This window comes from Sander vitreus, chromosome 7 (genome assembly GCF_031162955.1).
Source record: "Sander vitreus isolate 19-12246 chromosome 7, sanVit1, whole genome shotgun sequence".
Lineage (NCBI taxonomy): Eukaryota > Metazoa > Chordata > Actinopteri > Perciformes > Percidae > Sander > Sander vitreus.
The window spans coordinates 22,218,458-22,342,963 of NC_135861.1; the positions used below are offsets into that span (position 1 = coordinate 22,218,458).

A 124,506-nucleotide genomic window follows, 5' to 3' on the forward strand; every position below is an offset into this window, starting at 1 on the left:
AATTTACCCAATGTGCTGGTCCATTAAATATTTAGTTCTTTCTTTTCTTTACAGTAGATTATGATTATTTTAAGATTTAAATGTAGGTCTAGTGTAAGGTTTTAGGAAGGTTATTACAAATGTAACTCGTGCATGCAGTCACAAAGAAATACATGTTTAGAAACATTTCAGAGAAAATGTACCTTAATATATTTTATTTACTTTCAGAAAAACATATGTTACTATGCCTGAGGTGGTTAATATGGTCACCAGCGGTTTACTCTTTCTCCTTAGGAAACAATAACAAACCGCGAGCAATCATACAGCTTGCACCTGTGGATGTAATGTATTCATGTTTACGCCGTTCCCAGCCTAAAATACAATTCAATCAAATCATCTCTGTCCATGACTGCACCTTTAGCTTGCTCTGGGTAGCCTATGTGCCCCACACAGGTATAGCAGAACTGCCCGCATTCTAGTTAGGCTATGTCGTTATCCCTAAAATACCATTTCAAGTCCACAAATTAGTATTTCGTGGCCACAAATTAGTATATTGTGGCCACAAATTAGCATTTCGAGGCCACAAATTAGCATTTTTTTTCGGATGTCATGTCTGGGGCTCCGTAGCTATGTGTACATTTTGGAATTACTACTTTAACTTTTAGTGAGAGATCCAGGGCTGGAGTGGGCCCAAGCTAATCTCCACACATTTACAACACACCATACTGTAACCATTTTGTTGAAATACTTTTCAGTTTACTGTTTATACCAGTAACATATGTTTTTAGTTTTATTTTACACAAAAACATTCAAAAATTGTTCAAATCTGCCAAGTGTCTTTAGTTTCAAGGGTTAGTCAATTGTACCACCATAATTAATTAGTGTTGTTATTTCCTCAGAGCTCTGACTGCACTTGTGTTGATCCTCATAAAGCTCTGGTAGCCAGGAAAGGCACAAACGGGGCTTATATACAGTATATTCCACATATGACCACAGTCAGTCTATTTATGATATGCTGCCACATCTAAATTAAACCAGTTCTCTTGTGAATTTCTTCTTGACTTCATGTGCTAAACCTTATCCTCTCTGTATTAGTTCAATTAGTACTGATGTCCTTACAGGCACATAGCAAATACCTGCAAGCAGCTACAAGTCTTTCTCTTCAAGCTAAAGGTACACATTTGCTAGCTTTGTCCATTAATATGATCCAGGAATGTGTGTAGGCCAGTTATCACCTCATTGGTGTGAGGTAGAAGGCCTATGTTGGTGGTGTTAAGAAAAATCCCCATTAGCCCCTCTGTGGCATTCGGTAACAAGACCCTTTATGTGAGCTTGCTGCTACTTGTCCAAAGGTGTGTCTACTGTATGTGTGTGTGTTTCTGTCTGTGTGTGGTGGTGGTGGTTTGCATAGGGTGGGTGGGGGTTATTGACTATGGTTAGAGTCCCAGAGAAACCAAATATATATTTCTGTCAGCCATGTGGAAGTGATTTTTAGATCAATTTTGATGATGGTTGTGTGTAACGATAATACTGGCCAATGTGTTTTAGGGCTCCGTGAGATGCTATAAATGTTGCTCATTTTGTTTTGTAGCATTATTTTATAATGGCATTTATTTTAATATTAAATAATTACATATGTTGTAAGCTCTAAACATTAAAATGACATTACATGAATATGAAGCCTTGAGGAAATCCCGCATATTGCTTCATCAACAACCTTTTAAAACCTGTTTCAGTCTGTTTGTTGCATCTTGTTGCCGTCATGTCACTCTATTGTTAAAACAGAGAAATGTACTTAGATTCTAAAACTATTAGGTCATTCAGAGTCCCCACCTTCAAGAGTTGCTGGCAGGCATGCTGTGTGTGTTTGCGGAGGCACTGCGGTCTTTCTTTCACAGTGTGAAGGCCTGGTCAGAGTGTGTGGGAGCCAGGATCTAAAGAGAAGAGGTCTGTGCCCCTGACCTGACCCTGAATATTTCCTAATGTGCAGCTTTACCAAACGTCCCCCTTTCCCTTGAGTGGCTTTGACAAGCTGCTTCCGTAGTAATGGCTCTTAATTTCTGAGTAATTGCTATCTCTAAGTGATGAGGGACAACCCCTCACCCAAGCTGAAAAAAATCTTCACATGTGGAAGACCACAGGTTGTGGGGGTCCTTTTTCTTGTGTTCCAGAAAGGCTGAGACCCCTGCTGTTCCTTTGGACTGGGAGAGATTTGTGTCGAGTGTGAGGCCCTAACCTGAGGAGACAGAGTGCAACGAGTCATGTGCTTGTCTCGGGATGAGTGTTTGTGCTGGGCAGGAGGGGGGAACATGGGGGAAGTAGGGGGCTGCAGGGTCAGAGGAAAGAGAGTGGGGGCACTCGCTGCAGGTGAGGGGGATTAGCTGCAGCTAGAGGCCCAAAGAAACTAAATACAGATCTGTCAACCTAATCCTCACAAATAGAAAACAGAGCTGCCCTGCCTTCACAATCCACATAGTTCAGCACCCCCACACACACACACACACACACACACACACTTTCTACTTCAGGCTCTCCTGCTCCTCTGTTTCTCATCAGCTTTTGGCCCGGGCCATTCTGGCTGTGCCGCCTCCTCTCTAATGGCTCCTCAGACCAGCATCCTCTAAAGAGGAGCTGACTGATCACCCAGGGTCCTCTCTGATTGACAGACCAACACAGCCTTACAGAGTGATGAGAGCAAGAGTCAAAGGGGCAAGGCCTCTCTCTGCAGAGACAACAATCTAAATGGGACCTCTGCCTTGAGCTACATGGAACTGGGTAGACCTTTATCAGGCCCTCACACCTCAGTAATGGATGCTGATAAGTATGTGGCTGGGTGAAGAGACCAGCTCAGTGTCAAGCTGGGACTCTGTGCCGATGACACAAGTGACAGAGTGCCTGAGTGATAATATCCTGGATTGGATAAGCTGTACTAAGCCAGGTATTTTGGAAAGCTTAGCTAAAGCGGTATCTCTGACTGTCGGTGACACCAACTATAACCGATGGGTCTGTCTGGACTGCTGAGAGCTATAATTCAGATCCAAGCTGCTCTGGTGTTCATAGTGCCATATCCTGCTGCCGACAGATGCATGATTGACAGGGCATACCGGATACAGGCGAAAGTAGGTACTGAGTCATGGCAAGGAGGATTGCGAAAGGTGCAGAATTTCATTTAAAAATCCCTGCAATTAGCAAGTAATGCCAAACTAATAATGCAGAAATTAAGGTCTGGATATGGATTGGGTTGCAATTGCCAGTTCAAATTTGTATTTCTTTTTTTTTATCAGTACTGAGCATGAACAAATAGTCTAAACAAGTACTCTATCTGACAGAACTTGAGTTTAAGTTCTTGAAAATTAGGTGATGTGTAACTTGAATAAATGCAAAATCAAATAGATTTGATAAGGGGAGAGCACTTGAATCCAATAATTAGATCCACATTGTGCAAAACGCTATCAAACGCAAAACCTATATGGGATTAACAATGTGAACTATTTTTAAGCGGTTTCCTACACCCACCCCCTCTCTTTCTTCTGCCTGTCTCACAGCTGTGTCTCATATGTTCATGAGGCCCCTGGAAGTGTGAGACACCAGAAGGGGAACATTTGCAATAGCTCAGCTCCACCTGGTTTGGCTGTTTTAACAGGCCGCTAGTTTGTGCAGCGCACACAGTGGGGTAACGCCAAAAACGTAGACAAGGGCGGACAGGACAGGCAGACGGGGAGGGTGGAGAGGAAAAAAATGTGCCTCCACCCTCTCCTGTCCTTGCACCCCGACCCCACACTGCTTCATTTGAGGGTCAGTTTACCCTGAAAACAGTTTTACTGTATCGTCTGTGGATCTGCTTGGTCAGACCCCCCTCCACTGAACCTCATCCGCCTCCCCGCGTACATGGGTCTTCAAAGGACTGCTGCCTGCTGTTCTCTGAGGCAACACATGAAATAAATATTAATCTGACCTCTGACCATATGCTTTGAGCTCCTAAATAGAGATAAGCAGGCAGATGGAAAAAGCACCAACTTTTACCATCGATAAAAAAGATGAGAAAGAGGGAGCGATATTATGCGGAGATGAAATGTGTTTTTGTGTGTTCTTGTGGGGGTTTGAAACAGTTTCCAGGGCTGTTTCACTGCACTGCTGTGTGGTCTTCTTCGGAGCTTAGTATCATGCTCCAACCTGTTGGAGTGGGGAGGTGTGTATTTGTGCAGATCATAGTGGGAAGAGTGTATGTGTGTCACTCAAAATGCCCTGGGCCAAATGCTGAATTTAAGCTAAATGAAATTTAAGATTGAAAACGTAAATAGAGAACAGGAAGAAGAAACTGACCATAAATATGACATGTAAAAGTCTTGTGAGCTCACCTTTGTAAGCCCTTATAGTATATAGCTATATGTCATGGTTGTATAGCTGTCCAACTCACCACTGTTCTGTCCTATTGATTTATATTTATTACTATACTACTATACTATACTAGCCCTATATTGGCAGAAGTGCATAAACTATCTTCAATGGCCAGGCAGCCATTATCAGTGTATGTTTTATTTTACTACTTAATTGTCTTAAATGTAATGGTACAGGTCTTGACCATGTGTATCACTGGATGTCTAAATATGTAAGTGGTTGTGTGTATCTTATACGAAGTATTGAGTTTTGCATAAAATACTTGAGAAAAATTGTTTCTAATCTTTTGGACGTTTATTTTGGTTTTTTTATGTGTCGTCCACTGAAGGTTCAAACACTATTTGTTCTGCTTTAGTTCTCCTTGTCAAAGGCCCCTCAGTGCAGCTCACCCAGCCTGGCCTCAGCCTGTGCCCAACACTGTTTACTGTGACTGTCATCAGGCCCATGGAGGCCCAAACAAAGGGGGGTCTGTTCCTATTATCCTGCCCAGGATTGTCAGCCCCTCTTTGGGCACAAACTAAGCCAAGGGCTGGGGGTTGTTGGAGTAGCACCAGGGGTTTTGACCTTACCAACCTTACAGCAAGGTTGAGAGAGCAAGAGAATGAGTGTAAGACAATGAGAGGGAAGGAGAGGAAGATGTATAGTTATAACTGAAACCAAGACCCTTTCAAGTCCCCTGTCGGAAACTGCTGTAATGTAAACACCTGCGGCCATTAGCTGATTCTATCTGAGGCACCGGATAGAAATGTTTATATGTTACAGGCTACTACTGAAAGGCCATTTAAAAGCAAATAGAGGATTAGATATACAGAATGAGTAGTGGCAGGCTATGGAAGCTTTCAGACTTTAAGCCATGTTGAATTGTCATTGGAAAAAGAGGAGTGGAACACCTTTGAAGACAAGAACAACCACATTAAATGGGCAGGAAGGTGAGCTAAGTGTAGAAGACCCCAAGACACGCTCTGCCTCCTTTCCTCTCTTCCTCTGTTTGCAATCATAGCTTAAGCCGTCTGGCAGCCTCTCTTGCTGTGCTATTGAAGTCTAATTTTATTGTCATAAAAATCACCTGGCAAGCTGTAGCCCTAAAACATCTCATCTACAGAGCCTTTAAAATTCCACTCTCTGGGTAGTGAAAAGGTTTTAGGAGGTCTGTCTAGATAAAGCGGTCATTCCATGGGGCATCTAAAAATGCGTCCGCCTGTGTCATCGAGAGCAGAGCGCACAAGAGGGTCAGCAGCGTTCCATTAAAGTGTGGTGTTTAAGAGGTGCTGGGGCCAGGGGGGCAGATGGAGGGATGAAGCAGCTGCCAAACATCTGCACCCCTCCTTCCCGGTCTGCTCTCTGTCTGTGCACCGCTGCCTTTGTCACAAACTTCCTGCTCCAGCAGTGGGGCTAGAAAGCTTGGATATCTTCAAAAATGCAGCATGAAATGGTCGTTGTGAGGCTGTAACACTGCCTCTTTGACCAACTTTCAAGTATTAAAACAACCATGTGAGCCAAGGTATTCAGAGAGTGCACCTGCAGAGTAACTATTATAGTGGCGGTATTGCAACTGCATGTTAAAACCTCTCCCATAGTATTGAAGGATTCACCCACACAAGCAAATAATGACTCCCTGATATGAAGTCTGTTATTTTCCAAAAGCACACTAACACTGAAAGGCTATTGTCACTGTCTGGACATCTGTCATTATTGAATCCACACAAGCATACAGGCCCTAGGAATTGTGGGAAAGGAATGACGAAATGTGCTTCATCATAAACTGAAGCATCATGATACAAATCCCGTCCTAATCCGTTTTGTATTTGCACATGTAGCCTCAAGCCTTTCTCCAAGTGGTAACAAAGGCCAACTTCGATCTATCCTCATTAGAAACCACAACATACACGCTCTGTGTCCCCCCCCCCTCTCTCTCTCTCTCTCTCTCTCTCAATCCCGCTCCTCCCAGCACACAGCGCGTCCTCAGAACTTGTTCGAGTCTCTCCCGGTGAAACGCCTCTGCTCGCAGTCTCCACTCTGCAGTTGCAGGCTGCACTACCGTTAGAAGCTGTTCGCCACAGGCTGTGGATGAGGACGGAGGTCCGCGCGAACACCAAGCTGCCCAGAAAACCAATCAACAAAAGGACTTTGAAGTTGAGTTGATGTTTCATTTGGGAGCATTTCCCTCAACATGAGGGTCCGTATCTGACTTTGGATATTTAACACAGGCTACCTGTTGCTACAAGTTCAATATCCATTTGCCAGCGTTTCGGCGAACAGAACTGGGCGCAATTACGCACGGCGAGTACCATGGCACCGATTTTGGATAGACGTGCTCCGGCTCTGCTCTTGGTTTGGAGCTACTGCGTCTTGGCGGATACCGCTTTTACGAACTTTACTTTGGACAACGAGTTCCACTCCAGTTTCATCCACCGTCGGCTGAAGAGCCAGGAGCGCAGAGAGATGCAGCGGGAGATCCTGTCGATCCTGGGGCTGCCGCACCGGCCGCGACCCCACCTCCACGGAAAGCACAACGCTGCCCCGATGTTTATGTTGGACTTGTACAATGCCATGTCCACAGAGGGGGACGAGGACAGATACTCTTACCCCTACAAGCCCGTCTTCACCACTCAGGGGCCACCAATAGCCAGCCTGCAAGACAACAACTTCTTGAACGACGCAGACATGGTCATGAGCTTTGTCAATTTGGGTAGGCTCCTTATTCTCTCACCATTTGTATGACCAAAAGTTATTGAAAATACGTGTTGCAAGATTTATTATAGAAATGTTGTAATAATGGCAAGGATCCAGGCCACTCCTGTGCACTTTTACTTAGTCCAGTCTCTCTCAATTCTCTCAAGCACAATATTTAGATTTTTAATTGTAATGATGAAAAGTAGCATACAGTATAATTGGGTGATTATTTTGAATGTCACAGAGACATTTAGAGGCCCCTTAAACAGAAATATAAAAGACTTTTGCAAGGACACACAAACACTGGATCACATTTTTGGCTTAAGGTTTCTGTAGCTGTTGTCAAGTCAAGGCCTGTATCTATATATATTCACTGTTTAATGCAAGTATTGCTCTCCAACTCACTGCTGTTTTTTAGGATCCGTCATCAGTATTTCAGTCAAAGGATATCAATGCATCAAAGGTGACAGTAGAGTCATTGTGGATTTTAGCTTGACTTACCTTCCCTAAGGAGCAGCACCTGTATTTTTCTGATGTTACACCTACATGCACACACACAGGAGACCAGTACAACAACCATGTTTACATACAACTTTGCACAGATATCCAGCTAATACCAGGAGTGTCACATTCCGGTGTGTGTCTCTGTTAAACAGCTGTGCAACCAGCTAATGTTCAGGTGCTGGAGCTGTGGATGATGGACCAGCCAGCAGCTAATATGTCAACCATGTGTTATCTAAAGAATGAGTAAGTCAACAGCAGAATGGGTTCAAAGTTAACTGGGTCCTCTCTTCACTCTAATCTGGAGACATCCCTATAGACACTCAGACCACAAAATAATGCCAGTTAATGATGATCCAAAGTTAGGTTAGTTAGTTTCACACAATGAGATTGTTTTGTAGGATGCATGTCACTCCATGGAATAGTTTTGTTTAGTTCTTGGTTGTTAAATGTTGATCCCTAGACCACTGTACTTATCTAACCAGAATGTTTGTTGAAATGAAACAGTGTCTGACTATTTTCAGAGGCTGTTAAGTGCAAATAATCGCAACATTAGCAGGCAGTGTCAGATTCATGGATAGATAAACACATCATTATAATTCAATTTGCTCAACACATGCAGTCACAGCAACTGTTCCTCTTATGTTCCAGATGAATAGCTTTGTTTGATTTTAGTGTAAACCTTTACCATAACTTGGCACAAAGCAAATGGAATTCTGAGCAGGCATACAGTTAAACCACCAGAATTGTAGTGACATTCTGTAAGGATTTGGAAGTTTACATTAAATCCTGGAAAGATCAATGTTGGAGCGCCTTGGCAAGAGAGAGGGAGGTGACACTGGTTCCACCACTGCACTGTGTAATTACTGTGGGAGCTGCTGCATTGTGACTATTTTTGACAGGCTTTGACACAGATGGATTTGACCACAGAGACTCGCAAACTCAAGGGCTGAGGCTGCAGTAAGCTGACGAGAAGAAGAGAGCTTTTGAGAGACAAAGAAAGACGAGAGAAGGTTGGGACTCGGTCTATTTCTTTTGCAAGGATGATGCTTAAAGCAGGGAGAAAATTTAAACAAAGACGGGTCACATCAGCTGGAAAGAACATTTTATTTAATATATTAGAGGATCATGGAAAGAAAGGCACACCACCTTCCTGAAGTCTTGTGGCTAATGTAATTACTGATGGCATTTGTTCAGGTTGAGACTTCCTCATGGCACATGTTCGGCGTTTCCTAATATGTTACCCATTTGGATATAACGTGGGCATTTGTCATTGCTATGTGTGTGCTATCTGCCACGTGTTGCATCTGTCAGTAGGGTTCATTGTTAGATTTCTCCCTGAGTCTCATGTAATACCATCAAGTATGTGTCCAGGCAGCTTGATTCAAAACAGCAGATAGTATGCTGTTTCATTATCCTTCACATGAGAGAGAGAGAGAGAGAGAGAGAGAGAGAGAGAGAGAGAGAGAGAGAGAGAGAGAGAGAGAGCGAGAGAAAGAACGCAAAGTGATGGCTATCGAATGGATTGACTATTTCCTTTCCAAATTTCTTCCTTTCCACATTTACTCATTGTGGGTTTGTTTTCTTATTTAGGTTGTCTGAGAGCAAAATGAGTGTGGCTTTTATTTAAAAACTGTCCCTCAAAGCTCTGCATGTCTCCATAAGTACCGTGCCAAGGTACATTAGTCAGACTTTGCACACTGGCTGCTGCTTCCTGAGAGGCCTGTTTGCATGTACTGGTTTGAGCTTTTATTGAAGGCAAATACTATGACAAGAATGTATCTGATTTTACTATTGGTACACCATAAGCCTATTGGTAGAATGTAAACTAAGTCAAAGAACATGTCTCAGTGAACTACACTTAATATTAATAATAAAAAATATATATTTTACTAGCTCATCCTCTTACTTCCTGATGCCATTCAGGGGAGCTGCTACACTCTGTTGTCAGCTTGTGTGAGAGTTGCAAACTCCAGTGCAGCCAGCTAGGGCGGGTGTAGGCTTTGGTACAGACCCCAGGTCCAGGAACGTCCTCTCACTGAGTCACTTCAGTTTAAAACCCCAGCTGTGTAAATGGCTTACAGCATACATTCAGAATGTACACTGCTACACGAAACACAGGTCACCCATGGCACTCAGGGTGTGTGCCGGACATGCCATGATAACACGCCAGCAAGTAAACGCAACACACACATTCCCCATCTCTCAAGGTGGTGACAGAAAAGTATACAAAAAGAAAATTATAAAAGTTGCATTTTAACATATTACTTGCCAACATTGTCTATCTATCTATCTGCCGACACACTCATGTATCTACAGTACACATCCTTTTTGTAACTATTATTTAATGTAGTCCCAGTGGTCTCTGGCAGCATTAGCTCTCAGCCACTGTGAATTAAGGCATTTCCTCCTTAACAAACCACAGCTTCCAGGGCTTTTGGCTGCTACTTTGGCCTGTGCTGAGCTACAGTTCAGTTCAGTGCATCTTAAAACTCTTACCCAGGCCGGTCATACTTAGCCATTCAGGCACACCCACAAACACTCCTTATGCCCAACCTAAAATGCACATTTACACCTCCTAGAGCAGTGATTCCCAAAATTGTAGAGTAACCCAACTTATTTGAAAAAATATAAATTATGATTTGATTAAAAGAATTCATTCACATATTAACATTGAGTCATCTGTAACACCTAAACACTATGTGTTGCAGTTGTGTAAGAGTGTGTGAAAACTAGTTACCAAGCGAGCACAGAAGTTTAAACAGGTAACTAAAAGTAATGACTAAACTGTTGAAATAATTAGCTAAAACTAGCCTGCTGGATAAATGGTTGAAACATTCAGCTTCACACCAAGTAGTAGTAGCACTATACTAGTAGTTGTTGCTGACCAAACCAACCTTAATATTGACAATGATTTTTGATTGTATAAAAAAATAACAATAACCACTTTTATATAATAATTAGTGAATCGATGGAGGGGTGAGTTCATCTGACAGAGCTGTGGGTGTACTTTAGACCAGGGATCTTCAACAGGGGGTCCGGGACCCCTATGGGGTCCTCAGAGTCAATGCAGGGCGGCCTCCAAATAATTGTTCATTTTTTAAAGTTTTTTTGAACATTACAAAGTCTTAACATGACTCCAATGGCCTATAGGTAAGGTAGTCACTAAGGTAGCCACCCACAGATACAGTTAATAAGGATTCACTCTGCCACGTGTATGTGTAACATTAAAACATGATTTATAATATAATGCCAACAATTATTAGGCTATTTTACTTTAATAACTTAGTATTCTATGCAAACAAAGGTATGTATAAAGGCTTTAGGCCACCCTACACGTTATTGTAGGCCCAGTTTAATACTGCGTTCCAGACACAATTTTTAGCCCGTAAGTTACGACTTCAAGTCACGACTCACGATTTGGTAGCCTTCCAGGCAAAGTCAAGACAAACCCTTCTAGCTAGCGGCTACCTAACGTTGCCGTTAGCTGGCTGATACTAGCGATTTCTAGTCGGTGACATATTTTGGGCTTCATTTAATAAACATAAACTGTAGTAGTACACAATCGTATGTGTATTGTTTTGATTACAATGTGCGGAATTACTTTACGTTGCCTATTTATGTATATTTATTTATATTTCTCACCGTTAATCTCCGGCGTCTGTACAGCATCAACAGGGGTTGACATTGTTGTTTATGTGTGTGTGACGTCAAAACTGTAACTGGGAGTACAACGATCTGGTACGAGTTCACGAGTAGTAACTTACGGGTTTGACTGCCGTTCCAGGGCACTTTCACGGGTAGAAGGTTGTGAAAGCACGAGTTACGGGTTGCCTGGAACACAGCATAATATGCAACTTAATTTTAGACAATATATGTGGTAGGGGGTCCCTGCTCTGTCTCTCTTTCAGTTAAGGGGTCCTTGGCTTAAAACATTTTTAGACCAAGAAGGCTGGGAACCACTGTTCTAGACCACAGGAAAGGGCTGTGACTTGGACGTCTACTATTTGCATCCTAGATGACTGAAACAGCAGCAACATCATCACCTGTGTTTGTGTGGGAGGCATGTTATCATGAGGTGTGGTAGTCACCGTTTTGTTATTTTGTCTGCTCTCATGCAATCTGGCATGTATTAGCTTACCCTGAGGTGAGTTTGAGGAAACGAGGCAACTCTACATTTGTGTGTGTGTACATTTGGGCTGGCCAATAATTCAGTGTAATGGTTCATATTCTGTGGATTAATATTGTGATGATATGGTCTTATCATGATATTGTTCTAAGTTAAAGGATGTTTTTGTAATTGTCAACAAATCCCATGAAAAGACCAAAACCAAGAATATACAAATTGTATATAATGTATAAATTAGTTTGACGAGATGAAGCTTTTCTTTGACACGTGAGAAGTGTGGTCGTGTGTAATGGTGACAGTAACATTAATATTTGATTATTTTACAAGTGATTTTGCATACATTTGCCATATTATGGTAAGTACCATTATTGTAAAAAATCCTCATTAATATCATGATAATACCGGCTTCTGTTTCAGGGTTGTGTTATTGTGCATGCTTGCTCACTGTCACACTGTCATGGCGTACTGTTCTTAAAAACTGTGCTTGTTCTTTTTTCAGTAACTGAACCGTGGCTGGCAGGCCACTGCATGTGTAACAGTAATGCTGTAAGTCAGCCTCTATGTCTGGACACTCAGAGGAGGTGCTGTTGTAAAGTAAAAGCATCGAAAAAGTGAACAAATATAAAGCCATTGAAAAAAATGTGCTACCAGGGTGCATTTAATTGCTCAGTGTTCTGCTGCTGTGAATCTGCACAAGATGTGATACATTTCACTAGACGGAGTTGAAAAGCAGTACACAAACAAAGCTCCACTTTCTCTCATTGTTGCAATATGCAACATTTTGATATCGTTATCTCACCCAGTGAGAAACTGGTCCCCAGTTGCACATGGGGACCAGTTTTAGTGTTAGTATTGTGTCATGTTGAAGCTTTGCCTATATTCAACTTGTGACTTGTGGCTGTGATCTGAGAAGGGAAAGATGTCATAAACAGACTTGGCTGAGTGAGTGAGTGCACTAGCAGGTAATTATACTCTGCGTTACCTTAGTGACCTGACAGGGCACCAGCTGGACCTCCACCAGTCATGGCCCCTCCGTCTGCTCCCATCAGTGCTGCCACACAGTTTGTCTGGCAGTTCTGTCTGCTTTATAGAACATGGTAATAGGAAGGTAATGGAGAGCAGAGAGGGGAAGAAATGTCTCACTGGTAAATTAGTTTGGATTTATTAGAGGCTTTGGCTTTCAGACAGCATTGTGTCACCGGCTCACACACTCACGGCCGCATGCTCGGAAGCAGTTGTGTCACACTACAGTCACGCCAGAGGCACGTAGCTCTTATTTTATAGCCGATAGCCGAGAAGTGGAGAGTTCCACACTTGTAATTTCAAATAAATATCTCCAATATCTCTCTTTAAAAAAAAAAAAAAACATACTCATATATCCAATTCATTCCCTCCCCACCCTCATCTCTTGCTCCTTGCATTCCTCTTCACAGTGGGCTGCCCATGGTGCTGAGGTTAATACAGATGTTTCCCTCTGTCTGCAGGCCAAAGCAGCTGTGCAGAGAAACTTTATCTTTTCAGAGTCCAACAAGTCTCCTCATCTCGACCTCCACCATCATGTCTGGCCCTGTCTCCAATCTGTCCCACACGCAGGACCATCTGATACCAAATTTCCCTCCCTACGCTCCTGAGCCAACAGTATTGATTATCAGCAGTTTTAATTAGTTAGTTATTATATGGTCCCAGTGGTGTTGTGTGGTATTTAGTCTCCAACCTCCTGCCCTGGCCCTCACCTCCAGGGGTTTAAACCTCCTGTGCTTCCAGACATAAAACATTTCAACACTTTCTCAAGTTCTTTGGTGTGTTTTTCCACTCCCCACCTCTCTCTCTCTCTCTCTCTCACATACATACACACACTCATACACACACTTTCTCTGAACCCAAAACACAGCTTTCCCTTTCTCTCTACTTCATTTCTCACTCCTCGCACTTTTTGCCTATCGTTGAGTTGTTGTAATTTGATGGATTTGTCTGTCTCGGTCTCTCCATCTCACACTAGAAGCTGCTTCCCCAAATGTGTTTGAGAAGGCTTCTCATCACGAGGACCCGAAAATTGAAACACAAGTATGTGTTGAAGGCCAGTTATTCCTCTGTGTGTGTGTGTGTGTGTGCACAACCTGTCCTTGCCACTGTTAGTACGCCTTTCTCCCTCCCGTAGATTTATGTCATCGCTTCTGTATACACTCCTAGTGAACTAAAAGCACATGCATGTGTATGTACGTGCATGCATACATGTGTGGAGAGAAATGCACGCACACTTTATTTGCCCAAGAGGAATGTTTCTGGAGCTAATTAGTGTTATTGAGTGCATGTTTTATTGCCTTCTGCTGGACAGGGAGTGAGCAGAAGCAGAGGAATGTAACAGTTGGTACAGATAGCCCTGCCTTTCTGTCAGGTAATTTCTCCTAATGCTCTCAACGGTTTGATGTATTACGCTGAGGTCTGGTGTGTAAATAAATACCACAAATGGAGACAAAGAATCTCTCTTAAGTTTCAGGCAGCTTTACAAAGTCCGCAGCCACAGAGATCCAGGAAAATCCTGGTTTGGTTTTCATTTATCTCTGATTCACCTGTTGAACCCAGGAGTCCAGAATGACATCTGGATGTACATAGCGGAGCCTCCGTGCTCTTGGCCAGTCTAAGGCACTTGCTGGGAGGGATGATGAAACACTCTGCGTGTGGGACTTGACATATGTGGCAAGTGGTTAAAAGGCCCAGATGTACTAAGCAGCGGGCGTTCTAGCTCTGCTACAATGATGGACGGAGCTCCTTCATTGCCAGGAATGTTGGGCTCATTTTAGTTTTTCTAATAATTTCACTCTCCTACTCTAATTATTTTCTCTTTTCTGTCTGTCTCCAAATGTAGCTCCGATTTTGTGTTAAACTCACATTATTTGACCTGTAGACAATATGCGACCACTGCAATGTGCATTAATAAAGGGGAATAATTGATATATTAAAGTGAGCTGTGAGATTATACAAAGTGCAGTGGATAACAGAATGAATATTTCCATGCATTTAGCCACTTCTCTTTCATCTGGGTTACTTTGGCCTTGCCTTATCAGTGACCGGCAGCACATAAGACTCCCCTGCACTTCTATGATGGCGGGTACCAAGCAGCGAAGCTAAGAGAGCAGATGTGGGCTAGAGCACAGCCAGAGATCCTGGGACCAACAGCTCTGCTGCTGCAAAAACAAATACAGCTTGGTACTGGGGGAACTGACAGCGCTGAGGGGAGAGGAGGAAGGATATGAGAGGAGAAGGAAAAGAGAGAAAAGAGAGAGGAGAGGAAAGGAAAGGCCAAGAGGAGAGGGAAAAGGTGGATCACGAATGGATGCCGTGCATTTCTTCAAACCGAGTGCATTTCTTTCTTTATTTCTTTTCCTTGTGGGAACATAATGTGCTTTAGTTTAAAGCATTTGTGTTAGGGCAGTTATGTGTGTGTTTGTGCATAGAAAAACACAATTTTAGAGCCACTTACCCTGCCCAGTCACCAGCTGCACTGTGTGATGTGTGTTAGTTCTCCTAGCGGAAGATTGCGTTAGCGGAAGCCCGTAATACTGACCAGATTCCTTAACAGGTTTCAACTGCCAAATCAAAGCTTGTAAAAGCCAAGCAATAACTGTATGCAAGTGTTTTTATGATAAGTGATGACATTTTGCGTTGGACGGCGTGGAATATGAACTGCCTGTGGCAGGTTTCTATTTGTTTAGGCAAGCGTGCAGCTGTGTTTCCCCTGTGTTTCCTCCACAGCTACTCTTTTTATTTAAAAACAAAAAAAGCAATGGGCTGTAATTAAACAAAATAAACAACAAGCTGTTAAATTTAGGGTGCCAATGTGCCCGTCATGTGTGCACAAGATGCCGCTCTGGGATGCAGGAGGAAATTATAAAAAGTTTTATGTAGACCCTGGGAAATCTGTGTGTCTCTTTGTGCCAATGTGCGTATTGTATGTGCATTTTCCTGAGGTCTATAATAAGAGGTGGCTTGGCTGGTTGAGAAGGGTGTGGCCCCTGTGGCCACAAAATTAAAGAACATAAAAACAAGGAGATGAGGGGAAGAGTGAGAGGGGGAAACTGAATGGTTGCGGTTCTACGTCTCTGAGTTGTTTTATCCTGCAGTTAAGAGGAAGTGCAGATGGTTACTGTGGCATTAGCACAGCGAGATACCTCATTGCTTGTAACGGATCTGTCCACACCCCTTCATCCCTGTCTCTCAACACATTATATCGCACCACAGAACAATGGCCGCTGAAGATTTAGGATGTGGTTTCTTTGTTGTCATCGTTGCCTGTCGCTAATGTGCAATCTCTCTCGACAGACCTCTGAGGGAACATGGTGATGATGTCTAAGCTCCAATTTCGGAGATGACTCAATTTGTCCTGCAGGACCTTCAATCACTGTAGTTTGGGCTCTTCAGATACACCACTTTGGCTTACAGTAAAGGAGAGGTTCATCCAAAATGAATGAATTAAAACATTTAAATGTGAAATGATATATTTTCTCACTTACCACTAATGGTATCAAAGAAGCCTTGAGTTAGATGAAAGGGTCGATATTACTCTCATGTCTGTCTGTGAAATATGAATAATATAACTTGCACTGAATATAACAAAGACTGAAAACAGAGGGAAACACCTAGCCTGGCTGGGAATTGGCTTATTGGAGTCTCCTCTGGTTGCCTGGCAACTGCTCCCAGCCAAGAAATAGTCCAGGACATATATCTCGTGAATTGTTGTTTTTACACTACACTACACAGTTTTTTGTACCGATTAAACTAACGAGCCAAGCTAGTTGTTTTCCTCTGTTTTCAGTCTTTATGCTCAGCTAAGCTAACCAGCTGCTCCAGCTTCATATTTAACATACAGATATGAAAGTGGAATCGATCTTCTCATGCAAATAGGCGTATTCCCTGACATGTCGAACTATTCCTTTAAACCAAAACTATGTGCATGGCTAGACACCAGTAAAGATAAGGTAATTTTGTACTTTGGACAAACTGACCCTTCAACACAGCTCCTGCGCGCGTTCTTTGTAAAGGATAGAGGTTGAGAGCCAAAGAGAGGCTTTACAGTCCGATACATTCCTGTGAGTTCCAAGCTGTTACATATCCAGTATAAATCTCTGGTCCATGATGCCCAGCGAAGCATGAGGTGGAACCCAGCACTACAGTTTACGAGTGCAGAGGGCAAACATGTTTGATGTCTGCAGTGAGAGGGAGAGAGATTGGTCAACAAAGCTGCTGTGAGTGAATCTGAGACCTCTAGATCGCCCTCCGGCTAAAGAACTCAAAGGTTTGGTTTGACCACAAGTCTAAAATGTAAGGACTTCTTCCTGTGGTTACTGCTTCGACTTGCACACAGGCTCAAAGGCATGTGTATGCGATGGTGCACACACACACGCACACACACTGCGGTGAGTTAATGATCATTAAGTGTGAGTAGGTTATAGCATGAAACTTCGCTGACCCTTGTCCAGGGAGCCATTGCTGTCAGGCCCTACAGCAGTACAAATACATCACACAGGCATGATGTCATCAGTAGTCGCCAGTGGGCAGGATGTTTCCTAACGTGGTAATCACCCTACTGTGGGTAGTCACCCGGTACCCAAGAGATCAAACCCTCTCTACTCTTTATAGGATAAACATCTTGAGCAATCTGCCCGTTCCTTGCACTCAGTTTTTCTTCCCCTCTTCCTTTTAGGTTACGGAAACTATGACTTATTTGTTCCCAGTACTGTGCTTAAAACATTGTTGAAGTTAGAGCATGAGAAAGAAAGAAAGAGACAGATCATTATGGTGCATCACTTACATTTGCATGACTCAATGTAGTGTTCCAGTCCCCTTCATTTACTTCCAGATTATCATAATAAAATGAACAACCTGATTTGACTTATTGCTTTTTCTAGTTTCTGGTTTGGGAATCAGGTGTGCTGTTAGATTTAATGGGCTCCACAGGGATGCAGAATGAGGTACAGATAATGGTTGCACAGTTATCTCAAGAGAGCTGAAGGTGGGATGGGAGGAGGGGAGGGGGCGCTTAAGCTGTTGGTTGAGAAAAGTGAAAGTGGTGCCAGGGGTGAGATCCCCCCTGCAGAGCAGCGGAAGCGTGCAAGGTGGGACTAACAGGTGTGAGGGTGCCGAACAGACACTTGGGCTAATGTGAGCCGTCAGATTTGGCCCGCTGCTGCTCCGGAGCTTGAGGTGTCGGAGAAGTGTCTTAGGTCTACTGGTCTGGCAGGAGAGGAGGAGAGGAGCATGCAAGTTATTATTATTATTATTAAATTAGTTAAAGGACAAAGCTGGGTATAGACGATGTTTTTGTTATTGTCAACAAATCCAATGAAACCCAGTCTGTCAGTGGCTCCCATTTGTTCCTATTGAAGAAATGGATCACAAATGTATGTTTTAATTTTTTGTAAAAGGCTAGATAATTTCCCTAAACAAAGGAGAACTATAGCTTTTAGCAAATGTTACATAAACAGGACTAAATAGTGTATTTGTTGGGGACTATTTTCAGCTGTGAATTTGGTGCGATATGTGATATGTTTTTGGCAAGAAGAATAAGTTATATCAGGCTTTGGCTGCACAAACAATGCTTGTTAGTAGGATCAATTCATTAGTCCATAGACAAAACAAAGTACAAAAATGTTTGAGTGATTAGGAATAAAAGAATATATTTATAATATAAAGTTTAATAAAATTAAGTTCAGAAATCACCGAATTGCTGTAGAATAGTGAACCTCAAATCACTGTTGATTATTTTCTGGAAAAGATCAAAGGTTAGAGATTCTCAGTAGCGGAAAACACGACAAGGAAGCCGTATGCCTTGCATAAATCTTAAAAGATGCTAACAAAGTGGTCATACCGTAGTAACCCTCTGGTTGCCAGGTATACAGTAGTTTGGAGGACGGAGAAGTCGTCATCATCACGAAATCTCTGATGTGTGCTGCTGTGCACGTGTGTGGCCCACACAAGTCAATTGATGTGGGATAACTGTGCATCATCAGTAAGTTGTATAAAAAGCAAATCAGATGTCAGACCGAATGATAAAGCAGCTCACTGTGTACGTGTATGTTTGTGTGCTTGTGTGTTTGTCTCTTTGCATGTGTGTTGTTGCATCTCTAATTATGGATTACAGAAACCCATAATGATTGTGTTACCGTGCTGTGACGCACAAGACCGTTCGCTTCACAGGAAACACTTTGTGATAGTTGGTTGTGTGTGTGTGTGTGTGTGTTCTTGTTTAACTATATTTGTGGGGTCCAAAAACCGGGAATACAGTATACTTGTGGGGTCCGGACAGCTTTGTGGGGTCAAAATGCTGGACCCCACAACTTTAAAGGGCTTTGAGGGTTAAGACTTGGTTTTAGGATTAGGGATAGAATTAGGTTATGATTAGGGTGAGGGTAAGGGTTAAGGTTAGACATTTAGTTGTGATGGTTAAGGTTAGGGTAAGGGGCTAGGGAATGCATTATGTCAATGACGGGTCCCCACAAAGATAGTGCCACGCACTATGTGTGAGTGTGTGTGTGTGTGTGTGTGTGTGTGTGTGTGTGAAGGGCTCATAAGCCGTGAGAGGGTGTGTTCACCATGTTTGTGGTGTGTGTATGTTTGCGACACAGGTGGGGCGATGGCTACTCGCTTCCTCCCAGAGGAAGTCATAAATGCACCCGCTTGACTTTGACTGTGCCTCTTCCCCTCATATAATGACTGCCATACTGCTATAATGGCCTGTAAGAGAAAGAATCAGAGAGACAAAGGCAGAATCGTGGCAGAGGCTAAGCTTTACTTTGTAGGCTGCTCTCATTTTCTCTTAAACTGTACAGATGAAATTCATACAATGAGGAGTGGAAATGGAAAACGATGCAAGAGAAATAGTTAGTGTGGGAGTTTCACAGCAGCATCCAGCTGTTCTCACAGGCAACGATAAAGAGCTTTTACAGTGAAGGGGCGGGCGGCTGCCCTGGAGGCTGAGGAACAGGTCTGGCTTTCTCCCCAGAGGGAGTGCACCTGCACTGATCTACAGGAGGAGGGAGAGGTCCCTGGTGTGGTAGAGGAAAAAGCAGGCCCTGAGCAGAGAGGTATGAAGGTGAAAAGAGAATGCGTGAGAGGGCACCAAAAACGTGTAGTAAGTAAATGGATGGCTGATCAAATAAAACTGGTAGTCCTAACTTTGTTATATTCCTCTTTTGAATCGAGAACATTTGCTTTGTTTAACCACTGGGTTATTATTGCCTACAGTGTGTAGTAGAGTCGGAGTGTGAGGTCAGCTTCAGGCGTAGGTGTAGCTTTAGACTTTTCAGCACTACATAGAAGCATGCATTTTCAAAGCACTCAATGTAATGTCGTAAAGGGTGACTTGGAGGGTGGGGGCTTGATGAAAGCCCTGATTGACGGGGAGATCCACAGTGCATATTTGTGTGGACAGAGAGCGCGCTGTTAAATTGATGAAGGTCTAAGTCCATTGTTTTCAGGAAGAGTTGAACAGCTTTTCAAACCAGTCCAATGTGTGCCCATAGCAGAACGAGGACAATGGGAGCCTAAAGCTAGGCCATCTAATGGCCAACAGAGAGCAGAGCTGTCCCTCATTGAAGAGTAATTAGATCCTTTCTTTACTCCTGCTCTGGCCAATCATCTCACAGTGCTGCCTTTGTATAATGTCCTTCAGCAACTGGGTTTAATAGAGACATAAATGAAAGGGGGTGTAGGGCAGAAAGTCCATCGGGAGAACTCCATAAAAAAACAGAGCTGAGGAAGACAATGAGGCAGGTGTGCTGTGAACGAAAAAAAACACAGCACTAGCTGTGTAGTGAAACATGCATAACATTTACATCATTGCACACTTATATTACTAACAGCTGGTATAGAACAAGTATGCTGTCGTCACAAATTCTTTTGAATTATAATGTGTGTGTGTGTGTGTGTGTGTGTGTGTGTGTGTGTGTGTGTGGGTGTGTGCGTGCGTGCGTGTGTATAGACTGTAAAAATAAGGTGCGCACTAGTGTGATGATGGCTCGGCAAAGATCCTGTTTTTTTCTAACTAAAGTTGTGCAGAGTTCAGAGACAGTTGACTCTGATAAAGAACTGTTGAGTAGCGATGGATGGCTGCTGAAGATGACATGGGGATGGGCTGCTGGAGAGGGCTGTCCTCTGTCATCAGCTGTGACTCAGCCCTGCAGGGGCATATGGTGGAACTGTATTAGGACTGTAAACAATTATTTTCATCCGCTAGCGCCATGGCTCTAGGGATGGCTTTGTCAGTCTGTTGGTCAGTCAGTCTGTCCACCACTTTGGTCCAGACAGAAGTATCTCAACAAATATGACATGGATTGCCATTAAATCTTCTCACATTTGTGGTCCCCAGAGGATGAATCCTAAAGACTTTGGTCATCCCCTGACTTTTCCTTTTCCTTCCTTTTCCAATAGCCCAATTATTGGAAATGAAATTCCTCAGGAGGAGAACTATAATAACTTTGGTTAACATCTAGCAAATACCTGCAAAACTAACATTTCTATTTGCGTTAGCTGTGCTTTGTTTTCAGCGCTAATTAGAAAGATGGTAAACATGATAAACATTAATCCTTCTAAACATTTGCATGTTCGCATGCTGATTTTGAGCATTTAGCTCAAAGCACCACTGTGCCTATAGCCTCACAGAGCTGCTAGCCTGGCTGTAGACTCTTAGTCTTTTTTTTTATATAATCAATGAATCCTTTGGATTTAAATTGTTTGTTTGTCTGACCCCCCCCAAACCCTAAGTTTCAATTTGCAATGGTATAATAAAAAAGGGCAGTGGTGGCCTAGAGGTTAGAGAAGAGAGCTTGTGACCGTTGGTTCAATCCCCAGACCAACATGATAAAATCTGGGTGGGAAAGTGAAAGCGCAGCATTTGTCCCTCCCTCATTAATACCACTGAGGTGGTTTGAGCAAGGCCCTTAACCCCAACCGCTCCAGTGGAGCTGCTCAGTGGCCAGCAGATCAGACTGCGGTTGTGCTGGGCAGCTTCCAGGTGTGAATGTGTACAACTGTGTGAATGTGATCAGGGTTAGGGTTAGCGTTCCTGCAAAAGAGAGGCTGCCTCTCAGTGAACCTCCCCTGAATAAATAAAGGTTAAATAAAAATAAAAAATAAAAAATATCATTTGTATCACTATTTTTTTTTATCATTTCTTCCTTGTTACGCACTTTGTAATCTCTGGTTGTGATAAGTGCTATATAAATAAGGGAGGGAGGACATCTCTACTCTAAACTACAGTATATAGAAGGGGGACACGATCATAGGAAAGAAGTGCTCAAAATACCCGCGAGATCTGGATAGATTAGGTAGGTTTTTGCAAGCTTGTAAATAATTTATGGTGTTTGTGTGTGTATGTTTCTGTTTGTATACGTATTGATGAGTGGTTGTGTGGGCGGTCTGTCTGTAAAGAGAGAGGTGGAGGGAGAGCCAGGAGATGATGAGAGACAAGGCGCTGACCCCTGGGATGTCCTGCTGGGACATGAGAGGAGCAGGGTCAGGGGGGGGGGCACGTCTTTGGGGTGCAGGGGGTTGGAAAGCTGGGATGTGGGGATGACAGAGAGGAGGGGATGGGGTACACCAAACATGAAGCCCCCAACTCATGAGAACCAGATGAAGGACAGACTGGATGACTCCCTGGAGCTATAGGAGGAAGAAAGGGAGAAGAAAGGGCCTCATAAAGCTGTCAGAGTCCGCCTGCATCTCTCTATCATGGCTCAGTGTGCGCCAGATGCATTGCTTCTAATGCTCGTCCTCATGAATGTTTCAATCATAGGCCAACATGTGTACTGCATATCTATAGATGTTTAAGTCTGGAACGGACCCAGAGTCTGACAAGCTATGTCAGCTCCTTGCTAACAACGGAGGTTGATGGACTGTGGCGGAAGAATAAATAGTAGAAATTCTGAGAGAAAAAGACATTTGTTCTCGAGCCTCGACTTCTTTTGTAAACAGATTTTGTTTCTCTGTAAGATGCAACTTAATTTATTGAGTTAAATTATACCCTCTGTGTCTCCCTGCACACATTTTGTATCCCTGCTGGTAAATGGGGGAATGTAAAAAAAAACTCGTGGAAAAAAGCAACATACTCTGCAGTCTACAGTCTGTCAGATGATGAATTTTTTGTTCAGTTTTCATGTTTTACTTTTGTTTTGTTTTCAGTGGAGCACGATAAGGAGTTCCTACCAGTGCGGCGGCATCACCGAGAGTTCAGATTCGACCTATCACGGATCCCGGAGGGTGAGGCGGTCACTGCTGCTGAGTTTCGTATATATAAAGACTTCATCCACGAACGTTTCGATAATGAGACCTTCCGCATCAGCGTCTACCAGGTGTTGGAGGAACACTCTGATAGGTGAGCTTGGATATATGGTTTTGTTAGTTGGAGTGCCAGTAATGCATGTTTCAGTATTGTCCACCAAGTGGAATATATTCATGTTGCTAAGCAATACTTTTATCTGGAATGGGGCTGAAATGATTTTGAATTGATTTAAAACCAACTACCTTCAAAACTAATTACATTCCCATCAGCCTCAGCTGTTCAGTGCTAATGAGCAAATGTTAGCATGCCAACACAGAATTCAGCCAACATTAATTTCAGTATTTACATCTGGGCTTTTCCTACTGTGCCTATTGTCAATTGAATATCTTTAAGGCAAGGCAAGGCAGCTTTATTTGTGTGGCAGTTCAAAGTGGCAATTCAAAATGCTTTACATAAAACATAAAAGAGCAGTTGAAAACAATAAAAAATATATAAAAACAGATAAAATATAATATTTTAGGACGCTAGTATGGGACAATGTGTAAGCCGTTGTGCTATACACGTAATCCAGCTCCAATCCTTGCTGTTCTTTTCTGTATTTTTACCGTGGTATCGAAAGAGCTATCCAGTATTTTTTATTTTTTTGGACTAGTATTGTATCAAAGTTTAAATTCTGGTATCGTGACAACATTACTACATAATAATACAACATGCAATGATATCATGGCTGGCCAAATAGTCAGTTGATTCATTCATTGTGTGTACACAGCAAAGATAAATCAAAACCTTCCTCATTCATTCATCCGTCATACCCTCAGCATCATTAGCAGGCAAGCAGAATAGACATTGCGTTATGCAAAGGATAACATCTTAGCAGCAGGTTGTCATCACAAGGCTCGGAAGTTAGTCAGTGGAAAGCTTTATCTACAAACAGTATGAAGTTCCCAGAACGGCCAGTCCCACCGGTCTTACTTTTTAATTCTTTTATATGACCGTTCCAATTTTCAACAATGTAACTTCAGTAACAATTAAAAATATGAAAACAGATAAAATACGAGAATAAATGTTACAGTAGGGTATAAGAAATGAACAATTATTTAAAGAAAGACAGCATCAAAAAGAAAGGTCTTCAAAATCTTTAGGTTTTGGACTGATGTTCGTAACTTAATGACATCACCTTGGAATTTGGGAATCTATGATATTTGCCTTTGTCATTATTTTCTTCTATTTATTGGACAATTCATTAATTGTATCATTGTATCATGTATCAATAATGAAAATAAGCATAAATTGCGGTTCTTATCGCAAAGCTTTTCCAATCAGAACAGGTCTTAGACCCACCTTCTCCATGTGGCTAATCTGGGCCGTCCAGAAGGTGTATGTAACTCGGGAATGGCCCATGTCCTGCTCTCCTAGACCCCTCCTAAAGGTTTCTGTTGTCCAGAGGGAACAACACAGTCATTTATTCCTTTGCCAGAGACGGGTCTGGGTACATGAATGAACCAGAGCTCTGTGACATACTATCTGCCCAGACAGAAAATAGGTCGGGATACATGAATGGCCACATGAAGAACAAGGAATTTTAGTCTCTGATGGTGAAAGGATAGGAAATCCTGAGTTCAATGTTGGACAGTAGGACTGACTTGGATATGCATTATTTCACTCACTACTTTCCGCAGCTGTGTACTCCCTTCTCTCTCTTTCTCTTTGGCTTTCTGGCTCTCTCACAAAATTCCAGCCAGTGATGGACTGTGTGTAGTGTATGAAAGGACTGGCCGTTTATAAAGCCATTATTGTCAATTACGAAAATGAAGTGTTCCCCTGGGCCTCACCATCTGGAGCCCTCCCTCCCTCACTTTTTTTCTTGCTCCATCTCTCTCCCTTTGTTTCACTCCTGCGACTCCCTCTCTCCACTCCATTACTTTTACGCTTTGGTCACTTAGCTTTACATAAGGTTTCAACCTATCTTTTGTAATTGCGCAAATAACCCCTGTTGACTTATGTTCGTCTCTGACTTTGAGTGTAAAATTTGATTGTCTTTTGCATCCCCTCCAGGGAGTCAGACCTGTTTCTGCTGGACTCTCGGGTGATCTGGGCAGCAGAGGAGGGCTGGTTGGTGTTTGACGTGACAGCCACCAGTAACCACTGGGTCCTGAACCCTGGCAGGAACCTGGGTCTACAGCTTGCCCTGGAGAGCACAAATGGTGAGTGTCAGTCAGATCAGTGTATTCCCTGGCTCATAGTAAGTCACAGGTGACCATATTACCTGCGTGGCGTGTTTTGCACAGAGAATGCTGAAGCGCCTGATGAACATGCATCAGAAAAGAACAAATGCACAAAGATGAGGTGATGAGAAACCAGAAAGAAAATCACCGAGATAAATTAACACCCTCTGACAGTGTAAACAATAATTTAAAAAAATCACAAAGATATGATTTATTGCCCGATTGTTGTGTTGAGTTTGCACAGGTGTTTATAATGGTACATGGCAACTATCTTAATTAAAATGAAAGTATTGTAAGTATGAATTATTATTATTCAGTTAATGAGTTACCAGTTATCCAGTAGGGTCCTCTAGGTATACCCTAAAATGTACTCAGAGTAAAGATTCCTTAGTGGTTTGGATTCAAGCTCGATTTAAAGGAACACGCCGACTTATTGGGACTTTAGCTTCTTCACAGTAACCCCCAGAGTTAGACAAGTCAATACATACCCTTCTCATCTCCGTGCGTTTTGTAACTCTGTCTGACGCCCCCAGCGCTAGCTAAGCCTAGCACATATCCTGACGGTAATCGGTTCCAACTAGCCTACTGCTCCCAATAAGTGACAAAATAACGCCAACATGTTCCTGTTTACATGTTGTGATTTGTATAGTCACAGGGTGTACAAATAACAAGGTCATATGAGACATAGCCATCTTCAAACCGTATACAAACTGGGAACTACATTCCCAGAAAGGCGAAGCACTGCTACTTCTGCTACTTGGGCGGAGTGATTTGCTCGCAGCACCTGAAGCACTGTGGTGAGGAGCAGAGAGTTCGCCTGGAGTTCGCTCAGAGTTGGAGTAATAGAGTCAACAATTACTAGATAGTAAAAGCATAGTGATTTGTACACACTGTGACTATACAAATCACAACATATAAACAGGAACATGTTGGCCTTATTTTGTCACTTTTTCGGAGCAGTAGGCTAGTTAGAACCGGTTAACTCCAGGATCTGTGCTAGGCTTAGCTAGCGCTGGGGCCGCCAGACAGAGTTACAACACGCACGGAGATGAGGAAGGGTATGTATCAACTTGTCTAACTCTGGGGATTATTGTGATTATTGTTCCTTTAAGCGCAAACATTGCAAAATGAAGTGTTAAACATAATGCTATGTTTGTGTAGTTGATAGAGCTTATACTTGATTTAAAATCTAGTGATGAACACATTTACAATAACAGAAGTAGATGGTCAAGTCAACCGTGTCTTGGTATGTGTTCAGTGACTTTTTCTGTACAATATAATATACAATTCTGTATAAAGAAAAAGAAAATGTAATATCTTTTATATATATATATATAAAAGATCCTATTTTGTATGGCAAGGACTTTTTTTTATTTTGGACTGGTATTGTATCAAAATTTATTTTTGTTTAATTTAATTTCATTCTGGTATCGTGACAACATTACTACATTATAATACAACATGCATTGACATCATGGCTGTTCTCTTAAAGGCCAAATAATCAGTTGATTCATTCATTGTGTGTACACAGCAAAGATAAATCAAACCCCACTTCATGATTGCAAGAGTAAATCATATAAATCATTCATTCATCCGTCATACCCTCAGCATCATTAGCAGGCAAGCAGAATAGACATTGCGTTATGCAAAGGATAACATCTTAGCAGCAGGTTTGGAAAGCTTTATCTACAAACAGTGTGAAGTACAAGAGCGTGTTTGAGAATATTATCTGTCTACAGGCTGACAGGATGTTACATGTTAGGTGAGGAAAACAGACAATTGTATTGCTTTCATGTTGTGGGAGGGGAGTGCTGCAGAGGCTGTATCTATGAATGTGTGTTTGTGTATGAAGGGTAATGGGCGAGCATGCACAGACAGGTTCACGGGACATCCCGTCGCCAGCGGCGACCATAGGCCTTGATTTACTACATAACGGCGATCAGACACACATTCTTCTACGTGAGAAGTAGATAGACACTGCTGGAGAGCACATGCACGAACATGCACGAACACACCCACACAAATACGTACTCACTAACGAGTAGAGAGGCTTTGAAGTTCCACGCTACGTTTGTTCTTGCCATTTCAGAGGCAGAGAAGAGATGAGAAAAAGGGAAAGGAATTCACAGAGGCAAATCTCATTTGCAAAACAGACAAAAGTGGTTGCAGTGAGGAAAGCGAGGACCACACACATGCAAAATAAACCCTAAACACAGACACGCCAAGCGGACACATTTATTTGATTTCAAAAGCATTTCCTTATATATCACCCTGTATGAAAAAAATCTGGATTTCTGTGAGGCCAACACCGGTTGAACTGTTCTCTCTGTCTCCCCCTGCAGGGGAGAGCATCAATCCTCGTGTGGCAGGGCTGATTGGTCGCAGTGGGCCTCAGAATAAACAGCCCTTCATGGTGGCCTTCTTTAAAGCCACTGAGGTGCACCTGCGAAGCATCCGCTCAGCACAAGGGGGGGCCAAACAGCGTAACCCCAACCGCTCCAAAGGGACAAAGAGCCAAGAGGCACTGAGAGTGGCCAATGTTGCAGGTAAACACGCAAAGTGTGTATGCTGTATATACAGCCAGCTCTGATTTATGCTATTGTTTTGAGCTGACCCCTGGTTTAATCTGGCTTTTGTTGGCAATGTGGAGAATCCATGGAATGGGACATGGGTTTAGCACATACTGTAGTGTGTACTCATTGACATGCAAACACAAGCATCCCCAAATATACAATATATCCAGAGCAACTAAAGTATGCAATTGGAATTAATGTGATTTTTGCACGACAAAACATGTGATGCATACTTGAGGGCTTTGTTTTAGAGGTGTGAGAGGGCTGTGTTTATGTGAAGCGCTGAAACATTAGACTGTAATGCCTCAGCTTCAAATACCCCTCTGCTGTCTTTGTTTATTTACACAAGCATTACAGAGCTGTTGGGGCCAAGTTCCCTGCATGGAGGTAAGGGAGCGCAGCTTTTATGGCAGAACACATCTGCGGTGTGCTGTGGGGCAACCGGGGCCATAACACATGGGCCAAATGGGCCTGTTTGGAACTTTGGATACTAGCGGTCTTTAACTGGATGATGAGAACCAGTCGTTCATGATCATTTCCAATGTGAACCACTCTCAGGAACTAATGTACCACAGAGCCCCAGAGGTCACCAGAGGAAGCAAGAGAGATACCTTTAGATAGAAAACAGACTACTTTTTTTCTTTTTTACACACATGGATGGGGTAAAGGGGAAAATAAAAGTTTGAAATGGGTGAATAGAAAAGAGAGAGTTGAGTTATGAAAAAAGGGGCGAGCGTACTGTACTGTATGTGCACATCTGTTTCATCCAGTGGAAACCCAAAGCACAGCAGAGAGACCTCCAAGCAGGGTGGCCCATTCATTTGAAACAATTACCAAATTGCTGCTGTATCTGGAGGTGATTTCCTTCAGCCAGTTTAAATGTTGATGTTTTGTATGACGATACTGGCTGTGTTTAGGTCTGTTCTTTATCATCTCTGTCTAATTGGGATCCGACTACAGTAAATAGTTACTCTTGTAGCTGAATGGGATAATAGCACATGTGTTGAAGTATAATCTCTCTCTGTCTTTCTGTTTTCTTCCGCAGAAAACAGCAGTACTGATCAGAAGCAGGCCTGTAAGAAGCACGAGCTCTACGTCAGTTTCAGAGACTTGGGATGGCAGGTACGGGAAGCATTCCTCTCCCACAACTCCCAGGTAGCCCAAAATTGCTTACCCCAACAGAAGCCCAAATCAGACACTCCTGGTTGTAGGTCTTATCCAAGAATCCTGATAAACTACACACTAGAATCAACTCACATAATGCCTGAGCCCATGGATATTATTTCCATAGGGGACAGGTCCACCACACGTTTACAGTTTCAGCTTGACATACTCACTAAAATGCCACTGGTTCCAGCTTCAAAAATGTGAATATTTTCTTTTTTTCTTTGTCAGTTTTTTTCTTTGAACTCTCAAATGAAAGTACTGCCAATATCTTTCTTTTTTAGACTTTTGGTCAAAACAAGCAATTGAAATATTTAGACTTGGGCTGAGAAATAGTTATGGGATTTTTTTTTTTACAATTTTCTTACATGCATTAAACAGGAAAATAACAGGCAAATGAATCGCTAGTGAGTTAGTTGCATCTGTAAATTTATATTTTGATTAACAGCTGACAATATACAATTATAGTATTACCCGAAAAGACACCAGAATCAAAGATATGGCAAGTAATAGGACAGTGCTCTTTTTTTAAGATTATTTTTTGGGCTTTTCCGCCTTTAATTCATAGGACAGCTAAGTGAGAGAGAGAGGGAAGACATGCAGGACATTGTCTCAAGTCAGACTCGAACCCTGGACCTCTGCGTCGAGACATAAGCCTCTCAGTATACGTGCGCCTGCTTTACCCACTGAAACAACCCAGCCACGGACAGAGCTCTTTTTTTAGTAGCGGTGCAAATACAACATTATATATCATTAGTATCAGGTCCCTATCAAGGGATAAATAAATAAAATGTTCCCAATTCTACAAACCTACATTTCTCTCCGTCTCCCTCCCCACTCTCAGGACTGGATCATTGCTCCAGAAGGATATGCGGCGTACTATTGCGAGGGAGAGTGTGCCTTCCCGCTGAACTCCTACATGAACGCCACAAACCATGCCATTGTGCAAACCCTTGTGAGTAACCATGAAGGGAACAAAAACCCAGCAGTCATGTTAAGAGTCTAATCATCTCATCAACTGTCAAGACAATGTAGCCGCTGTTGGAACTACTGTATTCAATGATCCAAAGCAGTTGCAGATTGTATTTTAGAGTAAACTGTCATCAGTGTTGTGACACAGGATAAGGTCAACATTTTAAAGATTTAAATGCTTTTTTTTTTTTTTTTTAAGAAGCTTTTTCTCCCACTGTACTTAGATTCAGTGTATGGCACTGTGTGATACATCCTTTTTAAAAAAACATTTGTTGTTATTAATTTGTGGTGTAATGATGATTTTAACATTTGAACTCGCCCTACTCTTCCCAGGTTCATTTTATTAACCCGGAGACGGTTCCTAAGCCTTGCTGTGCTCCCACACAGCTCCACGCCATCTCAGTGCTCTACTTCGATGACAGCTCCAACGTCATCCTCAAGAAATACCGCAACATGGTGGTCAGAGCTTGTGGCTGCCACTAGACTGTCAGCATCTTTACATAGAGACACACACACAATGCACACACACATGAGTAGAAAGGGCTTCTTGCTGTCAGGCAGCATTTGAACAATTGAGAATGGAGTACAAAATGTACTACATGTATTTTATGAATGTTCTGAGAGGTCAAGACAGTCTCCTGTATGAAAGATACTCTTGTTACATTTTGTCCTGAAGTAAACCCGATTTTGTGTGGCTCAACGGGGATTTCAATCCATTTTAAACTCCTTGCCACAAGTGCACACACACACACGCACAAACAAATATGCGCGCACACACACACACACACACACACACACACACACACACTGGCTCTGGCTGCAGAGCCTCCTGCTCAGGAGCAGCCGCGTCTACGCAAACGGCGTTGGTCTGCCCCAGATACCCTTCCCTCAGCTGGAACTGTTGAAAGCCTCCTGGATTTACCTCATGGCTCCAAGCTAATGAAGTAGCAGTAGAAACTTGGAAATGCATACATATACCTGCATAATTACACACACACACACACACACACACACACACACACACACACACACACACACACACACACACACACACACACACACACACACACACACTTACGTTTGTGCTTTCTACTGTGCATACAAGACATTAAAAGCAGTGATTGTACTGTATATTCATTCACAGTCAACAATCTTTTGTTTATTTCAATACTTGTTATTGTAGTTGATTCTTTTACTGTAGATGTTATTATATAAATATATTTTTATGACTGAGAGACCCAGATGGATGTTCTGAATTTCTTCTATGTACAATACTGTGTAAATACTTCTTCTTCTTTTTTTTTAAACAAAGCAAAACGTGTATTTATTTCCTAGAATGTCACTTGGGTTTGTGTTTTCTCCTGTATGTAATGCTGCCTGTTTTCTATCACACAATAGTACACACCAGCTCTGAGGAAATGAAAACAAAGTTGACAGAAAACTACTTTGACACGAGCGTTGAGTTTGAACTCGATGTGCCTCTCTCTGCCTCACGTGTACATGAACGCTACACAGTGATGGCGGAAGACAATTTATAACAACTTGGACCTGTTTAAATGTCGACATATTTCATCAGTCAGAGCTGTTCCATATACAGTACCTAACGCACAGTTTTATAGCAACATTCAGCTGACCTGTCAGCGAGAGAGAGAGGGAGCTTTGCACGTGGCATCTTGTTCTGTGTGCTAGACATTTTCAGGTTTATATCCCTCTGCTGTAATACAATCTGTCATATTTAAAAGGTCTATTTATTGAGAGCTGGCTAAGATGTTCTACAGTGTGCTCCGATGTCTCAACCATGTTTTACTGCTGAACTGGTACAATAATAAACTGGGAGAAAAGCAATAAAACCCACCTTGACGTGTTGTTTAATCTGGATAAAAAAGCAGACTTAGATTGACATGCTGCTCTCAATACATTCCCACACAAATATTTGCTCAGATTGTACCTTTGCCTGCTGACCTTAGATCTTTCTGAGAAGTGTTTCCACGTGCAAAAGCAAGCTGAAAATCTTTTCTCAGGTTTATGTTTAGGAGCAGTGTGTGTGTCTGTTTGTGGTTTATGCATATGAGGTGGATGTGGTTTTTTTTGTCTTTGGGTCGGTGGATGTTTGCACATGCATTTTAATGTAAAGCGCAGGTATTTCATGTCTACCAAAAAAGTTATAGTTGAAAGTTATATTATTTTTGCCGTTAACGAGAGCATTTAGCTTAATTTTTTTTTTTTTAAAGAACCATTTTTTGGGGGGCTCAGTACAATCCAATACAACAGTCCTGTGCCAATTATCCCTTTATCTTTGTCATATTTAATTCTTTTTGATTGGCTCCTCCAGCTACTATACTAGATGAGCCCTGGATTTCAACAAGCTGGATGTTTTATGCATCATCCTCCGTACAGCATTTTAATGTTATTTATGCCACAACATATTCTGCCACTACACAGTTGCTTGGTCGATTTAATAACAAAACAGACTGACACTGCCCTCTGATGGGGAAAGGTATACAGTGTGTTTTTCTACATACATTTTTGTCACTATGAGCCCTTTTTATTTCTTATCGATCTGAACTTTGCACTGGTATTGCCCGCCTGCTCAGTATCATTATCTGATCTTAAGAAATAATACATTTTCAGTCAGCACAATAACGCCTGTGAGGAGGAGGAGTCCATGAAAATAAAGAATCCCTTTACACCTGCATACTTTCATTTTCACTTGAACGTTTCGGAATGAGCTGTGTGTGTGTGTGTGTGTGTGTGTGTGTGTGTGTGTGTGTGTGTGTGTGTGTGTGTGTGCGTGTGCATTTTGGTCTGTGATATTTGTTATTTTTATAATAACAAATTGGGCGCACGTGGGCGCTGTCCTGTTGCCCACGTGCTGTGCATGGGGAAATGAAAAGAGAATTTTCATTTTCAGTTAACTTAACTTCATATAGCAGTTTTGTGGACTATAAAGGTTGTTATGTTTAAGTTGTTTACAATCAAGCCACAAAAATACCTTAAAACATAATGACTTATTTTGAAAAAGTGTCCCCATATAAAAGAAATACAATACTTTTGTACACTTGTTAAATTAGCTGATCATAATGTAAATTAGTGAGCCACTGGTAAAGCTCATCTGCTAACCCTGACAGCCACACACCTCCAAAAATATGAACTGAGCTCAACACACTTACCTGAGACTCTCCACCTGACTGTCCCTGGTCTCCCTGTTCCTCAGTTATTTCTGTCTCCTTTGCCTGTGACATAGTGACGTTAGTATTTCCATAAGCACCCATTCTTATAAAGATGTTACCAAATTGTCTTGATATGAGGACTTATTGTACTTACTTGGCGTTTTGGTGTAGGCCTACTGAAAAAGGATCTTATGTCTGTTTTTCTTTTCTCATTTTTCATTTTTAACAACAACACAAATCTTTGACGTCAGATGTCTAAATATGAGTTAATTTCATAGGTTCACGACGTGGTCATATTATAATTCTGAAATGATCTTGCGTCCTCCACATGAATATTAGGTTTCTTCTGGGACAGAGGATATATATTTCACTGATCAGCCACTTCACCTTCATGTTGAGCAAAAACACAACTGTAGATCTTCAATATTAACCCTAATGTCAGTTCACACACATAACGTTAGGCTTATCGCTGTGGTAACGTTAGTTGTAGTGGGTGCATTTCTATCCAACAAGCTATAAGCTAGGTAACGTTACATTATATTACACTAACATAGCGAACTTTTTTGTCATGACTAATTAATGAATTACTCAGCATCATTTCTATTTGAGAAAAGAAAAACTTCATCCGATGTTTAATGTGAATAAAATAGCCTTGAACCGCCTACTTACTACACTCCTTAGGTGACTGTGAGTCTAGCGCAGATCCTACAGCAGGCAGTGGACCAAACCACTGTGAGGCAAGGGAGGGGGGACTCAAAATGTTTCTAAACTTAAAAAGTATACATCATTATGTTATTTACAATACACAGCATTATTTTAATGATATTTCTAGGGGGGGACAACCCTTAGATGGGGGGGTGTGTGTCCTGACCCCCCCGACCCCCCTGGGATTTACGCCCTTGGTCAGCAGTATAATAGCCTGAAGAGTCTTCGTTTTGCCTTCTGGCAGAGTCAAATTAACTCTATAGGCCTACAAACAAAAACATGACATTTGAAGTATAAATATTCATATATGAATTATTTTCACATAAAGACAGTCTTTCACTGATCCAAGGACCTACTCACTTAGGATATCCCCCTCCCTCATACACCTTATTTGGAAATGATTCAACTTTCGCTGAAGCTGGAGGAAACCGAAAGTATCAAATGAGCTCAAAACTTTCGCTTTCGCTTCCGTGAGCACTTAATTTTAGTTACGACTTCAGCGTTGAAGTTTAAGGTCTGTTTTAATACAACTTTTTTTTTTAAATGAACTGCATTATTATAAATTTAGGCTACAGCATTGCGATTGAACTCATTTTAGAAGCTTGAGCAGCATCATAATAAAATAGCCTATTTTATTTGTCCGCTTGCAAGGTGGGAGCTTTGAACATACTTTGAACATGCTTCTCTGACATTTGAAAGTTTTGTTCCTTCAAGACACCTGTCTGTGTTGAAGATGGAACCTAAGATGCACATGAAAGAGTGGCTGATAGCTCAGATAGAGAGTGGGAAATATGGACTTCTCTGGGAAGATGATCACAAAACTATGTTCAGGATTCCGTGGAAGCACGCAGCCAAGAAGGACTACAAACAGACGGAGGACGCAGCTCTCTTTAAGGTGGACACTCTTTCATATTCTGAAACATAATGTGGAAGTCTAATCAAGAAATATAGCCTAATGATAGCATGTTTTGAATTCATTATCAGAAAGAAATTGATCCAGGAACGCCAGTTGACTGTTGTAAAGGCACTTAGATAAAACCAATATTTTTCTTTTTTTGGCTAAATATTGGCTATTTATTTAGGGCCTATAACAAGTCCATAAATTGATTGGTAAAAAATCAAACCTTTGCACATTGTACCATGTTGAGCTACTACCTTCGTGAACACGTTAAAAATGAGCATACACAAGTAAATATATTTTCTAGCCTGTCACACAGAAGCAACAATAATTGCCTAACTATTTTACATTTTACAAGAAATGCTTCGTATGCTACTTCTTGCTATGAAAATCAATGCCCTTTTAATCCTGATCAGTTATCATGTTGCAAAGGTTTCAAATAGCCAGGGCACAACAGTGTTTCCCATTTATTTGAAGAATTGAATTGGGTAGGCTATCCCTTCAAAATAGATTAGCCTGCATCCGAAAAAAATAAAGATTTTGTATTTATTATTATTGCTATTATTATTTTACTCTTTTATCAAAAGTCTGAAATAGGCCTAGTGGAATTGTGGGTTAATTGGAGAAGTCCGGGAATTATGCGTTTGATGAAAGAAAACACTTTCATAATAAGAAGTTCTTGTTGTGAAAGTGTTTTTCATTTTTCTTATTTCTTATTATTTATAAGTTACCTCTTCCTTGCAATGCTCTGTCTGTTGCAAGACTCTGTTGCACAAGTGTTGAATAATGGTCGGAAACACCAAAGCGTCAAAAGTAATTTTCGTCATTTATTTGACTGGAACAAGTTAGTGTCACTTTTCTGTTTATAGCATTAACATAGGATGTGACACATAACGATGGAAACCTATATGGGACTTAATTCAAATGACAATGGGCTTCCATAGAGAAGTGAATGAATGCGGTCAAAACATTCAGTTTATTCTCTCAGTTTTCATTCACATAAAAGCTATTTATTATAGAGTCAAATGTCTATGCATTCATTTCAAATTGTATCATTAAGTAAATGTAAATAAGGTTGTTAGTTTCAGTAATGTATATCTCAGTTGTTTAAGCCATCTAAATCAGAACTATGTCAGAACTTATTAGCAGTAGTTCAAGTTTTATGACCTAAAAATGATGAGATTGCTAGACTTCCTACTGATTGTTTACTGAATTTATCACTCATCTGAACAGATTTTTTTTATTAAATAACTAATGATTTTCTTAAAGTGCACATTCAGTTTTGCTGCTTTCACAGTGCTCTGGATGGATTTAGTTAAAGGGGCGCTATGCAGGTTTGGCCATTTCTTCTCTGTTTTGTCTCTTTTTGCTCACAGGTTTCTCTATAGAGCTCCCCCTACAGCTTCGGAATAGATATTTGGCAGCTCCTATGTTTACTTGTGTCTGACTCCTCGCTCGGTCAGTCTGCCTTTTCCTCTTTCTGTTCCTCTGACAATGCTTTCCTAGCTTTCTGCTTCTTTTTTGCTGGCTCAGCCATGACGATAGTGTGTAAAACTCCATCGCTACCTTGTTAGCCGGTTCCTGAATGGGCGTATGTGTGCAGTGCCGTGAAGCAATTCGTTACATCGCGAGACCTGATATCACGCGATCCTTCCTGATGCTGAGTCCAGCGGCTCGCCGGCTGAAAGTTGCAAGGGTGGTTTTTCCGCTCACAGGCGCTAGGGGGGGGGGGGGAGCGAGACGACCACATTCAACCCGAAAAAAGTCATATAACCATTCCAATGACTCCGAAGCTGTTCAGTTAAGGTAAATTATGCTAAAAAAAAAAACCTGCATAGTTCCCCTTTAAATATAATCAACAATAGAACAGCATATATTTCAGGGATACATTCCCTGTGAAGAAAAGGACACTAATCGTGTGTTTACCAGTAGTTCGCGACAAAAGTTTTTTTCATTAAATCATGTTTGGGATTTTGCAATTATTTATGTATGCATGTAATATTTCAATCTTCACGTTCAGGCCTGGGCTGTATACAAGGGCAAGTACAGGGAGGGGAGGGATAAAGCTGACCCCACCATGTGGAAGACCCGTCTTCGCTGTGCACTCAACAAGAGCACGGACTTCCAGGAGGTCCCTGCACTCAACCAGCTGGACATCAGTGAACCCTATAAAGTCTACCTTATCCAGCACGACAATGGGCCAGCCAGGCCTGCAGGTAAAAGTGAACACAACTGCTCCTTTACTTTTATATTATCTAACGGATTATATCTAAGCTGGAAAAAAGGTCAATATAAGCTAACAAAACAAGGAATTAAATGTTGTATTTATATAATGAATTTTCCGTCATTCTCCCATCAGCTTTACACCCATATAAAAAGTATTTTTTGTATTAAATGGCCAAAATCGCATTTTTGTTCCCACTTGTTGCTCTCCTCAGACTCTTTCCAGACAAAGGATCAAGTGATCGTCCAGGCTAAGAGCTCTCCAAGGAGCCCCAGTTTTCTGGAAAAAAAGGTAAGTTAAATACATAGAGAAGCTATACATTGACTGTAGCTACTTGAATCTGCTGAACAGTGGAGGCTTCACTGAGTTTGTGCTAAGAACACAGTATGAGGGCAGTCAGTTTCTTATAAATAGGGCTCATTATTTATGGGTTTTCTTTGTTTTTAAATCCTGTTTTTTTTGTCAGTGTGTATTAGAAGTTTTAAAAACAAGTGGAAATCAGGGATGACAATCAGACTTTGATGGCATACATTTTGATTATTAAAAAAAGTTAAGGGAAAAAGTTAAGGGAAAACCATTTCTTCTCAGTATATACTGATCAAATTAGTTTGTTTGTCTTTTTTTTTTAAAACTACCACTGTGAGTCACCAAAGAGTCAGAAATTGTTTAACCCTATGTGTAGGGGGTTCACCATGTATTGTTCCATCCATTGACAACAGTGTGTTCTTGCAGCAGGAAATGTTTGGGGCTGTTTAAACTAATTTGATCTTATATACTGTATATAAAAAAAGATCCTTAAAAAGAAATCTTAGCTACTTTTACATTTTTTTAATTTTACCTTTCTTTTACCAGGATAAGACTCATTGAGATTAAAAAATCTCTTTTTCAAGAGTGTCCTGGCCAGGACAGGCAGCAGTACAACCACACATACGTACAAACACAAAATACACAAAATCATTAAAAACGTAAAACAACTGAATCAGCAAATCCAGTCAACCACACACCTAAACACATCAGGCAAAACATCTACAGCCAGATGTGGCTGCCTCCAAGTCATTCAACACCCGCTTAAAACAAACTATGAACTTCATGCTGTGTTTACCTAATTTTTGTTTCTGTTTTTGTAGCTTCGTTGTCAAAAGGAATCATTTGACGCAAGTAAAGAAGTAAAACCGTTGATTGGTAAGGGTTACACACAAACAGAATGTTTATGGATGACGCAAGGCAAAGAATAGGAAGCTCAAATGATCAAGTCATCAAATGGTCATTTCTATCCCAGTTAAAATATCAACATGATGATAGTATTGTTTTGGCCTGGCATTTGGATCCCATTTGAGCAATCCAAACAGAGCCTGACCGCATTTGTCCATTTACCTCCTACGGATATCCTTCCATATTTACCCATATGGGTTGCTAAATGGGCCAAGGTTGGAAGTGTGATCCTCTAACTTTTCCTCTAGTGCCACAATGAAGCTCATAATTCTGGTTCTCTCACCAACTATTTAATGGAAAGCCATGCAATTTGGTACACTCAAAGCTAGCATGGCCGTAGACTTAGTCTTGTTGTTGTTGGATTTTTTTTGTGAACCTTTTAGCTTAGTTGGATTTATTGGTTGGTTTGGGTACTAACGGATTAGTTCATAGGCTGGTTTAGTGCTCACCTACCATTAACCTCCCTTCAGTGCTTCTGGCTTCAGAGTATTTGTGGGTTAGAATTTGATATGGGGACATACAGTAATGTATGTCTTGCCACCCCAATAAAATATCCATTAAGAATCGCTACTTGTAGTTGGCCTTGGCCCAATCATGAGTTTAAGTAAGTGTACCATGTGGGAGTGGGACTTGCCCACAAGGTCAGACATACTTGGAGCCTATATGGACCCCATCTGGTCTGTAGAAATAGGACTCAAATGCTGCCGTATAATGGGCATTGGCCAACATCTACATGTTGGTAGGAATTTTACCTGTGATTTTATATTTAAAAACAACAGAAATCAAATTATGACAATAGCATTGAGAAAGTACTGATTGAATAATGTATCTGTTCTGCTTTAGATGATCTGATGAGGGAACACATGTATTGTGAGCTCACAGGGAAAAAACCTGCTCCTATAACCTTCCTCAGTCCCACACTTACTATATCAGGTAAACTTATGGGATTATGCGCACAAAAAACAACATGTCACTGGCCTTTGCACTGTTTGACCTGGAACACATTTTGTGTGTTCAGACTTCCGTATGCAGGTGGTGTTGCTGTACCAGGGCCAGAGGGTCATGAAAGTGGCCACCAGCAGCCCAGATGGGTGCTTCATCCTGCAGGGCCGCGTCCCGTTGGGAAATGAACAGATCTACGGGCTCTGCACTGCCCAGCAGCTCTCCTTCCCCTCCCCAAGCTCTGTATCCCTTCCATCATGCTTGGCTGAAGCGATGAACCGCCTTCTTTGTCATTTGGAGAGAGGTGTGCTATTATGGGTAGCCCCAGATGGGGTGTTCATGAAGCGGTTCTGCCAGGGCAGGGTGTACTGGAGCGGTCCCATGGCCCAACACACTGACCGGCCCAACAAACTGGAGCGAGAAAAGACCTTCAAGCTGCTTGACATACCCACATTTCTCAATGGTAAGGCAGTGCATGCAGTAACAGCCACAAAAAAGCAGTTTGAATTCACACCAGTTAGTCATATAAATCATATTGGAACATAATATGATTTATTCAAAGAGAGACTGATTGTTTGGGATACTTCATTGATCACATTATTACTCTATACAAAGAGGCAATATGTCTGTATGATCAAGAATATTCCAATATAAAATGTTTTTGTACAGAGCTTCAGAGCTGTTTACAGGGGAAGGGACATACACCTTCTTATGAGATTGAGCTCTGCTTCGGAGAGGAGTATCCAGACCCCAACGTACCTAAAACCAGGAAGCTGATCATGGCGCAGGTGGGTGGAAAAGGAGAAAATAATTGATCACCATCTTCTTTTGATTATAGAAGGGTTAGTCTTATTTAAAAAATGTAATTTACACATTTTTATCTCAGAAGGATTCTCAAAACAGTTGAATGCTCATCCCATCAAAAAATGTCAACACTCTGGGATGAGCATTCAACTGTTTTGAGAATCCTTCTGAGATAAAAATGTGTAAATTACATTTTTTTTTTTTTTAATATGAGGCTCTTCATAGGGTACAGTTTCCTCTGTGAAATCACAATTACAGTTTTGTGGACTTAGCACCTGAACAAAAGGATGTGCATGTTATTTGTAGATTCATTTTAACCAAAAATTCTCCCTTCATTCTCTCTCATACCGGCATTTCAATTTGTATCTTTTATTGTAATATTTCTATAAAGCAAGGGACAGTTTGTCAGTTTGATTTGCTGTCAAGGGTTTGATCTACCTCGTGCATTTCTCAAATGCTAAACAACCATGGGCTTGGACTTATAAAGTTCTGTGTGATTTTTATGACACGTTAAAGTTAAAGCATGTCGAGTCTTGGATGCTCAATGGTGTTTTTTGCCCCCAACGGTTCCTTCCAGGCAGCGCTGTGACCGCTGCCTCCGAGGCACCTAACCCTAATCTTAACCCTAACCCTAACCATAACCAGTGCATAATCTTAGTGCAGGCAGCGCTGCCTGGAAGGAGCCTTTGGGGGCAAAAAACACCGATAAACATCTTGGATGTTCAAACAATCCAGGTAGAACCTTACAATTCCTGTATGAATGCTTCCTGTCAGTCGGAGCGTAACTGTAGTCTTTTCATGCACCAGTAGAGGTCATCATAATCATACTGATTGTGTACCACACTGTTGGCCAGGTGGTGCCCTTGTTTGCAGTGGAACTGCTGCAGAGGTTCAATGTGGAAGAGATTCAGGAGAAGCGGCCAATTCTCACCTCCAACACAGAGGGAGAGAAGATGTAGGAGGACAGGGAATGCTAACCTGCACCAGGGTAGCTATGAACAATATACAAGTGGATTACTGCTTTATTCATAATAATCATCATGAAAGACATCCTAAAAGCAGAGCAAACAATACAGAGGATCTTCAGTGTGAAAATGTATATATGATGAAGAAACAATGGAGGTGTTGCATTGTATGGAAATATATATATATATATATATATATATATATATATATATATATATAATTTTTTTTTATTCTGTCCACCATGTCCACCACTGGTAGGAGTTATCAGCGTGTTAAAGCAAACATCTTGATTAACCCAATAAAAATTGTTGCTAACATACTATTAATGAAAAAACACGTGCCTGTACTTTTTTGTTAACCTCATACTCAATCTGTATTAAATGATAATTTATGTGTATAGTACTTTACAACACGTGGAGAATAAATTCACACCTTTAATTAAATCTATAAAGCTTTTTTCCTTTATTTCTAGCGAACATCATATAACAGATTCACAATTTTTAAAAATATACATTTTTGTAGCTATAACATTTAAAAAGAAAAAATCAACAGGTAAGGTTTTCTGTTTGAAAATAAAATTTAAAAAACAAAAAACAAACACAAAAACTAAAGTGAGAGAGTGTGCTGAATCAGAGGAGATACCCGTATCTGAGTTTAAAATACTATCATCATTTTCCCTGCCTTCAAACAAATACAGTACGTAAAAAATGAGATGGGAACAGAAGCGTACACAGGGGTCGAGGGTATTCACAAAGCATCATGTTCCAACGTGTTATTAGCACCATTACTCTTATGCCATACTGCACTTTTGAATCTTTCCATCATTCAGTTTTTAATGGAAAAACACCATGAGTGTCGAGGCGATGTGGCACAGACCTGTCTGTGTGGGTGGGATTGTCTGTTACGCAGTTTTCATTAGTGTTCTCCCTTTCTCAGAGATAACGTTAAGAACATATTGGAGGATAATGCCTTGACGAACAATCAATTGTTTGAAAGGACTCCCAGTGATGAGAATAAAAAAGGCGAAGAGTTGCTCATACATTCACCTTGCCTGCCCAGGCCGACATGTAGACATCGGCTCAGAAGCAAGACAATTAAAAACAACAAAAATGCATTGCGAAATTGACAGAGAGATTGCATTAAATCTGTTTAGCATATTTACTGAATATAACATCTGTAATGTAATATATATAGTCAACTTTTGTTCATATATATCTGCACTTCTTCAATAGCGTTTACTTTCATAACACTGATTGAAAATCGAAAACCCTGCAGAAAACACTGTCAGTAAGTAGGTGCTTGGGACAACCATTACAAAAACAGAGTGAACACAGACAAGTGCTTGATTGTCTCACTAAATGTCTTCAGTGTGTCTGTAAGGAGTCATCCAGAGATCGTTCAGATGCTGCTCCTTTCAGGATTGTGCTGAGTAAGGTTGAGGGAAAGGAAAGGAAAGGAAAGGAAAGGAAAACAAAGGAAAAGAAAGGAATAAAAGGTGGGGCCAGACTAGGTTGGACTAGGTTAATATCTTGGGCAACAATGTGGACACCCGTAAATTGTGTTTTCTATTGTTTTTATTCCTTCCCTGCAACCCTACCTTAAGGTCTCTCCAGTGTTTGTCTTGGTGGGTGCAACAGAGACAAGGAGGGTGTGTATGTGCTTATGTGTGTGTGTGTGTGTGTGTGTGTGTGTGTGTGTGTGTGTGTGTGTGTGTGTGTGTGTGTGTGTGTGTGTGTGTGTGTGTGTGTGTGTGTGTGTGTGTGTGTGTGTGTGTGTAATTATGCATGTATATGTATGCATTTCCAAGTTTCTACTGCCACTTCATTAGCTTGGAGCCATGAGGTAAATCCAGGAGGCTTTCAACAGTTCCGGTTGAGGGAAGGGTATCTGGGGCAGACCAACGCCGTTTGCGTAGACGCGGCTGCTCCTGAGCGGGAGGCTCTGCAGCCTGAGCGCGTAAAGGGGCCGGCAGAGTAGGAGGTGGATGGTGAGGAAGAGGGGGGGGAGGAGGGGGAGGTGGCATCTCCTCCCTGTGCGAGCTACTGGGTTCTCCTGCAGCCCTGGAGGAGAGTTGCGTGCGATGGGCCCTGGAGCCAGTACGCGTGTGTGTCCGGTGGGTTTGGGTGGGAGTGGGGGTGAGAGCCAAGCAGACATCCCCCTCCATGAGCTGGCGGCAGGGCAGGCCATACAGCTGTGTGGTTCTCTCAGGGCAGCAAGAAGACCAGCCTCGGTCCTGCACAAAGAACGGATACTCCACCAAGACCTTCAGTAACTCCTACACAAAACAACAACATTGTTACTGTTTATACTCAACCAAGAGGTCTCTTATGTCAGTCACTTATCATCACCACAATCTGACTTTGGTGTGCATGAAAAACGTGTTAGTAATTAAACTGATGTTTTTACCTGAAAACATATACAGCCTAAACTGTGACTGATTTGCATTAACACTCATCTTGTCATGCAGTTATTCATTCAATTATATTGGATTATGTAGTAAAATATATATCTGCATGTAAACCCAAGCATACATCTAAAGAGAAAGCTGACCTGAGTGTTGCGGTCTGTGAGGTGGACCTGCAGGTGGCTGAAGCCCTGTGCACTGCTGGGGGAAATCAGCAGCACAGTGCAGGTGCTGAGGTGGAACTCCGGGGAGGTATCTGCACTCCTCAGGAAGTCCTCGGTCCGCAGCTCCTCCACCCTCTTCAATCGCCCGCTGGCCAACTCAATCAGAGAACCCTTGGTGAAGTAAGGTAGGAGCACAGGGGGAGATGAGTGAAGGGCCGGGGCTGAGGTGTGAAGATGAGAAGGAGATAACTCTCTCCCTCTGTGTCTTTCTCTGTCCCGTCGTCTCTCGCGCTCACTGTCTCTTTCTTGGTCTTTGTCACGTTGTAGGTGCTTCTCTTTGTCTTTACCTTGCTCCCTGTCCCTTTGTAGAAGATGTTCTCTGTCTCTCTCTTGGTCTCTGTCCCGGTCTCTTTGTGGCCTGTCATGGCTGTTAGGCAGACCCAAGGGTGAGTGTGGTGAGTTCCTTTGATTGTGCTGTCTGGGTCCTGGCTCCCTGTGCAGGTTGTACAGAGCTGTTCCTGAGGGGCTGTAGAGTGGGTATGTTTGGACCTGAGGGCTGGGGTGGCACACCGATCCTAAGGAGTAGTAGATCTGGGCTTCAGCTGGTGTGACCCCTTGGGGGTCCAAAGGTCCCCCTCTACCTGCCCTGGGGACTGGTCCGAGGGGATGGGGACTGGTGGAGAGTAGGCTGGTCTTAACCATCCCATGTGGCTGTCTGTCCTGCAGTGAGGAATGTGGCTCAGGGCCCTCCTGAGCTTGAGAGTCTGACAAAAATGGCCCTCCAGAATGGACACGGGATGTTAGATCCTCCTGCTGTCTCCGTCCACCGTTGGTATGGGAACTGTGTGGACTGATGTCCAGCCGGGTTCTGCTGCTATCGTTCCCATATTCTCCTGTAAGCAGAGGCCTGGAGGTTGAGGCAGTCCTGCTGCCTGGCCCGTCCAGGCCGTTGAGCCTCTTACCCAAATATCTGTGTCTGGCTTCAACAAACCTTGGCTGTTGAGGGTAGACAGAGTGGTGGCTAAACAAATATGATGGGGAGAAGAGAGAGGAGCTGTTGTCCCGCCGGCCACTGTTAATGTAGGACCATATCTCTCTAGAATCGGCTGGGAAGGGAGTCTTGAAGGAGGAAGAGGAGGAGGAGGATGGGGAAGGTGGCAAGGAGAGGGGCCCATCCCCTCTAAGCCACCTGGAGTGGTGGGACAGAGGCGAGGGGAGAGAATCATCTCTCCAAGCGGGAGACCCTGAGCCCATCCTCTCGCTGACCTGCCCTGGGAAAAGGGGGAGAGAGACAGAGGGAGAGTAGCTCAAGTGCCATGGTAAGGGCAGTGCTAGGCCTGGTGCTGGAGCAGGAAGCGGTGGAGGAGTATGTAGTACATGGGGATTTGGGTTAATCAGAGCTCGGTCCCTGTCACTGGCCTCCCTGCCTCCCTCCCCTCCCCCTGCGCTGGACCGACTCCGGATTGGCACCGGGGGTTTAAACTCGTCCAGAGGATTGTGGTGTTCTGACGATCCTTGCCGAGACTCCCTTTTCTTGGGAGGGAGGCACTCTTTGCCGCGGTCGGGGCTGGGATTCATGGGTGGGCTCCAGCGGCACTGGGGTCCCCCTGTATGTGGGTGTAGGCTAGGTCACATGGGCCTCACGGGAGAACGAGGGGCGCAGACAGAGGGGAAGGCTGCTACACAGCATCCCTGTCAGATCACTGTTGATTCTTTTGTACTGGAGCGCCACTCACCTGGAGAGAGTAGCGATAGGGTAGGCAAAAAGGAGGGAAAGGACAGAGATAGAAGAAAGAGAGATTAAGTATGAACATAGAGAATGGACAGTCTGTCAGGTCCTGGCATCAGTAGTTAAGACTTAGCTGTCAGTCTGGTCAGACATAAATACAAACAATCATTCAGCTGCATCAGACAGATGGCGAGAAATCAGCCAGTGACTCGCTCATTTAAACTACTTTCAAAGGGTTTGAAACTTAGCTTTCTGATAGCTGTCGCTAATTAGTCATTACCTATGCGCACTGCGGTGGGGCTGAAACTAACCAACTTACTTGTTTCATTCAAACACATTACTCCCACATGTGGACTAAAAATACATTTTGTAGCCAATGAAGTTCAGAGGCAGTGCAGTATGTGTACAGCGCTCACAGCAGGAGAGTTTTCATCTATGACTCTCAGGGGATGATTGGAATATGTTGATATGTTTTTGTACCACTTTCATGAACCACCCCCACGACACCCCCGGGTGTTCTCTGTATTATATATGAGCTTACTACTAGAACCCCCCCCCCACTCACCCCTTCTCTTTCAGACACACACACGGACAGTAACAGACAAATACTCCCTCAGGCGGCTGTACTAACTCCCCCAGTGATAGGCAAAGCTGGTCGCCACCCACCCAAAAGCTGACAGAAACACTGTTGACATTACCACCAGTTGTTGTGGATACAGGATATGTGTCTTTGCATATTAATTATGTGTCACAGCAGGGGTGTGGGGAAATGCGTGTGATTGTGTGTGTGTGTGTGTGTGTGTGTGTGTGTGTGTGTGCATGCATGTGTGCCATGTTTGTGTGCATGTGTAATTTTTTTCTTTCTTTCTGGGAGAAATGTGTGAATGTGTTTATTTGTTTAGGTCTTTGTGTGTGTGTGTGTTTGTGTTTGAGTCCTCAAATGTGACAGAGATTTTGCAGTCTTGTTTGATTCAGTGAGAAATGCGGGGGAGCTCTACAAATTCTCCTCCAAAACGTTTTAAATGAGCTCTTTTGAAGTGATGGTTGCCGCTCTGCCAGCCCAGCTGATCCCTCCTCCTCCTCCACCACCACCGCCACCACCACCATCGCTGCTCCCACCGCCGCCACAACACCACTGCACCATGCTGCCACTCAGCCCCGCACTCACCCGCAAGTCTGTCTCAACAGCCTACCAACTCCCTGCCGTCTCCCCATCCACCACACTGTCACCATGACAACTGTGTCCACACACACACACACACACACACACACACACACACACACACACACACACACACACACACACACACACACACACACACACACATCCACTCGGTTAGAGAGGTTAGATGGGGATACTCCATGGAGAGGCGGGTAAACTGTTGCTCATCAAGTGACTTGGTCCAAAAACAGAATAAGTGTTAGAGAAGAGCAAGCTGTGTGTGCATCTGAGTGTAAAAACTGAAAATTGTGTGGTGAGAGGAGGGGGATTTATTGTCTCAGACACTGACAGGACGGGTGTGATGGAGTAGAATGTGGGAAATGGTTATGATGGACTATGGACTGATGTAAAATCTTGTCCAAGTCCAATTTATGTGACATATTTTCAGTTCAGCTGAAAGACAACATGGCTTTCTGTGGGCTATAAACGCACATTGACCTCTGGGGTTCATAAAAATGACTATTCTTCGGATGAAATGCCTTCAGACTGCAGCAACATTTGGAAATGATTCCTGACATAATCCATACACATGTTCATGTATATTATATATCATTGGTTTTCCTAGAATAATCAGTTTTTCATCAAATTAATTATGATGATCTTATCAATTAATTTATTAAATGTGACAAGCAGTTAATATCAGAAGAGTAACATACCATTAACACCCACACAGTTACGCAATGTATTGATTAAATAAAAAATAAAAAACGACAAATAGATTTTTCAATTATTAAAATTTTTGCCAATTAAAAAAAAGAAAAGAAGCAACAACATTAAAACAAATTCCACAGGAAAAAGCTATCTCAAAACACATTAATAAGGTACACACAGTATTCCAAAGGTCTGAACTTTTTTTTTTTTTTTTACCTCAAAACTCTTTCTCTGCACAATAACTTGGAATTACAATAACTCTAGAATCCAGATTTCTTACATTAAAAAAATATGATTTCAATATTTCTCCTCAAATGACTCTGACACCCAGTCATTTTGACAGCCCTTATGAAAAAGGTTGTCAAAATAGACCCAATATAAACTTGCCAAAAAAAGTACAAGAAAACAAAACACAATTGTGCATGTGGAGGAGTTTGCAGAGAAATGTATTCTAACAGAATACTCCTACACTGTGCAGACATTGCACACAGAGCTGGAGTTTAGCTGGAGCTACTGTGCTCGTAGCATTTAAATATATAAAAACTGACAGATCACAAATATAATTATATAACACATTCCTTCCAATGAAATACTACCTCAAGACTTTTTGCTTGCTATGTAAGCACATTACATACTTGCAAGTTATTTTCATTTTCTTTTTGCTTAAAACTGATTAAAAAAAATAAAAACAGTTTGAGACAGTTGTTATGTTTTTATATTAAAATGTAAAATGCTTACATTCTTCAACTTGCTCTCAAGTAATTGTCAAATTTGACATATGTATTTGCACTGCTCCACCTCATCCCGCCTTTTCTCTACATGCATTTCTCAGTGAACTATCTAATGCTCCTCTATACTCTGCAAACCTAAAAAAAAACAACAGAACTGCAAAATATTAATCTCTAGCTTTGTCTATGTTGCTAATATCAAATAAAACACCAATTGATAGTCCAGTAGTGCTAATTGCAATAGAAAAGTGGTAAACAACGGCTCTTTGAATCCAAAAGAGCAGTGAGAGAATGTGGGAGCAGGCAGACAGGTTGGATGGAGTTGGTAGTTGTGATGTGATGCGAGACTGACCTTAGTGCAGACTGAGCCGACGTCCCAGTCTTGGCAGTCATTCATATTCCAGTCCTCCCAGAGGGTCAACCCACTCCTGAGCTCCTCACTGCTACACTGCTCTTCCACAGCACTGCCACCAGTTACAACACCCGCAGATATCAGCAGCCCCCAGCCACACACTGCCTCTGATCACTGTGCACATGAAATAAACACCAGCGAGCCCACCAAACTGTGGGAGAGAACTGAGAGCCTGCTATCTGTCTCAGTATCTGTTGTGTATGTGACTGTGTGTGTGTCAAGAGTGTGTGTGTGCTTATGTGTGCAAAGGGCTGAGGAAATGAGTAATATCTAGCAGTGAGAAACATGTCTGCTATGCAGAGCCACACAGGCAGACCAGTTGCTGGTGCCGCCCACTTGCTTTAATCACTGTGAGGGATACAAACATGCATACACACACATATCTGCGCACACAAATGTACACACACAAACAGTCAAGGATGCAGCACATACAGATTATATACTGGGCGGGATAAATTGACTGTATGCCGCCTTGCTGTCTGTAGGTTTGCTTTCCACTTAAGTTTAACTGGTTAAATGTATCTTTTAACAAAAAAAAGTTATGAATGGATCAATTAATCAGTTAATATATATTTCTGAAGAAATGTTGGCACATTAAAAAGAGGAAAGGATGAAGGGGAGGCAGAGAGACAGTTGATGAGAGACAGGGAGGGACGTGGTAGGAGGCTCATCCCACACACTCTCAGACTTTAGGCTTTTGCATATGTCTCTGACTCAAAACTAAAGCTCACATTCATCAAGCGCACACACACACACACACACACACACACACACACACACACACACACGCACACACACACACACACACACACACACACACACACACACACACACACACACACACACACACACACAATATACTTGTTCTTTTTGTTTAACTGTAGTTTTCGTCTGAATTTGTGTCCTTTGTTCTCATCAAAGCACTTTCTGACAAACCTGTTGTTAAAAGAACTTTTATGAATACATTTGATTTGACTTCATATGCGTGCACACACACACACACACACACACACACACACACACACACACACACACACACACACACACACACACACACACACACACACACACACACACACACACACACACACACACAGGCTCATACGCTAGGAGCACTACAGGAGAGCTCTGAATGATTTGCCTCAGTGATTCAGTCAGTGCAAGTGAAGTGTGTTGGTATGGCTGGTATGGCTTATTAGGACTGAATTGATGAAAGCAATGTTGCTCATTCATGGCAAGAAATCAGAAACCTGTCAGTATAGAAACCTTTTACAAAATAATAAACAGGCACAAGGTTGAAAATGCAACGTTATGCAAATAACCCCGTAGGCTTCTCGTCAAAGAAACAGGGCTAAACCTCAGTTCAAACAAGCTTATGTTAATTACCAGTGCAGAAATGCAATAAAGGAATGAAAATGTAAATTGGAGCACACGGGGAAAAGGATTTAATGAAGCAATCAAATCATTATTGGTGGTGAGTTGTAAAAAGCAATCTTTATGTTCTTTATTTCACTTAGCAATTCAGGCAACCTAACGTTTCAAACAAAGAGCAAAATGCAGATTCTTATCCAGCAATATTTTGGAAATAAAGGTTAACCTTGTCTAAGTTCTCAACCTCAATGGAGTGGAAAGCTAATCAGATTTGGATGTGTGTACAGACACATTAGCTAGCAGGCCACACTGAAACATTCTTACAATGAGGTGACGATTGCCAAAAAAGTCACCTCTGACATTTAGGAGATTACTTTGACTTTTCAAAGTGAATGCTGTTTGAAACTGAGGTTGTGTGGGCACAAGCGCGGTCTGCTCTAGCATTTCTGTATTTGCTTGGGTTCATTTCAAGTATCACAATTAATAGAGTAAAGATACAGATTCCTTTTTTAAATTTTGGAGAATTTTGGAGTAAGATTAAACAACATTATGAGATTTAGGGCCACATTGTAATGTCAAATGGAATCAATGTAATCAATATTCAGTCTTGTTAAAGGAAAGTAACAACAATATCTTATTTGACTTTAAATAAACAAAATCATAAAGATAAAATGAAAAAAGAAAAAAAAAACATCTGATCGTAATTGCATTCATTAATATTCAATAAAACAGGATCAATAGGCCAGAGAATCGCAGGATTCTTATATATAAAAGCTGGATTACAAACAGAAAACTGTTCATTTTAGTGTAATTAGTATTTCTAAATATTTAAAAACCTTAATGACTAATTTGAATATACAGTTGGCAGCATTAAGTTGCCACTATTAATTTTTCTATGAGTATATTACACGTACTGCCCTTCTTTGCATTGTACTTATTTTTTTTATTTTTTTATTTGTCCCTTTCTCTTTTCTCTTATTTTTTCTTTCTTAATTTGCTTTCTATCTTTCTTGCATTCTTTTTTTTATTAATGTAATATTATGATGTGTTGACCTGCCAAGGACTACAGATGAAAATTAGCTTTTTTGCTAACTCTGGCACATTTACATTTTGAGTGTGAACAAAATGTAAACAAATTGATGTGCACTATCCCTTTTAAATAAATAAATAAATAAACCCATTGCTCACACAGTAAGGTGTCAGAGTTGACTTATCTACAACTAAATTTGTAACCAATATGAATAAAACTCAAAACATAAAAAGGAAATAAATAGGAACAAAATCTAGTGAAGCAAATCAAATAATGAATTATATTGATACCCCTGCCCTGTGAACAGCATTTAGTACTAATAAAAATAATTCTACGTAAATCATATTACTAGTAAGTGTTTGATATAAATTTAGACGTTCAGTCATAGTGAAAGACGAGGAAATAGAGCAAGGACGGGGATCATCAAAGAGTGTTTACTACAATATCGCAATACAGAAATGACTGTTGTTCTCTACTTATACATGCATACTTTGATATTTAGCATATTGAACACGCACACACACAGAGCAGGCAAACATCAACACGAGAAAACTCACAGTGGAGTCACACTGCACTGTCAATCATTTATGGCACCACTGAGACATTTGGCGCACTCTTTCTCTATCTCAAGCTTGCTGTTCCTGTCTGTCTCTCTCTGGCTTTGCACTATTTAATCTGTCCATCACACATGCATGCACACACACACACACACACACACACACACACACACACACACACACACACACACACACACACACACAAACACACGCACGCACACACAGGGTCAGGCCTAGACAAGAAAAGTCAGATGAGTCACACTACACCAAACAAATCGTAGTGGTGGAAGATTTGCTCCCTCTCCTCAGCAGGTTCTTTTGAACATGGAACATGTTTTACAGTCTTAGCTTCTGGTCTTTTTGGCATTTTATTTTTTCTTCCTCATGCGTAGCCTCGTATGGGGTGTCTGATCACGTTTCAGGCTGAGTGGGGGATCTATGATGGACGTCTGAGGCAGCAGAAATTTGTTGCTGAATGTAACAGATCTGAACAGGGGGGAAAGTAGAGGAGAGTGGAGGGGAAGGGGGGTGTAGAGGACACAGCAGATAGATAGATAGATAGATAGATAGATAGATAGATAGATAGATAGATAGATAGATAGATAGACAGATAGATAGATAGAAAATTGAGAATTGTATGTATTGATATTTTTTGCGACGGTTTTTAAAATGGATTCTTTTCCCTAGAAATTTTTTTAACCAATTATTAACCTTAATATTTTCTGTTTATACAGTACTGCTGACAGCGACTACATCATATGCGTTTCCAGCAAAACAGAAAATACATGCTATGTACTACTTTACAAATTACAGTAAATAAATGTCAGACTGACTGACTGACATGTGATGTGCATTATTTTGCATTATTTTTAGAAAACAATTAGTTTTTAGAAATGTCTCATGATATATTGTTTCAAGAAGTGTATTATTCAACTTTTGTTTTTGTTAAATACAAATCGAATCGGCACCCATGTATCGTGAAAGAATCGAATCGAGACAATAGATAGATAGATAGATAGATAGATATACTATAGATAAATAGATAGATAGATACTATAGATAGATAGATAGATAGATAGATAGATAGATAGATAGATAGATAGATAGATAGATAGACAGATGGATGGCAAGAGGTGGTGAGGTGGTGAGGGGAGGAGGCGAGTACTACTAAACGTGTGTGGTGGCTTACTCCACAATAAGCCAGGCTAAGCTGATAAAAGGACAGGGTGATACGGGCAATAGCTTATTGGGCAAAAGGCCAGGTCAGCCTTCAGGGCTCTGACCCATTCATCAACAAGATGAGCCAGCAGCCCTGCACTCAAAGACTCATTCTAAGATTACATTTTTGTGAATATGTGCTCACTCATGAAAGACTTCCCTAAACACAAATTGATGAAAATATCTGTGTTTTTTGATGAAGAATAAGATCATCAGTGTGTGCCATCAGGGCAGTAAAAACAAACCTATATACCGCCTTCTGAAAAGCAGAGCTGTAAACAGAGTATGCTAAACACTGCAAGAAAAGAGCTGATTGGACGAGAGTAGAACAGCGTGAGTGATGCAGACTAGAGGGTGACGCCCATAATGTATTGCTGGGTTAATCCCTGTGAATCCCAACTGGTACGGCCTAAGGAAGGCTTAGTATAGTTCTGGGAGGAAATCCCCCTGTGTAGTGGTACAGGCCATTAGCCCCTAGGGTATAAATAGGGCAGCTACGGCTCCTTAAGCTGGCTTTCACGCAATATCAGTTAAAAATATGACTTGACTAATTACATGCAGTTTAGCCAGTCAGCAGAAGCAAAAAATCCTCCACCATGTTCTCCTCTTCCTCTGACCATGGCAGACTCTTGCAGTGTTCGTCTGTCTCTCTGCTTCTGTGAATACAATCACACACTTACACTGCACATGCCGGTGTGCATGCATGGGTCAGCAGGGAACAAGTGGAACAGTTAACAGATATTCTGCAAACCTTGTGGCTGACATTTTCTAACGCGGGTCTTATATTGTTGTCATTCATTGACATTTAAATGTCTACTGATGGGAGTTTTCATTTTTGCTCTCAATCTGATAGTATGCCTCTTATGCGGCATCTGCACCAACTACATTTTCAACCACAAAGAGATGACTTTGGTGTCAATTTGTTGGCATCACATGCATCACAAAGTATAAAAAAACATGAAACAAACATTACTATTGGTTAGGTGACAGTGATTCTTATGCAACTGATGCTGATGCACAGTCATGCTTTTGCATTTCCATTCTTGCAGCTCACTTGTTTTTTCTAAATTATTTTTCCAAACTTTTTACATGCTCAGCTTCACTGGCTCACGGATAGCAGTCTCTCTCACTAGTTTGCCACATGATTAGTCTACCTTAGAGCCCTTGATGCGAGTAGTACTCTCATGCTATGAGATCAGTAGCTTACAAGGAGGGGGGTCAAGGAAAGAGGAGAGGGCAAAGAGAGAGACAAAGGAAGAGACTCAAAGAGTGAAAAAAATCTAATGGTTTAGAAACAACTTGACAGAGAAATGACAAGAGTGTGTGTGAAAGAGGAGGGGGGGTTACTTTTTATTCCAAAGATTTTTTTTTTTTTGGCACTGTCCCCTGGCGACTGACAGTCAAACTGTGTTTTTTGTTGGTTCTCTAGTTTATCAGAAAATGTCAGCAAGCTGTAAGCAAACATCATGATGACTACTCCACTGAGAGAGCATGGCCAGGTCTCCTCAGTGCCTAGACAGGCATTCTTTTTAGAATGCCTGTCTAGACTGGCTTCATAGATACTGTCTGGATTACCGTTATCACTGCCGGTATTCAAGGCAACATTGCTATACACTGCCATTATTGCTCTTGCTCTACAACCCCTCCCACAACAAATCTGCTGCCCAGCCACACACAGTCCCAGCCATTTACTCAACACATGGCTTATGCTGTTTGTTATAGAGGGTGCTGCAAATGATATTGAAATAGGATTGAGTGGGCTTACAGTAATGCTTGTTTTCAAAACGAGAGTCCCACTTGAGAGAGAACCTTTATCACGCAGCTATTTGACAATCTCTGCTAATAATTTTAAAAAAAAGAAGCCAAATTAAATTAGAGAAAGATGTTTTGCTGAGTTATTTCAATGCTGCGAAGGATAAAAAAAGAAATGAATAGGGAAGCAAGGATAGGGAAGGTAATACACAACTTCAGGACAGGCTCACTATTGATGCTATAGGCTACAGGATGTCTCAGACGTTACACTTTCTGTACAGTGATACCAAAACCGATACTTTGCAATATATTATGCTTGTGCACGTCTGTCTGTACGAGGGAGCAGAGAGGCAGGCCTGGCTGAAAAACTGTGGGTGTTAAGTGGTGGGAGGCAGAGTTGAAAGGTTGTTGACCCCTATTGTAGATGAAGTGTGGAGGAGGAGGAGAACATACTGCTTGATCATACACAAGGGTTAGCGAGTCAGGGCCAAAGAAAACAATCGACAAAGAGCGAAAAAAAGACTCCGGTAACTGACAGATTGCGTACACATGTTTGCAATTGCACACACACGCACATTCCCACACCGTATGTGGGTCTGAATGTAAATGCATCCTATGATATACCACTTCATTCTTGTGGGACAGCCTCCCCAACAGGTGTGTCTGTCACCTTAAAGTAGTCTGGCACAGTGTCAACTGTATTCAAACACCTGCCTCTGTTTTGGATTATTCATCACACTCCTGGCTCCTCTGCTGAGCTCCCAGGCCAATTTTCATACCCTTCAACTGTGAGAGTGCTGATCTGAGAACAGTGGGCATGGCGGTCCCCTTGACTGATTCAAAAGTGCCCTAAACACAGAACTACTTCATGATTAGCATGTACCTTAGGCGAGATTTGTGCAATACCACTAAGTTGCTATACTGTTTTCTAAATGATTTGAATTAAGGCAAGTTCATTTTGGATGTAGTGCCCTATATGCCTGTGCTGACACATCGCAGATATACACACATTGCTTGATTAGTCAGTTCCCTTTAGAATGATTAAAACAATTATGTGAGCTGCACTTTTCATATACGTTGATTCAATTAAGTACAATACGAGCTTACGTTGCAGCACAGTTTTTAGAAATGTAGCTGAACAGCAAGAATGACAGGGGTTTAATTCCCTTTCCATTCTGTGAGAGGATGACATGCAAGACATGGCTGTGTTCCCTGGTATCTGAGCCTGAGGAACAGGGTGGTAAAGAAAATGAAAACACGAATAAGGTTATATGGGGTTATGTAGCCTCAAATACCTGCTAAACTGCTGTGCCCACAAACAGTTTCAATGGGTGAAAGGGGAGTTTTGGCAGAGCAAACACACATACAGCCCTACAAATCACACACACATGCACAAATTCATAAAATCATGCAAATGTTTAGTCTCTGCCTGAATCTACACTTCCCTCTCTAAGTTTTCCCTCTTTGTCTCTTTCACTTTCGGTCCCCCCAACCCACCCACTCTCTGTCTTTCCCTTTCACTCAACTGGCTGGCTGTTTGAGAGCACACACTCAACGTGGGTGAGAGTGCTAGAGTAGAGTATATGACTGTCAACACAAGGTGCAGGGTGTGTGTGTGTGTGTGTGTGTGTGTGTGTGTGTGTGTGTGTGTGTGTGTGTGTCTGCCTGTCTGTATGGTGCTGTAGGTGGAGAGGCACAGCAGGGCGTGAAGGAGCGCTGTGATAATGACAGGCATGTATTATATAACATGCAGATTGCATAAGGAGAAGATTATTTTAGGTCCGTATATTGAGGATGTATAAGTAGTTTTTTTACGTGGGTGTACAGCACAATGCACATATCTAAGTGCAAGGATGTGTGTTTGTGTAAAAATGTTCTAAAATGTGCCCATTTCTGTTTTCTTTCGAGGAGTGTGTGGGTGTAAGTAAACTAAGTGTATTATGTGTTTGTAAGAAGGGGGCATGAATGTTTTCAGATTTCTTTCATAGCTATCTGCATATCAAAACAAGTATGTGGGAATGTTGGCACATTTGTGTACAGTGTGTATAAGGGTGTCTTTATTGCAAGCTCCCACTCATTATCACTTTTAGACTTTAGAGAGATCAACTTGAAAGGGGCTGAATCTCCTTGTCGGGCGTGAACCTCGTAACTTAGTTTTGATGATTTTCGTGTTTGAGCGTGCGTTGAAAAAACACATGCCCATCTATGGGCTAAACAATGGGCTTTTACGAATCTCACTCAGCCAATCAAGCACAGGGTTATGGTCCTATAGGATGTGTTGTGTGGAGTCATAGAAGTAAGGCAGAGCAAATAGTCTCTGTGTGCCACTGCCTCCTCTGTGCGCGTCTCCATGCATGAGTGTGCCCCTGTAAAAATAGACCTCTTAAAGGGCCAGTAGCCACTCAACCTTCTTCCACAAGAGGCCTGTTCTGCTCTTCAGGGTGACAGTACTCTAAGAAACATGTGATGGAAGAACATGCTGTATTTCTCATTCAGCCCACAGAGAGTTGTATTTCTGTTTCCCACAAGACATAGAAACGTTTCTCTTCATCATCTTTACATCCTTTATGAGGACACTTCTCTGGTACATAGCCAGAGTCATAAAACACATCTGCCGGTTCATATTAGTAAGTCACATATTAAACACAGAAGATCTGGGTTTTGAAGCCACCTGACTACAGCTAGAGCCCCGCCTTGGCACAAACTCTCACTGATACACCACAGAGTCCTTGCTTGATAATGACGAATCCAACACCAGAAACGACGAGCAAAAATTGCTCCTTTGCATATGAGGCACACTTTGTAATTGTGCACTCAAAAAGAGCATTTCTTAAAGCAATCTCTCAGTGACACAAGACTTCCTGTACACTCTAGCAGATCGTCCTTGTAATTGAAATAAGTGAATTAAGTCAGCAGTGACAAATGTTGTACGTCTCGCTTGAAAGACATCTATAGCTGAGAACTGTTTGAACCTGTGAAATGTTCATATATGCAGCATATGGGGTATCACAGATATGCAGCAGAAGGACAGCGAGTGCTGTAGCAGAAATAGACATACAGAAATCATAATCGTGCACACTGGCGTAGTATTTCTCCATCAAGATTGGCGAGAAAGGAGGAGGGCTTTAAGTGGAGTCGGTAACAGAACCACAAACATAGCTTTGTATTCCCAACTGAGGGATGCAGAAACAGAAACATTTAGTTCTTTATACCAATTGGTTTGGAAAGTTGTATATTAAAAATGAAAGGTCACATTGGAAGTTATTTCAGTGCATGTTTTCTAATGTTAGATTACAGATGCCTGATGCACCCACACCTGCACATCATATCTTTCCCAGATTTGCCGTCAACATCTGTACCTCCTATTTTCTCTATTCTCCCCCTCCCTCATTCCATCTCTTTCTAAATTTTCCCAGGCTCAATTAACCCCACCCTCACCAATTTCATATTCGTCCCTCCCAGTTTAAGCGGGCTCCTCCAGGGCCCCTGGCTATCTCTGGACCAGGGCTATTTAAGCCCACTGCTCTAATTCTGAAAGTCCTGATCTGCCGTCATGATGAGTGATGAACCTCCACCTCTCTCTCTCTCTCTCTCTCTCTCTCTCTCTCTCTCTCTCTCTCTCTCTCTCTCTGTCTGTGTGTCTGTATCTGTCTTTCACATACATCTTGTCTTTGGATCCGTCACAGTCTCCCTCTTGTTCACACTCTCTCTGTTAAGCCCTTTCACTCACACAAACACCCCCACACACAGGTGCTGATCTACATGATACGTTCATTCATTCACACACACGCACACACACACACACACACACACACACACACACACACACACACACACACACACACACACACACACACACACACACGTACACACTTCCTTATAATTAACCCAGCTCATTCTCAGGATGACATGTACCTACAGAAACTCTTGAACCTGTTACCTCAGAGCAGCATTCAAACACACACAGCACGGCATGTGTATCCCTTCATTCAAAGTTCCTTACACACCTGCGCTCCCTCTCTCCTACACACATGTACACACACACTCAGAAGAGGAAGCGGTGTGGTCACATACCTCGCCGGGTGCCTTTGCGTAGCAGATAGCAGAGAGTTTACTCATTGGATCGGGCAGCAGCAGGCACGTAGGAATATCCAGTTTTGAGACTGCGAGTCTCTACCTCCTTTCTACTGCTCAGCCTCCCCTCCCTTCATCCTATTCCTGCCTCTCCTCCTTCTCACTCTCTAAACGCCTCTTTGCTCTCTCTCTCCCTCTATCTCCCTGTGAGTGTGCTCTCTTTCTCTCTCCCCAGCTTGCTTGATCTCTCCCTCCTCCTCTCTCTCCTTCGCTCTAACTGACACACACCTTCTATCTCACCCTTACAACTTCAATCTACACTCATCCCTCTGAGTAAGTCTCTCTGACACACAGCGACACTTGATAACTTTTTCTTTCCCCTACCTAATATGCTCTCTCTCTCTCTCTCTCTCTCTCTCTCTCTCTCCTTCTCTGGGAGTGTATAATTAGACAGAGCTCAGTGGTAATACAGTCAGGCTCATTGTGGGAGCCTTAGCATTGCTGCTCATGTCTGGCTGATAGCCCAGCAGCTTCACTCATTAACCTCCCTTGAGTTGCAGAAAGGACCATCCCACGACTCATGCTATTTGCTGCAACACCTCAGCCTCTTAGCCCTTCAGCCAATCGCAGCCCACAGGGATGATGGGAAAGGTGTGCTTGCCAGGCACACAGTACAGTAGGTGAGAGTGACATAATCACTTAGTATTGACATGTTACAGCAGGTGAAGTGTAATACCTGCTGGTCAAATCTGACAATTTTTTTTCATCACAGTCATAAGGAGTCCGTTCTTTTTTTAGCTTAATCATTTGGTCATGAAATGTGTGCAGTGGCATCATGTGCTTTTTTTTCAAGCTGAAACCACAAAAGACTACTCACACATCTTATTGTGAAACCACTGTGATGTATGGGAATGTTCTGTGTGCATGTAGCAATCAGTCATATGCTCTTTTTACTGTACTGCACGCCCCAGTTCCCAACGCACATGACCTGACATAAACCCTCGAGGGAGGCTTAAATAATTGTCATCAGATTTTGAACAACTATGGTTTTCTATTAGATTCATTATTAAATTGTTTATTAGAGTTAAATCATATCCAACCTTGCATGAACTAACCTGTACTCTCATCTCAATTTTCTAACTCGCTGACAAATATTTACTTTGACGCCTTAAACAACAACTGGGTGACTACAACATACTTTTCCCTTTGTCATCATGGGCAAAACCTTTGACTCAGGTCCAGAGTTGGAAGTGTTAGGACAGGCCACATGAGCAGCTTACAGGGGTGGGATCTCTTTACACTACAATGTCAAAGTGTGTTGGAATCCGTGACCTACAGTTTTCATTATTTTATCACCCTTTTTTTCATGGCAAATGTAACCTGGGAATCCTGGGTATAAATACTTGATCATAAATATGTAAAACATTGCTTCTTAGAGGCACATGAAGCAGCTGCCAAGAAACTCATACATATAACAATTTTTCTTTTAGTTTTTTTATATTTTTCTTCTTACAAATAATAAATCAAGTTTTGGGTATATTACATGCTGTTGACCATAAATCAATATCACCAATTGTGGATATGGAAGCCTGAAACCAAAACTGATGTCTTATGTAAGGGTTATGCCACTTATCCCTGAAAAAATAACAACCCAACAAGCACCAAACAAATCAGTAAAAATGCTCACACTCTGTTTAAACACTTATATAATATAGTGCGTTGAGTACAACAGCTACAGTGTAAATAATGAAAAGTTCAGTAACATGGTTTAAATTTTCTCATATTGGTATTAATTTATTTCATTTTTTTGTGCTTTGACAGGCATCATCAGGCTCAGTTGGGTAACTAAAAATAAAGATAAGATAAGCCATTTCATGCAAACAAAAGTGTCACAGCTTCATGAGTGCTTTATGATAACCTTCATAGATCATATTCTCTTTTAATCAGCCTGGTAATAGTCAGAGCTATAATAAGCTTACGTCTTAAGACTTTGAGTCATCTCAAACACATGCTTTCAATGTCTATACTGTAGATACTTTTCCATGCTTAAAGAGATGAATTTTTGTCCTGTCAGACGAACATTTTCACTAAACATAAAAATGTTTTATTGTCTTAAAGGTGCAATATGTAATACTGACAGCTAGTGTTTAAAATAGTAACTGCAGTACAAATTCAAAATACTGGAGAGTCGTCTCCCCCGCCCCCTCCTACTCAGACTCGAAGTTCACGGAGGTTGCCAGGCTGAGACCGCAGCATCCACAACAATGTTGCTAGACGCTTGTCTCACATAGGACATTACTTCACAGCACAGCGGAGTAGCTAATGTTAGATGCTGGCTATACTGAGTCATAAAAGCCTGTCCTCACGCAGAGCTCTGTACCCAACTGACAGACACCATTTTTCGGCGTAGAATTACGGTAGGAACCGCTAAAAACACAACAACCTCTCCGTCCTCTCCACCCAACGGACAGACACACTTCCTTGGCTTAGAATTAGCTACGGTAGGAACCGCTAAAAATAACACTACCTTGCCGTCCTCTCCCTCCGACTGAACACACTTTATTTGCTTAGAATTAAGGCAATGATCGCTAAACGCACTGCAAACACACGGTCCTCCCGATTAACAGCCCCTGTCTCTTGACTTAAAATAACTCACTGTGGTCGGCTACGGCCACTTAACAGGCTACACATTGTAAACAGCCGTGGCCTGCTTGCCTGGTCCTCCGGTAACGTTAGCAGTTTGCAGGGTTAGCATGGCGGCGTTAGCCAGGACCAGTCGGGATCACTTTACTGGCTGTGTCTCAATTGTTTTTGCAAGTAACCAACTTGGGTACTCTAGCTACATAATTCAATGTGAGTACACAACTGTTGAAATGAAATAAAATGCTTATCCCTGGTAGCCGTGATAAATTAGCCTAAAGCTAATGCTTACCTGTTCAGGAGGAAATTAGCCAACTTGGCGTCCTATTGGGCTCTTAGCTGTCTCCATCTTTCAAATACATTTCCAATATTTACCCGGGGTTTGTTATGTCTCTGGTCTCCGTTGATCCTGTTTGTTTGTTTGCTGCTTTCATGGCTGTAGAAATGTTACAGTTGTAGCGAGCTGGGTTTGCATTTTTACAGGTTTATCTGGCAACCTGGCCTACTGTCAAACTGGGTAGTTGATAACAACACACAGGCCAAAACACAAACAGAAATTCCGTCACGGACCAGAAATTTCAAAAGGAGTTGTGTTTTGGCCTGTGTGTTGCTTTCAACTGCCCAGTTTGATAGCCAGGCTGGGTTGCCAGATATACCTATAAACACGTAAACCCAGCACGCTACAGCTGTAACCTTAGTACAGCAGTACAGCCATGGAAGCAGCAAACAAACTAACAGGATCAACGGAGATAGATTCTACCCGACCTAAAAAAAACAGCATGTTTCTAACAGTTGTGTGACCAGAGACGTAACAAACCCAGGTTAAATATTGGAAATGTATTTGAAAGATGGAGACAGCTTAGAGCCCAAAAGGACACCGAGTTGGCTAATTTCCTCCTGAACAGGTAAGCATTAGCTTCAGGCTAATGTATCACGGCTACTAGGGACGGGCATTTTATGTCATTTCAACATTCATGTAGCTACTCAAATTGAATTATATAGCTAGAGTACCCAAGTTGGTTACTCGCAAAAACAATTGAGACACAGCCAGTAAAGTGATCCTGACTGGTCCTGGCTGACGCTGCCATGCTAACCCTGCTAACTGCTAACGTTACCGGAGGACCAGTCAGGCGGGCCACGGTTGTTAACAACATGTAGCCTGTTCAGCGGCTGGAGCTGACAACGGTGAGTTATTTGAAGCCAAGAGAGGGGGGCTATAAATCGGGAAGCGATTGTTGCCGTAATTCTAAGCCAATAAAGTGTGTTCCGTCGGGTGGAAAAGGACGGCAAGGTGGTGTTATTTTTAGCGGTTCCTACTGTAATTCTAAGCCGAAAAAGTGTGCCTGTCAGTTGGGTACAGAGCTCCGCGTAAGCACAGGCTTTTATGTGTGTCAATATAGCCAGCATCTAACGTTAGCTACTCCGCTGTACTGTGAAGTATGTCTGGCTATGTGAGACAAGCGTCTAGCAACATTGTTGTGGATGCTGCGGTCTCAGCCTGACAATCTCCGTGAACTTCGAGTCTGAGTATGAGGGGCCGAGGGAGCTGACTCTCTCCAGTATTTTGAATTTGTACTGCAGTAACTACTTTAAACAATAGCTGCCAGTATTACATATTGCACCTTTGATATCTGATGGGGTCATTTTTTGATTTATTACAGTAAATAGATTACATATTGGACCTTTAAGTTATTTCAACAAAGGTCATCGCTGATTTCTTGTCGAGCAAGCATTATCTTTTGAAAGTTTCTTTTTGATTGGAGCCCAGGAGTAGGAGGCAGATTGTGATAAAACAAGCAGAGAGAGTGGGAGGGTGTGACTACAGCACTAATCAAGAGATCACATGTTGTGCATGCATGAGTTTTCATATGCGTGCGTGTATCTTTTGCTCTTGTGATCATTAGACACTGCACTGGCTGAACGTCTTAAGTATCATTTCCTCTCTCCTTCTCTCTCTCCCATTCTCACTTCTGTATTCACACTACAACATCCTATAAACACCGATGTAAAAAGGAGTCGGAAAAGACATCACTCTGCTCGCTGAGTGAACATTTATTTACGATCAAAAATGAGAGTTGTGGAAAACAAATAACCCTAGTTTTTGTGTTTCTTCAGGTCATTAATGATACTGCTGATTCAGTTAGGCACTAATGACAAATCACTTTACCAATACACAACAAAGACACAGGACTCCCTCAGTTACGTATGTAAGTTAAAATAAGTCAAAGTTGACACGGGACACGGACAATGGTCTCCTTGGTGATGGAAAGTCCTGTGTTAGGCTACTTTGACACAAACATCCGCCCCGACCTCTTCCCTATGCAGACTTTGATTACAAATGTATTTGTGAGACATCAAAAACTAATTTAATCAGGGACAAAATATGTTTCCCTCGAAACGTAATTGAGAATGCAGTTTAGTTGTATGGGAATGCGATTTTTAGGAGACAGGACTGCAATATATTTTGAGTAAATCAACAAAAACAATTATTTATCAGTTAACAATTATAGTATCATTGATGTACAGCCAATGAGTAAATGTGTGGATAGTGTGATGTTGGGTCACATGGTGTGTGTGAAAATGACCATCAGGGACTTTCACGAACGTAAACATGAAGAGCACACATGCCAATAGACTGATCAGTCAGGGGCCATCACACAGTGAAACACAACTTTATACGCTAATGATGAACAGAAGAGGTGTCAGGGTCTCTCTGAGTGAAACCTGACCCCGTTGTTGACCCTTAAATCGGGTACTTGGAGATATTCAGCACCTCCCCATATTACAGTTTTAGAATCTACACTGGCCCACAGAGCTCACAAAACTCTAAAGGCTGATGGAGGACTCTAATCTATTGAGAAAAAGGTTAACTGAGCTTATGAAGGCACAGTGACTGTGTAGAAGTACCTCAAGCCAAAGAGGGGGACTCTTTGACTGTAATTTGTGAGGACAAATGGAACCACACAAACTGAGAAAGAGAGCCAAACACATGGCAGCAAGACACAAACCCGTGATTCCTGCCTACACACACTCAGCAGTGTGTGTGTGTGTGTGTGTGTGTGTGTGTGTGTGTGTGTGTGTGTGTGTGTAGTATGTGCTTCTGTATATACTGTATATGCATGCTTGTATGTGCATGAGTTTGGATGAGCACACCACGTTTGTCTGTGTGTGTGTGTGTGTGTGTGTGTGTGTGTGTGTGTGTGTGTGTGTGAAAGTGACTCACCCCGTGTCAGTTACTCCTTTACTAAAGTGTCCTTTCCTTTTTTACTTCACACCTCTTCAGTTTGCTATTTTTGGGCCGTGTTAGGAGAACTAGTAGTATCCAGCACACACACACACACACACACACACACACACACACACACACACACACACACACACACACACACACACACACACACACACACTCACTACAACATGAAAGCCCATTGGGAGTGTTTTGGAAGAGCAAGAGGAAAGCGAGAAGAGACGTGCATCTTTTATGGTGCACTGGTACAATAGCTGATTCGGTGGAGCAGACAGAAATATCCAGGGTTACTCGCAAAGTGAAAAATATCGTATTGCATAAGATGGTGAAAGGACCTGACCGCGTAAATGCAACAGTAGCTCTCTCCCACAAAGGCACGCACACACACTCACTCTCACACACACAGTGATGTCCTAATAGTGTCCTGCAGGCAGGCGGGCAGAGGCAGGCCGGGGTAGAGAAACTGGAGCTGAGGCAGAGTGCTGACTCAGGGAACAACCAGTAAGAGAGAGAGGAAGTCTGTGTGTGTGTGTGTGTGTGTGTGTGTGTGTGTGTGTGTGTGTGTGTGTGTGTGTGTGTGTGTGCGTGCGTGTGTGTGTGTGAGAGAGAGAGAGAGATAGAGAGAGAGAAAGAGGACATTGTGCTACACAGAGGCCTCACGACTTGCGTGTGCAAACCAAAATGTCCCGTCCAGCACTCTGAGCACTTTATGTTGTTTTACCCGCCACTTTGAGAAAAAGGAGAAGTAAAAAGAAAAAGTCTATCTCTTTCTCTTTTAGTTGTATTATTTCACTCCTCATTTGTTCTTGTGAGTAAATGCAAGTGACACTTGTTCACAGAAGTCATACATGGCAAGAAACAAGATAAGTCAGATGATCAGACAAACAAACCCCAGATGTAATATTATTTTATCAACTTTTTGGAGAAAAAAAAAAGGTTAATGGTGAAATGGACGCCAACAACTGTCGTTTATATCGATATTTCTCATTCAGTGCATTACATGTAAAATAAATTGTGAAAAATATTATACAATACAATTTAATACAATTTCCAAAAGCCCAAAGTTACATCTTCAAATGTTTAGTTTTGTCCGACCAACAGTCCAAAACTCAAAGATATTCAGTTTACTATCATATATGACAAAGAAAAGCAGAAAGTCCTCATACTGGAAAACCCCAAACCAGAGACTGTGTAGCATATTTTTACTACTTTTGCTTGAAAAATGACTATGGCAATTAATCGATTTTCAAAAAATAATGAATATTTTTCTGCCGAATAATCGATTAATCAACTAATGAGTTTTAATGTGTCACAGTTTACAGGCCAACTTTGACCTAGCATACTTGGACACCTTTTTTTCTGTGTAATGTGTGATTATTTTGTATTCGTTTACTTTCCTTTGTCCTTCTTGTTTAACTGATCGTCTGACCATTCGTGTTTCTTGCGCCATCTGACTTTGCTGCATGCTACCATGTTCCCAGATTTCAGGTGAGTAAAATGGCTCTTACAGCCAATAGAAATGACCCAAGTTTTAATAAATACGTTTTTATTGGCAGCAGCTGAACTATCAACATCATCTGTATTTATGCACGTGTTTAAGTGTGCGTGTGTGTGCATGACCATGAGGTGCGGGTATGTGAGTGTGTAATATGATGTATATAGACTGTGCTCTAAACAGAAGAGCAGCAAGTCAGCAACATCCAGGTGGTTTTGGTTTGCCCTCAGATTTCACTCCCCCCTCTATCTCCTTCTCTCTGTCCCTCCCTCCCCCTCTCTCCCTTACTCGTCCCCTTGTTGTCTCCCTCTGTCTGTCCTGCTTCATTATTTGTCCTTTCTCACTGGCTAAAAATACTTGCTGCCCTGTCACTATAACAGATCACCTCAGAGGAAATTTGCTGCCAGCAGTGGACAATGTTTGAAACAGCAGCAACCCCAACCACCCACCCACCCACACACACACACACACACACACACACACACACACACACACACACACACACACACACACACACACACACACACACACTGAACACACACATACCATGAGCCTTGAATCATAATGGTGTCAGTGGATTAGTATTTGCAACCGTGGGCTGATATATATAAAGTGTGTTTGTGTGCGTGTTAGACAAACAGGTGCAGTAACCTCATGAGGCTGACAGAGCTGCTGGAGGGTTGACAATGTAGGTGCAATAGTTACATTAGGTCACAGCAGTCAGAGAGATGGGATAACAGATACTATCTCACTTACACACACAGACAGGGTTGCACCTGTGCTTTGCTGTTCAAAATAACAGGAATATATTGTGTGAGAGAACTACTGAGTGGAGTGATGCAGACAAAGAAAATATGTGCGAGCAAATGTCCACAAAGCTTATGTGTGAAAATGGTTTTTTTTTATGCAGGAGAGAGAAAGAGAAAGAGAGAGTGCAAAAAAAGAGCGGGGTTGACACTCTTGTGACTCGTAAGAAAATTAAATAAACAACAACTTCTCACTCCTGCTTTCACACATGATGTGCAACTCAACCGAGTCTGTCGGAGACGGCGTAAGGTGTCACAGTTTAGTGCTCAGGAGAATTTTCCTTTATGTCTCCTGTTCCCAAGGCAACTGAGCAGCGACCTGTGATGACCCCTGAGGACTGGAGAGGGACGGAGGTGAAGTTGTCATTTAGCACAGGTCAGTGGACGAATATTATTGCATTCATCATTTCTTGCAGGTCACCCTACTGAGGTCGATAATCAGCCTCAGCGATACAGACATTTCTCTGTGGATCATATCATCTTTAGGAACATGGCACATGACATGAACATGTTGAACATGTGATCAGACCATATTTTCTTTATATTCATATTCATATATATTCATATTCATTTCATTAGATTTGTCATATGTGATATTTGTTTTTGTTCTTGCATTCAGGGCAGCCTGCCTCTTTCTTTTTCTTTCTTTCTCCCCATCTTTCCATCTGTGTGTGTGTGTGTGTGTGTGTGTGTGTGTGTGTGTGTGTGTGTGTGTGTGTGTGTGTGTGTGTGTGTGTGTGTGTGTGTGTGTGTGTGTGTCTGTGTGTGTAAAAGCATGCACCACAGCCCTGGTACCTGTATTTCAACAGGCCCTGTTGTCTCATTATCAGAGTGACATTTGTGCAGTCCTGTGGAGCCATCTGGATGCGTCCCACACACATGTGAGAGAAACCAGCCTGGGTTTGGATCTGACTCACATCAAACAGCCTCTCTGCCCACACACACACACACACACACACACACACACACACACACACACACACACACACACACACACACACACACACACACACACACACACACACACACACACACACACACACACACACACACACACACACACACACCAAATACAGACGGCACAAATAGAGCAGTTTCCATAAGCCAATATCTGACATTTAATGAAAAGTGTGGTGACACAGCGATTGATACAGATTTTCCAACCGACACTTTGCATCTTCATAGTTAATCTTTCAAGGCACAATAATGGGGGCTCATAATAAAGTAAGTGCCACAGGTTGGAGTTGTGAAACTGCCTTTATGGCTCACTGGCACAGAAGAAGATGAACATCAACTTGAGGTTATGGGTTGCTTCATTGTCTAGGAAAGTCCCAAAATTTAAACATCTGATCAAAGCTGATGCTTTACTCTTAGTTTCAACAAGATAATACAATCACTGAATGAGAAATAATATAGTATTGAAAGGAACAAGTAACAACAAATAAAAATGGCTAAAGAAGGTACAATCAACCACAAGGATGGCAATGAAAATAGCCATTTTTGTGTCAATAGTTAATGGTATTCTTAATTGCTGGAATCATTACTAAATTTCCTAAGAAAACCTGTTTGTGGTCTAGTGTGTGTAACATATACTGTAGTTACTAAGATTGATTAGGGCAGACAACAGGCCAATGTAACTCAATCACAGAAGAGATGTGAACACTGGGTTAATTCTACAATGCTGCATCTGGACCAATTTTTTTTCCTGGTTTCGGAACAAGCTGTAACATACTGAGGGGACGCTATGACTGTTGCTCGACATTTTGTGAAAAGACCCAATGCAGTTTCGCTATGACTGTCAGCGCAGCGAACCATAGAGAAGCACAAGTGCACACACAAGTGAGTAACTACAAAGTTAGCATACTGAGTCATTATCAAATGAATGCTATTGGTGTGGTGTGAAAGGTGCATGCACACAGAATTATGGGCCTCAAGAGTCCATTTCCTGAGTAGCTCTGTGCATGCCACTGTTCATTGACATGCTAAAGCTCAGCTGCATGCAAGGTAGGCCTCGCTCTATCCCCTTCATCTCGCTCTCTCTATCTCCTCCTACCTTCTCTCATCTATAATTGATTGCTCCTACTGTACCAACTTCATTTGCTGGCTGTGAATAATGAATGAGACACAGAGTGGAGGGACTTTTTCTTCTCCGCTGGTTTGATACCCTATTAGCCGTTTACAGTGTATCTGTGCTATCCATGACCAGGCCTGGGGTTCCCAACGTGTGCCACCGAGTGAAGAAACGCTGCCAAATAAGGCTGCTCTGTCGCAGGGAGAAAAGGCATGACAGCGTGAAAAAAAAGTGGAATAAATTCCATTGATTAGCATTATTTAAGACCAAGAAACAAGCATAATTTATGACTGACATACATATGAGTAACAGGCATGTCCTAAAGTGACAAGCAGGTTGTTTTAATACATGATTGAAGCATGTGAGGTGTATGTGTTGTTGGAAATAAGAACCAGGGACTTGGGGTGAGTGCATAATTCCCATTATAGCAATCTCACACTCTGTAAGCATCTTCACACACACACACACACACACACACACACACACACACACACACACACACACACACACACGGGTGCACATGCTACATACTGTACCAGGCACACATTCACACACTTTCAAATACACATGCAAACGCACACGCACAGAGACAAACTGTTCTCTGCCGCAGTGAGATGTGCTCTTTTGAGGTGCATGCCATGTGATGCACATTCCGCTTACCTACTCTACACAGCTCAATGGACTTTCAACCTGTGTCCAACACGCACACTCTCTCACTCACTCACACTCAACTCACACTTAACCAGGATTATTAATAGCGTGTTTCAGTTCCACAATGAGCTAGAGAAGTGCAAGCAAAGCAATTCAGAACTCTGGGGCCAAAGATGACGTACTGTTTTTTTTTGGGTGGGGAGGTAAAGTTACATCAACCAGAGACTCAAAACGGTGCTTTACACTTCCTGAAAGAGCTGACATGAGTGGCATGACCCCCTGCTGCTCCTGCCTTTCTCCCTTTATATCCCAGGCACATGCCTACACACATGTCCTCATTCATGAAAAAAAGGAGATTTGCTGACACAGACATGCACGCAAACAGATAAAAGAGCCACATTGTTAGCAGTATGCTGTTGGAGAATGTTGAAACTGACAGAAGGGGCTCGGTGTGGGCAGCAGAGGGCTGACGACACAGCAGCTGTTCGACTTTTTGCAACCTGATGATGCTGATGATGTGGAGGAGGAAGACGGCAGTGAGGAGAAGGTGGAGGTTGGGAATGAGGATGAAATCTATGGTGATTCCACCTTCAGCTTCATCTCAAGTGAAATGCTTCAATGTCTGAAAAGCACCAACATCCTTTTATTTCCATTTGCATCTTTCATTCTATTCCTCCCGCCGTCACCTCCGCTCTTCTGTCTGTCTCTTTCTATGGCCACACATCTACACAGTGAAAGAGGCAAACCTAAGACAAAGAGATCCTGATTGTCTGTCTGAACCTTGACTGTCTGAGTCTGAATATGTCTTGATCTGCAGAGGTAGATACACAGAAGCAGTTATAAAGAGAGGCAGAGGAAGGGTTGCGAGAGAAAAGACTAAGAACACAAGAGAGCGTGAGTGCGTGAGAAAGAGAGATGTACTGTAGGGAGCTGGAGGGAGAAAGTAAGAGAGAGACGAAGGGAGAATAGATGAGCATGAGAGTGTGTGAGTGAGATAAATAGAGACAGAGCGAGCAGGAGGAGGGGGAGAGTGTAAACAGCAGAAGGTTCACTGGGTTCAGTGTGCAGTAGAGGAGCTGAAAGATGGGCATCAGAACTCGAAGCCCAGGGGGCTGGATAGTGGTGCGTGACTCACATACTCATGCATATATTCAGGCAGGCACACATACACACACACACACACACACACACACACACACACACACACACACGCACACACACACACACACACACACACATTCAAATTGTATTTTATTTTCAAACATGAACTATTACACAAACCCTGGGGAGACAGAAATAATAGAGCCATTTGCAAAGTGTGTGACACATTGACACCCTTTTCAAATTTGTATTACAGTACCACTACCACCCAAAAATCCTCCTACATGTTCTCATTAGTTGATAAATAGATTCAAATATTTTCAAGGAAATTGCTTCATGGTAGCATTCAAAGATTTAATCACTGTTACATAAGTATAACAAAATGCCTTTCTACAAGGAAATATGCTGTGGTTTTTGTTGTGTAGACTCACAAAATACATAATATCACACCCACATGATCTGACATTTTCACAGACAAAAAAAAATATAGTTGACCTTTATATTTACAGGTCACCTAAACCATTTTACTGTGCGGTTTGCTTTTTCTTTATCTGACAATGACTAATATCCACAAGAAAATACTTAGTTCACTGCTGTATATCAATGGCACGGCTTATCACAGCTCAGCATGACGACGAGTCAAACCGATACTGAGTCCCCCAGTTTAAGCAGCCTGTTTTCTCCACATGAGTCACTAGTTCTCATTTAGACACTGAAAAACACTGCACACACTTGCAAAACTAACATTAGAAAACATCATGTTAACCCAAAAGTGCACTTTTTCACAGCTCGTCCGCAGAGACGCATAACACAATTAAAGAGCTGTGACTATTTCAAGTTTCAGGGCATATTGATTGAACTACAACATACATATCCAGACAGAGCAGAGAGCAGCTGTCAGAAAGTTTGAATGACATAGCAGGTACATATACTGTAACAGAGAGAATTGAATGTGGTGGTTGTGGCATAAAGCATTGCTGCTTTTAAAGAAGCTGTCACTCGATGATGTTGCATTCAATACAAAGTTTGGCAAGGCAAAGCTCTGTTTCACGCAAAAGGTTATGCATCTCACAGCTGAAGCAAGCATCCTCACAACTTTCTTGTCTCACAATTGCTAATTAACACCTTGACAGAGCTGTGTGCTCCATTCTCTGAGAACAAAGGCATTGCCACTGTCGCCTCTCCGTCCTGCCACACTTAGCAAACAGCACCTATATACTCCATATACTGGAGGCTTAGAGGCACAAGTTGGAACACTGGCAGGCAGGTGTGCACATTCATGCATTTGGCACTTGAATGTCTGTTGCCATGGTGACCCCCAGAATATCCCTATACAGCACAATGTGATATTTTTAATAAAGTTTGACTGCTTTGACTTCTCTGTCTGGTGCGGCTGTGAAGATGTGAATTAAAGATGTGAACTTTTTTTGTCAGTGAGGCTTAGCTGTGTGTTGTTTACCAGACAAATCCAGCAGCTTATGTCAGCAGGCTTACTGTGTATTGCTTAACCAAAGAGTAACATGAAGGCAAAGGGAATACTTACTATAGTGACCATGGCTAGTGTGTTTGTGTAGATGTGAATACATGTGTCTGTGAGTCGGTCCTTATGTGTGTATGCATGCGCAAATGTGTATATTTACCACAGTATGACTCACAAGCCACATCAGAGACTATGCTGCAGAAAATTGAGACAACATAGTTTCAAAGAGGAAGCCAGCACTGATAGAGCTGAAAGAGCCACACACACACACATGCACACACACTCATGCACAACTGAACAATAACACTGGAAATCCCCTTTTGTTTACCTGAATGAATTAAACCTGGGCGTATCTGAAACCTGAAATACACAATTAAAATGTGATTATGATTGTGTTTCATTTCCCAAAGATACATCTAATCAAAATCACACACTTGATCTGTTAATCAAACGTCAAAATAACAGCACATCTGAAAAATACTTGAGCTTCCTAATATGGACACCATGTATTAATGATGCTTATTTATGGCATTTCACTTAAAGAAAAGGCAAAAAAAAGTGTTTGTTGAGGGAATCCTTGTGCTTGTATGGTTACCGACACAGCAGGTGTTCCTTTAGTGTGAGCTTAAGTGTAATACACAAACTTCACCAGCAGATGCCAATATTGACTCACCAATGAGGTTAAGATGAGGAATCTTTGTACTCAACAATGGTGTTGGTTTTTACAGTGACAGGGAGAACCTTTCTCACATGCCAATAGTCATATGAGTTTATAGATGAGCACAGAATGGAAGCAGAACAGGCCATGAATCATTTCACTTTATATATCTTGATCTCCTTACGTAGGCTGCAATGAGATTTCCATGACATTAGTGGTTAGACTGGAGCAGCCTTTACCAGCTGAAGTGTGATGTAACTGGCTGTTAGAAGCCTCTTATTATGGGAAGGGGGAGTCAGGACCTGCGAGACTCCATGCTGCTAAGTGCCTATTAACCCCCCATGTGTGACAGTTACAGTGTGTGTTTGCAGCAGTGCGTGTATTTGTAGGAATATGTGCATAATGGTGTGTTTATGTGAGTGTGTGCATGTGTGTGTGTGTGTGTGTGTGTGTGTGTGTGTGTTTGTGTGTGTGTGTGTGTGTGTGTGTGTTTTTGTGTGTGTGTGTGTGTGTGTGTGTGTGTGTGTGTGTGTGTGTGTGTGTGTGTGTGTGTGTGCGTATGTCTGTGCTTAATTACATGTTAGTCCATCCTTATGTATGCTGTTCTTCACACTTGCATTAAGAAACCTCAAAAGCAACAAGAACAATTGGTTTTGATGGAAGTTTTCAATATTTTTTATATGAACCCACAAATGTCTGCAAACTTACTTAATGGTACAGAGGATCATGGGTGGAAATTCCAGGGACAGAGAGACCTTTTGCTGCTATTAATACATAACTAATGATGTACTTTCTAATAAGCCATGATGCCTACTGTAAATGTTATCAAGTCATTAAGGGCAATGGGTTTTTCACCTTTTAATTAGCTGTCAAGTCTGCAGATGTAAATGTTAACAAGTTATGTGGATGCTCTCCTGCTCTTTTCCAGAAGGTAAGTGCTTAGACTGTCCATTAGACAGGTCCTCCAAATTAAATAAATTGCTAGATAAAAAAAAAGACAAATGAGAATTTACACCAGCAAGTGGATTTTCTACAACCTGGGATCTCAAACTGGGATCTCAAAATGTATTAATGGCTTATATTAGTCCATTAATGAATAATACGTGATTTGTAAACAGTTAAAGGGGAACTTTCATGATTTTACACATCAATCAGTTTACTCATCATGGAGACTACTCAGCCTGTGAAAAGAGATGTATAATGTCTTTTGTAGCTCTGGAAGAGGTGAATTATGGGAAGTGTAGGATCTAGTGTTTTTAGCTAGTGGTGTGTTTCTACGGTTGGCAATGTTGTTCAGTCCATCCAGCACTTTGGTCCAGACTGAAATGTCTTTAAAACTATTGGATGGATTGACATAAAATTTGGCAAAGGCATTCAGGATAAATCCTACTGGGATTAATAGAGGAATGCGACGTACACGTTCCACCAAAACAAGTTCCTTCCTGTGGCTATTTTGCAGAGGCATCGTGGCTCTGCCCGGCGCCTAGCGCTGCCCATGACAATTGTGATTGCTTTAAAGAAATGCCAATAAACCAGTGCATGTTTTTCTTCCATCCCAGAATGCTGTGTGGACTAGCCAGACACTCCTCCGCAGCACTGTGGAGTAAGGTCTGGCAATGCGAGAATACAGTATACCTAATAAGAAAATGGTCCAGTGAAGAGAAAAGTTAAAGAAATAATAGAATAAATGCATAAACAAACACAGACAAGCAATTCATTACTTTAATATGACATGAGATGATGTAACACAACATAACATAGATTTTATTACATATAGCACAGTGAGAGTCAGTCATGTACATTTCTGATCTTCTTTGTAGTTGTGCTGAGAGATTTATTAATATGCAGTACCTCTTCTCTTATCACATTTTACTTCTAAAGCTTTCATCCTCCAACAAAGCGAACAAATTAATACATAAAAATATAAACCAAAGCAGTGATGGTTGAATCATGAGGGATTTAATCCTGGTATAGTCCTAAATAATATGTAAAAAGCCTATGCACTTTCTGATCCTGTTGACCCCTTTGTTGTCACCAGTTGGTACAGGCCACAATACCGTAGCCCACTATCACTCTCCGTTCCTAAGCAGCACAGCTCTTTACAACCCTACCGAGCCTGTCTGACAGAGAGAGCAAGACAGCGTGTGTGTGTGTGTGTGTGTGAGTAGAGAGGCAGCCAAGATGAGAGTGTGAAGCAGTGAGAGGGAAAACCTAGAAAAAACAGCAAAGGCGATCAGAAAGGGGAGGAGGGAGACAGCAAATACAGCAAAAAGGCATAGCAGAGTAGATAGTCTTTGATAGTCCTGGTGCCAAAGTCAAGAGATGCAATGACTAGATGACCAGCCACTACACACACCAGCATCCTGTCCTGGAGCCTTGACAGGAGGGGACAAGAAAAATCCACACACACTCAAAGGCAAAACACTCTCTTCAACCAGTCCCACATCCACGGGATCATGTCGTCTACTGGGTCAACCAACCACAACAAACGTCTGGCATGTAAGTAACCAACAGTGTATGAGCTAACAGAAATGTAGCTGAAGAAAAAGTGGTACAAAACAGACTTGCAGTATTGTACAGTTTATTGTAACTTAATGTCTTGTATAGGGATTTACTCTGCATTGTTGTTGCATTTAACACTAAATGTGCTCTTTTTTTCACTCTGGGCAGGTATTTACTACATTCCTTTACACAGTACAGCCCCTTCGGATGCTTTTGCATATGGGGGGCAAGGGAAAGTGTTATAAAATTGTACAAAGGGTATTAATTCCTTACTGCTGGTTCAGCTCTACATGAATCACGACTCATTCACAACAAAATAGTTAACTGTTCATGAGAGATGTTTAATTCAGTATTAGTTAGCTATTTGATAGGATAACAGATCAATATTAGCTGTACCTTATGTTACACACAGCGTGTATATAGGAACTGCATGGCTGTTACATAATTTCTTATGGTTTATGTTATTGAAAACTGTCCTCCAAGGATTCATTATATTATTACACACAGAAAAAACACTCAATTACACATGTTCAGTTTATCCTTTTACTTCTCGGTCCAGCCTTGAACCAAGCCTTATTAGCAGCTACTGTTAAAAACTAATTTCCCAAAGTAATAGGTATAGCCATAGGCCTTCTCTTTTTAACTAAATTAGCTTGACAGCCTTAATGCTGGTGCAACACTGTTGATGCAGATGAGGTTTAATCACAGTGAAGGGATAACAACTACTTCTTAGAGTCTGACTAAGCTACAGGAAGATGGTCTTTATATAGAAGGGATGACAGGGAAGACAGGGAAGACAGGGAAGACAGGCTAACTGCTACCTGCTTGCCAGAGAAACATTGTCTTGCTTTCTAATTGAACACATTACCTCACAAGAGGTGTTTCTTTGTGTTTAAGTGTCAATAGAATAAGCGATATTTTCATATATTTGCATGTGAGTGTTTCTTAATGTTTACAGACTAAAGACAGAGCGCTATGAGCTATTGAAAGCCCTGTCATGACTGACCTAAATCAGGAAAAGTGGGCATTGTTGGAGATCATTTTTGCATTTAGCCCTGAGTGAAGTGCCTTAATGGCTTTGGGAATTGGCCTGGGAATACACAATCTGATCAGACACTTACGGAGCAGGTGGTCAGACAAGGTTCAAGATACAATCACAGCACTGGGATCATAGGAAGCTGAAGATGAGAGTAAAGTAATGATGTAGTCTTGATTTAAATGATGTGTTTATGTAAAGTATTTGTAGGTAGAGCTTCCTGCAGTATGACGTAGTATGATGACGGTGGGTGTAGCAGAAATAGGTGGTATCATAAATGAGCTGTCTGGATTCACTTTCTACTACACGGCTGTGTGTTTATGGATGTGTTGTGTGCGTGGGTGGTGAGGGGAGTGGGGAAGCATGGCGCGGGAGGTGGCTGTTGTGGTGCAGTGATCTCACTCATAAATGATTTATGCTTGATGGATTGCTGTGGCCATGAGGCCAGCATAGGAGAGCGATTGGCTCGGTAAATAATAGCAATACCAAAAAATGATGTGGCTGTATACTGCTGAGAGCCGGGTGACACCATCATCGGCCCCCGGGGGAATAAGAAGCTGCATTAGAGGAGGCGTGGAGTTTGAGATAGATGGGCTGTCAAATGTGACTGGCCATGCAGTGCAACTGCCTTACTAGCTCTCTCTCTCTCACACACAAACACAAACACTCTCTCTCTCTGTTCACTAAAAACAGAAATATGATCATGGGATTTCTTTCCATTTGCCACAGGGGGACTGAAAGCTTGCACCATGTGACTCTTTGGTTCAATGGGAACATTTGTTCCCTGCTTTGCAGTTCCCAGGACTCTTGATGTACAGTATGATTGCACCATTAGAATGACACAGAGCGGCTAATGATGTATTTAGAGTTGAATGTTTTCATCATAGAAAATATACTGATAAGGTAGCCAGAAAAAAGAGAGAAACATGCATGCTGGGGCAAAAGAAAACAACACGACAGAGACAGACGTGTAATTTAGCACATTTTGATGGGAGTATAAAGACGAGCAGTGTGAATTATTGGGAGCAGAGCAGTGGAAGTTGCTAAAGGATCAGACCATGGAAGAATAATCAGAAGGATGAAAAAAATCATGTGCTTCAGCTCAACTGTCACCTCTGGCCCTGGACCACCCACTGCTACATCTTGTGTTAGATTCCTAGACATAAAGAAGTACTGATGATCTGATCAACAGCAATATAAGAGGGAAAATGTCTAATGGAGATAGAATTAGGATGATTGAGGAAATGTGGACTACAAAGAGGATAAAGAAACAAGAAAAAAAGAAAGGTTTTCTTGCCGTTTTAAAGCCAATGAAATTCTTTCTATTCAGTGTGCGTTTCTCTTGACACACAACAAATGCACAAAATGCATGGCGTCACTGCACCCTTGTTTTTGTCAGTATGAGACTTAGCTGAGGCAAGCAGACCTGGTAAAGCTCTTTGCCTCAAATCACTGACACTACAGCTACTTTCTACCGGGAATAATGCACAGCAGGCTCAGGTTGCATAACACCAGATTCTCCTTTCTTTGACAAACTCCCTTTTTTTCTTTCTTCCTTCCTTTCTTTCCTACAAACTCAGCCAACACATCCTACATGCATGTACACACAACCTAAACGCTAAACTGCATAATCATGCACTACAAATCAGTAGGAGTCCAGTGTTGTGCAGTTGAAGGATTGCACCAGCATTATGTAACAGTAAGCCCTAGGTAATTATGGTTCAGTGTGGGCTGAGATGGAGCAGGGATTTCTGGGTAGGGGGCATAGGTCCTGTGACAGATCACAAGTGTTATGGAATTTCAGACGGCAGCTCTTAAAATACTGTAAGTTTAACACGGTTAGTAGCCTACAGGATTTGTCTTTCTGTCTCAAGCCAGAGTGAAGTCTTTTCTTTACGTGTTTTCCCAAATAGAGATGAACAAACAGGAGTATTTATGGTGAAAGAGCTATAGAGTTAAGTACATTGTTTCCATTATCGGGTAATTACAGTTTTTGAATGGGAAAATCTGTTGAAATCCGACTTATTTAAATGTCTTCGGTATAATGCATAATTTTGGGTGAAAATAAGTGTAAGTGTATGCAGCCTTTTTCTGTCTGCAGTCACCACTCTGTCTCACTTAATGTCCCACCCAAAGCCGGGATTGCGGAAATTCCGCCAGATGCATGTCTTTTCAGCCGATGTCCGTTTCCTTCCGCTTTCTGTGTTGGAAATATAAACTCTGGTTGATTTATGAGGACTATGATTAACTGCTCCTCAGATCTCTGCAGGGTAAATCCAGACAGCTAGCTAGCCTATCTGTCAATCTGAGTTTTCTGTTGCACGACTAAAACAACTTTTGAAAGTACATGTTCCACCAAAACAAGTTCATGATTGTGATTGGTTTAAAGAAATGCCAATGAACCAGAGCACATTTTTGCGGAATGCTGTGTGGACTACATTCTGGGATAGGAGAAAAAAAAAACGCACTGGGTTATATGCATTTTTTTAAACCAATCACAATCATCTTGGGCGGGGCTAAGCTCCTTACGCAGCGAAGGTGGCTCTGCAAAATAGTCTCGAGAAGGAATTTGTTTTGGTGGAACATTTGTACCCCGATAAAAGAAACTGCCACATTACACCCATACAATATTAAATGAAGTTAAGTGTTCACACAATACAGTAACAAGCTATTATAATAAGCTGGATACATGGTTAAACGTAACTTTCTTACCGTTGTATCACTGTGTGTATTTTGTCCATAGTAATACCCACTAATCTGTCCCAAAACGTCCCAGTTAGATAGTAAATGCTATAAACATATTCCTTGTAAATCTTTACAATCATTCCCGGAAAAGACAAAGCAGGCCTGCCTTGCTGCACAATCCAAATTTTCTTCAAGACTTGCCATTTTCACCGTGTAGCTTGCTAGCTGAAAGTTTGTTGTTGTTTCCTGAAGCGAACAGAGTATGAGAACGGCAACACAAAGAGCAGAAGGTTAGGAAATCAGGCAATTATCCTGAAAATGTACTTCCGTTGATCCAGACTAAGAGTACAGTAATAGCCAATCAACATCACTAAAGGTTGCTGTACCTCTGACGGTCAAAGCAAAGCTGCTCCACTGAGTGAGCGCAGCTGTGTCGAACAAAGGCAGCAGATATTACTGAAGTTGCAATAAACATCACAATCTTCTATGATGAGGTTGCTAACACCCCTAGTGTTTCCGCTGGTATAAGGCGTAACAAAACAAAGTGCAGGGGCAGCCACTATCTCAGAGCAATATAACGCGGACCTGCTGATGCACATTCTACCTGCATTGGACCCGTTCAAAGACTCCAGTCTGCAGTGTAGTTTATGCATGCGATAAACTGATAAACCAGATAACTGTATTGTTGTTGGGCTTCATGATCAAAGAAAGTCTTTGTATCACTAGTACTTACTGTACATCTCATCTATTAACTAGAGCCTGCCCCAGATAATAATAAAACAGAAAACACAGCCTTGAATCCATCAGTCACCCAGGCTTCAATTGAAGAAAAAAAGGGAATATTCTCAGAGGTTGGTGCTGATGTTCCTGCTCCATAATGTTAGGACCTTGTAATGATGCTATGGTGAAACATCACAATATCATTTGGGGAGGAGGTGCAGGTTCAGCGCAGAAGCCTTCAGTCCTCAGAGTACATCTTCACACTGTGAAGGAGTTGTGGTCCTTGGACTGAGACTAATTCCTGGATCCTGTTCTGCAGTGGTAAGGGTAACAACACTGCTACTGTGTCCCAGGGTAACCATCAGCAGAATGAGTTTGAGATGTAAGACACTGCCAGGGCCACGTTTTGCACAACGTCAACAATCTTTTTCAAATAATATTGTTTTTACTGTCCATCAGTGGTTGTAACAAAGCCATGATGTGTTTTAGTGCAGTGTCAGCAGTCATAGACACACAATACATCTGGTAAATCAGTGGAACCAGCAGATTTGAAGCATTCTACCTCCTCTCCTTCTCCTCTCCTATTTTCTTCTTCCTCTTTTATAAACAGTCAGCCATCGCAGCCGTTCTCTGTTCCTTGACCCACCTACAACAAATCCTTTCCATGTGAGCTATACGTGTATTTCGTAGCCTATAAGGGTAAAGCAGCAGCCTAAAAACTGAATGGGCTGCTTCGTTTAACTAGCCTGGCTCCACCCTCCTAAGTACTTCCGCTCAATTTTCATTTTCCTTCAGTACTACATCTGGGTTTGCGGTATATTCTTGGGTTTTCTCCAGTCAAATTTTTACCGGGTCCAATCAGCAAACAGAGGGAGTGGCTGAGAACGATGACGTTGAGGTTGTGCACTAGTTCCATAATGGTGGCGGAGAAAGATGCGAGCGAAGCCATTCAGTCCGCTGCCGAATATCCAGAAGCTAAAGCCCGAGCAAGAACAATCTTTGCTGAGTTTTGTTGGTGGCCATGATGTTGTGGCCCTCCTCCCCACGGGGTTCGGGAAAAGTTCGCTCCGTTAGTGGTGAAAGAGTTGGCTAAGGCTAACGCTAGCGATGCTAATGCTAAATATAAGCCTTGTCGGTATCCCCTCTTGTTGCACATGCGCATGACATACGTCACGACCAAACATTAGCAATTGGTTATGGCAGATCCAGAGTGGCTCTGGGCAGATCCAATAGTTTTAACCTTTAACAGAGTACCCGCCTTCAAGGAAGTTAACACTTGTCAATGGATGAAATGAAATGTACGAGAGTCTGGTAGGACCAGGCTATCGTTTAACACCAGGACTGTTTCATCAGACTTTGTGATCACCGACCCTTACACAAACTTGAACAAACATCAGTATCACCCATTTGCTGGCAGTCAGTGTTCATACGTTCATTATTCATTATGCAACTATTTCTCATTTTCATTACAATTTGGACAATTTAACTTTGGACTGCCTTTGAGAGACTTAAACTTACGTCCGATTGAAAGTGGAAAAATACTTTACTTGATGAGCTAAACAGTCACATAAGGATCGTTAATAACCTCTGTCAAAAGCAAGGGATTCCCTCTTGGAGGCTGTGAACACCATCTGGGTCTCACACCCCAATTTGAATGGACCTCCTACGTCTTCCACAGCAGGGTGGTAGAAAACTCAGAGGTTATCTGGATGAGTCAGCCTTTTTACATACATGTTTTTCTCCCACGCTGGGGCAGACAGATGGAAACATGCAGAGGAGCTTGTGCGTGGGTTGGGCATGTCAAGTGGCAACTTGAGTAGCAAAATTTGATTTTTAGAGAAAGCGACGAGAGAGAGAGAGAGGAAGAGAGAGAGAAAACCATAAGGCCAGCCTGCAAAGCTGTGTAGTTTCATCATCATAGGCCTCGTCAATGCTGTATCAGCCTGTACAGCCTGTTCTCACAGAATTCTGTGAAATGATCACGAACTGTTAACACTGCATTACGTGGTGGTGGCACGGAATGTGTGAAAATTCCGTGTGGCCACCATGGAAAACAATGCCAATGTAAAGTCAACGAGAAGATGATGTAGCATTAGGAGCGACTACGATAGCGAGTAGTATGAAAGCCCGAAAATCCGTGTAGGGAGGTTGGTTGGGGTGGTGGATGGGTCAAACAACACAGGACTTTCACCCAGGAGACAGAGGATCATGTCCCGCGTGTCAGGTTTTGTAAACCCAACCGTAACTGTCCCGTTCTTCTTTTCCTAAACCCAACCGTTTATTGTTTTCCTAAACCCAACCATCCCGTTCTTCTTTTCCTAAACCCAACCGTCCCGTTGTTGTCCCGCGTGTCATGGAAACGTAAGCCCACCCACAACCTTTTCCTTAACTTAAAGAGCCATGTTCATTTCACAGAATTCTTCCGTGGGCCCATCACAGAATTTTTTTGCGATTCCATGAAACTGCCACAGATTTTAAGTAAGGGGCCGTGTTCATTTCACGGAATTCTGTGAGATCAGATTGCCCTGTAGGCTGTAAACCCAGATTTAGTTGTAATTAAACTTTTTAGTGGTCACTACTTATTCTTTAATGTTTTGTTTAAAAACATATTCATTACTAAATCACATTATTTGTTTGTAATAATCAGCTTAAAGGTACAATATGTAACTTTTCTGCATTAAAATGTCTAAAAACGACCATACCTATCTTATATATTTTTTTGAATTGTAGTTACACTATCCCAAATGTTTCCACCAAATGGCAAACCCAGAGAAATCTGTTATTTTATTTTCAGACACGTCACGTTTAATTTATTCGCCCGTCAGTGACGTCATATAACCTTTCACCATCTAGTTACTCGTAACTTCCGTCAAAACATGGGCACCCAGATGCTACGTTCGAGAGTAATTGTAAATCATACAATGTCACAGAAAAGAATACTTGTAACACTGCTTTTTCTGCCAAAAGGCATCATTTTGTGATTATTTACATGTCACTTTGCAACACAGTAATACAGCAGAAACTTTATTTATTGATACATGTGAATATTAATCCAGCTTAATGTTACTACAATGTATGTGCTGGTTGACAAGTAGCTAACATTAATGCTAGCTAATGCTTGGTGGATAACATTATAGGGTTACAACACCGTTCATCACGCTCATAAAGTTATTAGTAGTATGATTGTTTTGACCATGGATAAAAGCAGCACTGCGCTAACCCACGAATAAGTTCACTAGTAACGTTAACGTTAGCTGTATAGATAGACGATTAATCTAATGCTAATTCAGCCAGCAAGCACACCCCGCTCTGCCTGCCTCACTCCCCCGGCACAAAGAGACTACATTCGGGATGATAGCTGACAACACAGCCGGGACATGTAGCAATAGCTAGTTACCGTTAGCCCCAGCCGGTGCCGTGTGCTTACGACGCTAACGGCAGTTTAATGAAGCGTCGGGAAACAGAGAATAGCAGACCCAGGCATCCTAGTCACAACATCGGCGATCCATAATGTTAGCTAGCTACGTCTCCGTTAGCGTTACCGGTGTTTGTACCGTAAATCTCCTCCCTGCCGAATTTCTCCCCCCTTCGCGTTTAGCTGTCTTTACAGTTAGCTAGCTAAATTAACCCGACAAAAAGGTGGTTTAAGCAACAAAACGAATAGTTAAGATTATAGAAAAGTAAAGGGGGAGATCTGGCAGCTGTGAGATGTTCTCATGCTGCTGACAACAGCAATCGAACATCATCACCGTCGCGGAGAGTCCCCCTGCAATCCCTACCCACACCGTCTCTCAGCCTCGTTGAGTAGCTAGCTAGCTAGCATTACAGTAAACCCCGTCCAACCGGTAAAATCCAAAAGGTGACATTGGCATGTGAAATATACTGTGATAGTGTGGTTTTAGCTGCTGGCTAATGATTAGCCAGCAGCTAAAACCTGCTAACGTTAGCCACTAATGTTAGCTTTCTGGCTCACTAGCTAACTGGTCAGCTAGCTGCCAATACAGATTGAATCAAGAAAAACGTAATTATGTTGGGGAAACTGCAGCTATTTTATTAGTATGACATGAATAAACGTTACTAAACGTAACGTGAATAAACTTGAATGGGTAAACTCGTCCGTGAACAGATGCATTCTAATCAACGATAGCGTTTAGCAATAAAAACTCCCATAATTCCAGCAACTTCCCAACGTCCCAACGTGTTTACCATCCATTGTTTTGTGTAGTGGCAGAAAGTTACATATTGTACGTTTAAGTATGCAGTGCATAGATCATATTAAGCAGAGATAACTAAGGACGTCCTTAGTTATCTCTGCTTAATATGATCTATGCACTGCACACTTAAGCTGATGGGAGGGGGCAGGGTCATTTGAACTCCAGGTTCTCCAATATGAGGATTTGGTGCTTCTCTTTGTCTTAAAATGACTGTAAACTATATATTTTTTGTTATATGGAGTGCTGGTCAATTAAAACAAGGCATTCAATGACTTTGCATAGGACATTATGACAGACATATTTAATTGTTTTCTGAGCTGATCTCTTCTATAAACCACGCAACACACACAAATACAGTAATCAAGACAAAATATCTGCACATTCATTGATTATGAGCAGCCCTATTTTTTTGCCTATTTCACAAGTGTATATAATATGAAGACACACAGATGGGTGTCAAATTAAACAAAAAAAAACCATCATGAAGTAGGGTGTTACGTACTGTAATTAATTAATCATCTTCATAACAGAATAATCTGCTGATTATTTTTTTCAATTCATTGAATAATTCCGTCAAAAAACAATCAAAAATGCCAGGAACCCAACATGATATAATCCAATGTCTTGTTTGTACAACCAGCAGTCGAAAAAATGAAACATCTTTAGTTTTATGTTGAAACAGGGACAAGCAGATTCTCACCTTTGAGAAACTGAAGCAAAAATCTGCAAGAAAATCTTTTTGACTGAAGCAGAATTGGTTGCTTGTCTCCAGAACTGTAATGCAAAGTAGTGTTGCAAGTAAGATAAAGTTTTTAAATATAAGATACAAAAAATTCCCCAATGTAGCTCAGGGTTTGGTGATCTGATGCCACCAATAACAGTACCCACAGCAATAAGATAAACTCTGCATGTTTCACTATATCAACTTTTTCTAGTTAGATATATTACTGATAATCACATTATTTCCTTTCATGTCTGGACACTACTGGTTTATATTTAACAACACTGTAAGCTTTATATCATTGACTGCGTTCCCAACAGAAATATCACTGTGAACCGCAGAGTGGTTTTCTGCCTCCACAGAAAGCTTAAATGACAGAATAAAAGGCTGTTGTTAGTGCATGACAGTGGACACACACCCCTACAGGGCTGTGGAAGAGTGACTGACAGATTGACTAGCATAGGTCTCCAGAGATGGGGCTGTCTGAAGAGGCAGGCTAGGTCACACAGACGTGTTTGTTTTCAAACAAGAGGAAAAGTAGCACTATGTAGAGGTCTGTAGATGAAGTACAGTGAATTTTGTTCCTGTGCATGCTGAATCCATCTGCCATCTGCATGGAAGCTTCCATGACTAACATGTTTACATGTCATGTTACACACACTGGTTGACAAAATGAGCATTAACTAAATGCATGCATACGCAAAAGCATGAATGCATAAGCACAGACTTGTACAGTTTATGTGAACACACAGTGCAATCATACACACACACACACACACACACACACACACACACACACACACACACACACACACACACACACACACACACTTACACACACAAACATTAAAAAACTTGTGACATGAGTCAAAGTGTCATGGAGCCCAGTGGGAGAAGGCACAATGTGTGCTGAGGAGGATGTAGCACGGTTACACAACCACAGCTGGTCAGCATGGCAGAGGTCGATGCTGTAAGGTAGACCTAAGGACAGATGCTGTCTTGTTTTTATTATAACATGTCTGCATTGAAATAAAAAAAATTATCCCAATAAAGTCACACGTTGGTAGATAGCTAGGGGATCTTCAGAGATTTGGAAGGTTTGCAACAGATGACTCTTCCTTTTCTGTTCGGATTCTGCCCATACATATAAGTCTGCAAACACCAAGAAAGGAGTAACTGCAGCTTAGAGATGGTGCTTGAGTAAGGGGCATTTTGACAACACACACACACACAAACACACACACACACACACACACACACACACACACACACACAAACACACACACACACACACACACACACACACACACACACACACGCGCACACACACACACACACACACACACACACACACACACACACACACTCCGAATCAAGGGCCAATCAAAAGCCACTCTGTCAGAACACAACATTGTTTTGGCACACCAACCAACATCCATGAACCAGAGATACTACTGTATAAGTTGCAGTTAGATACATCTGTACTTACATGCACTTACACTTACATGATTTTGGCATAAGAGTCCAACATACTACCCCTTACTGTAATGTTAAAATGTGCAATTGGGAACACTGTTGAGTTTTGGGCACACACAAATTATTACTTCAAAATAAACCTATTTGCCGCAGTGTTCAATCAAATGTTTGGTTAATCACATAGCTAATGTAATGCCATTCATACAAATCTCCATTTGTTGTAAAGTGATTTTCAGACTGCATGTTTGTTTGATCATGACCACTAGAGGTCAGACTAATATTAGGAAAACATTTATTTTGCCTTAAGAAGAGTCCCAGAAAGGGCTGACTGAAAGGGGAAAGAAAAGAGAAGATTAATGGACCGTTCGGTATTTATGGAATGGACCACCGGAGGAAAATAGGGGAGGGTGTGTGTGTGTGTGTGTGTGGGTGGGGGGGGGTTGCTGTTTTTGTATTCATAAATATAGCAAAATTTCAAAGTGGCTTGTTTGGTGCATATTTTTCCATGTAGCTCTCAGTCTCGGCCCCCATCGCTAGTTAGTGGCTCTGGGCAGATCCAACAGTTTTAAACTTCAACAGAGTACCCACCTTCAAGGAAGTTAACACTTGTCAATGGAGAGTGGCCAGACTCCAAGGGGGTAAGCTTCTCCTCGGAACGCGCTCCTATGGCGCCATTTTGATGCTAACAAGCCATCACCTCCCGTTAGCATTCCATTGACTGCCATTCATTTTGGCGCCACTTTGACAGCAAATAACTTTACATCTGAAGCGTTTAAAGACTCTATTTGTCCATTGTTTATTTCTAAAGAAACACGAGGTTCCATTACCTTGTATCTCACGTTATGGCTCCGTAGCAGACGTTTTTGTAAAAATAGGCTAACGATTGTGTCTTAACCACGCGACTTACTGTCGCACAGTAGAGAAATTACGTACAGTACAGGAGAAGCTCGCAGGCAGTTTCGACTCACATTAGCTGTTTAAGTTTAATTACTAATGTTAACTAGCATTTTAGTTAGCAATAATTAGCCTGTGTCCATGTTATCTCCTTACATATACCTACGCTCTCCGTCTCTGCAAGATTTGGAATGATTGAGATTTCTCTTGGCACAGCTACCAGAAGATGTACAACTTTCAGACAGGTTGCTCACGTCACATCTACGTCTTTGAGCTCAGTTGGAGGCTGCGCAGTAACGCTCAGCCATCACCAGATAAGCGCTTCTAATAGCCTTCACTGGTCTCCGTCCAGAGCAACGGGATCTGTTGGTCCATTTTATATATGTCAGTGCAAGAGTCTGGTAGGACCAGGCTAGCGCTTTGCACACTCACACACTTAACTTTGAATTTCTGATTGGGCGGGCCAGCTGTCAATATGGATTATTACCCAGTGTGCTTTGTTGAATGGTCTCAATGTTTTATTGTTTTATTTAATGTGAATACTAGTTTACTAGAGGAGTAACTTATATTTGAAGTAATGCAGTAATGCAGGAAGTGTGCATTTAGTTTCCATGCTTATTGTGTTTCCACAACAACGTTAGTGAGTAAATCTACTGAAATGGCCACCATAATAGTGGAGTGTGATGTGTAAGATAAGAAAGCAGAGGTTAAGTCATGTATGTCATGGTTGTAAAAAACAGTGGCTATCTGTACATTGTTGCCAAGCGCTAATCAGTACAGAATGCATCAAGATATTATTGGTGAGGGTCATGCCTTTTTTCCCAATTATTTTGGAGGGTCATAGAACAATGTATTGCTGGCGAAGGGAGGGTCAAGTCTATTTTGACTAAAGATACCAAAACTCCTCCGGTAGCTCCTCAAATGAAAAACGAACAGTCCCTAAAGAAAACAAGAACTATTGTATTTGAATACTGTATATGGCATCAGGTTACTAATACAATAGGTATGGCGATTATTTCGTTTGTTATAGGAGACACTCTACAGTACATTAACGCTAACTGCTAGTTCACAAATTAGCATATCATGTTATTGAGGTCTGAGTTTTAGGGAGACATTTCTTTTCACAATAAACTTATAAATCACGGACAACATCTTGACAACTGATAATACTCAGTTGACTGTTGACTGGTAATTATCTTCGTTTCTTTTAGATGAGTTACTGTCACTTCTGTTGCTTGACAGGTAACTTTAATGTTTAGAGGTTTGGCAAATACAAAGAAAAAACCTGCAGCTAATAATGGGAGATGACAGGACATAAATCCACAGATCATTGCAAGCTTTGATAGTTGTATATCCTGTATATAATATATTCCTGTAAGAGGCAGGAAAGATACCAAGGCAACCACAAACATCTTCATAACCGTTTGATATTTTTTAAAAACACTTGTTATGAATTGTATGGTATTGGTGTCACCTTGTGAGTCTGTGTATGTGAGTGTGTGTGAGTGTGTGTTTGAGTCATCATGGCAAAATGTGGTCCTGGAGACAAACAGTGGCAGTTAGTACTTGGGTGTTTATATTTTTTTATGTATGTCTGTCTGTCTGTGACAGATTTTGTCACCGCGATTGCGCAACAACTGTGCAAGATACAGCCATAAAACGTTTGATTTTAATTGAGATCAAAAATAAAGGCAGAGTTCAAAGATGGGTGTGGTCTGAGCAAGAGCGCTGGAAGTAGGGGGTAGCAATGCCCATGGCCCGATTTGGTGTCGTGGCTGGTGTGATCCCATCGCAAGATGGTCTCTAAACTAGTTCTTATTCCATCTTCTATCAAGAAAAAGGTAAGTATGCTGCAGTGCCTCTTTGATATACATACTTTTGGGTAAAACACAAGTAAAAGAACAGAAAAGGAGTAAACTCTAAAGAAATGCGGACAGATACAAAGAAAAGGGAATTCCAAGGCAATCTGTAAAAAGTGATTAAACTGAATGTTTTTTTTGTACGTGTCTTGTTTGTGTGGTCAGCGGAGAAAGACAACTCTCAGCGGGTTTTGGACAATGATTCTGCTCAGCACCTGAAGCTGAAGGAAAGACACCGCTTTTTTGAAGAAGTCTACCAGCATGACGTGGACAACTACCTGCCCTCTGCTCACCTGCAGGTCGACTGCAGGAAACGTAAGTGACTGTCCAGTCTTGGAGGCATAAATACTTCACGTGTTTTGATTTTAAGAAAATAAAAATTGGTTGTGAAATGTTTTGAAAGATACTGATCATCGGCAACTGTTTTAAATCTTCTTAGCTCAGAAGAAGATTTGGCAAAGTATTTACAGGTTTAAAATAGGGTTAAAATATCTTCTGTTTTAATATAGGATATTTCATATATCGATAACGATATACATCACACAATATAGCATGTTTTCTGGTAATTCAATAAATAGTCTATATGAAATGACCAGAAGGTAAAGCCTATTTTTGTATACTTCTGTGTGAATTAAATACTTGACAAATGGAAAGTACAGAGTATTCTCTCATTTCATTAACAACTTAATTGCAAAATGAACATAACGTGCAAGGATCAGAATGTAAAGCGTCGTCAAAATGATGTAAAATTTGTCCGTAACGCAGTTTGACCGCTAGTTTTTTTCGACATCACAATAGAAACGATATAGAAAAAATTTATACAATAGACATTTTTATAACGTTGCAACGATATTGTCATATCGCTCAGCCCTAGTTCCAAAATGCACTCATAGCCTGTGTTTAATTGTCACTATTTATTAAGATAATTTAAAAAGACCCAGATTCAGGTGTCTGACTCAAAAGCTGGTAACATGCATTACCTCTGACTTAAACAGGGTGTATTTATGTTTTGTTTTGCCTGCATATACCGCAGGTCCTTTATACGAGCAGCAGCAAGACTCTTTAATACAACATTATAATGTGGCACTGCTAGCTGATTCTGCAACATGAGCCATCACTACACTACAATAGTCTGCACTATGCATATTTATTCATGTATTACTCCGTGTCACCTCCTACTGTGCAATAGGACATTTCTATTAATCTTTATATCTGTTTATCTGTGTATATATATATATATATATATATTACTTGTCTGTTTTTAATAAGGGTGTTTATATATAACTATTATTATTATAAATGTTGTTCTATTTATTCTATTTCTTATAATACTTTTTGTATATTTTTTAATTTGAATAAACTCTATCTTATCTTATATGCAGCCCCCATGGGAAGTATCTCTTCTATGGAGGTAAATGTGGATGTCCTGGAGCAGATGGACCTGATGGACTTCTCTGACCAGGAGGCCCTGGACGTGTTCCTCAACTCAGGCTCAGGAGCAGATGAGGGAGCGCTGGCATCTCCACTACCAGGTGCACTGAGCTGCAATCGACCTACTGCCACCGTACTTTCATAAAGCCATCCCATTTTCACATGCACATTTCACATGCACATCAAACTTTCTTTTCTTTTCTTTTCTTTTTCTTTTTACATCAGGTGCAACCAAACACGGTTGTACATTTTGTTACTGGGACAGTGTGTGGTTATTTTGTATGGAAAGACTGCTCCAGAGACAAAATGCACAGCACTGCTGTATTGTATCAGTGTGTAGGAATATGTAAAATTCTAAGTATACAGGTACATAAACATTTTAAGCGGGTTTCATGGGCAAAAGTAAAATAAGTATCTTTTTCATTCTTTGGAGGTAAAAAATGTAAGTTTTGTATGACATTTTAGGTGAAATTTATCAAAATCACATCCTATAATCAGTGTTTAAAGAATTACTGAATCTATGAACTATTCTTGCAATCTCTACATTTGTGCTTCAGCTAACCATCTAATGGGAAAACAAAAGATTTTTTATTTGATCTAGGTTTCTCATCTGGTTTCACTGTAAATCAGGAGAGCCATATGATATGATTTTTTTATTTTGGTAATTGTGTTTTTATCAAGAAATCCCCAGCTTATTAATTTGTGGTTTGTCAAAACTCCACCTGAGGTCAGCTGCAAAACAGCATTGAAACTTTTTATCAGGGAAGTTAATTTTCAAGGAAACCTTTTCAGCAGCCTTTCAAATGAATCTGCACTTTTATTTTGAAACGCTACCAGAGAAACCTTTTTTTTTTTTTGTAGTTAGCAAATCTATTTGCGTGGGCCAACCATATCAATCTTATATATGGGAAACATTGAATAATGCAGGTGCACCCTGTTGAAAAAAATAGCACTGACAGAACAGGTGCAGACATGTTCTAACAGCGTCTGTTCACAGAGGACGAAGAAGAGGATGAGGAGGATGAAGATGCAGAGGTTGTATACAGGGAGCGCGCACCTTTGAAACGGCAAGATGAAGTTCAACACGGCTCAAAGTCACGCATGTCCTCTACATCATCGGGTTCCAGCGATACCAGTGGGGGTGGAGTCGACACACCCGTGATCCAGTCGGACGATGAAGAAGTCCATGCCGACACTCTGCTGCTAACCTCTGTTCCCCATACCAGGGATGAAGAAACAGAGGAGGAAGACGAGGAGGAAAGATGCCTTGTACCTAAATCTTCATAAAGACTGAATTTAACTCTCTTTAGACACATATAGAGTTGGTAAAAAGAGCCTGAGATCTTTCTGTCTCATTTGCTTTATTTACTTTCTTTTGGGGAAAACCTTAGCTAGTTAGTTAGTTATGTTTTATTTCTGTGTCATGCCAAACATTTTGGCCCATCCCACATGGGATTACAAGACACCACAAATTTACTTATTTAACAAACATCTTCCTGTCGCATATACAAATCATTCGGAGAAATACATGAATACAAATATATACATATACACACATATACACATACATATATGTATATACATGTACACACACACACCACACACAAACAACAAATTCTCATCTACAATTTATCTCGATAAAGAGCTTTTTTCCTCTCCTTAGCATGGTTGACCTGGCTGTGATTTTCTGCATCTTTTGAATATTTCCCTGAGTACATTGGAGTTTTCATTACAACTTAAAATCTATTTTTCCTAAGTGTTAAACACTTTATAGTAATGAATTGTGTGTTGAAACTCTTAGCAATGGTGCCTCAAGTATCTTGAAATGTGTATGCAAACAACATGAGTCATCCCATTCCAATGCACTAACATGTTCTGACTGTGATACAAAATACTCAAGATTCAATGCCAGAGGGAAACCACCCTCCAGCAAGGATGCCGTTTTATCATAAATCAACATGAGGCAGAAATCATGCGCAGTGAACAAAACCCAACAAAAAGTTGAATTTCTTTAACAACATCATGAATCTATGTGCAAACTATTTACAATATCATGAATGGAACTCTATTTGTAAATGCATGCAATTTGTTCTTGTTAGTGACTACATTATGTTTTCAACTATGTAAATGCAGAGTGATGCATTACTGTACTTAAAGTTACTCCTCTCCTGCACGTAATGTGTGTAATTTGGGAGTTTGAGTGTGTGTGTGTGTGTGTGTGTGTGTGTGTGTGTGTGTGTGTGTGTGTGTGTGTGTGTGTGTGTGTGTGTGTGAGGGTGTGGATGGTAAATATTACAATACAAGAGGTATTCCCCTGGTGCTTCTTTCAAAGCAACCTTTTTACAGTGTTAATCATGATGTGTATCTCTTCCCCACTTAAACATCTCACCATGAAATAAATAAAAATGAAACAAAGGTTAAAATCACTAAATTTACTGTATGTTTGCCTGTGTTGTCTGTCTTCCAATCATTGGCTTTCGGTTTCCTCCTGTGCTGTTTCTAAACCTCTTCTTTGACTACTACTGAGTATTCAATATTTAAATGTATCAAACGGAACGCTAAACATCAATTTGAACAATGCTTACTGTATACTGTATACTTAAATGATAGTTTAATAATTTTTTACTTGCTGTAATCATTCCCTTTTCATACTGGATGTTAAGAGGACATTTCACACTCACAGGTTCACTCTATATCACACATATCAGGAGCTGTTTATGAGTGCCCAACATTGTGTTTACCCGTATCATAGTGTGCAAGTGAGAAAACTATTTTCCAACAGTTGCTTCTCTCCTCTCTGTGCATTGAGCTTTCTGGTTCCTCCAGTTTTACAAGTTTGCCCATACAGTAGTTTGCAGTACACTAACTCGTACACTGTTATAAACTGACTTAAAATCTCAGTCGACTGATGGGTCTCCAACTGATAATACGAATGTTGTGTGCCCTACATCATGGCAAGGACTGGTGTTGCTTGCGGCACTGTTAGCCTGTCCTGAACTGCTGACAAGCTAAAAGACGCTACATTGTGCACTACATGGCTTGGTTTTTTGCCATTGACTCTATGACACAAAGCGTTTCTCTTGACTTTTCTCTTGGCTAAGAGCTTGTCCATATTCCTACACTTTGAGATTTTAACTTGATAGACACACATTTATCAGAACTCCACAACATTGTGGAGAAACATACTGAAACCTTTGTACCCTAGGAAGAAAACTTATGAAGAAAGTTCTATAAACCAACTTCATCCATTGGCATGTAACTCTGAATGCACAGTGTCTCGTAAATTCCGCCTACTGCAATACAAACATCCGACAAGACAGAATTACGAATTTTAATTTTTAAACATGAAATCTACTTAGCCCTTTACTGTATGTACAGCCAAACTGACAGAAACACAACTGGCTGTGGTGGGGGTTGAGCCATCATACACTATCTTAGCCTAAATTGTATATTTTGAATGTATGACAGTGAAGTCCTTCCTACCCATTACATCACTATCATTTTTGTACTCTGAGCCCCAAAATTAACCAAGCTTTCATGCCTGGCCCAGCTCACCAAATTTCAGAAATGTAAAAACAGTTATGTTTTTGAGGTTCCTAAGGATGTATATGCTGGATATTCTTTTCATTCCCCTTGCCTAGACTATCAGTTTACCAAACTCTTTATCTTCAACCACATAACTGTGTCAACCAACCTTTGGTTTCCTGCCTCCTCTAGCCAAGATCAACCAATAATATGTTTTTAAAACTGGAGGAGATCTTGCTGCCCCAAACCTAAAGGAATTGTCATGTCTGAACTTGTGAAAATCCACTGCCTCCGAGAGTTTGGTCTTACTGTGTACAAACTTGCATGAACTTACATTCTACTCTCATTTTTCATCCATAAACATAGTCCCAGTAACTCCTAAGGATCCAAGGTGAAACTGAGGACATAATCTGCTTGATGAAACAACCCTGATATGCCTTGGATCCTTAAGACCTCACAAGCTTCCACAAGCTTGAGTAGGTTGTAGCTAGAAGGGATACAGCCATACGGCCGGAAGTTATGCAAAATGGTGCAAAATCTACTATTATATAATATAATTTTAATACTTTCACCCAGGAAACGCATGTTCGTTTCTCAGGAGTGTTTTAATCCACAATGTTTTTTCTACTCTTAACTAGTTGATTTGGTGCCTAAACTGAACTGTCGTCACTGTAGCTGTATCCCTTCTAGCCTTAACCTTAGTCTTGAGTCAAATAATCATTATTGTCATCATAAGAATGGACAAACTTGCACTGTTTAGGCAGCAAAATCAGCTTTGGAATGTGCAAAATGGCAGAAAGACATGGTGTGTACTTGGTGAGACACAAATGTAATTTATCCGAGACTTACGGTGGCCCTGAAGTGCGAATCACAACTCAACCCGGAAAAGGTAGGGCCTATCTAGCAGAGGATAAAAGTAGGCGCGTTTCTGTGTTTTTCACCTCTCCTTCCTGTTAAAAGACAGACAGTCCGTCTGTCCAATCAGGAGGGTCCGTCCTCTGCTAGATAGGCCCTATTTTTTCCAATAGAAGTTAATGCCATTGTGTTTTAAAATTTCTTGAAGTTTTTTCATATTTGCTGTCGTGTTTTCCTATTTGTTGTTGTGTTTTCATATTTGCTGTTGTGTTTTCATATTTTCTATCGTGTTTTCCTATTTGCTGTTGTGTTTTCATATTTGCTGTCGTGTTTCCCTATTTTCTGTCGTGTTTTCCTATTTGCCGTTGTGTTTTCCTATTTGCCGTTGTGTTTTATGATTTGCTGTTGCGTTTTTCTATTTGCTGTTGTGATTTGCACTTCAGGGCCACCATAGAGAATACAGTAACGGCACTTAACAAAGGCTTTCTTCAGCAGTGAGCAATTATCTTAACATACTGCAATACACATTGCCTGCAGGATTAACAAGCACAGTTGCTAGTAAAATAGTTTTATTAATGATCACAACCACTGTTGCGTTCCTAGGTAATTAAATTTAATTATCTGTCCAAACTGTCAGGAAACTGACTAGCTAAACTGGTATTGCATTCCTTTCTGAGAAGACTAGAACGTTTCTACTAGAACGATTTTAATATCATATGTGAGGGATTTTTAGCTTTGTTTAGTTATGCATTAATGCTTTATAAATGCAAGGAGGTGGACTGTAATAACAAATTATTTTTGTGCATTTTCTCTGGATGTTTCTGAAAACCTACCTGTAAAACTGTCAAACGTGCCCTATGTCAGATCAGGATGTTTACCATCTGCCAGACATACTAAAACATGAAAGAATGAGTCTCACATCAAGGAACACCTAGCCTCTGTATGGATTGTTCACATGTACATACATGGAGAGACTCCACAATCTGCCAAATTATGTTGCCTTTTGTGAGCTGGACGCATTCATACTCCCATTACTTTGTTGTGTGTAATTTATTCCTTTGAATGATAAGTAATGTGCCATTAAGACAGCACAATAGAAAAATGCAGACACATCTAGACCAAGTGACGCCTATAGCCAGTACGTGTATGGGAATATGCATGTGGAAAAGAACAAACCGTACCGAACGTACGCGACTGACAGCTGGTTCAATGAGTGTGAGAGTGACGTATACTGTACCAGTGGGTTTAAAATGACATTTCAGTCACTTTATCTAAAACTCAAAGGACCTATGAAATTGAACTACATTTGCATGTGATGTAGGCCAGACATAAATAATACACGGTAATTTGAGCTATAGAGCTGGAGGGGAGTACACCTGAGCCGAGCTATTTCTCAGCACAGCCAGAAAGTCCACAATATCGTATGAACTAAAACACTCCCTCACAAAATATATTGTACATAATGAAGAGAATGCACAGGTAAGTATACATAAAGCACAGCTCCTACTGGTCTTGTCCTACACACAAATTGTATGTACATAGACTGCATTTGACGGATCACATGACCGCATGAATGAACAAGCCCTTTGTTAATTGCAGTCAGTCAACCTGCTGCCTGCAGGCGTTGTGCTGTCGTCTGTGCACTCTTATACAAGCTACCTTTGACTTTTGGAGTACTCCCATGGAGGATATCACGCAGAGCGGACCAAGATGAAGAACATTTCCCTGCTTCTGTTGGTAGGCATGAAATTCTACGAATATCTACAGTTATAACAAGGCATCATGCTGTTTTAACAAGCATATATTTGGTTAACATTTAAAAACAAAGTGAATGCTTAGTTATTTTCAGTACAAACTATTTGTCTTGAGAGCTTGTGATTACTTGTTAACTTTTAAAAAACAGCACGGAATCTACATACATATACCTTAATTTTTAAAAGTACTTAGTTATAAAGCAGTTAAGTTCACAGGGACTTGGCTGTGAATCATTTGCTCCCAGTGCCTAAATAAATTAACTATGGCATTCAGGTGTGTGGATGCGGAATACCTTTGTTTCTCTCTCGCCCTTAAAAAACGAATACCCATAGATAATAATAATAATAAGTGTAGTGACTCACATGATTTGCTATTACTTGATTTGTATTGTTTTATTAGATATTTTTCCATTAGAATTTCTACAATTGCCTTCATAGGGGCTATTTGTAAGACTGATGAAATCTAAATTAGTGTTATTTTCTCAGTGCTATTACTGTGATTATGTACCATAGCCTACATGGTGCACTACTGCTCTAAGTCAAATGAAAAGTAATTGGTTGGTTGCACTGGCTTCCTCCCACAGCCAAAAAAGCATACAGGTTAGATGAATGGGAAGCTCTAAGTTGTACAGGTGAAGGTGTTTATATGTGTGTTTCCAATTTGATGGAAGAGCAACCTGACAGGGTGTGTACCCCACCTCTTGCATGCGTGCTGGATTTCTCTCCAGCTCCCCATGAAACAGGATCAGTGGGTATGGAAAACTGATGTCTGTTGGGACCCTCTTTAAAAGCCATTTTTCTGTTGTAGGTTGCATTAACAGCCCTCACGGAGTCTCGACAAGGCTACAACATCAGGCGTGACAAGCGGGTAACTGCTTCATGCTTGGACATGCACATCTAAATGTTTTGATTAAAAAATAAAGTAGGAACTGTATGAATTGTATGCTTGATCTTCATTCCATTTTCAACAGGAGCTTTTGGTGCGTTCCAAAAGAAGGTGGGTTTTGTCTACGATTGAAATAGTAGAGGAAAATGAAGGGCCATTCCCCAAAGCAATTGCGAAGGTGAGAACATAATTTTGTAAAATGAATTACCAATCAGTGTGGCAGCTCAAAATCCTGGCTTGGTCAAACATTCAAACAATAACAGCTCAATGGTTTGTGTCTTGACACTAGATGTATAATGACCAGACGGATCAGGACGGGCAAATCTACCGTATCGGTGTAACGAGTGCGACCGGTAATTTGATTGATGGAGTGTTCTCCATAAGTGAAAGTACCGGAGACGTCTATGTCCATCAACGTATCGACAGAGAGGAAATCGATCTCTTCAAAGTGAGCTAATACTGCATTACCAAACCCATTGATGATGTGGATTTTTAACCATTAAAAATCATTTAATATGAGTACCTCTACCCACAGATCACGTTTGACATCTTAAACAAAAAGACTCACAAAGAAATAGACAAGAGACTAGCTTTTGATATACAAGTAAAGGACATCAATGACAACGCACCGATATTTATCGACCTTCCTACGAATGTGGATGTGAAGGAAAATACAGTAGAGGGTGAGTATACAGTTGTATAAGTATGCACATTTTCTGCCAGCTGACAAATGAAAACAATGAATAGTGAGTCCTCACGTCTAGAGTGTTAAACAGAGATGTATCAAAATAATGTCAAACCTAGGGTGCATCTTTCATCCTGTCTCTTACTGTGCACTTTCTCTCCAATTTCCCCACTTCCTTTTTTCTATCACACATTCACTCTCCTTTGCTTCCTTTCCTTAACTTCTTGAAGGGTTCTTGCCAGTGCAGCTGAAGGTCACGGACAGAGATGAGACGAACACACCTAACTCTGAAATCACCATCAGAATGGTTAAACAGACCCCAGCAGAGCCCAAAATTGATTTGAAGATGATGAATGACGGAATGGCCCAGCTCACCTTTACAGGATGTTTTGACTACGATGTGAGTCTCAGTGACTTACTGCACCTACATTAGTGGGCAGCGGAAGGCACACCACATACACACATACTGACTTGTCAATATATTATCTAAAATATTTTTTTATGTTTTCAGAAAGCAAAGAAGTATGAAGTTACTGTTGAAGCAAAAGATCATGGAACCCCGTCCCTTTCCTCTACTGCTGTTGTTACTCTCAATGTTGTTGACTCAAACAGTCATCCACCGACATTCAAGGAGAAAAAGGCACTGATTTTTTACTATTATTATTAAAATTATTATTATTATTATTATTATTATTATTATTATTATTATTATTATTATTGTTATTAATGAAATAGCTTGTTAGTGTGATGTATGATGTTAGAGATGAAACTGTTATGCCTTTCCAGTACCAAGGTGAGGTGTTAGAATCAGTCATCAAGGACGATATTTTGAGAATTGCGGTAGACGACAAAGACACTCCTAAAACTCCTGGCTGGCGTGCCAAATACTACTTCATTGAAGGGAATGAGGAAGGAAACTACAAAATTGAAACTGACCCCGCAACTAATGAGGGTATTCTGAGTGTCATCAAGGTAATTTTGCTTTTTTGACGCTAATAAAAATCTTCATTAATTTACACAGGGCCAATCTGAAAGTCCAACACAGTTTTTTTTTTCTTCCATAAACAGCAGCTGCACCAGTACTGACCTTACTTGTGTGTTTTTTCCAGGGAAAGGATTTCGAGGTGACAACTACTACAACCCTGCGGGTCGGAGTAGAGAATGAGGAACCTTTATTTGTTTGTAAATCTAAATCAACTGGTGGTGCCGGCCCACCTCCAGATGCAGTAACTATCACAATAAAAGTGATAGATGCCAATGACCCACCTAACTATGAGAAAGATCCATTTGTTGTGTACCAGAAAGAAGAGGAGGAGCCAGGAAAGGTGCTGTTCACTCCAAAAGTGAAAGATGTTGACTCAGACGAATCCCAAATCAGGTTGGTGTCTACATACTGTAGGACTGCTGCTGCTCGCTGCACTCATTACCACATTGTGAATAGAGACAGTCAGACAGACCAATGCTGGATTTTTCAGGCAGTTGCCAATATCAACATTTGAGAGTTTAAAAAAAAATCTTAGCACAATCTATTGTCTAATATCTGTTTTGTTTTTTTACATGAATGCATATCATAACCAAACACTTTGATCAATTTGGTTGTCAAATAATTTTGACCAAAATGTGGAATGAGCGGAACATTTTATCATTGAAAAACTAAAATTCTCAGGGCTCTCAGGGGACAAATTCTGTAATGGTGACACTGTTTCTAAATATATCTTTGGTATTTTAATACTGCCAGTTTAGTATTGGCCAGCAGATATCCATATCCCAATCTTGATCGATCTGCAAGAACCCAGTCTCACATTGCCAGACCTAAGTATGGTCTGGTTGCACTAAATTAACATTCTCGAATAGGGGGGAAAAGCGCTCTGGGTTATTTGTGTTTATTTAAACCAATCACAATCATCTTAGGTGGTACTTAAAGCCCGGAAGCATTGACAGTGCCCTTACAAAATAGATAGTGGATAATGTCTGGTGCATGTCAGGCTTTATACCCGCACTGTACATTCGGTAAGTCAGACCAGCAATAACCTAACCATCGATGGATTGGTCGGGGCCCTAATTGCAAATATAACATGAAACTTCTTAATGGAAATTATGTGATTTAGTTTTTAGTGTGAATTAACTGGCATACTGTATAAAATAAATAGTTTCTTCAACTTGTAGTTGTGTAGTACCTCTACTATTTTGATTGTGGCACACAACAAAGCCACACATTTGGTTTTCAGCAGCTGCAATTCAGTGCTTTCAGGTAATACGTTCTCCTCCTTTGATAAGGCATATGATAATAAAAGATCCAGCTGGCTGGGTGACCATTGATGAGAAAACAGGAACACTCACAACAACTAAGAAGATGGATAGAGAGTCACCCTTTGTTGATGACAAAGGCATTTACAAAATAATCATCGGTGCTAAAGATAATGGTATGAAGGAGCCCTACTGTATTTTCTAATTATACACAAGCTAGATAATTTTGTCCACTGGTAAATTAAAAAAGTTTTTTTTGGCTTTGCTTTGGTTACCAAGGTGAACCTCCAGCCACGGGTACATGCACTGTGCTGGTCCACCTCAGGGACATCAACGACAACGTGCCCAAGCTAGTAAATAAAGAGGTCATTATGTGTGGAAACAAGGGCAACATGGTCATGGTGTCTGCCAACGACACAGACGCTGATCCTTACAGTGGACCCTTCGCCTTCTCCCTGGGGGGTGATGACAAAACTCTGACGCAGCGATGGAAACTAGACCCTGCCTTTGGTTAGTACATATTTGCAAACACTGCTTACAAAATAATTAGGGCTGTCTCTGTCACATACTCTGTGATTAATTAATCGAAATTAATCGCATACATAATTAACGGTGCCTGAACCGATACTTAAGAAAGGAAAAAAAGAAAAGGAAAAAAAAGGGTACTAAACAACAGTTGGTGACATTAAAGAACGGCTTCTTTATTTCTAGGCCATATGGTCAAAATTAAATGATTTAATAATAATGTATAACAATAACAATAACTTATTTCACTAGTAAATTGCTGTTGAAGGACAAAAACAACCACCAGATGGGAAAAGGACATTTACAATAACTTCAAATGCACCACGAGCCTGTAGTTTACCAGTTTCATTGAAGCACCGTCTGTGTTGTTTCTCCGACGGCAGCTGCAGATTGTTACATACTGGTGTTGAATCCTCTACAGTAAAACACAGTCAAACTTTACACCGTTTAGCGTTAGCTGTCAGCATTGTAACCGTGTTTAATCCAGCTACTAGCTAGCGGTAGGCTAACGTTAGCTGCTGTTGAGTATAGTGTTAACTAGCGTCACGTGCAGCGGTATTTGTGTTTCAGAGCATCAGAGAGAAGTGCAGACATATCAGTGGCACCAGATTTCGGTAGCCAGGGTTGGCAGGAAGAAGATTTTTACAAGTAAATGTTCCAATCAATAATCCAGTTAGCACATTCTCGTCTCCCTCCTTCATTTTACAGTCCAATGGTGGCTAGAACGGCTCCAGGTCAAACGTCAATATGGAATGGATTAATCTGTGTTATTTTGACAGCCCCAAAAAAAATACAAAGTTGTTGAAATCGAAGAGCCACTTTACACCTCTCTTACCTTCCCCAGGTAAGGAAGGTGGGCTTGTTAGCCTGACGACACTTGCTTATGGTAACTACTCAGTGCCCCTGGTGATTCAAGACCAACAGAGCTCGATTGGACGTGATACTCTGAAAGTGATAGTGTGTGACTGCAGAGAGGGAGATGTTTGTCGTAGCAAAGTGCCATCCTCATCCAGCCTTGGGCCAGCAGGCATTGGACTACTCTTTCTAGGACTCCTATTATTTTTGTGTGAGTATCACTGGCAACATAAACAAAACCATAAAGCTTATGCTCCATAAACTTGCAGTGACCCTTTTTAGTAGCAAGTTAATTAGATGCAAATCCACTTCTCTAAGAAAATAAAATGGTCATGATTGTAATTATTCAACTAATAGAGAGGTGGGGGATGTGAGGATTTAATATTGTAGCGGCCCCTTGGATTTATTGATCAAAATGCAGAGAGTTTCAAACGGGTGTCAGTTTATTTCTTCCTCTCAACGAGCACCATGCACCTAAGCTCCAACAAATAATCGGAGTAGTTCACAAATAATTTGCACATAAATCATGTTCACATATTAATCATGTTTACACCCAATACAAATCATTTTAACTAATAACCAATTTGAAATATGAAATGAAATGTTTTTAAGCTATTATGACAAATAAAATATCACATGCTTCTTTTAAATGAAATACAATATATTATAATTGTTCACAGAAAGAATATTGCTTTTATGTTGATGACATGTGCAATTAATCCATAAACAAATGAAGTAGTCCTAATGACATTCTCTTTTCCTTAAACAAAATCCCTTCTGATAATAATACACACTCCACAAAGTTCGAAGCTCTTAGAAATAACAGGTACAAACAATTCCAAAATAATAAAGTAAATCACAATGTAAACTCTTTCTTTACAGGATTCAAATAGATGAACATGATAAATAACTAATGTGTTTACAAGTTTTTACCGCTCGAATTAAAATAATTCTGTCCTCGTGATTTGTTCTCTATTGGTAAAACTAAATTTGTGGATTGGAGTTGGTGCGCAGGCGTAACTTATACGCCTGTTATAACTTATTTTATCTATGCATGGTAGTTTCACTCCTATATGACCTATCATTTTAAGCCACAAATACTGTATATTTTTTTTTAAACATTTATTTGGTCAAGAAAGTTTAGCTGTGAGCAAGGCTCCCTTTTTTAGGAATGCCCTGACCACAGTCAAACAGTTCCACACATTCACACCTGGAAGCTCCCAAGTACAACCACAGTCCTGTCTGTTGGCCACTGAGCAGCTTCACAGGAGCAGTTTGGGCGTCAAGGGTGGTAATGAGGAAGGCGCAAAAGCTGCTCTTTCACTGCCTCTCCCCAGCTTTATTTTACTGGTTGATTTAGGCCACCATACCCTGTGGCAATTATGTGACAGTTTGAAAACAGATTGCACATGCTGCATTCTCAACAGTGTTATTTTTTATGTGTGTCTACAGTACTGCTCCTCCTCTTTATGTGTCAGTGTGGAGGTAGGGAGAAGCACATGCCCATGGTGGAGGATGAGGGCAACCAGACCCTCATCAAGTACAACCAAGAAGCAGGGGGCTCCGAATGCAAGGTGTGTTGGTTGTGTGCATATTAGAGGGAGTAAGACGTAATTAAGTATGTAGTCTATATCGACGTCACTCCAGCTCGGATTGCTCCGGTGCCGCTGGAAATTCCACCGGATTTCACTCTTTTCGGCCGGATGTCCGTTACCTTCCACTTTCTTTGTGTTGGAATTTTAAACTCCCATCGATTTATGAGGACTAGGGTTAACTGCTCCTCAGATCTCTGAAGGTTAAATCCAGACAGCTCGCTAGAATCTGAGTTTTCTCGACTAAAACAACTTTTGAACATAAACATGTTCCACCAAAACAAGTTCCTTCCAAGGCTATTTTGCAGCGCCGCCCATGACAGTTGTGATTGGTTTATAGAAATGCCAATAAACCAGAGCACATTTTTCTCTCATGCTGGAATGCTGTGTGGACTAGCCAGACCCTCCTCCGCAGCACTGTGGAGGAAGGTCTGGCAATGCCAGACTAGTAAGTAGGCTATATTACTCCACCAATCACACCCAATTTTATGGGAGGGGTCTAACCTATTTTTTCTCTCTCTTCTCTGCCAGGCTGAGCCCACTCTGCTCCTGACACCTAGAAACAGTGTGGCTGTGACAGATGGCCTGAAAATTGGCACCATGCAGGTACTTCACCTCTTGCCCAGTCAGTGTGCATGTGCAATTTCTATTAATCAATCAATTGTATTTGTTACATGAACGAGTTACAAGTCCTGTGGATTGTTATCCCATCAGCTCCTTTAACTTGTGCATTGTTCATGATCAGCATAATTTGGCCAACAAATTGTCACACAGAAACATTTCAATTAAATTTTAGGTTTTAGGAAAAGGTAAGGGTCTAAAAGGCCTCAATACAGAAACCAAATGAGCTACATAAAGAAAAATATAGCTCCTAATCCTGCTGAAAAATGGATGACAGCTATAATTTGGTTACTTTGTTACTTTTCTGTGTCTCTAACCAAGGCGATGACAGATAGGTATGTGAAGTAAAATGTAAGCTGTTGACACAGTTATGTTATGAATTACAGGGTTTGTGCAACATTGTGCAACACACGTATCTACAAACGGTAGCATGACGCTAGAAGAAGACATCTTGGATTGCTTGATATATTTTGGATGTAGTGATCACATTTACTGCAGTTAACTACCAAACACTACAGTAGCTTTAAAATATGAGATACACATTGGTGGTAGGCCAGGAGAGGCATAAGTGCAAGAAATTGTTTGAATGTAATGTAAGTGATGTAACTTCAGTTATTTAGCATTACTGTACAGGATTCATGAACCTACGGGTTTCCTTTTCCTAGGGCTGCATTTCCCTTTTCAAACATAAAAAGGCTTTGTTATATGCCACAGACAAAAATAGAATGCCATTTCCACTTGCCTCTGCTTGTAAGGTTGCTTCATTAATTTGCTTTGCTCAATTAAATATTTCTTTTTATTAACTAGATGTCTCAGGCTGGTCGAAGAATGGCCCAGGACAGGATTACGTACGACAGCTCATGGCTCCCCGCCGTGAGTAACAGCTCTTTAAATGTGTTTGTAATTTCACAATACAAATAATTACAATAATTTAGAGTAATGTCTCCATTGAAATAATAATTTCTTAACAAGACATTACAGTGTTCGGTGGTGCATGCACATACAACCTGAAAATCTATAGCTGGTACCTTACTGATTAACCTTATCCCCTGCAAAAGAACTATACCATGACTTCAATGGACACGCAGCCTCACAGAGACACTCTCGGAAGCCAGGGAAGAGGGCAGACCATGGTGAGTGACTACAGCAGTGCCCTTTATGGCGTGTTTCCTGATGATTGTGTTATTATCGCATTGCATCTCATTGTTCCGATACTTTGTAGAGAGTCTGTTTTCTGTGCTCGATGGTGTTTTAAGCGTTGTACTGAGATGTGTTTCTATCATTTAGTCTGCCCTTACTTATATACATTGCAACTTAAAAACACTTTCTAGGATGCTTTCTCTGAGTGCTATCTATGTGTTTTTTTAAACAAACAAATACAAGACTTAACCTGTTTATTTCCTTAATTTCAGTACTCTACATGGACTACAAACAGGATGAACACCTATCAGGTAAGAAGGGCTCTTCATTGAATTAGCATGTTTTAATCTTTCACTTTTCATTGTATGCACTTTCTAATGTATATACAGTATGTTAATTAAGTAGTGGGAAACTGTGGAAGCAAGAAACAAGACATCTTTCTTTTTCAGGCTCATTTTTCAAAAAAATAGTTTCTGTGTTTGTTGTAATGTCATGAGAGGCTGAAGTGCACCACTACCCCTTGTCCTGTTCTTAATAGAATTGAAAGCTTTTATGTTTTCTTCCAGGTGTGTTTTAATTTATCCATGCACTCTAAACACAAGGTACATTTACTTTGTGTAAAGTAGCAAGTTATGCAACGTTAATGGCATCTTTTTGTTTTGGCTAGAAATGTATTTTAATCAGCTCTAATCTGCTGTTAGTGTTAGCACTGACGTTAGCCTGTTAGCAAGAGAGTTTGCCTTTGCCTAACATTAGTATAGCGAACATTATTCACAGATTTAAAAAAAAATAGTCTGTTTTCGCAGAAGAATTTTTTTTTAAATGAAGCATAGAAAAAATGAGCCTGGAAAAGAAATTCACCCATTTTGACAGATGAAAAAACTGAGCCTGAGCCTGAAAAGCAATAGTTTTCCCTTGCCTCTCAGGGCTTCATTGAAGCCAATACATGTGCATTATATTTTACGAACAAGAGCTCACAGTCCTCCTCTTGCTGAACAGGGAGGCTCTTCAAGATACAACGGCTCTCTCAGCCTGCTGTCAAATCACCAGATCACAGATCACATCGCCAGGGTGAGTTTGTTTAATATCCACATGTTGAAGTGTCCCTGGAAACATTTACTTTGTGTTAGCAAGTTATGCAATGTTAATGGCATCTCTTTATTTTGGCTAGAAAGGTATTTTAATCAGCTCTAATCTGCTGTTAGTGTTAGCTATACTTACGTTAGCCTGCTAGCAAGAGAGTTCGCCATTGCCTAACATCAGTATAGCGAACGCTATTCACAGATGAAAAAAAAGAGCCTGTTTTTGCAGAAGAAAAAATAAATAAATGAAGCATAGAAAAAATGAGCCTGGAAAAGAAATTCACCCATTTTGACAGATGAAAAAACTGAGCCTGAGCCTGAAAAGCAATAGTTTTCCCTTGCCTCTCAGGGCTTCATTGAAGCCAATACATGTGCATTATATTTTACGAACAAGAGCTCACAGTCCTCCTCTTGCTGAACAGGGAGGCTCTTCAAGATACAACGGCTCTCTCAGCCTGCTGTCAAATCACCAGATCACAGATCACATCACCAGGGTTAGTTTGTCTAATATCCACATGTTGAAGTGTCCCTGGAAACTGAACCCCAAATTGCTCCCATGGTCAGACCAGCACATTGCATCTGTTTGTGTGAATGAGAGGCAAATTGTAAAGCACTTTGGATAAAAACTCTATATAAAAGGCAGCCATTTACCAAATGGACAGGCAACAATTTTGTAGTGAATGGGATTTAATTAAACTTCAGTAATGCTCATGTATATAACATGGATGAAAACAACATCACTGAAGGTTGTTTGCATTGGCTTTAAGCAATAAAAGAATACCATTACTCATTTGGACTGAATATCTTTATATACATATATTTATTATATATTCATATATTTTTTTAAACGTTCCAATTTTGTAACCAGAAATCTTTTGATGTCTCCTCAATCCCACAGAGATTGCACACGATTGATGGAAAACATGTGGACCACCCAGTGTACCTACCTTACGAGTATGCCTTCGAGGGACAGGGCAGCCAATGCCAATCTCTGGATAGCCTGTCAGTCAGCAACCTGGGAGATGATTTGATGTTTCTAAATAATTTGGGGCCAAAGTTCAAGACCTTGGGAGGCATCTGTCACCAGACACTTCAAGGAAAAAACATAGAGCTCTAAAAGGCACCACTGGACTAGGATTGTTATATCAAGCAAGTTGCTCTTCGGTCCAAGTTTGAGATTGTAATTTTGGACTGATCTGACTGGATTTTTGAAGAAAAGATATATGACAATGGTTGGATTACACCTCACATATTCATATATTGTATAATTGCATCCCCACGGAACAAGGATTTGTAGCTTTTGAGGTTTGCAGACGATTTTGCTTGTTTGGTGCTCTGGTGATTTTGAAATGTTATGTTTGACAGTGACTGGGTGTGTTTTTTACTTTGCTATTTTAAGACTGATTGCTGCCACGTCACAGTGCTTTCAGCAGCACATAATTTCTAGCTCTTGAGGTTTTGGTAACTGTAACTGTTTTAAACTGTAAATTCGTGGTATATACGTTTTTTTCTTTCTGCCAGCTACACCAACATATCCTGTTGTATCTTTTACAAAAGGACCGGCAGAAATTTGATTGGTTAAAAGCATTGTAGTTCAACAGTATTGGGATAATGGTATTGTTCCTACTAAACAGAGATACCGTAACTGTTTGTGGCCTGCTGTTTATGATTTGGTGATGCAGCGTTTGGGGTATTAACCAGTGGTGTAGTCAGTGTTGGTCATCTTACTTTAAAAAAGTAATTAGTTACAGTTACAAATTACTTCTCCCAAAAAGTAATTGAGTTAGTAACTCAGTTACCACATTGTAAAAGAAATTAGTTACTCAGCAAAGTAACTGTGAAGTTATTTTTTATGTTCTATACGTTCTATAACATCTTTAACATCAAAGATGTTTATATTAACTGATTGAAGAATAAAAACACTATATACAGAAAAATCAAGCGTTGCTTGTTTTAACAGAGTGGCTCCGTCTCCTTCGCTGGAGCTCACGCTAGCTGCATTTAGGCTTGGGGTTGGGTTAGCAGCAGCAACAAGTGTCGTGTTAGCATGTGTTGATGTGAGGTGCTTCATAAGATTTGAGTTGCTTGAGGCAGACATGGATAAAGTATGTTTTCCTGGGCATAGCGTGCATGTTACATAAACATTCTTGCCTTTAATTTCAATGAGCGTGAAGTAGTGCCGGTACTTCCAGTTCGAGAACGCTACCTTTGAATATCCCTGGTTCGTTACCATTGTCCCTGTCTTGTGTTTAGTGGTAGTCAGAGCGTGCAGTGAGACAGCGTGAGCAGGGCATCCGCCCACCCAGCCAATCATCATTTGCAACGGTGTCATCATCCCCACCCCTGCGTTGCAACGATGGGAAAAGTAATTAATTAGATTACTCCGTTACCAAAAAAATAACGCTGTTAGTAACGCCGTTATACTTAAACACAGATACTCCCAACACTGGTCAGGATTGCAAACAATAGGCACCAGAGCAGAGAATTGATTTTTAATCCCAAAGTGTTTACATACTTGATTCCATGTTTTAAGGGTATTTCTAACGATAAAATTATCTTTCATTCCCTGTAGTGAAATTGCATTATTTATAAAGGGCATATCTGACAGAACCGGTTCACAGCCGATATTTTCCAAATCCAGAAATGTGGAATTAGCATCATTATTTAACCATTCAGTAATATATCTTATTTGTGAGGCCCAGTGATAATACATTATATTTGGCAATGCTAACCCCCCTTTGTCCCTTGGTAACTGCAGTTTCTCAGTTTTTCTCCAATTTAAATCTTGGGTGCTTGCCCTTCCATACAAATTTACTTATCAAACTATGTAGTGATTTAAAAAAAAGTTAACTGGAACATAATTGGGTAGCATCTGCAATGGATATAATAGCCTGGGTAAGACATTCATCTTAATAATGGCAACTCTGCCAAGTAATGATATTAACAAAGGACTCCATCTTTGAAGATTTTTTCTAATTTCATTCACCACTGGGTCTAAATACATTTTTACCATATCATCAAAATTACAGCAGACATTAATTCCCAAGTATCTAAACCCATGAGGAGACAACTGAAAAGGAATGTAACCCGATAGGTCAGAACATGTCAAGTTCCCTAGCGGTAAAGCTAATGATTTTCCATAGTTGACTTTATAGCCAGAGAACACCCCAAACTCATTTATTATCTGGACAACAGCTGAGACGGAGGAAATGGGATTGTTCAAAAATAAAAGAACATCATCTGCATACAGTGAAATCTTGTGTATTTGTTTTTTAGTTTGAATACTGGCAACTAAGGAACTAGATCTAATCCTCTCCGCCAAAGGTTCCATTGCTAATGCAAATAATAAAGGAGATAAAGGGCATCCTTGTTTGGTACCTTTACTTATAGAGAAAGGAGAAGACATTACCCCCATAATAGAAACTGATGCTTGTGGTGCAGAATATAACAATTTAACCCATTCAATAAACCCGTTTTAAACAAATAATCCCACTCTATATGATCAAATGCTTTTTCAGCATCTAAATATACCACCAATGCATTAAGTTTCTGGATTTTAACATACTGTAAAATACCTAATAATCTCCTAATGTTTGAATATAATTGCCTGTTTTGGACAAAGCCAGTCTGGTCATGTCCCACAATTTTTGGTATAATATAATTAATCCTAGAAGCAAGAAGTTTAGCTAAAATGTTACAGTCTGTGTTTTGAATACTTATTGGTCTATAGGATTCAGGATATTCTGGGTCTTTGTTTTCCTTTAGTATCATATTAATTGTAGCCAATTGCAATGATTGAGGATGCTTTTTGATTGACAAAGAGTGTTTAAACATTCTAGTAATTAGGGGAGAGAGAATACCTTTAAACATTTTATAAATCTCTGGGGGGAGACCATCTGGTCCACAGGCCTTTCCAGATGCTAAGGTGCCTATCACCTCCTCAACTTCCATACAAGATATAACCATATCACACTTAATCCTATCTTCATCAGATACCTTAGGAAGTTGTATACATTGAAAAAAATCATTAATTTTATCATCCATGCCCACTGTTTTTTGATGTATACAAAGATGAAAAAAATTCATTAAATACATTAGCAATTTCAATGTTTGTATAATGCAGCTTCCCATGTTTGTCCTTAATTTTTTTAATGGATTTGTTTAAAGCTGTGTTACTTATAAGATTAGCTAAGTACCTCCCTGATCTATTAGCATATTTGTATTTCTTGTGTTTTTGTCTAAATAAACCCTTTTCTGCATTCTGAGATAGGAGTGTGTTTAGGGCAGTTCTAGTTCTTATAACGTTATGCCAGTTCGCATTACAGCCATTGCGTTTATGCTCAGATTCAGCTTTTTGTAATTCCAACTCAAGACGTTTCTGTTCTTTCAACTTTTTTTTCTTTTTTGCTGAACAATAATCATATTGTTATATCAATAATAATGCCCCTTAAATAAGCCTTAGTTGTTTCCCATAAGTTTGAGGGATTTGTGTATTCATTATCGTTCTCCTGGATAAACATTTTTAATTATTTTTGAGCCATGGAACAAAAATCTGGGTCGGATAATATAGACCTATTAGATTTCCAGCTGTGTCTGTTTAATTTATTATATGAAATGTACATACCCAAAAAGACTGGAGCATGGTCTGATATATGAATAGATCCAATATTAAATTTTTCGATTTGTTGTATAGAGGATTGTGGAACAAGAAAAAAGTCAATTCTAGAGTAAGACTTTACTTATGTTCAGCAAACGCCAAGCATCTATCAAACCAAGTTCGTCTAACATTTGATGAATAGCTTTTTGTCTACGAGTTGGAATGGTTGATAGATTGCTAGGATGCTTATCTAATTTCCCATCTAACACACAATTCCAGTCACCACCAATAATAACATTAGGGGCACTATATTGTACAAGCAATGGAGTTAATTTTGTAAATAGATTCCAATGGATATTTGGTGCAGCATAAACATTTAAAATGCTTATAATTTCCCCATATAAAAAGCCGTATAGAAACACAAAGCAACCATCTGGATCAGATTCACAATGCTCGACTTTTAGTGGAAGGTCCTTATTAATTAAAATAGTAACTTCCCTACTTTTGCTGTTATATGAGGCAGAAAATACTTGCCCAACCCAATTTCTCTTTAATTTTGAGTGTTCAACCTTCGTTAGATGTGTCTCCTGTAGCAGTCCAATAACTACTTTCTCTTTTTTCAAGTAAGACAAGATTGTATTCCTTTTTATGGGATGTTTGCACCCTTTGATGTTCCAGGAACAACTTAAAATGGAATTATTGAATGGCATCAGTCAGTTAATATAAACATATTTGAAGTTAAAGATGTTATAGAACGTAATAGCGTTATAGAACATAAAAAATAACTTCACAGTTACTTGGCTGAGTAACTAATTACTTTTACAATGTGGTAACTGAGTTACTAACTCAATTACTTTTTGGGAGAAGTAATTTGTAACTGTAACTAATTACTTTTTTTAAACTAAGATGACCAACACTGATCCTGACTTTGAATTGTCTTGTTTAGATGTGGGTTTTAAAACATTGAGCGATGCTGGTATCTCTCAAATACAAGACCTGATCTCAGATGGGATTTTAAAATTTTTCTCTCAACTCAGAACTGAATTTGAGCTCCCTCAAACACAATTTTTCCGTTATTTACAGCTTAGGAGTTATATCCATTCTATACCAACATATATGAGTGGCTTGAATACGAATCCGCTTGAAAATATACTATTAAAAGCTTCTTCTTTAAAGAAGAAAGTATTGAGTTATATTTACTCTCAAATGTTTGTCAATATCCCTACGATCAATAGTAAAACTTCTTGGGGTGAAGATTTAGGTTCCCAACTGGATGAGGGGATGTGGAAAAGAATCTTGTTGAATGCAAAGAAAACGACATGCTCTAATAAATCCTATGAGACTCAATATAAGATTATCCACAGATGGCATGTTACCCCTGCTATTCAATGTAAATATGACCCTATGCGCTCATCATTATGTGTGAAATGTAAAAATCGCTGTGGCACTTATGGACATCTAATGTGGTCATGTCCAAGAATCTCAAGTTTTTGGCTATCGGTCCAAAATGAGATTAAGAACATTTTTGGGCTTAATATTCCACTAAATCCATACCATTTTGTACTGGGACTGGATACCAATTGTGATCGTAGGTACAGGTACATTCTTAGAGTCGCTTTGTATGCTGCACACCTCACAATACTACATAAATGGTTAGACGAAGATCCTCCTAATATTACAATGTGGTATGAAAAATGTATGTCCATCTTGCCATTGAGATTATCACATGTACTAAGACATACGCTCAATGTTTTTGTAAGGGAATGGTCCACATTAGAATTATACCTGAAAGAAGAATGGCCAAGAGTAATGTGTATAGAGGTAGGAATTTGAAAAGTGACTGAAAAAGCACATGAAATATTTAATTTTGCACTGCAACTGCTAGTTTTATTTTACTAACTCTCTTATATATGTATATGTGTGTATGTATGTATGTATGTATGTATGTATGTATGTATGTATGTATATATGTGTGTATGAATGTATGTATGTGTATATGTATGTATGTATGTGTGTACATATATATATATATATGTATGTATGTATGTGTGTATATGTATATATATATATATATATAGATTTTTTTTTAATTTTTTTTTAATTTTATGTTTTAGTTTATGTTTATGTCTGGTATCACTTGTGGTTTCTTGTATTGTCTCAAATTAAAATAAAAAATGTTTGGGCATTTTAGGCCTTTATTATATAGGACAGCTGAAGATGTGAAAGGGGAGAAAGAGTAGGAATAGCATGCAGCAAAGGGCTGCAGGTCGGAGTTGAGCCTGCGGCTGCTGCAACAAGGACTGAGCTTTGCATCAAAAGAATCCTCAGAGGATAAAAGATTAGCATGGTGTTCAGAGCTTACTGAAGGAATCACTGTAGAAGAATGGCAGGATATATGTTTCCAGGGCCAAATACAAACAATAAATACAAGGTTCAAACTCCTCCAGTATAAATGGGTGATGAGAACATACATTACCCCAGAGTTGCTACATCGCATCCACCCTAATACACTAGATACTTGTGTCAAGTGCGGTATACAGAAGGGTAGCTTGTTTCACTGCCTCTGGGAATGCACCCTCATTCAAGAATTTTGGAAAGAGATCATTGCAATTGTATCTATGTTTATTAATGAACAACTTCCACTGTGTCCCAAACTTTGTATTTTTGGATATTTCCCAGCTAGCTGTACACTAAACAATAGCAGGAAGAAGATGGTCTTCTTGAAGCTAAACATAAAATTGCACGTGGAAATTTTCATAAATTTCATGGAAATCTGTTCACAGACCAAGCAAACAGCTGGATCGAAGGGCTGCTGCAATGCCTTGCCCTAGAGAAACTTACATATGTTGTTAAAGGGAAATATAACACCTCTGTTAAGATTTGGGGCTCATTTATGCAATTTCTGGAGGGGGGGATTTCATTGCAGCTTTGTAGTCTACTGTCTCTAAACATTTTTTTTTGTGTCCATCTGTGCATGTACATGTTTGTCACTCCTTAGTATTATTCTTTTCTTTTCCTTAAACGCCATGATGGGAGTCAGGGTGTTACCATAACAGATAAGCATACCACTAACATCTCTACATTTGGAATATCCTCAAGTGCCTATTTGTACTTATTGATGTGCCTTGTTCTGCTCTGTTTTGTGTCTTTGTATTGTAATTGAAAAATCAATAAAAACATTTGTCAAAAAAAAAGACTGAGCCTTTGTACATGGGGTGCACGCTCTACCAGGTGAGCTATCCAGGCACCCCATGTATACTATAATTGCTTGTATTAATTAATCTTTCACACTTGCATGCTAGATGAAGAGGTTGTCAGCGAGAGAGTGGTGGCAGCAGAAATGATATACAGCATGTCAGAAGAGTATAGCGTTGAGTCGGGTTGACTGTTTTCTCACCATGATTGACTGGTTTTCTCATACCAGTGATAATCCTACCTAATATTGTGTAGTGTACCAATTTCTAAATTTCTGAAACTACATGACCACACATGGTTGGCTCTGTAAGCTGTTGCTAAAAATTACAGTGTGCACCCTTCAGTCTGTCAACAGATGTGGCAGTAATTAGTTTTTTGATTAATGTATGTACTGTAGAGACGCCAAATGCAGTTTAGGTGTGGCAGAGTAATGTTCAAATGTGACACGGATCATGGTTCATCCGCACGCATAACCCAGAAAAACTGGTTCTAGTACAGGATATGGCTATGTTCACACTTGGCGGGTTTTTTTTAAGCTGCCAGCGTCTGTTTTACATTATAATCCTATGGAGTAAACCATGTTTTCAAAAAAGTAAAGTTTAAGTAAAAGTAAGTTTTAAACGTCACCGCCGACTTCTTTTTTGCAGCTCGGAGTGTCTCTTTTTGAAGTTGAAAAAAGTTCTATACTTTTCTAAAAAAAATACGCCCTACCTCATGCTCTTTTGACAGCTGACCAATGACAACCGGAGTATATATTTATACAGAGAATATATTTACATTTATTTTATCGTTATTAATACATACTGTGTGTATATGTATATTGATTATATTCTTTTTAGCCTTCTTATATTTGAATGTGTGACATGCACCAACAACACCATGACAAATTCATTGTATGTGCAAAAATGTACATGGCAATAAAGCCCTTTGTGATTCTGATTCTGATTCTGAGTAGCCAGACCTGTCGTTTTCATAACAACAAGAAAATGTGGAGTTGGAGCACAGCGAGATATACGGTATGACCAAGGGGGTAAGCCAACTTCCACACAGCGTACCTCCTATGGTACGCTGAGATTTTATTATATTTCATATTATATATATATATATATATTAGATTTTATATTATTAGATTTATATTATATATATTATTTGATGCTAACAAGCACTCACCCGTCATTAGCATTCCATTGACTGCCATTCATTTTGATGTCACTTTGACAGCGAATAACTTTACATCTGAAGCATTTAAAGACTTTATTTGTCCATTGTTTATTTCTAAAGAAACACAACAATGTATAAAAGGCTCCATTACCTTGTATCTCATGTTATGGCAGCGTTACGTAGCAGACGTTTTTGTAAAAATAGGCTAACGATTGTGTCATAATCACGCGACTTTCTGTCGCATAGTAGACAAATTACCATACAGTACAGGAGAAGCTCGCAGGCAGTTTCGACTTACATTAGCTGTTTAAGTTTAATTACTAATGTTAACTTGCATTTTAGTTAGCAATAATTAGCCTGTGTCCATGTTATCTCCTTACATATACCTACTCTCTCCGTCTCTGCAACATTCGGAATGATTGAGATTTCTCTTGGCACAGCTACCAGAAGACTTACAACTTTCAGACAGGTTGCTCACGTCACATCTACGTCGGCAAGCTCAGTTTGCAGCTGCGCAGTAACACTCAGCCATCACCGCAAAAGTGCTTCTAATAGACTTCACTGGTCTCCGTCCGCAGCAACGGGATCTGTTGGTCCATTTCTCTGTCTATGGGTATGACCGGGTGCTCCCTGCACAGGGAACTCACTTTGTTTTATGTAACGTTAGCAGCACCACTCTCTCGCTCTCTCTCTCTCTCTCTCTCTCTCTCTCTCTGTTTTTTCTCTAGCTCGCTCCACCGCTTTGTTTTATCTAACGTTAGCAACGCTCCAGATAGCGCTCTAGCTAGGATACTATAGCAGTAGCTGTTGTTATAGCAACAAAAGACGCTCTCGGCTGCTTTTTGGAATAAAAACCATGGATGTATAAAAGCGCTGCCAGCTTCTTTTTTTCACTACAAAAGTGCCCTACTTAATTTTTTTTTTAAAAGACACCAAGTGTGAACATACAGGGTTGACCTGCCCACACAGGGTGTTCAATTACTTTTAATTAATTAATTAATTTTGCAATCTGCTGCTTAAAGTTAATCCTAAGTGAAGTTTTCCTGCAGTAGACAAAAGAAAAGCTCAGGATAATTCATTCTCACCCTCCCAATGGACCAATTTTGAGCTGTATGAGCCAGATTTTTTTTAGTAGATTTATGTTCACATGTTAAAGAAGTATTTTACATTAGACTGTGCCAATTTTCACTGTCCTCAGGTGATCTACGGTGCCTATGTAATTAGCACATTTGTTATCTTAATGTATATTTATCTCTTTAAAATAATATCAACATATTAAATGAGTTTAAGAGGTACGTAGTAATCGAACATAACAGAAGTGAAAAGTCCCTCCATATGTCAGCACATCAAGCAAATGGAACTCACAGAATATCGGCCAGTGTAAGCATGTCACTCACTTTGCTGTCAGTCAGCATATTTCCAGTGCGATGAAGATAAGCACAGACAACACATTATGCCTTTTTAAAGGAAGGAGATACACAATGAATTAGATGATGTGGATAAACTAGAAACAAACAGCAAAGCACATTATTAGGACGGATGAACACCAAAAGACACAAGCACACACTGAGCATGAAATGATTTGCAGCAACTCAAAGTCAACTTTGGACAGAAGCAAAGGTTTAGTTTTAATTTCTAACAGATAAAGCTAACGTTGCCTCTCAGTTTCTACTACTACACACAGTAAAACAACTGCAGTAAAAAGGACAGCTGAAATACTTTCCTAAATTCAATACATATGTGAGTATAATAAAGAAAGAAAAGCAGCCCCCTGAATTAAACTAATCACTGATTGTGTTGGGATAACTACCCGGAAACAGAGGGGCTGAACCCATACGGTGTTATATCTGCAGTACATTGAGGCGGCACACAAGCTTTGGAATAGTTAGGGGGTTATGGAAAACTACAAATGAGTTCAAACATTATGAAATCATCTAGTCTAGAATCACGCAATGTCAAATAATCCAAAACATTTTTGAGTTTAAGGTTATTATTATGAAATCTTGTCTCAATAATGCCTAGCAAGCACTTATGAAAACCTACTTGTTTAAAAAAAAAAAGATTCTCTATACCTTTATGTGCCTTTCTGTGTTTTTAGATCCTGATAAATATATTAATATATATATTAATTAATTTTGCTTTTAAAAACTATGTACATTTTCTATCAATAACCAAGAATTGAGAGAGCTACAGATAAAAATTGTAAATGTAGAAATTGCAAATTGACTATGTATCAATCATAATGACAACCACTGCAGCAGACACAGGTCACATTATAGATTATAGATAGAATATAGATCTCGTCCCTTTAGACCTACACAATAGTGCTCTAGAAGGTGTTATGTGCCAACAGAGAAATTCAAATTAAAACATTTTAGATCCCGATTAATATATTTTTAACAGTTCCTTGTGTACTTACATACATAAAGAAAATTAAACAACTCCACCAGCCACTTGCAGTGCAACAATCATACAGACCTACAAAAGAATATGTAGACTAAAATATATAAAACCAAATAAAAAACATTTAAACGGTTGACGGTACAATGTGTTAGTGCTGTTAAAAAGTAAAAAATTAAGCAACTTGTTTAACAAGGCGTTCAGAGTTTAATTACGCTTTTTTGTTTTTGTAAATAATAATCAATCATAATACAGAAAACATCCCAAATGTAATAAATCCGATGTAAGTAATGTCATGTTTTTTGCAGTGTTTGGGAGTCTACATATCATCTTCAGAAATGTTGAAGCGACAAAAAAGAAACTGGATCATTGATTCGTTTAGCATTGATGAAGACAATAAAGGAGTTTTCCCATACACACTGGGCAAAGTGAGTATCTACCAAGAATCATGATGCATGGATATGAATACTACATATGACAAAATGCAGGAAGATCATTACGTTGTAATGTGTATAGATGGTTTGCAAAACAATTATTTACCACTGACAAAGTATTAACTATCTATAAAACTACTTCTTTTATATTGTAGTAAACTAATGATAAAATGACAAATTATAACATTACTAATAAGTAAACATTAAATATATGATCATTTTTATTATTTTAACAGTAAAATAACTATTAACTAAAGTTTAATGACCTATGAATATACCATTTTTTTAATTGATGGTTATTATAAAGTGTTTCTTTTTTCTGATACCGACAGGCACTGCAGTGATTACTATTAATGCAAGCGATGTTGACACCAAAGAGAACAATACATTATTTGATTTTAAAATAGTCTCAGATCCTCCACCACATGACCATGACCTAGAGTTCTACTTGACCCAGGTCTCTGAAACGGAAACCATTTCATTTAAAGGGTGTCTGAACCATGAGGTGAGAGGACTCGCTGCATGATGATAATTCTCAGATAATAAATGTCTAATCTGTTCATCTAGAAACTTTAATCCCCTTAAATTTTAAATTCACAAGAGCTGATCACAAGACAAAGCATCGCTGGAGTGGGCAGGGAACTGGAGTAAGGAGGGAAACACTGATTGGGTAACAAGACGAGGAATGGCAACAGAAAGGCAGGCTGACGAGGCTAGACAGAAGGGAAGACATGCTGGGCTACAGGGACACATGAGGTACACACAGTGCCAGCACAGACAACTCAAACACAATGAATGAAACATGAAAGGCCAAAATACAAAATCCTCAAGAGCCAAAGAAATACTCATAAGGTCTTAATCACAGTATATTAAACAAAAAGTCTGAAGGCTTCTGACCACAGCAGGACCGTGACAAATATGTCTGTGAACGAGTGTTACCATCAGAACTTGAAGATAAAAGGTGTTTCACTCAATCTACTAAAATATTTGAAACAGAGAAGGCCAAGTCCGACTTTGAGATACTTGTTAATCTTCAAACATGCCTAAACACACGCTCCTCTTCACGGTCATAGTCTCAAACACGCCCCCATATTTAAAAAAAAAAAAGGTTGTGTGAATCCGACCAAAGGGGAGGGGAGCAGACACATCTGTCAGAGAAAGTAAAACAATTTGTTTGTACTGCAGAAATCACTGACTACCAGTGTATGATGAACTTAATGGCTCTTTAAAAAGCCCTATAATGTATGATGTGAAGATACATTATGGCACAAATTTCAATATTTATTTTTTACTTCACTGTACTTTTCTTTTCTTCAGCATCTGGACTATGAAGACAGTCGTCTGAAGAATCAGTGTAGAGAATGAGATACCCTCTGGCATATGCAAGGTGGTGAGGCGACGCACCACTGGTCTTTGGGAAGTGGTCACTATTGGCAGTGCCACTATTGGTGGTGCGACTGAGACAGACACACAGTTTGTCCACCTGCCTAGTGACAGTGATTGTGGAGAATGTAAATGAGCCTCCAATATTTGACGCACCTAACAAACAAGTTACGTTGGTTGAGAATGTCAAGGTGGGTCACTACCTGGTGACATTTACAGCTAGAGACCCTGACGTTACCAGTGCCAACACACTTGTGTAAGTCATCAAGATACTAGCAACATGCCCTCTCACAGGATAATAACAAGCTAGTACATGAATGTCAGTAGAGAACTTGAGAATGTCTAACACAACACGTGTGTGTGTTCAGATACAGAAAAGGAAACGATCCAGCTGATTAGGTTACAGTGGACCCCAAGACTGGAAAAATAACCACATCAAAGATCATAGACCGGGAGTCATCCTTTGTGAAAGACAATATCTATAACGTCACAATATGTGCTGTTGAAAATTGTATGACCTACAGAGTATTTACATAAGGTATGTGCTATTAATCACAATTTCTTCATCACATTACTAAAAATGTGTTTTTGGTCATCAGGTATACCTCCAATGACAGGCACAGCAACCCTGCACATCTATATCACAGATGAGAACAACAATGCTCCATCCCTGGCTGTAAACACAATTGACATGTGCCAATCTGATGGACTCTCTCTGGCCAACATCGTTGCCTCGGACCCGGATGAAGAGCCCTATGGTGGACCTCTCACCTTTGAGCTCCAGGAAAAAGAGAAGGGCAAGTGGAAGCTTGACACTAGACAAGGTGAGCAAATAATGCCACTGCTATTAAAACAAACCTAAGTCTAGTTTATACAGTACATTATGTCACAATGAATCTTGACAATATGGCAATTCATTTTTGGATGCACAGAGTATTCAGTCAACCTGGTGAATGAGCCAACAGTTCCTTCTGGACAATATGAGTTGTTACTGGAGGTGTGTTGGACATGGACCTGGATTTCAAATGCAATACTCTGGCCTCAATCTGCATGTCTAGTGAAAGCACTGCCTACAGTACAAAACCTCCTCCCCAAGGACTATCAGAGACAGCAACTCTGATCCAAGAAAGCCTGTAACACTCATATTTGTATTTTTAAACAAGTTAATCATCCTAAATCATAAATATTACCTACATACGTTATACGGTGCTTGTGGATAACCTTTGTCGTGACTCACAGCAAGTTATGCTACATTTAGCTACACTTGAAGGATTCATTTATCATCTCTACACTCTTCATCAGTCAATGATGGCTGGGGGAGAAAAACACAATGACTATGTCTGAGAAAATGTGAAAATTAGAACTTAATTAGCACCAGGGACACAGTTCACAGCTATTCATAGTTTCTACTATTCCGCTATTCACAAGTCATGTTACACAAACCTTACCATTACGAGTCTCAACTTTGTGACAGATGAAAAGCTAAAGAAGGAAAACTGTTACATTAGTTTGGGGACTGGCCAGTGTTACCTTCATTTCAATAACATATGTTGTGTATGTTTCTATTGTATACAGCACAACTACCTTTCTTGACTGAGGTTCAGAGGACATGTTTACTCTTTCTTCTCTAGCAATGTTGATGGTGGATAGGACTGGAAAGCTTGAACTGGTGTCTGTAATAGTTTTAACAAATGGAATTATTGAACTAAATAGGAAAAACCTAGAGCATTTCTACCGCAATACCTGAAGAAAAACTGAATGTATGTAAATATGGATTTTCTTTCATGGGTTTATGATGATCACTGTGTGTTCAAAGTCAGACGCTTAGGTTAGGATTGTTTCAATAGGATGACTTTGCTATGTTCATTTAGAAAGAAGACAACATACCGCAACATCATAATGCAACATGGTGGGGAAAATGGCGGTCTGTCACATTTATCTTCAGATACATTTTCTTTGTTTAGCCTTTAAATTCATGCTTTCTTCAATTCAATCATTGAATTATGTGTTAAAACTTTGCTTGTCAAATAATTACGTAATGGATTTGTGCTCTTTCAATAAAGATAATAATCATTATAATGTGATACTGTGGTAAAATTGTATTGCATGACATGAAAAACAAACAGCATATGTTTAAAACAAGGCAAGCTAAGTTCAGTCAGACTGCTATAGAGACCTTTGTTAGTAACTAAAACATGTCTACATGCATGACCTACGATCTTCAAATGCTACTTAACCTGTTTTCAAGTACAGTGGGTCTCAGATAAAATGTAATTCCCATTGATGAAAAAAACAATAAAACATACGGGCAACAATTTCCTGGAGTTATGCAATGCTCTTTTCCATGGAACAAGAGATTTTAAATAATATGGAGAGTGGAAAACAAATGGGGGAAGAGCCAAACCACATCTCAAAAATATGCAGGTGTGGCAATGTGAACTGTAAATAAAGTACTTCCAAAGAAGAACATAATTACTGGCGCCAACTGATGCATCATAATTCCAAGGTAGTGTAGTGTTGTTGTGTGTATATGTTTGTGTATATGTGTGTGTGCGTGTGCGTGCGTGCGTGCATGTGTGCGTGCGTGTGTGTGTGTGTGTGTGTGTGTGTGTGTGTGTGTGTGTGTGTGTGTGTGTGTGTGTGTGTGTGTGTGTGTGCGTGTGTGTAAATGAGCTTCTATGTTGGTACATATCCACATGTCTCTGGAAAAAAATCTTCAAGAATCATATATTCTAAAATATTCAATATATCATGTTAACAGCCTTATTTCGCATATATATTATTTTATCATACATACATCACATTTAATATGGTAAATACAGATGCATATTTAAGGGTATCTAAATACGTCTAAATGCTCATTCATAGTAATTGTGTGTGATTTCTTGAACCTAAATATAATGGGGTCTCTGGAGAAGCCATCAAAACACAGATTTAATAACTAACTGCACTCTTTGCAGCAGTTAATACAGTGTGTGTTGTTTACTTGGGGCTGTGGCCAGCCTGGAGGAACCAGTGGTAGATATGCAGACAGGACACTGGGTGGGAGCAGCTGTTTCACCTTGAAGCCTTTATGAGGATAGTCCTGCATTCTCTCCACCAGACCTGAACAACACAGCCATTAAAAAACAACAACAACAACAACAACAACAACAACAACACATACATGAAATAGCATATAAAAGCAAACAGCAGTCAATTTGTATCACACACACAATGATAGCATTAGAATATGTGTGATAGGCAGTACCAAGCATGTAATGGATGAGATCAGAGGCTGTGCCGACAGTGGGGTGAGGTTATTCAAAGATGCCTGACTGGGGTGAAGTCACAATGGCATGTGTGAGCTCCACCTGATCAGGCCACTGTCGCACGAAGGTGGCATAAACCGTTCGCTCCATAGGACTGCTGCACCATGATCACCCTGGATGCTGTGATGGAGGTATAAACAACCAATATTAACCAGCTGGTTATACTCTTTTTATGCATTTGTTGAAAAATGCTACAGCACTAATTTACAGGCAGATTTCAGCAGCTTACAAAACACTCTTTAAATAAAGAGGCATAAAAAATACAGTATAGAAAAAATACAGTATAAGAATAACAATAACAATAAACGTTTAGCTAAATATTAAAGAAACAACAGATGCCTCTTTTCTGGGGATTGATATGTGGAACTCCATACAGAGCTCAAAAATGATAAAAATAGGATACTTTTAACAGTTAAAATAGAAATCATTCATGTCGTCATGATCAGATGCTTCTCAATAAGTTTGTATGGCTTTTTGTGTGTAGGCTACTGATGTGAGTGCTTTGTGTTGTTTTGTGTTTTCCTGTTGAGCTGTGTGTATGTTTACATCTATTGCTAACTAGCTTAGGCTATAAATGTTGAGGTAGCCTATATGACATTGATCCAAGCCACCTAAAGAAAGAAAGAGGGAACAAACTAACTACTAAAACAGAGATGATTTGCCCCTCAGGTTGCCAGTGAAGAGCCAGCAGCCAGTTCGCACTCTGAGAACTTAAAGCATGGTAGCCTACTGTCAATAACAAATAAGTTATCTCAGTTTAAATAACTTGGCACACATACAGTGTCAAAGATAATAAATGTGCATTCATTTAAATTCTATTTTAACATTGTATTAAATGACTAACTCTGAGAAACCCTTCCCTTGTGGTAACTCAGCTTACCTACAGAGTTATACCCTAGCAGCAGCCCTGAAGCTCTAAACTTTTTGCCTGTTTTAGCATTATTTTATAGCTGACAAATGTACTGTGTGATAAAAGTCTCAATATTCAAAAGGGGCAGCTATTTTCAGCAATCACGCTCAGCTAACTGTTAACCCTAACCTCACTGCACACTAAACTACCTGCTTAGCACCAAAGGCAGAAAGACTTAAGTTAGCAATTAGTTAGCTAGTAGCATTAATGCTAGCTAGCAGGTGAAGAAAGCTGATCAGTTAGCAAGCTAAAGAGCCACATATTTTTTTTCTCAGGAGTTGGTCAACCTGAGCTGAAAAGGTCAATGACTTAATTCTTCTTGGCCAGAAACAGGCTACATGGGATGGTCATTTTGTACGACCCATAGACCGGCCACAAGGGCTGTTTGTTTTGGAGTTCTTCTGCCACCTGGTGGCCAAAATGTGATCATGCAGCTATGAATTTTACATGACAGGCAGTCTGATGATAACTGTTATTATTATTATTAAAGGTGATAATGTCCTAATTTATACAGTTCATACAATTTTACAGATGAGTACAGAAATATCTCTGGTCCATTTCTTACCCTCCTCATCATTTCCTCTCACATGCTGAACTATGGAGAGAGGGAGGGAGCAGATTTCATAATCATAATGTAAGCCACACCACCAAAAACAAGCTCAACAAAAATATAAACTTGATGCCAGAACAGCTTTATCATCCTATTGGATGTCACGTTAAGTTTTATGTTTAAAGAAAGCGGTCATGTAGGGCCCGGTCCACTTACCGAAAATATATGACACAGCAGCCTCCGAAACAACGTCAGCCCCAGAGGAGGAAGCTGACGTAGGCCATCCTTTACAAGAGCATGAGACCATAACAGTGGCTGGTTTCCACTAAAGCTTTCACCTCTTTAATATACCGTAACTGTACTGAGCAAAACAAAACCCAAAACCCACCCACTCATCAAAATCAAAATAGTAAGTATCTTTGCTCTATGAGGTCCTAAATGAAACAAATTAATCTTTTACTGAGAACTAGATAAATACAATAATCATGAGTAGTATTTTCACCTTTAAACACATATCAATAGGACTGCTGGCAAATCAAATACACATCTGAGTCATTGTGCTTGTGTAGGCTGGTAATCAAGTCAAGAGCAGCAGCAGCCCACCAGTCATCGTGAAGACTCTACAGAGCTTTATTCACTAAAAGGCTCAATTGAAAAAAATGTAAGTTACGTCATTTAAAATAATGTAAGACACATAATTCCTAAAGGATTCATTTTGGAATTATGTTTACTTTCAATAACAAGCTGCAACTGTGGTCCTAACACAGGACCACATTTATAAAAATACATTAAAACATATAGCGAAACATGTATTAATGTAGATCTTTATATACCTCTGCTTTGTCAGTGCTCCATACTAGTGTTTTTGTACTGACTGAAAAAAATACTAAATTGTGTAAATGTCATGGTGTTTCCCCAGTCAACCTCACAGTTTGTCTTTTTCTCAAAATAACCTTAATGCGCAAAAATGTCCTATACACTGATTTCTT

The 124,506-nt window shown here is 40.6% G+C and overlaps 5 protein-coding genes across 8 annotated transcripts; 4 read left to right on the plus strand and 1 right to left on the minus strand.

The window, feature by feature from the left end:
• The first annotated feature begins 6,344 nt into the window (after window positions 1-6,344).
• Window positions 6,345-31,744, plus strand: bmp7b (bone morphogenetic protein 7b). The gene is made up of 7 exons (XM_078255389.1): window positions 6,345-7,066; window positions 22,856-23,048; window positions 25,011-25,159; window positions 27,523-27,726; window positions 28,799-28,875; window positions 29,762-29,872; window positions 30,223-31,744. The coding sequence occupies exons 1-7, from the start codon at window positions 6,667-6,669 to the stop codon at window positions 30,370-30,372; spliced, it is 1,284 nt and encodes a 427-aa protein (XP_078111515.1). The 5' UTR covers window positions 6,345-6,666; the 3' UTR covers window positions 30,373-31,744.
• A 2,458-nt stretch (window positions 31,745-34,202) lies between these two features.
• irf10 (interferon regulatory factor 10) lies at window positions 34,203-41,253 on the plus strand. 2 transcript variants are annotated; one of them, XM_078255393.1, is made up of 8 exons: window positions 34,204-34,659; window positions 36,683-36,878; window positions 37,101-37,177; window positions 38,014-38,068; window positions 38,942-39,031; window positions 39,117-39,503; window positions 39,710-39,828; window positions 40,699-41,253. In XM_078255393.1, exons 1-8 carry the CDS (start codon window positions 34,498-34,500, stop codon window positions 40,801-40,803), a joined length of 1,191 nt encoding a protein of 396 aa, XP_078111519.1. In that variant the 5' UTR covers window positions 34,204-34,497; the 3' UTR covers window positions 40,804-41,253. The 2 variants fall into 2 exon arrangements, with proteins under 2 accessions (XP_078111520.1, XP_078111519.1); XM_078255394.1 differs by lacking the exon at window positions 38,942-39,031 and having other exon boundaries at window positions 34,203-34,659.
• Window positions 41,254-41,257: 4 nt separating this feature from the next.
• Window positions 41,258-64,365, minus strand: LOC144521094 (uncharacterized). 3 transcript variants are annotated; one of them, XM_078255392.1, is made up of 3 exons: window positions 63,986-64,365; window positions 43,361-45,114; window positions 41,258-43,085 (listed from the first exon to the last, which is right to left on the minus strand). In XM_078255392.1, the coding sequence occupies exons 2-3, from the start codon at window positions 44,954-44,956 to the stop codon at window positions 42,621-42,623; spliced, it is 2,061 nt and encodes a 686-aa protein (XP_078111518.1). In that variant the 5' UTR covers window positions 44,957-45,114; window positions 63,986-64,365; the 3' UTR covers window positions 41,258-42,620. The 3 variants fall into 3 exon arrangements, with proteins under 3 accessions (XP_078111518.1, XP_078111517.1, XP_078111516.1); XM_078255391.1 differs by lacking the exon at window positions 63,986-64,365 and adding an exon at window positions 58,123-58,623; XM_078255390.1 differs by lacking the exon at window positions 63,986-64,365 and adding an exon at window positions 48,061-50,611.
• Window positions 64,366-74,562: 10,197 nt separating this feature from the next.
• LOC144521097 (dysbindin-like) lies at window positions 74,563-92,090 on the plus strand. The gene is made up of 4 exons (XM_078255397.1): window positions 74,563-74,770; window positions 88,544-88,693; window positions 89,761-89,910; window positions 90,807-92,090. Exons 1-4 carry the CDS (start codon window positions 74,728-74,730, stop codon window positions 91,094-91,096), a joined length of 633 nt encoding a protein of 210 aa, XP_078111523.1. The 5' UTR covers window positions 74,563-74,727; the 3' UTR covers window positions 91,097-92,090.
• Window positions 92,091-95,747: 3,657 nt separating this feature from the next.
• cdh26.1 (cadherin 26, tandem duplicate 1) lies at window positions 95,748-109,841 on the plus strand. Its single transcript, XM_078255407.1, has 20 exons — window positions 95,748-95,926; window positions 96,752-96,811; window positions 96,915-97,007; window positions 97,119-97,277; window positions 97,365-97,512; window positions 97,745-97,914; window positions 98,026-98,154; window positions 98,301-98,486; window positions 98,624-98,892; window positions 99,792-99,937; window positions 100,041-100,271; window positions 101,131-101,352; window positions 102,594-102,715; window positions 103,265-103,339; window positions 104,162-104,248; window positions 104,413-104,487; window positions 104,767-104,805; window positions 105,494-105,565; window positions 105,999-106,070; window positions 106,475-109,841. The coding sequence occupies exons 1-20, from the start codon at window positions 95,900-95,902 to the stop codon at window positions 106,691-106,693; spliced, it is 2,601 nt and encodes an 866-aa protein (XP_078111533.1). The 5' UTR covers window positions 95,748-95,899; the 3' UTR covers window positions 106,694-109,841.
• Window positions 109,842-124,506: the final 14,665 nt, after the last annotated feature.

What these genes read in the sequence shown, in the direction of transcription:
- bmp7b (XM_078255389.1), top strand. Translation starts at nt 6,667, where the DNA reads ATGGCACCGATTTTGGATAGACGTGCTCCGGCTCTGCTCTTGGTTTGG. An exon ending in TTGGAGGAACACTCTGATAG is followed by an intron (nt 23,049 to 25,010) that starts GTGAGCTTGGAT and finishes CATCCCCTCCAG; the next exon opens with GGAGTCAGACCTGTTTCTGC. An exon ending in ATGCCATTGTGCAAACCCTT is followed by an intron (nt 29,873 to 30,222) that starts GTGAGTAACCAT and finishes TACTCTTCCCAG; the next exon opens with GTTCATTTTATTAACCCGGA.
- irf10 (XM_078255393.1), top strand. Translation starts at nt 34,498, where the DNA reads ATGGAACCTAAGATGCACATGAAAGAGTGGCTGATAGCTCAGATAGAG. An exon ending in CCAGTTTTCTGGAAAAAAAG is followed by an intron (nt 37,178 to 38,013) that starts GTAAGTTAAATA and finishes CTGTTTTTGTAG; the next exon opens with CTTCGTTGTCAAAAGGAATC. An exon ending in CATACCCACATTTCTCAATG is followed by an intron (nt 39,504 to 39,709) that starts GTAAGGCAGTGC and finishes GTTTTTGTACAG; the next exon opens with AGCTTCAGAGCTGTTTACAG.
- LOC144521094 (XM_078255392.1), bottom strand. Translation starts at nt 44,956, where the DNA reads ATGAATCCCAGCCCCGACCGCGGCAAAGAGTGCCTCCCTCCCAAGAAA. An exon ending in TCACAGACCGCAACACTCAG is followed by an intron (nt 43,086 to 43,360) that starts GTCAGCTTTCTC and finishes TGTTTTGTGTAG; the next exon opens with GAGTTACTGAAGGTCTTGGT.
- LOC144521097 (XM_078255397.1), top strand. Translation starts at nt 74,728, where the DNA reads ATGTCGTCTACTGGGTCAACCAACCACAACAAACGTCTGGCAT. An exon ending in CCACAACAAACGTCTGGCAT is followed by an intron (nt 74,771 to 88,543) that starts GTAAGTAACCAA and finishes TTGTGTGGTCAG; the next exon opens with CGGAGAAAGACAACTCTCAG. An exon ending in GCAGGTCGACTGCAGGAAAC is followed by an intron (nt 88,694 to 89,760) that starts GTAAGTGACTGT and finishes TCTTATATGCAG; the next exon opens with CCCCCATGGGAAGTATCTCT.
- cdh26.1 (XM_078255407.1), top strand. Translation starts at nt 95,900, where the DNA reads ATGAAGAACATTTCCCTGCTTCTGTTG. An exon ending in ACATTTCCCTGCTTCTGTTG is followed by an intron (nt 95,927 to 96,751) that starts GTAGGCATGAAA and finishes TTTCTGTTGTAG; the next exon opens with GTTGCATTAACAGCCCTCAC. An exon ending in TCCCCAAAGCAATTGCGAAG is followed by an intron (nt 97,008 to 97,118) that starts GTGAGAACATAA and finishes TCTTGACACTAG; the next exon opens with ATGTATAATGACCAGACGGA.